General features: G+C 33.9%; 10 protein-coding genes and 2 long non-coding RNA genes across 20 annotated transcripts; 7 read left to right on the plus strand and 5 right to left on the minus strand.

Moving 5' to 3' along the window:
- Positions 1-27,770: 27,770 nt before the first annotated feature.
- LOC131647581 (uncharacterized) lies at positions 27,771-29,218 on the minus strand. The gene is made up of 4 exons (XR_009297871.1): positions 28,793-29,218; positions 28,617-28,649; positions 28,173-28,506; positions 27,771-27,956 (listed from the first exon to the last, which is right to left on the minus strand). It is a non-coding gene; the product is annotated as an uncharacterized LOC131647581 (long non-coding RNA).
- A 2,875-nt stretch (positions 29,219-32,093) lies between these two features.
- On the plus strand, positions 32,094-40,937 carry LOC131650782 (pentatricopeptide repeat-containing protein At4g31850, chloroplastic-like). Its single transcript, XM_058920493.1, has 4 exons — positions 32,094-33,583; positions 34,591-34,642; positions 36,544-36,726; positions 38,695-40,937. Exons 1-4 carry the CDS (start codon positions 32,094-32,096, stop codon positions 40,396-40,398), a joined length of 3,429 nt encoding a protein of 1,142 aa, XP_058776476.1. The 3' UTR covers positions 40,399-40,937.
- Positions 40,938-41,056: 119 nt separating this feature from the next.
- Positions 41,057-41,720, plus strand: LOC131647582 (uncharacterized). The gene is made up of 2 exons (XR_009297872.1): positions 41,057-41,192; positions 41,373-41,720. It is a non-coding gene; the product is annotated as an uncharacterized LOC131647582 (long non-coding RNA).
- Positions 41,721-44,257: 2,537 nt separating this feature from the next.
- Positions 44,258-44,995, plus strand: LOC131653161 (putative pentatricopeptide repeat-containing protein At1g12700, mitochondrial). Its single transcript, XM_058923246.1, has one exon. The coding sequence runs from the start codon at positions 44,258-44,260 to the stop codon at positions 44,993-44,995; it is 738 nt and encodes a 245-aa protein (XP_058779229.1).
- A 114-nt stretch (positions 44,996-45,109) lies between these two features.
- Positions 45,110-45,868, plus strand: LOC131653160 (pentatricopeptide repeat-containing protein At1g63080, mitochondrial-like). The gene has a single exon (XM_058923245.1). The coding sequence runs from the start codon at positions 45,110-45,112 to the stop codon at positions 45,866-45,868; it is 759 nt and encodes a 252-aa protein (XP_058779228.1).
- A 12,937-nt stretch (positions 45,869-58,805) lies between these two features.
- On the minus strand, positions 58,806-59,249 carry LOC131650783 (pentatricopeptide repeat-containing protein At1g63080, mitochondrial-like). The gene has a single exon (XM_058920494.1). The coding sequence runs from the start codon at positions 59,247-59,249 to the stop codon at positions 58,806-58,808; it is 444 nt and encodes a 147-aa protein (XP_058776477.1).
- Positions 59,250-69,323: 10,074 nt separating this feature from the next.
- LOC131653159 (pentatricopeptide repeat-containing protein At1g12300, mitochondrial-like) lies at positions 69,324-73,519 on the plus strand. 3 transcript variants are annotated; one of them, XM_058923242.1, is made up of 2 exons: positions 69,324-71,059; positions 73,237-73,519. In XM_058923242.1, the coding sequence occupies exon 1, from the start codon at positions 69,398-69,400 to the stop codon at positions 71,051-71,053; it is 1,656 nt and encodes a 551-aa protein (XP_058779225.1). In that variant the 5' UTR covers positions 69,324-69,397; the 3' UTR covers positions 71,054-71,059; positions 73,237-73,519. The 3 variants fall into 3 exon arrangements, with proteins under 3 accessions (XP_058779225.1, XP_058779224.1, XP_058779227.1); XM_058923241.1 differs by having other exon boundaries at positions 73,242-73,519; XM_058923244.1 differs by lacking the exon at positions 73,237-73,519 and adding an exon at positions 72,356-73,218.
- A 1,840-nt stretch (positions 73,520-75,359) lies between these two features.
- Positions 75,360-80,539, minus strand: LOC131653157 (putative pentatricopeptide repeat-containing protein At1g12700, mitochondrial). Of its 5 annotated transcripts, none has more exons than XR_009298970.1 (2): positions 76,352-80,539; positions 75,360-75,544 (listed from the first exon to the last, which is right to left on the minus strand). XR_009298970.1 is itself a non-coding variant. In XM_058923240.1 (2 exons), exon 1 carries the CDS (start codon positions 80,467-80,469, stop codon positions 78,811-78,813), a length of 1,659 nt encoding a protein of 552 aa, XP_058779223.1. In that variant the 5' UTR covers positions 80,470-80,539; the 3' UTR covers positions 75,360-75,748; positions 78,805-78,810. The 5 variants fall into 5 exon arrangements, 3 of the variants coding, with proteins under 3 accessions (XP_058779223.1, XP_058779222.1, XP_058779221.1); XR_009298969.1 differs by having other exon boundaries at positions 75,360-75,748; XM_058923240.1 differs by having other exon boundaries at positions 75,360-75,748; positions 78,805-80,539.
- A 4,623-nt stretch (positions 80,540-85,162) lies between these two features.
- LOC131653156 (pentatricopeptide repeat-containing protein At1g62930, chloroplastic-like) lies at positions 85,163-86,954 on the minus strand. The gene has a single exon (XM_058923237.1). The coding sequence runs from the start codon at positions 86,952-86,954 to the stop codon at positions 85,293-85,295; it is 1,662 nt and encodes a 553-aa protein (XP_058779220.1). The 3' UTR covers positions 85,163-85,292.
- Positions 86,955-92,578: 5,624 nt separating this feature from the next.
- LOC131653162 (probable transcriptional regulator SLK2) lies at positions 92,579-98,115 on the plus strand. 2 transcript variants are annotated; one of them, XM_058923247.1, is made up of 10 exons: positions 92,579-92,734; positions 93,341-94,478; positions 94,720-94,851; positions 95,120-95,171; positions 95,320-95,534; positions 95,622-95,690; positions 96,016-96,116; positions 96,354-96,447; positions 96,573-96,642; positions 96,819-98,115. In XM_058923247.1, the coding sequence occupies exons 2-10, from the start codon at positions 93,525-93,527 to the stop codon at positions 97,787-97,789; spliced, it is 2,658 nt and encodes an 885-aa protein (XP_058779230.1). In that variant the 5' UTR covers positions 92,579-92,734; positions 93,341-93,524; the 3' UTR covers positions 97,790-98,115. The 2 variants fall into 2 exon arrangements, with proteins under 2 accessions (XP_058779230.1, XP_058779231.1); XM_058923248.1 differs by having other exon boundaries at positions 92,627-92,799.
- An 18,075-nt stretch (positions 98,116-116,190) lies between these two features.
- LOC131647583 (amidase 1-like) lies at positions 116,191-118,731 on the plus strand. The gene is made up of 8 exons (XM_058917463.1): positions 116,191-116,397; positions 116,494-116,646; positions 116,869-117,119; positions 117,211-117,393; positions 117,480-117,606; positions 117,807-117,975; positions 118,080-118,214; positions 118,407-118,731. The coding sequence occupies exons 1-8, from the start codon at positions 116,282-116,284 to the stop codon at positions 118,542-118,544; spliced, it is 1,272 nt and encodes a 423-aa protein (XP_058773446.1). The 5' UTR covers positions 116,191-116,281; the 3' UTR covers positions 118,545-118,731.
- Positions 118,732-127,152: 8,421 nt separating this feature from the next.
- On the minus strand, positions 127,153-136,274 carry LOC131653163 (F-box protein At4g00755-like). 2 transcript variants are annotated; one of them, XM_058923249.1, is made up of 6 exons: positions 136,097-136,274; positions 133,908-134,061; positions 133,242-133,658; positions 132,956-133,125; positions 132,232-132,362; positions 127,153-127,404 (listed from the first exon to the last, which is right to left on the minus strand). In XM_058923249.1, exons 2-6 carry the CDS (start codon positions 134,041-134,043, stop codon positions 127,281-127,283), a joined length of 978 nt encoding a protein of 325 aa, XP_058779232.1. In that variant the 5' UTR covers positions 134,044-134,061; positions 136,097-136,274; the 3' UTR covers positions 127,153-127,280. The 2 variants fall into 2 exon arrangements, with proteins under 2 accessions (XP_058779232.1, XP_058779233.1); XM_058923250.1 differs by having other exon boundaries at positions 132,232-132,350; positions 136,097-136,273.
- Positions 136,275-139,507: the final 3,233 nt, after the last annotated feature.

Genomic DNA, 139,507 nt, shown 5'->3' on the forward strand with positions numbered 1-139,507 from the left:
CACACACTCAACACCACATTCAACTCCCCATTGCACATCTTTTCCCCATGTTGACTTTAATTCAACTCCCCATTGCACTTGGTCTTAGGCTCGGGATCCATTCTTATTCTTTAATTTTAAAAAAAATCAAATCAATCATTTAAGTCTTAAAAACGGAGCATGTTGGTCCTTTCATATTGACTCATCTCCCACATATGTGAAAGAGGTCATCATGACTATGTCACTCCTAATCTTAAGTGTACTTGACACCGGGTGTAGGATTCGTCCTTCAGTTATTTCCCAAAACAGCTCTGAAAAACAAAACAAGCAAAGCAAACAATAGAAAACATTTAAGTGAATCCTAAACTTTTAAGGTAACCCCTCTTTTATTCGAAAATCCCCAGCAGAGTCGTCAGTTCTGTAATACGGTGAATTGACTTTTTATCGAAATGTCGCGGTTAAGCTAGAGTCGCCACCGACTTTTATTTTATCCAAATATCAGAAAGGCTAAAAGAACAGAAAAACCCTTTTTAAAAGAAACAAGGTTTGGGGGTAATTTATGCAAAGGAAAGGTGTAAGGCACCCTTTGCATCCATGGTTATCCATGGACTCTTAATTGTTTTGCTCTTTTTATTTTTAAAAGTTTAGAAATGTAGAAGAAGATAATACGGACTTTAGCTCGTAAATAAGTGTAGCCTTATTGAAGTTTTATGAAAAAAGTGTAGAAAAAGAATTTTAAACCAGAGCAAAGCAATTAGGGGCAAATTACCTGGTTAGATAAAAAATGTTCTTTTAGCCTTTCAGGGCTATCGATACCATAGAAGGGTAAGGAAGTCCTTTGATTTGGATGTTTACGGGACGTCGAATTATCGTTCGCCTTAAGACTGTCCCATGCCATAGAGGGGCAGGTAGTCTAAGGGAAGGATCAGAATAGCCATTTTCATTAAGCAACCAGGGAATACCTCAGCACTTCGTAGGCAACTTCGAGGGACGAGGTCATATTTGACGAATCGAAGGCAGCATTATTAGTGACTTATGACCTTGAGAGTGAACTGAGGGCAACATTGCTGAGGTATCCTCGTATTCGAGGGACAAGGCTATTCTGCAAAAAACACAAGGCAAGAGGCAACAGGCAACAAGAAGGGTACCATAAAAGGTGCGTGGGTGCAACGCTCACGTGATCAGATTCGATTATATTATCTTGTAAGATTAATGATTCTAATTCAATTCAAAGCTATCACTCCCTAGAATTACTAACCACACAATAATATGGGGAAGGGGAAAATCTGACTCAAGTAATAATTAAAGGCAGAGAAATAAACGAGGTTAAGTTTTAGGGTTACCGACTATTAAGCTTTGGCGGTTGGCTAACCCTGAAAAATTGGGAAAAGAGAAAACAAAAATAAAGGGGTGAGTGTATTATCAATTCGTTGACAGATAACGTTAACCCTAATACAAAAAGGGAAGGCAAAAGAAAATTAAAGATAAATATGAACTAAGACTTAGTGTCATACTCCAAAATTTGCCCATTACATTTTCATACTCAAGCTCATTTGAATATCAAAGTCTCAATACTCGACTAAGTATACACTCTCCTAAACAACAACCTTCCAACTAGGGTTTTCTCTTTCTCAAAGAAAAGTCAGGTTCTGATGCCTCAAATGGACTCCATGGCCTCCCATATGATTCAAATGATCCTCATGCCAATTTTCAAGCCCTGATTCAAAAGATTGCTCACTTAATGGCCCGAACGACCAATAATCGACTAGTTGACCTAAAGGTCAAACTATGGTCAAACCACAGTCAAAACTTCCGATTTTTGGTCAACATCCTCATTATGAAGTATCATTCATCATTTGATCAAGGATTGATCCTGATTCATCAAGGAAAGTTCAGAAATCAACAAAAACTAAAGTTTCTAAATTAGGGTTTTTGACATAAAAGTCAACTGAACTTTGACCAGCCGTAACTTTCACATGGAACATCAGAAATTTCCCATTCAAAGCTCATTTTGAAGGAAATTGAATTATCTACAACTTTGTCTCTCACATGCCAAGTCTGAAAATGCACCATTTGAGAGATATGAGCCAATACATTACAGGTCCTTCTAAAAGATCGCAAAAAGTCATTTTTTTCTCAAAGCTCATAACTTGGACATGGTAGACTCAATTGAGATGAAACCAAAAGGAGGTTTTAGAAGACATCTTGAGCTTTTAAAAAGTCATAGAACATCTTCAAACGATCAAAATGGAGAGAGTTACGCATTGACAAAGTTGACCAATTTTTGAGAAGATGCATGAAGCCAATATTAAGCAATCTTGGATTTTTATCAAATGGGCCTATCTTCTCATATTTGAAACTTGTTTCTAACATTGTCCAAGACCTCTAAATCCGTATTCACATTTTATGTCATTTTTATTTATATTTATTTGAATTTTATTCATTTAAAAATCAAATAAATTAAATAAAATACTAAATAAATGAAATAATTTGCATGGCTTTGTTTATAATCACATAGAGGCCCAAAAAAATATCCCATCAAAGTCCAAATCACGTTGCTACAAGTTGTGAAGGGATATTTTGCAAAAGGAGAGAAAAAATAATATGTTTTTAATAAAAATTTCTTTCTCTCATAACCTAAAGGTCCAAGCCCAAACTATAACCCTAATGGCATTCAGTATATAGTAAAGAGAGTGAAGAACAAAGAGGGGATGAAATTAAGAGAAAAAAGGAGAGAAAATAGGGTTCACAAAGTTGGCAAAATTTCACAAAAAACAAGTGCAAGCGTGAATTGTTGTTTCAAAGAGTTTCAAGGCTTTCCATCCATTCCATTCAATCTCTAAGGTAACATGGAGTAAGTATGCATGTTTATTAAGCCTCCATAACAACAATAACATGTATTCTAATCTTCACATATTCATTCATATTTTGTGAATTTCGTATTGCACTTTCCCTTGCTTTTTAACGTAATTTGTGTATGTATACAAGTTCATGGAGACATTTAGGAGAGGTCGGGATCGATGGAGCCAAGCTTTGACGCAAGGAGGAAGAAACACCATGGCTAGGGTTTCAAAGATACAAGCTTTCGTTTTCCTCGTTCCAGCCCATATCTATCCAAAACGATACCATATTTGAACTCAGGGTATAATTTTATGTAGATCTGGGTTGTTGCTTGGTCTTGTATGATCTTCTTTTGCAGGTTACAAAGTGGTTCAAGGACTGGTTATGGGTTCGCGGAAAAATCCGCAGGAAACACCGTTGGAAAAACCGCAGATGTTTCCGCAGCAACAGAGGTTAGGGATGATGACGTGGAAGCTTGGAAGTTTGGACCAGTGCGTGGGTTGCTCTCAATGGGTGGTCAACAATCCAGCCACTCTCTCCAATTACGATTGGTCCTTGCGTGCGTGTGGGGTCCGGTCCTTGACTTTTCCCATTAACTTTTGTTTTATATTTATGATTTTATGTTCCATATGTTATCAGAATCATTGCAGCGTAGATGGAAAATTGAACTGTTTGGGAACCAAAGAAACCTGGGTTCGAGCCCCAGGTTGAAAGCATTTATTTTGTCAGTTTGTTTGAACGTTGATCCAGCGTCCTCTGCCCGTCAGCTCCCACGATACACCCTCAATACAGGCCATTGGATCTCCACTGTTATCTGATCGGAGGGCCAGAAGCATGACGCTTATGGTGGGACGTCTAGACCTCCTCCACACTCAATTCCATTCGCCCAGGTTCTTTTTTTTTTATAATTTATTTATATTAATTTTTATTTACTTCTTTTTCTTTTAAATCTCTTTCATAAATTCTTTTTTTTTTTAACTTTTCTTCACACTCATAAAAATCAAACTTTTTATTATAAGTTTATTTTAACTAATTTAATTGTTTTTTAAATTAGTTTAATTAATTAGATAATTTAATTAATTAATTTTAAATTAGGATAAAATTAATTTAGGGAATTAGGATTAACATTTTTTTTTCTTTTAATTAATTAACTTTAATTTAGTAATTAGGTTTCAACTAATTTAATTTCCATTTAGTAATTAATTTAGGATTTCATTCAATTTTTTTTTTTAAATTGAACTTTTTCACTCAAATGTCTCGCGATTTTCTTTCTCATCTCCAATCTTTGATTGTCGCATGCGTTTTAATTTTTTCCTCATTTAAATTATGCTATTTATTTAAATTATGCTATTTATTTAAATTATGCTTTTATTTAATTATGCTTTTACTAAATTATTTAATTTCCGTCTTTTAAATTCTAGAAGGTGTATAGGTTGCACATTTTTGGATGTAATAGTAATTAGGGCTTTAATTTCTCGCTTTTACTTTCCGCATCCCCCATTTTGGTTATGTACCCCTTAATCCCGAATCCTTGTAATAGCGTAGGAACTTTTTTTTCGTACTTTATTTTCCGTTAAATATATCAACTGCGTGGTTAGTAAATAGGGAGTGGCAAGATCAAAATTGAACGATAGCTCGCCTTAAATCAAGATAAATACTCAAATCTAACTCACGTGATTGTTGCACATACGTACCTCTAGGGTAACGCCTCTTATTGCCTGTTGCCTTCGATTTCGATCAAATAGTCAAGTCCCTTCGAATGTGGGGATACCTTAGCTTGTTGCCTTCGATTCAGAATCACCATGTCCCTCCAATAAAAGATCATAGTCCCTTCGAGTTGCCTACGATAAATATGATCTCGTCCCTCGATTAAATGGTGATAGTCCCTTCGATTGCTAAGGTAACCTTATTGTTGCCTAAATGACTATTCTATCCTTCCCTAAAGACTACTTACCTCTTCATGGTGAGGACAGTTTTGTGGCGAACGATAATTTCTCGACGACCCTTCAACATCCAATTAAAAGACTTCCTGCCCTCGCATGGTACGGATAGACTCTTTCGCCCGAAAGACTTAAAGAACACGAAAGACGAACTTAGGGTAGGTAGCTATTAATTGCTTGCTCACAATCAATTCAAAAATCAAATACTTTTCACACCTCCTATTTTCAAACAATTTCAAAACAAGGCTACGCTTATTTACAAGCTAAAGTCCTTAACGAAATCTTTTTACTATTCATACACGACACTTCAAACTTTTCAAACAAACAAGTGAGCTAAGCAATTAATAGCCCATGGATAACCATGGATGCAAAGGGTGCCTTACACCTTCCCTTTGTATAACCTACCCCCGAACTCAAAATCTTTCAAAGGTCTTTCCTGTTCTTTTTGCCTTTCCAATTGGATAAAATAAAAGTTGGTGGCGACTCTTGCTATCCGCGACATTTCGATTATAAAAGTCAGTTCACCGTATTACACTTAGCTTTTGATATGATTTGGTTCGTAGTCGAGGGTAGCCTCGAGGTTAACCCTGAAGAATTGGCAAAGCAAAGGCAGACAGAAAAAAGAAGTGAGTGTAGGCGGAGTTCATTATATTTGAAGGTAAACCCTAATTTTAAATAATAACAAATATTTAAATAAGGATTAAATCGGGACTTAGCTTCGTAATAGGCGTGACACACATTCGGGAGGTATCTGATGATTGCCCTGAAAATGTACAAAGAAATATTTTTTCAGTGTATGGCTAATTCTCGCAAACCCTGATTAGGGCACAAGTTAATCATACTTAATAGAATAAAACCTTAAATTAATTAATTATTGGTTTTCAACCTAGTTAATTAAATCGGCAAAAACTAGGTTTTGATTAAATTACCTAATCCTAATCTAATCAATTAAATTTAGGAAGAAAAGGATAATTGAATTAATGAATTGATTTAAATCAATAATTCACATAAACATAATTATCATTTTAAATTAACAAAATAATTTAAGTTAATACTTTAATTATTTAAATTAAATCAAAATATTTTATCATGTTTTTTTATAAGAGTTACATAAAACAATTGATTTTTTAACATAATTTTAATTAAAAGAAAAAAACAAGACAATGAAAAAGGAACAAAATAAAATTTAAAAAAAAAAAAGAACAAAAGTTAGAACACTTAGCGTAAGTGATCAGGTGGGGCGGGCCTGTGAGGGTTCACGGTGTGCCAGTGCTTATTTGCACGCTGGATCCGGAGAGAGAACAATATGAAGGCTGATTGTTGAGGGTGCATCCTGGTCTCATGCGAGAGAGGGGTACCGGATCAACCAGCAAACCATAACATAATTTTGTTAAGAAAAAAAGAAAAGCGGTTGGCTTCAGTGGGATTCGTTCCCCCGCCTCCAGCGTGACCAACAGATATCTCTTGCCATTCCTACTATTTGACCAAGTTGAAAACAAATCGCAGCACTATGAATATATAAAAAACAAAAGATTCAACCTGAACTAAAATGCAGAGCGCGCCTTCCCTGTTCTTCGTCCTTGTTGCTTTCAGCCATCCATGGACATCAACGGAACCTGCACAAATTCATAGAAAACACAGCAAAACGACCCAGATCGAATATGAACGGCCTCATGAATCCATTGGAACCTTTAATTCTGTCTGAAATTGTTTCTACCTAGGATTCCCAAATTCAAAGGCTCCAAACCCTAAACATGACACAGTCTCTAATTCGCAGCCAAACAGTAATTAAATAGCACAGAAAGACTCCATTCAATCTCACGATCAAGAATATGTACTCATATGTTATTTATGGTGATTGTATGAGTGCAATCAAATTCAAAGTTCTTGGGGCAAACCGTGGCCTTCGAGGGACGTGATTTTGGAAGCTTTAGATGATGATGATGATGATGACGACTCCAATAGCTCCAGGAGGCACCGAGAGATTGCTTTTGATCCACCAGAAGCTCTAATTTTGTCTTAATTTTGGTCTGCAAATCGCACATGAATCCTCGATTTTTGGCAACGTGCAGAGCTTTTGTGCCGCCGAAAAAAAAACCTCCCCCAAATCTGGAATCCTTGCCTCCTTATAATAGAACACTTAGGGTCCGTTTGGTTGGGAGTAGATGGAGGGGAGGGGAGGGGGGAGGGAATATTTATGAAAATATGTGTTTGGTTCATTTTTTATAAGGGGAGGGGAGGGGAGCAAAATCCCTCCTAGACTCACTTTTTGCTCCCCTCCAAATTGGAGGGATTCGGAGGGGAGGGGAGATTTAGTAATCATAATTATATTATTTTCCCTATTTTAACCTCAATTATTTTTTTAATTCCAAGATTGTCCTTATTGAATTATTAAAGACTAGATTTTTTCTCCGTATTATTTCACGTTTATTTTTTCTATTGTGTGGTTGCTAATGGTGCGCTGTTCCTCTCTGGTGAGTTTTTTTCTTTTTATTTTGTTGAAGTTACCTTTTTGATATTATATTATTATTTTTATAATAATAACATACTTATACTTATATCGGTTCTTATATATGATAGTAACAAGACTTTTTTTATTATACTATTAATAATAATAATAATAACATTATACAATATATGTAAATATAATATATTTATGTTATAAATAAAATTTTAACTCTAATATTATTTATTTAATTTTTTTAGTATTCTAACTTTATTTTATTTATTTTTAATTATAGGAATTGTTTTATTGGGTTAGATGAATCATAAGATCTGATAATAGTTTGATTTGCGTTGAAGATATATAGTTCAACTAATGTGTGTTGTTGTTTACGGTTATATTATGGTTTATGAATGAACAAGTTTTTATTAAGAATTATTTTTACTAAGCACAAATAATAATATTTATAAGGATAAAAAGGTAAATTGATTTTAAAATCCCTCCCCTCTTCTTGTGAACCAAACATACTTGTTGTTAAAAATCCCTCCCCTCCCCTCCCCTTCTTTTAACCAAACATATATTTAGTTAAATTCCCTCCCCTCCCTTCCCCTCCATTCCCCTCCCCTCGATTAAATTCCCTCCCCTCCCCTCCCCTCTATTGAACCAAACGGACCCTTAGGTTAGGAAAAACTTGGCTGAATCCTTGTGATAGAAATCAATTAGTGATTTGATTTGGAATAAACTTGCTGTTTTGAACTCAGTCCCTTCAATTAGATTTTTGGTTGATTATTTCTTAAGAAAATAGATTTACGTACATCATAATGATTATTTGGTTTGTTTTAATTTTTTTTCATTTAAATTAGATACTAACAAAAATAAATAAAACCAAAATCAAAATGATGCACAAATGGGCCTGGAGGTTTCTTATTAGGTCATATTCATGTTTACACCCCACTAATTGGGCCTATTTAACCAAACATTCAAAATTGCTCCATTTAACTTTCACATTTTTTTTTCATAATAGTCTAACTTGTGACGACCATATCGCCCTCGATTTTGACTCACAAATGGGTTTTTGGACTTTTTAGGAAACTTAGGATTTCTTCTAAAAGATCCTTTTAGCCTCATCTCCATGTATGCTTCATTTTTAAAAAGGTAACTTTTGGTTGTCTTTTGAAAAGGATTTGTAATGTTTTGATTTGTAACTCTCAAATGAAGCATTTTTTGACTTGACTTGTGAGAGACAAATTTGTAGAGAACCCAATTTCCTTAAAAATGATCTTTGGATGGAAAATTTCTGATGTTCCATGTGAGAGTTATGGCTGGTCAAAGTTGGATTGACTTTCTCCTCAAAAACCCTAATTTAGAAACTTTTGGAATTGTTGATTTTTGATCTTTCCTTGATGAACCATGATCGATTCTTGATCAAATGGTGAATGATACTTCAATATGAGGATGTTGACAAAAAATCAGGAGTTTTGACTGTACTTTGACCACAGTTGACTTTTAGGTCAAACTAGTCGACTGTTGACTTTCTGAGCAATTGAGTGATCAATCTTTTATATTGAGCCCTGAATTTTGTTTTGGAGATAATGTGGAGTATCATAGTCCATATGGTATGCCTTAGAGCCATTGATTCATTGATTTTCCTTTAGAACAACAAAACCCTAATTCTTTGGACCTTGTTTAGGAGGGGGTGTCTTTGAGCCATGTGCCTTGACTTGAGTGTGAATAAGAGGAATGAGATGGGCAAATTTTGGGGTATGAAAGGGATTTTCTTTAATTTCAGCTGTTCAATTAAGTGAGTTCAAATTTATCAGAACAATTGTTAAATTGGTGAAACTCTTAATTTCAGTTTAATTGTTGTAACATTGCAACACCTAATTTCAGTTCAATTGTTGTAACATTGCAAAACACATAAACTTGTAAGGAACAGAATTTCAAGATAACACATATTTGGCATTAACATAACTTTCATATCAAGTACACAAAATGACATAAAAATACATAAGCTTAACACAAAATACCAGCAGATGGTTCCGAATATCAGTTAAGATTATTACAGAAAATGATAACAAAATTAAAATGACATCCTACATAGTCCTAATTTTTTTTTTCTTGGGTGTTGTCCTCTTGGTTGGTGTTGTCCTCCTTGTAGTTGGGCTAATCACATTCTTGGCAGCACTTAGTTTTGTAGTTGGTCCAGGGGGAACAAAAGGTATTGATGGCCTCCTAACACCCAGCTTGGTTGGTCTGGAATTTGTCTTCTTGGAACCCTGAGTAGATTTCTTGGACCCTTGTGCAGATGGAGTTGGTTGAGACCCTTGTACAACATGTTGAGTAGCTGGTGTTTGTTGAGTAACTTAAGTACCTTGAGTACCTTGAGAAACTTGAGTATCTTACATGTTGATTTGTTGTGTCCCGATTGCTTGCACATAGAACACCTGATTGCAAAACCTAATCTCCTCTTTTTTTTGTCAGACCCATCTAGCTCTCCTTGCTCCATATTTCTTCTTTTCTTTGGTCTTCCATGCATCCTCCTATACTTAGGAGGCTGGACATCTAGATATTCAGTTCTGACCCAGATATTGGAACCATTCACAGGATATATTACAGATGAATAGACTTTAATATACACTGACTTCCTATAATAGACAGGGATTTAATCCTCAACCTTGAAGTTCCTACTTTTAATGCTTGCTAATGCATGAACACATGGCATTCCAGTTAATTTCCACCTTCTACAAGAGCAAACACATTCCTTTAAATTCACAGCAAAATTATCTACAACAAACATCCTACACAAATAAAAATAGCCTAAGAGACATAATTCAAAGCAGATGTTTAAGTTACATATTACAAAGCATAATGCATACCTCACAATCCATGAATTTGTGAATGTACTTGTTTTATCAACCTTGTTTCTGATGTTAGGCAAGACATCATCATCAGTCAGTTTTTGAAATCTCATTCTATTTGTTGCCCATTTTTCCATACAATATGTCTTGATCTCTTCCATCGTGGTCACTAAGGGTTTGGACCTTGACTAAAGAATAACACTGTTGAAAGACTCAAAATTTTCACCCTTATCTCTTTCCTCATGTTGTTCAACTAGATTATCCAATTCATCTTCATATATATCTTCATATCCATCTGAAGAATCATTAAAATCAACATCAAGAGCATTGCCATATTTGTACTCATTATCATCACTACTTATGCCATCATCCACCTCACCACTCTCCATACCATCTTTCTCATTATCCATACAATCTTTCTCAGCATCAATACCATCATTCTCAGCATCCATACCATCTTTCTCATTATCCATACAATCTTTCTCAGCATCAATACCATCATTCTCAGCATCTATACCATCTTTCTCTACCTCTACCACAACATGTTCAGCCTCCATTCCTAGTTTCTCGGCCTCTAACATAACCTTTTCATCCTCCAACTCAGCTTCATTAGACTTACCAATTCCATCGACTGCTTCTTCATGCAACTTAGAAAGCATTTCTAAAACTGCATCATCATCCTCATTCCTTATAACATTGCATTTAATGTTTCACGCTTTTGTCAACTACCTCGAGCCTTGTTCACGCTGTGTCTACTGACGTTGCCTTTAATAGCTTCCAACGTTCCTTTTGTCAGTCAGCGTAGCCTGCCACCTGTACTTTCTTCTGATCTGATGTTTGTGTATACAACATTTGAATATCATCAGAGTCAAATAGCTTGGTGCATAGCATCTTCTTGTCTTCTGACCTTGAAGTGCTTCTGAGCGTGATACCATGAGAACTTCAGTGCTTCTGCTTCTGAACTCAAGTTCTTCTGATGCTTCCATAAACCCATGTTCTGATTCTGCCTTGACCATCTTCTGATGTCTTGCCAGACCATGTTCTGATGTTGCATGATGAACCTTCTGAGTCAAAGCTTCTGAGCGCTGATTTGTGCATACTCTTTATATATTTCCTGAAAAGGAAATTGCAATGTATTAGAGTACCACATTATCTCACACAAAATTCATATCCTTGTTATCATCAAAACTAAGAATATTGATCAGAACAAATCTTGTTCTAACAATCTCCCCCTTTTTGATGATGACAAAAACATATATAAATGATATGAATTTGCGATCAGAAAGAGCTGACGGCTAAAGACAATTTACACAGCTATAGCATAAGCATGTGAATATGTCTCCCCCTGAGATTAATAATCTCCCCCTGAGATGAATAATCTCCCCCTGAAATTAATTCTAGAAGAACTTTAATAATAAAAGACTTCCCTGAGTATTTCAGTAGAGACGTTCACAGTGCTTGATCTACAGAACATTCATGACTTCTGATTTCTGCTTCCATAGGACAGCTTCAGAACATTGAATTTCTTTAGATCCACAGAACATTCACAGCTTCTGATTTCTGCTTCCATCGGACAACTTCAGAATATTGAATTTCATTAGATCCTCAGAACATTCACAGCTTCTGACTCTTGCTTCCATTGGGACAGCTTCAGAGCTTGAATTTCTTCTTACCTCACTTCATGCTAGATTGTATCAGAACATTGTTGAATGTACCAGAGCATCATTAGAGCATCTCTACATCCTGAAATGTTACAGAACAAAACTAAACGACAAAAGTCACCATGAATGAGTCAGAACATAGAATATGTTTCAGAACACATAATATGTATCAGAGCCATATAGAATGTGTCAGAACAAATAGACAAAATGTTTCAGAGCATATTCTATCATTAGAATATCTGAACATTCTTCCTTCTTGCTTCTGGTTCTGAAGCTTCATAGCACTCAGCTTGCTTCAAGAATCCAAGAACTTGATTCATCTTGTTGCTTCTTATGTTGATCTTGTAAAGAGAATCTTCAATTCCTGCAACAACACAACTTAAAGAATAGAACTTTGCAAGTTCTGTTAGTAATGTGAGGCCTTTTTACCCGGTAACTGATAATATTAATCAGATCATTTATCATATATTTTCTCCTCCTTTTTGTCATAACATCAAAAAGAATATAAAAGATTCAGATGTAGAAAACGACAGAATCAAACTTTTCATTGATTAAGCAAACAGAATTACAAAAGATGTATGCATAATAAGCAGATGCAATCAAACAAAGAAAACTACAAGGACTTAAGGACTACAACCCTAGCTTAGACATAATCTTAGCTAACATATCATGAATCCCTGTGGTGTTCTCTGTTTGTCTAGCCATGAAAGCTTGAAACTCTGCATGCCTGTCCAGACTAGAACCTCCACTGTAAGAGAATGCATGAATTCAAGGAGGAAGTGAGAGACAGTTCACAGGAAGAGAGTTAATGTCTCAAACGGAGCTTTCCCTTAACATAGAAGTCAAAAACATGATCCTTAACTTCATCCAATATCTCAAGAAAGTCTTCTTCCTTTGGATAAATGTTGATAACAGCATCACAGAAGATATCTGACTTGAGACTTCTTGGAATCTTGAGAGATCCGTCTTGAAATCAATGTCAGCGATCCCCGAGATTTGTTTCTCAACCTGGAACCAGACAACCCTTCCAACCGTTCTATTCAAATAGATTGACCACCCTTGAGCCTTCGTCTTCATTTTTGGTTTGAAACCATAAGCACCCAAGTCATCAGAGTCCACAGAAGATTTACACAAAACTTCCATTTCTGATGGAGGAATGTAGCGAGTTTTCAGTGGAGAAACCTCTTGTCTGTTGAATGCTTGTTGGGAGGAACTTGAAAAAGGATTCATGATGAATGCTAGGTTGAAGATGAATAAACTAGGGTTTATGCAACATGCAGAGAGAGAGAGAGAGCGAAAAAGAAACTGAATGCAAGAAAGAGAAATATAAGAAGGAAAAGAAACGTTTGAAGAGTATTAAAAGAAAAAAAATAAAAGGAAATGATGGATAGCATTTAATGTTACATGACGTGAGGAGAGATAATAATGACAAAAGAAGTGATTAGCACAGTTACCTAAGTAGGCGTCCCCTCAACTGCACGCACGCTTGTCTAGAAATAGTGAACACGTGTTTACCATCTGGATAGCCAGTTACAGCTGTTTTACTTTTAAAGAGATTCTGAGTCAACTTAGACAATGAAACGTTAGTAATAACAGAATCACTACTTCTAATTGATTACAATCAGAACTTCTTATAAAATACTAATCCAATCTCATTTCAGAAGATACTCATACATAAGATCTTCTCATCTTCTCATTCTGGGCATAAATCCATACTGATATTCTTCAGAATGAACTTAAACCTATCTTTAGCAAGGGGTTTTGTAAAGATATCAGCCCATTGATGGTCTGTATCCACAAAGTTTAAAGATATAACACCCTTCTGAACATAGTCCCTCATGAAATGATGTTTAATCTCAATATGTTTAACTTTTGAATGTAAAATAGGATTCTTAGATAAACATATAGCATAAGTATTATCACAGAAAATAGGAATGTTACTCTCATATATCTGATAATCTTCTAGCTGACTTCTCATCCAGAGCATTTGTGTGCTACAACCAGCAGCAGCAACATATTCTGCTTCTGTTGTTGAGAGGGCAATTGTAGCTTGCTTCTTGCTGTACCAAGAGATCAGATGACTTCCAAGGAATTGACAACTTCCAGAAGTGCTCTTCCTTTCTATTCTATCTCCAGCATAATAAGCATCACATAATCCTACTAAGTTGTAATCTTTGGATCTTCTGTAAACTAAACCAACATTAGTAGTACCTTTCAGATACCACAGAATTCTCTTAACCGCAGTTAAATGAGATTCTCTCGGATCTGATTGGAATCTAGCACACAAACAAACACTAAAGAGAATGTCAGGTATAGAAGCATTTAGGTATAGAATAGATCCAATCATACCTCTGTACAACTTCTGATCTACCTTCTTACTTACCTCATCCTTACCTAGGACACATGTTGGATGCATAGGAGTTTTGGCTTCTTTGCTTTCAGAAAGATTAAACTTCTTCAGAAGTTCTTTCACATACTTCGTTTGATGAACATAAGTTCCGTCATAAGTTTGGTTGATTTGAATTCCAAGGAAATACTTGAGTTCTCCCATCATGCTCATTTCAAATTCAGCCTGCATAGACTCAGCAAACTCCTTTCCAAGTGTAGCATTAGATGTTCAAAATATGATATCATCAACATATATTTGACATATTAAAATATCCTTTTTAAAGGTTTTACAAAAGAGAGTAGTGTCCACTTTTCCTCTAGTGAAACCATTTTCCAGAAGGAAGGAACTTAAACGTTCATACCAAGCTCTCGGAGCTTGCTTCAATCCGTATAATGATTTCTTTAATTTAAAAACATGATTTGGAGACTTGGAGTCTTCAAAACCAGGAGGTTGATGGACATAAACTTCTTCATCTATATAACCATTTAAGAAGGCACTCTTAACATCCATCTGATAAAGAGTGATGTTGTGTTGAGTGGCAAAAGAAATTAATAGACGAATAGATTCTAACCTGGCCACTGGTGCAAAGGTTTCTGTGTAGTCAATCCCTTCTTGCTGACTATAACCTTGAGCAACCAGTCTGGCTTTGTTTCTTACCACTTCACCCTTCTCGCTTAGCTTGTTTCTGAACACCCACTTAGTGCCGATGATGTTAAATCCTTTTGGTCTAGGAACCAAGTCCCATACGTCATTCCTTGTAAACTGATTTAGTTCTTCTTGCATGGCAATTATCCAGTCAGGATCTTCTAGAGCTTGGTCAACAGAAGTTGGTTCGATCAAAGAAACAAGACCTAATTGACATTCTGCATTGTTCTTAAGGAATGCCTTTGTTCTGATGGGATCATCTTTCTTCCCAAGGATCACATCTTCTGAATGAGCTGAAGCAAGTCTAGGTGATCTTCTGACTGTTGGCTCTTCAGAAATCCTGAGATTCTCTAAAGATGCAGCAACTTGATCTTCTGATCCATTGCTTCTGAGACTATCAGCTTCTGCAGCTTTGCTTCTTGGTTCTACTGCTTCTGATATATCAATATCAGAATCTGCAAAATTCTCAAACTGCTTTGGTTTTTCAAGACCAAGCTTATCATCAAACCTGATATTGATTGATTCTTCTACAATCAATGTTTCGGTATTGTATACTCTGTAGCCTTTAGAGCGTTCAGAATATCCAAGAAGGAAACACTTTTGTGCTTTAGAATCAAACTTACCAAGATGATCTTTAGTATTCAGAATAAAACATACACATCCAAAAGGATGGAAATATGAAATGTTGGGCTTTCTGTTCTTCCACAATTCATAAGGAGTCTTATTTAGAATAGGTCTGATAGAGATTCTATTCTGAATATACCACACAGTGTTTATTGCTTCTGCCCAGAAATGCTTAGCCATATTGGTTTCGTTGATCATGGTTCTGGCCATTTCTTGTAGAGTCCTATTCTTTCGTTCTACAACTCCATTTTTTTGTGGAGTTCTAGGACAAGAGAAATCATGGGCAATACCATTTTCTTTGAAGAACTTCTCAAAGAATTTGTTCTCAAATTCACCACCATGATCACTTCTGACCTTTATGATTTTACACTCTTTCTCAGTCTGGGTCTGAGTGCAGAATTCAAAGAACACTGAATGAGACTCATCCTTGTGTTTCAAGAACTTTACCCATGTCCAGCGGCTATAATCATCAATGATGACTAATCCATATTTCTTCCCTTTGACAGATGCTGTTTTGACTGGGCCAAACAGATCAATGTGCAAGAGTTCTAACAGCCTTGAGGAAGAAACAACATTCTTAGACTTGAATGCAGGTCTGGAGAACTTTCCCTTCTGACATGCTTCATAGAGAGCATCTGATTTGTAATTCAGATTAGGGAGTCCTCTGACCAGATTTAGTTTGTTAATCTGAGAAATCTTTCTCAAACTAGCATGTCCTAATCTTCTGTGCCAGACCCATTGCTCTTCAGAAACACACACAAGACAAGTCACCTTCTGATTCTTAAGATCCTGAAGATCTGTCTTATAAATGTTACTCTTTCTCTTGCCTGTAAATAGGATTGAGCCATCCTCCTGACTTACAGCCTTGCAAGACTTTTGATTGAAGATTATATCATAACCATTGTCACTTAATTGACTTATGGATAATAAGTTATGCGTTAATCCTTCTACAAGAAGTACATTAGTTATGGAAGGAGAGTTACCAAGACTTATGGTTCCAGAGCCAATGATTTTGCCCTTCTGATCTCCTCCAAACTTGACTTCTCCACCTGGTTTAAGCACCATGTCTTGGAATGTAGACCTTCTTCCCGTCATGTGTCGCGAGCACCCAGAGTCCAGGTACCATGACATTTTGACTTTTGTCCTCTTTGCCGCCAAGGATATCTGCAACAGAAATTATCTTCTCCTTAGGTACCCACAATTTCTTGGGTCCTTTCTTGTTAGTTCTCCTCAAGTTCTGATTGAACTTGGGTTTAGCAAAATATTTAACAGGAGGAACATCATGACATTCTTTAGGTTTGTCAGCATGATATTTCTTAGGATGTGTCACATGCTTCTTGGTGTGAACAGTGTTAAACTTCTGTTCATGTGAAGTGAGCCTAATATCATGAGCATGGCCATATTTGAACTGATCATACAATGGCTTGTATGTGATCTTCAGATCATCAACAGGTTCAAATTTATGTGAGGTATCACCATCATAGCCAAAACAAAACCTTCTGTTTCCAGAAACACCATATATCATAGAAGCAAGATGACTTCTGCCAATACTTCTAGATAAGAACTTTCTGAAGCTCGAGTCATATTCTTTCAGAATATGATTCATGCTAGGAATGGATTTTTCTGTTTCAGAAGGAGATCCACTATCTTTGGATAGATTTAAAACTTTTTCCTTCAGTTCAGAGTTTTCCACTTCCAGCTTCTTAGTTTCAAATTCAAACTGCTTCTTCAGCTTTTTGTATTTGATACTAAGATGAGCCTTGAGTTCCAGAAGTTCTGTTAAACTGGAAACTAACTCTTCTCTAGATAGTTCAGAAAATACCTCTTCAGAATCTGATTTTGATGTAGATTCTGATCCATCATCTTCTGTAGCCATCAGCGCGAAGTTGGCTTGTTCTCCTTCAGAGTCTGATTCTGATTCTGATTCAGAATCATCCCATGTTGCCATAAGACCTTTCTTCTTATGAAACTTCTTTTTGGGATTCTCCTTCTGAAGTTTTGGACACTCGTTCTTGTAATGTCCAGGCTCATTGCACTCATAGCAGACAACCTTCTTCTTGTCAAATCTTCTGTCACCAGAAGATTCTCCACGTTCAAATCTCTTTGAACTTCTGAAGCCTCTGAACTTCCTTTGCTTTCTCTTCCAGAGTTGGTTTACCCTTCTGGAGATCATGGACAATTCATCTTCTTCTTCAGATTCTGATTCTTCAGGATCTTCTTCTCTAGCCTGAAAAGCGTTAGTGCATTTTTTAACATTAGATTTTAATGCAATAGACTTACCTTTCTTCTGAGGCTCGTTTGCATCCAGCTCTATTTCATGGCTTCTCAAGGCACTGATAAGCTCTTCCAAAGAAACTTCATTCAGATTCTTGGCAATCTTGAATGCAGTCACCATTGGACCCCATCTTCTGGGTAAGCTTCTGATAATCTTCTTTACATGATCAGCCTTGGTGTAGCCTTTATCCAGAACTCTTAATCCAGCAGTTAGCGTTTGAAATCTTGAGAACATCTTCTCAATGTTTTCATCATCCTCCATCTTGAAGGCTTCATATTTCTGGATTAGAGCAAGAGCTTTAGTCTCCTTGACTTGAGCATTTCCCTCATGGGTCATTTTCAATGACTCATATATATCATAGGCAATTTCCCTGTTAGATATCTTCTCATACTCAGCATGAGAGATAACATTCAGCAAAACAGTCCTACATTTATGATGATTCTTGAAAAACTTCTTCTGATCATCATCCATTTCTTGCCTGGTAAGCCTTACGCCACTAGCTTTCACTGGATGTTTGTAACCATCCATAAGAAGATCCCATAGTTCACCATCTAGACCAAGAAAGTAACTTTCCAGTTTATCTTTCCAGTATTCAAAGTTTTCACCATCAAATACTGGTGGTCTAGTATAACCATTGTTACCGTTATATTGCTCAGCAGAGCCAGATGTAGATGCAGGTGGATTTGTTGGAATTTCACCAGCCATCTTATACTGAAGCGTTTTTCTCTTCCTGAATCTTTTCTAAACACGGTTAAGTGCTTGCACCTTAGAACCGACGCTCTGATGCCAATTGAAGGATAGAAAAACACTTATAAAGGGGGGGTTTGAATAAGTGTAGTCTAAAAACTTGAACGATAAAAACAAATTGCACAGTTATTTTTATCCTGGTTCGTTGTTAACTAAACTACTCCAGTCCACCCCCACGGAGTGATTTACCTCACCTGAGGATTTAATCCACTAATCTCAACAGATTACAATGGTTTTCCACTTAGCCCACGACTAAGTCTTCTAGAGTATCCTGATCACAACCTGATCACTCTAGGAACAAATGCTTAGACACAAGCTAAGACTTTCTTAGAGTATCCTGACCACCACGTGATCACTCTAATTACAACTGCTTAGACACAAGCTAAGACTTCCTAGAGTATCCTGATCAACACTTGATCACTCTAGTTACTTATAAATTAATGTAATCAATTCTAAGAGTATTACAAATGCTTCTGAAAAGCTATAATCACAACAGTGATATTTCTCTTAACGTTTAAGCTTAATCTCACTAATATATTACAACAGCAATGTAGTGAGCTTTAATGAAGATGAAGTTTCTGAGCTTTGAGTTAAACAGCGTTTCAGCAAGTTATTCAGAATAGGTTCGTTCAGAATTCGTCCAGTATTCGTAACCTTGCTTCTCATCAGAACTTCATATTTATAGGCACTTGAGAAGATGACCGTTGGGAGCATTTAATGCTTTGCGTGTTCCCTACAGCATTGCATTTAATGTTTCACGCTTTTGTCAACTACCTCGAGCCTTGTTCATGCTGTATCTACTGACGTTGCCTTTAATAGCTTCCAACGTTCCTTTTGTCAGTCAGTGTAGCCTGCCACCTGTACTTTCTTCTGATCTTATGTTTGTGTATACAACGTTTGAATATCATCAGAGTCAAACAGCTTGGTGCATAGCATCTTCTTGTCTTCTGACCTTGAAGTGCTTTTGAGCGTGATACCATGAGAACTTCAGTGCTTCTGCTTCTGAACTCAAGTTCTTCTGATGCTTCCATAGACCCATGTTCTGATTCTGCCTTGACCATCTTCTGATGTCTTGCCAGACCATGTTCTGATGTTGCATGCTGAACCTTCTGAGTCAAAGCTTCTGAGCGCTGATTTGTGCATACTCTTTATATATTTCCTGAAAAGGAAATTGCAATGTATTAGAGTACCACATTATCTCACACAAAATTCATATCCTTGTTATCATCAAAACTAAGAATATTGATCAGAACAAATCTTGTTCTAACAACTCCAAGTGTCAACATCTATTTTCATCTCAGAAACTTCCCCTCCTTCATACACCCTAAGATCACCATCAACAAAGTCACCACTATGGTGAATTGTGAGTACGATATACTCGTCCACTTCACCTAACATCAGAAATATGCAAAACCCTAATTACTCAGATTAAATACATGCAAATAAATGATTTACAAGAAAACCCTAATTTATCAGATGGAAAAACATGGATTGGACGAATTTAGTAAAAAAATCCTAATTTCTAAGACTGAAATCATGTAAAAACTCTTATTTCTACCACAATCAGAACTGATACATATCATGAAGTTTCTAACCTGTTTGCAAATGCTTCGAGGTTGGCCTTCAACGTTCCTTAGTGTACAATGATGTTCGCCTTTAACGTTCATCACTGCACCAGGTTTATCTTCGCAAAAGACATTTCTTCAAATGCTAAGAATGAGGGCTTTGTTCACAAATGTTAAGAATATAACATTTAAGTGCCACATAAGACATCAACGATGCCACATATGCACTTAATATGAACCCTCACTAACGGAGACAAACGAAAGGACAAACGTGCTTCATTTTCAAGACTTAAAGGATTGATTTCAACTTTTAAAAAATTAAGGGGCCAGAATGGACTCCGAGCCAAAGTTAAAGGACGAAAAAGGGTATTTTCTCTTTTTTTTATTACTCCCTCTGTTTCAAAACGAGTCTTGTTTAAGTTTTTTAAATACAAATTAAAAAATGTAATAATTTCGTCATAAAATATTTTATTTTTACTAAAATAACCTTATAAATATATTGAAAAAAAAGTATAAAGTAATAATTGAAGGATAAAATTGGAAAAATAGTAGTAATCATTACTACATTGAAAAGTGAAAATGACATCATTTTGAAACAAATTTTATTTGCAAAAACGACACTCATTGTGAAACAGATGAAGTATTAATTTTAAATCATAACTCATCCCTCCAATACTAATTTGTTGGAATTTAGATCTCGATTTATTACTTCAAAAATAATAAGATATGTTTTGTTACTTAGTGAAGCAAAGATTGATATTTTTAGGTCTCTCTTTATTTTTGTCTTGTTTTTTCTAGGCAAACCTTCAGTTTACATAAATGGAAGCATAAAAGTATGATGAATGGAACACGTGGCTTCGAGAACATGCGCATTAAATGCATGTATTGTCATTGAAACATTTCACTATGTTACTCCTACATGTGGCTTCAGGTCCCCAGGGTAAGGAGAGGCGTTGTCGTTTAGAGCACTCAAGTTTTGTTGTGATCTTGAGGTTGATCTCTATTGTTGATTTCATCTTCTGAGCTTTCTTTTATTTTAGACCGTATATTTGTTCTCTTCCTCTTCTTATATAAAAGTGGTCCTTTATCACGAATGATTTTTTCGACTTCTTTCTCAATTTCCCTGCCTCTCATAATTTTTGTCCGGTCCTTCCTTGAGTTCAATAGACACTTTGATCTATTCATTTGTCTTCCTTTTCGATTTTGCATTCCATCGTTGCAATCTCTCTAAGGTAATATGTCTCTATCTTTATTTCACCTCTATTTCTCTCTATTCCAATATTGTTGTCCCCATTATTTTCATTAGCTATAGAAACCTTAGGAAACACAAACATGAAGTTCATGGATTTATCTAGTGGGGATAATATAAGTGATGCTTCCTCACACACTAGAGATACTAACACGTAGGTGTTGGAGATGGTTCCTCTAGAGACGATACCTTATGTATTCGTAGGGGCGAAATGTTCGGTCCAGATAAAACCTTTAGAATTCTTGAGCCGACCTGGGTGGCCGGATTTTTATAATTTAATGGTCACCGTGGCCCTAACGTGTGCCTGTGAGTTTTCAAGAGCCATCAAGTCACGTCTTTTCGATTTTCCATGCAATGATGATTTTTACAGGGAACGTGTCACTCCTTCATAACTCTACTTTATAGCTATAGCCTAAGTATTTAACACTTTAAATGTTTCATTCCCCTTTCCCCCTCCTTCCATTTCCATCCACAAGTAATTTCTGCTTGAAGAATCTTCAAAGAGTTTTTATCTTCCTTCATTCGAACTCTTTTTCCAAGTAACATTCTTATCAGTTTCTGCTTTATACTTTTGTAATAACGGTCATAATTAGAGAGTGTGATGAGTAGGGGAATGTGTTTGTTCCCCACAATAATGAAGAGAGAAGAGCTCTCTAGATGTAATGCATGGAGTAGTAGGGCGAACTGACTTCTCCCAGATCATTCAAGAGGTGTACGGAGCCCTCTATGAGTCTTTTAGTAATTTTGACTCAGAATATGAATCATCATGTTCCATAGAAGTCGTAACAGAGATGGACGGATCCTTTGTAGATTTGGAGGTGTTGATTCTACAAGAACGACACAGACGACTATAGTGACATAGGAAAACTCCATACTAGTAGGTGTGTCTCCTCAGCTGGAAGTGAAGAAGATGTGATTTTAGAAACCAATGAGGAGGGTGAGATGGTTTTCCTTTTTCGTCCAAAAGGTGAAAATTTCTTCTATTTCTATCTCGGAGTCCTAGAGATTTTAAGATACAAATTCTTTTTACTGACTTTGAAGCCGGCCTTCTGACCACCTTGAACATAGCCCCAGTCCAGTTACGTCCAAACGGCTGGTGATTTATCAAAGATTTCGAAGCTATTTGTGGAGTCCTAAACATTGATCCTACTCAAGGTCTCTTCTTCTCTTTCTTTGAAATGAAAGGAGCCAACAAGGGCATCTAGGTGACCCTCAACGGATCCCAAGGTAGGAGCTTTCTCCAAGCCTACACATCTAATTATAAAGGCTTTAAAGACTGATTTATCCGAGTTAAGAGTGGAAGTAGATGCGGTGGTGTCTTGTATGCCTTGGGTGGTAGCCGACGTTTTCCTTTTTACTGGACGACGAACTCGATACCTGTGTATGGATTTTATTATGACAAATTGACAACCAATGAGATTTAAGCGCTCTCTATTTTAGACTCCTTTTAGCTACAGAAAATCAAGGACATAATAGAAATGTATGATGACCAAGAGAAGCTCTTGACACACTTAGGTGATGATCTCGGCGAACCTCATATCGTATATGTTTCTACATCTTATTCGGCTAATGCTTTCCTGTTTTACTTTTGTAGAAAAGATGACAACTGCAAATATTAAGGAGCAAAGGAAACTAATGACTGAGGCCAGCGCTCGTCGAGCTGCCAGCTAGTCAACCCTGAAATCAGACCCCTCTGGTATCCAAACCCAAAACACCAAAAAGAAGAAAATGGATGCCGACAATGAGACCCAGATGATCTCGGTGACACGGTCTGATATCCCCAACCCTACTCAACATCTTTCTACAAAGAAACAAAAAACCGTGATGGGTGGCCTGCTAGTAGCGTCGATCAGGACATTTCGACACTGACGCAAGAACCCAGCCAAGGCATCCAACAACATCATCCCACTATTCAATTCAAATTCTAGGAAAGTAGTTTGATGGCTTGAAATTCCTCTATGAACATCGTAACTTTGATGATGACATTGCTAAGGCGAGACCCATTGGGCCTCAACAGCTGGATGCCAATATAAGCGCCTATTGATGAAGTGTGCCTTGATGACTCGAGCTTTATTTGAAGACAGGGATGAATCTGATCAGGCTGAGCATCAATTGTCTAAAGAGGTGTCTAAGCTGAATGAGGATCTAAAGAGTCAGTTTGAGAAGGTGGGGGAAACTAATAAATAGCTGGTCAAGTTGACAAATAAGAAAGAAGATGCCGAAGCAACACTGGCCAGCGTTGTTCAAGAAATCCAGAAGCTTAGAGAGTCCAACAAAAAGTTAAAACTCTCCTTGAAAGAAGCTCAGGTTGACATTCTTTCTTCCGGAGATGAAGCCTTCAAGAGAGCCAAAGCTCAATCCTTATTCCTTCATCCAAATCTAAATGTTGACGCCATGAACTACTTCAAGGTTATCCGAGTGAGCCAGTTAGTGGACATAGACGACGAGTCTCCAACAGTCGGGACTGAAGGCGAGAATGATAAGGAGTTTTCTGAAGCCAAGACTGACGACCAACCCGACGCGTGATACAATAAATTCCTTGTTACACATCCATGGGGATGCATTTTTGAACATGTTTTTTAATACCCTTAAGCCCCTAGAGACATGCATTATCGTTATGGCTTTTTGTCCTTTTTGAATGTACTATGTTTTCAATTGCTTATGTACTTTGTGTGTATGTTTTTAGAAATACATATTTTCTTTTAGATGTGTACATCCAAGTTTGTACAATATGACTTCCCCAAGAAAGAAGCCTGCGTAGCGGGGTGAAGTGCTTTTAGACAAAGAGTACAACTGGTCAATCAACACCCTTCCTTAGTAGCGCCTCCTTGATGAATCAAGCTGACTAATTAATGTCGGGAAAGTGACTAAACAATTTAGAATAAGACGATAACCTGCAGGCTGAACCCTCTTGATTCTGTCCATATGCTCGAAGGCGTAACTAACTTCAGTGCAGACATAGGTCGTTGAGGCATAACTGGTTTTATGCAGACATAGGTCTTGGAGGCGTAACCGTCTTAGTACGGTCATAGGAAGTGGAGGTGTAACCAGCTTAGTGCGTACATAGGCCGTGGAGGCATAACCGGCTTAGTAAGGACATAGGTCATGGAGGTGTAACCAGCTTAGTACGGACAAAGGCATTGGAGGCGTAATCGGCTTTGTGCGGACATAAGACGTGGAGGCGTAACCATCTTAATGCGGACATGTGCCATGGAGGCGTAACCAGTTTTTTTCCCAAAGGGCGATATGTTAAAGATGCGTCTTTGCTCCAAATTTCCTACAAAATAGTACGACGTATAAAAAAGTTGGGGGTGCCTCGTTAAAAACCCTTGTCCTTGAAAGGAAAAAGAGTGATACCTGTCAACCTTACTTTATTTATGTGCTCATTACAATATTTAGTTGTAGTAAAATTTTAAAGTTGCTACATTCTAAGTTGTCATACCCCAATTTTTGACCCTAAGATCCTATTTCATTTGCATTGAATCTAAAAGAGTGTGACCATCATTATCATCATTCATCTTATATGATATCATTCATGCATCATTTGTTAACCTCAAAAAATACCAAAAAAAATATGTTTGCTTGTTTCAAAAAGACAGGTGACTGATCAAGAAGGCTCAAGCAATTAGGGTTTTGGGATTCTCAAAGGGACTCAAACTTCTCATATGCTAAAGTGATTCTCATCATCAATATTCAAACTCAAGAATACTTCAAATCAATATCAACAACTTCCAAATTCATTTGGTACACTAATTAGGGTTTTGACATAATTCTCAGCAGAAGTTAACTGTTGGTCAAAGTATGGTCTTATGGCTCAAAACATGATTCAAGGATTACAAATACTTCATAACAGCCCACTTATATAATTCATTTGTCTAGAAGATCTTGTTCAATTGGTATTGGAAAAATTGCATTTCAACTGGTAAAAGTTAACTTTTCAAGATTTGCCTTTGACTTTTTAGAGTTTTGGTCAACTATGAACTTCTAAGATCAAGGATCATAAAATTATTATTATTGAAGTCATTTGATTAAGTTTAATCATGAAAATCAATATTAAGATCAAGGCGAGGTCGAGGCGAGAAACGCATCTCAGCACGAGAAAACTCTTTGATCATGACATGCAAACATCAATAATTAAATTGAAATCACAAATTCACATGTTTGCAGTCATTATATCATCTTAGGTATGAGATCCACCTCAATCCCCCTCAATCACAACCGTGATAACAATTACAAATATTAGAAGACACACTTCTAAAACACATTCATCCAATGCTTAAAAGCTTATGGATGAACACAAAACTTACAACTCGATGAAAACAACAAACTTTTCTATCAATATGATATAGGAGTTACTCGCAATAGACAAGGCTCTACAAACCATAACACACTACACGGTACGTTCACACAAAATATTAGGTGTGATGCTTGCTATATATAGCAATCTTCTGGACTGGAGTTGAGCTTCAAATTGCTGCAGGACACTCCATAAAATCTTCCCCAATCTTCTCCATGAAGATAGGATATCAAATATGAGATTCCTAAATATTCTCCATATTTAGTAACTAATCAAATTACTTGAAATTAGAAACAATGTCTTATCCCTTAATTCAAGCGCCACATCGGATTGCATAATATTCCAAAATATTTTGCATCTGTACATCAACCAACTCCAACTGATCCAGCTGTAACAAAACAAACGCGATGTCGGATGAATTCTGCATAAAACATCTTTCTCGACATATCTTCATTAGCTGGGTGGAACATCTTATTCAACATGTTCTCATAAGTTAGTTTTACCAAACATAATGCCAATCAGAAAAATAGAGAATTAACACAAATGTTTGTCTTATATTTAAACAATTGTCGGACCTTACTATTACAAAGTCAAACTCCAAATTTTTGGCTTCTCTACGAACCCATTGTAACATGTGTTTACGAACAAAAGACACTTCTTTATTTATAAATTATGCATGAACATCTGTCTCTACAATGGCCGGCCGAGCATCCGATTTAACATCATCATTCGGTTTTTCTGGTTGAACATCATCATTAACTTTATTCGGTTTAATATCACGCTTCACTTTGATTGATTTAACATCCACACTCATAATAGCTTTAGGAAACATATCTGAGAGTACCATGTCTATTACCACCAATAACACAAAAACAATGTTAACATTCAAACTATAAGGACAATTTGGAGATGCACATACGAACCATCAATAACTTTGTCCGGAGATGCATCTCCGAACTCAACGTTCTTTTTTCCACTTTAAACATTGATTAATTCAAGGAATGAGAGATGAAAAGAATGATATCTGCAATTCTGGCCTGTTTTTCCCCCTTTAAAGTGATGAAATACAAGAATGATATTTTGGTGTTGGAAAGATGATTGAGAATGAGAGAGTTTTTTTAAAGTTTTTTTGAAACTGTTGATTATTTTAGTGTGAAGAAGAAGCTAATGCAAGGTGATGTTTTATCAACCTTCCCGCTTGACATTTTTGGAGATGCATCTCTAGAAATATCACAGAGTTGTTATTTAAATCAGTTGTGTGAATAACAAAATCCCAAAAATGAGTGCAGGGGGTTTTCGGAGATACATCTTCGGATACACCCAAACAACATACAAAGATGCATCCCCAGATCATATTTTTTAAAACTGAGGTAAAACTCAGAAAAGAGAAAATTTACATAATTTTAGGTGTGTTCGAAAATGAATTTCCAACTGAACCGCACGAAGGACAAGTTCGAATTTTCAAGGATCTGGTATGCTTATATAAGGGTGAAAAGAACATTTTCCAAAAGAACTAACTAAAGTCCATATAATTTACATTGAGTTGAACCAGACATTTTTATAAAAGAAAATGACTCAAAACTCTTGGATGTCTTTTATGATTGAAATTTGAATGATAAAATTAAAGAGAGTTTGTTAAATTTGCATTTTTAAGTATGGAAGTCAAGTAAGTAGTCAATTTTGAGGAATAATATGACAATTAAAACAAATTTATTTGTGTTTATTGTATTAATTATATGATATTTTTAACTTTTATATCATACGTGTATAATATTTATATCTAAATATTATCAGCAAAAAAGGAATGGATCAATTGTTTGGTCCCTTTTAGGGGTGGACATCGGTTCGGGCCGGTTCGGGTTCGGGCCCAAAACCTCAATCCGGCCCAACCCTCGGATGACATTAATAGGCCCAATTCCGACCAGATTCAATAATCGGATTTTCGGGTTCGGGTTAGAGCGGGTTCGGGTAACTGCTTCGGTTAATTCCGGGTATCTTTTCTTGTTGGGCCAATATAAACTAAAGTCCAAATAAAAGATACATTACATATTTTTTTCTTACATTCTTATTAATAATGTGTTGTTGGGCCCCCAAATTGTATTTAAATTTTAAAGATAAAAAATTAATTGGTTTTTTAATAAAATTAATTTTTTTGATTATAAATGTATTAATTATTGGTACAGAAGGCTATTTTGAGCCATTTTAAAACATAATAGACAAATTTTATAATTTTATTACAAATTATAGAAACATTCAAATAGCCATTTTAGAAAACATAATAGACAAATTTTATAATTTTATTCATATTGTAAGAAAAATGTGTTTTGTCCATATTTCCTTCCTAGTCATATTGTAAGATAAAATGTGTTTTGTCCATATTTACTTCCTCCAACTAATTCATGCAAGCAAATCCTGTCATCATACTAATTCATGCAAGCAAATCCTGTCATCAAAAATATAAATAAGGGATATTAGTTAACAAAAATATTGATAATAAAGGATATTAGTTAACAAAAATATTGATAATAAATTAATAATAAATAAATGATCAATATTTTATTTGACTATATATTATAAAAACTCATAAATTCTCATAAATCATTCACTAACACAGTAAATAATCTACAAAATTTTTGATAGAAACAAACTTGTCTTCTACCATTATCAAATGCTTGCTTTATACATGGATTCTGCACTGTGTTTCATCTTATGCTAAGATAAGCTGCAACATAATTTCTATGAAACATAAGTCATAAATCCTCAGTCTTATAATTAAAAGGCTATTAACAGTAATACTTCAAACATAGATAAAATAAATTGTTCTTGCTATTAGACGTTTTCAGACTCAACTCCCTGCATTCTCATAGGCCCTTCCATGTAAAGTGATTTACATATATTTTCAGAACACAAGAAATTTGCTTACATAACAGAAAATATAGATCTCACACTTTTTTAAGGCCATGTAATTTCTGAAAACTTTAGTAAGTTTCAACCTGCAAGATCAAAACACAACATATTAAATCAAAAACTTATGCTCAGATCCAAACATTTCATAAAAAAAAAACTTAACCCTAAATCACTCATAGAGATACACAAATCTTACCGTTCACCAAACAGAGTTCACCAAACACAAACCCTGTATCAAATTACAAAAACACATGATTTAATCTTACCGTTTACAGAATATAAATGTTAAAATAGTTTACAGAATATAAATGCTAAAATAATTTACATCAAGCTTGGATGACTTTCAGAACCACCCAAATCATAAATAATCACCTTAAAAAGAACATAAAGCTCTTCTTGCTCGTAATTTTGGAAGTTGAATGCTGAGGTTCGAGGTTGGACAAACAAAGACAGCTAGCTTGAGATTACAGTGATGATGTGAAGATGAGGGAAGAGCGGCGTGGTTAGTGGTGACGGCAAAGATGCATGAGTTGTTTAGGGTTAGGTTTCAAGGCATGGTGACGGCGGCGGCGGCGAAGAAGAAGTGAAAACGATTTGGGAAATTTACTGAGATCTGGTATTTGTATGTTGTGTTTATTAGGTTAGGGTTTGAGAAAATCAATTGGGCCAGAGAATTCTTTGCACTGGATTGGGCCATTACCAGTAGCTGTTACATATAGTAATTAGTATCGGTCGGGTTCGGGGTCCGACGGGCCCAATTAATCCAACCGAACCCGACCGTGCAGACCCAAAGTAGACCGCTTGGTTCACCCGCTGAACCGAATAAAACCGACCGCTAGCTTTTTTTCGGATTCGGTCCGGTCGGTTATCACCGGATGGTCTTTTAATGTCCACCCCTAGTCCCTTTAATAGGATCCTACCTAATCCATAGGTACTTTGAGGTGGATTTGGATCCTCTCATGCTATTTCTCTCATGTTTCCATCATGCTCCAATCTTAACAATTGATTTAAGTTTTTCTCTCTTTCATTTGTACTATTGTTTTTAGTTGGGATGATATTTAACCATTAGATTAAAAAAAGAAGAGAAAGCATGACCAAATGAACATGAGAGGATCCAATCTCAATTTTTTTATAGAAAAATATTTCTGAAAATTCTAAAATATCTTTTGTGCATCTTCGAAGTCATCCACATCACATTTTCACTGATTTCAGATACGCATATCCGAAATCACCTCTCTTTAAAATTTTTTATTTAAACGTTGGATATAAAATGTCAGGTTTTTTTCCGGAGATGTATACCTGAAAAAATCCTTTTCAAATTTTTTTGGCACATTGATTAATTCAGATATGCATATCCGAAGTATTCCAATATTCCAATTTTTTTATTTTGAAAAAATATTTATTCACAATATAATTAGAGTGAGTTTTGTTATAAATAAAAAATAAAAAGATTAAATAAAATTTTAATTTTGTAATAATTTTTTTGTCAATTTTTTTTTAAAATTATCAAAGTAATTATTTTTTAAATAGTATATATTTAATATGCAGTTAAATTATAAAAATAATTATCTTTTTTAAATTATAAAATTATTTTTTCACAACATTATGCGGTTAAATATTTAATATTTATATATTTTGATTAAAGTGGTGTATAATCTTGATTAAAATGATACATATTTAGTTATATATTTTGATTAATACAATTTATTCACCTTTATTTTTATTTTAATAAATATTGAGTTTTTTCGGATATGCATATATGAAAAATCTCAAGACCAAAAATTGAGTTATTTCGAATGTGCATCTCCGAAGACACTTTTTTTTTCTAGAAACAAAGGTGTCTTCGGATGTGCACATTCGAAATCACTTTTTTTAAAGAAAAATGTGCCTTCGGACTTGCACATCCGAAATATAGGGGTATTTTAGAAATTTCATCGCAGGTTTGTAAGAAGGTATATAAGTGTAAAAAGAAATTGTCTATTTTAGGTTAAACTTTCTTGTGATTGGGCTTTCCATCTTTTGGACCTTTGACTTGCCCAAAACAATTGCCACCCAAGACTTTGATATTGCTTAGCAACACAAGAGTTTGAGATTTGTTGGGCCGCCTTCAATATTTGTCTTGATCTTCCCAGAAATTCATGGTCTATAAAAGTGAAAAAGATTAATGAATTGGAGCAAGTTGTGAGTGCACGTGCCCACTAGATGTTTTGCATGATGTCAAAACTTAGGAAACTATTATCATTTATGCACATTGAATGGAGTATCCAAGTCATTATGTCTGTCTGTACATTAGGGATCTTAGATGCATCCAAAACATGTTTGAAAAATATAGCATGCATCAAAATGAATTACATTGCATAAAAAATCAGGCTTGAAAAATCATTTTTCACTCAAAAAGCAAGTGTATAGGTTGACACATACAGGGTACAGGTCGACACGTGTACTGTTGTATCGAAGCCTATAGCTTCTGGAACTATGCGTCAGCTCAAATAACATTTTAGGTCGACACATACTGAAGAAATTTTTGTGTGTTGACACATATGACTTTCAGGTCGACATATGTGTTGTAGTTTTAAATTCTGTAGCATTCTGTAACACTGTCAACACATAACCTGTTATAGATCGACACATGTATTAATACAAATCGACACATGATTTACTGTAGTTTTTCAGAAAATTTGCCTGAGTTTTAATTGAATAATTATGTAAAATTATTTTATTTTAAAATGTTTTCTCTTTAAAATTTTAGGTTTAAATATATTATTTACACTTTATTATTTTATTTAGGTCACTACAATTTTTTTAGCTTGGCATATCTTCTACCTACACTTAATTAAAAGAAGGGTTAATGAACTTTTTGGTCCCTCTAAATATTGCAGATTTCGTTTTTAGTCCCTCCAAAATTTTCCTTTAAGAAATGGTCCCTTCAAAAAATTTCGTTTAAACTATTGGTCCCTAACGTCAAATTTCGTAGCTAATCGGTGGCTAAAATCGTAGCTAATCTCTAGTAAATTTGACGTTAGGGACCAATAGTTTAGACAAAAAAATTTGAAGGGACGATTTCTTAAAGGAAAATTTTGAAGGGACTAAAAACGAAATATGCAATATTTAGAGGACCAAAAAGTTCATTAACCCTTAAAAAAATAATTAATCACTTTTTGATTTAACATGCGGCTTGCATCGATAGGGCTAAGTGGTAGATTTAACTTACGCAAACTAAGTCTAGATATTCCAAGCATATAAAAAAAGTGACCTAAGTGCAAACTAGGGGTCTGTTTGAAATAGTTTTTGTTTTTAGTTTTTAAAAACTGAAAAGTAAAAATCAAAACACAATTTAGCCATTTCAGTTTTTTGCTTTTAAAAACTGAAAAATTGTGAAGAGTTTTTAAAAACACATTTGTAAAATATTATATTCAAACAAGTTTTTAGTTTTTAAATTTTCAAAAATTAAAATAGAGTTTTTAAAAAGCCTTTCAAACAGGCCCTAAGTCTTTTAAACATCATTCATTCCCATTCCAAATCCAATTTAAGATTGTTGGGTGTGCCCAGCGACAACACAAGAATGTCGTTTTTAAGGTACCGTTATTCTGTTTCTTTTCCAAATTGTAGATCATACTCTCAGTGTGTGCACCATTTGAATGATGATGTTGATGTTGTTTCCTTGTTTAATCGAATGCTTCATCAGAATCCCCCTCCTCCTCCATTTGAATTTGGCAAGATTTTAGGTTCTCTCGTCAAAACCAAACATTACCATACTGTTGTTTCCCTTTCTCAACAAATGGAATTCAGTACAGTTACTCCTGATTTTGTTACTTACAACATTCTCATGAATTCTCTCTGTCAATTGGGCTATATTCCTTTTGCTTTTTCTGTTTTCGCAAAGATTCTCAAGAAGGGTTATCAACCAAATGTCGTAACCTTCAATACACTCATCAAGGGTCTCTGTTTCATTGGTCACCTCCATCAAGCATTGCAATTTCATGACAAATTGGTAGCACAAGGATATCAGCTGGACCATGTTAGTTATGGAACCTTGATCAATGGTTTATGCAAGGCAGGACAAACAACGGCTGCTCTACGGTTGCTTAGACGAGTTGATGGCAAATTGGTCCAGCCTAATGTGGTAATGTACTCTACGATCATTGACAGCATGTGCAAAGATAAACTTGTTAGTGATGCATGTGATTTATATTCTGAAATGGTTGCTAAGAAAATTTATCCTGATGTTATCACTTACAATGCTTTAATTAGTGGTTTTTGTATTGTTGGTAAATTGAAAGAAGCGGTTTGTTTGTGTAATAAAATGACATTGGAAAACATCTACCCGAATGTGTTTACCTTTAATATATTGGTGGATGCTTTTTGTAAGGAAGGAAAGGTGAAACAAGCACAAAATGTGTTAGCTAGGATAATTAAAAATGACATTAAACTTAATGTTGTTACGTACAATTCTTTAATGGATGGGTATTGTCTAGTAAATGAAGTGAACAAAGCCAATGATATATTCAAGACAATGGTCCAAAGGGGAGTGACTCCTGATGTTTACAGCTACAATATCATGATTAATGGATTCTGTAAGATTAAAGTGGCAGGCAAAGCTATAAGTCTCCTCAAAGAAATGCATTGCAGAAAAATTGTTCCAAATACAGTAACTTATAGTTCCCTTATTGATGGCTTGTGCAAATTGGGGAGAATCTCTTATGCTGTAGATCTTGTCGATGAGATGTGTGATAGAGGTCAACTACCTAATATAATTACGTACAGTTCTATATTGGATGCTTTATGCAAAAACCATCAAGTTGATAAGGCAATTGCATTATTTAAAGAATTTAAAGACAGAGGTATTCAACCTAATGTGTACACATACACTATTCTTATCGATGGATTGTGTAAAGATGGAAGACTAAATGATGCAGGAAAGGTTTTTGAAGAACTTTTGGTCAAAGGCTACAATCTTAATGTCTGTACATATACTGTTATGATCCAGGGGTTTTGTAAGAGTGGCTTGTTTGACGAAGCGTTGACATTGCTGTCAAAAATGAAAGACAATGGTTGCATTCCGAATGCTCAAACTTATGAAATCATTATTCTTTCCCTATTTGAAAATGATGAAAATGATAAAGCAGAGAAACTTCTTTGTGAAATGATTGCGAGAGGTCTAATGTAAGACTGAAACTAGGTAAGATATTTGCCTATTGTAGTACATTATTATTTTGAATTTATGTTTCAACACTGTTTCATTTCATCATTTTATTTATGAAGTTGCTTCACCCAATTGAAAAAAAAGGCTTTTTGTTATTTCATTTGGTTGAGTGTGTTTATGCTTCCCAACTAATAGAGTGGTGAGTTCCAACTTGATTGAAATTGGTAGGATATGAAAATTATTGTTGTCTTAGGAGTGTTGTTGGGTTGAATTTGTACTTACTTTAGAAAATACTTAGTTTCAACAATAGCTTATATCTTGATGCTATATATAGTAAAAAATTCATTTTTGATACAAAAGTCAAGTACCTGTGATGGGATGATGGATATGAGCAAAGGTCAAGAGACTGAAAGTGGTCCAAGAATGAAAACCGTATACATTTGCGTACGCAATGCCTATAATAGTTATGAGAAAGAGTTAGTAAGAGAATGAGCACACTGTGAATTCAAATTTTAGTTGTAGTTTTGGGTCTCATTGCCTTTCGCTTGGGACAAACTTCACAGTTGTACTCTGGTGCCCTGCCCCTTCGTATATACCATACTGATATGAATGGTTATTTTAGCCCTTAAACATTCATGCACATATAATTGTCATGATAGCAAGCACAAACTGCTACGGGTTTGCAATATAGTTTCAGAACAGAAGGACTAGGATGAAGACCAAGCATTTGGATAAAGACAATAACAATATGAAACTATCAAGGTTGGTAATGATGCACGTCAAATCCAGAAGCAAAAACTTCAGACACAGGTTTGTATTGTAATTTTTCTTCTTACTTATAATCCAATTGGATGCTGCTCTAAAATTTTGGTTTTCTTTTATGTATAGTTTTTAAAATTATGCTGTTATGGAAACATTTGAAGCAAAGATATGAGCTGTTAAAATCAGAATGCACTTGATCATGATATTGTCTTTTCCATTTAAATGAAGTGATTAGCTTTTTATAATATATATATTTTTTGTATAGGTACATCTGCTCTTCGGAATTTGACACAGAATATGTGATTGATGGTATCAAAGTGACTTTAATAGATGCTAATCGTTTTCGTGGAGCAACTTTGATTCATTTTGAGCTCTGAAAATGTCTTGCACGATGTACCCAGACTTGATCAAATAAAAGCAAACCACATGAGACTCTAGTTATGGGAATTGTACCTGTTAACACTTAAATCAAGGATGCTGAAATGGGTGTTGGAGGTGAGAATGATGGTTGCAAGTGTCAATCAAACTGCACTTACAACCCTTGCACCTGCAAATGAAATGAAGAGTGAAATCTTTAAGCTGAGATGGTCATTAATTACCCCATTAGTGGAAATTATGTGCAATTAAATTCCATTGTTTTATGATTACTATACGTATAGTGAAAATTATGTGTTTTATGTGCACTTTTGTGAAAATTTTGTGTTTTATGATTACTATAAAGCCTATTGTTGGTATTCAAACCCCAGATGATACTAGGTCTCTTGCGTCTGTAATAGGTATTTGCTCTATCTTTCTACTTATATTATTATATGTTAGATTTGTTATTAATCTGTAACTGTAACAGGTACTTGCTCTAGCTTTCTACTTAAATTAGTACATGTAAGAAGATTTGTTAACAAACACAATTTTAAAAGGGATTATACACTACACCTTATTTCTTATTCATATACTCGGACGAAAATTTCAAAACACCCTCAAAATCCAGACCAAAAAAAACACGCCAAAAAAACTAAATAATTACGAATATTGGAATTAAGACACACCAGACACATTATAACAAATTCAGCCTTAGAACCACGACCAAAATCCGGACTCTTTCGTATTAGTACTCGTGCCCTGTCTTTCCCTTCCAATTGAAACAAAACTAGCACAACCAGAGTTTGAGAAATTAACATGTCACCCCTAAATTAAACATGTCACTTCCCATATTTTTTTAATTCAGTTTTACCCTTGTTGAGATATGTTGAGATACAAAGAATTTTCAGAAGAAATTTCCGATATACTCTTTCAAATTTCTGGTACAAGTAGGGATAGGAATAAGTCAGACCGACTAACAGGGCCTACGGCCTAGCCTACACAGGTCCAGGCCAGGCCAAACTTTTTTTTCAAATAGAAAAGGCATAGGCTTTATTAAAAGCCTATTTAGCTAAAAAGGTTAGGCCACACAAGCCATACAAAAAGCCTTTTAAGCATAGTAGGTTGGCCTATTTAAATTTATATGAATAATTTAATTATTATTATTACAATATTGCATTCATACTTTAAATTAAAATACGAAAATCAAACTTAGTTATTTTGATGAATGAATGAAAATTAACTGCAAAAAAATTATGAACAATGTCATAAGTTGTTTTCTTAAGTTTTCTCAAATAAATAGTATCAAAAAATTTATATTAATCGGTAAACTTGAATAAGTCAACGTAAATAAACATTTAGTCTTGTTGATCTTTTAATTTGTTAGTCTATTTAAACATTAGTTAAATTTCTTATTAAAAATGTTAAAATAAAATAGGCTTTTATGTAGGCTCTTAGGCCAAAGAGGCCTTCGAAAAGACCAAACTTAAGTCTGAAAATAAGCCTTTGATAGGCCACAGGCCAGACTCAAGCTTGACAAAGTCTAACTCGGTCCAGCCTATTCCCACCCATAGGTACAACATACCGGACTTTTCAGTTATAAAAAATTTCCGGTACATCATACCGGTAATTTTAGTTATAATGAAATTTCCGCTCTACCGTAAATTTCAAAATTTTAGAGAGTACCAGAAATTTCATTATAACTAAAATTTTCGGTATGTTTCATTTTTTTGTTTTTTCAGCACTTTTGAATGATCCTGGTTGCACTGACATATTTGTGTGGTCTAGAATGCACCACCATTTGTATAAATAGGGGTGTTAGGGTTATTGGATAACATATCTCAACAAAATACCTCTTTTTCAGTATTTGATTAAAGTATTTGTGTATTTCAATGGCCACAAGCCTGCTGTTCAAACCAAGATTCCAGATGACGCCAAATCATTTGTCACCTTGAAAGAAATGTTGAACAGTTTGCTGCCTGATTCTGTTAACAAAAGGGTAACAAAGATTGAGTTTCGGGAGGACTGTATTGATACAAATGGAAGGGTGAAATACAACTTAATCGAGTTGAACAATGATGAAGATGTGAAGGCTATGTGAAAATCATTTCGCCATAGGATAATTAAAGGTTCGATCGAATTGGATGTGCAGATCCAAAGATCTGCGAAAGACATAATGAAGTGTCTGAAACATCCAGAGTCATCCGTTAGTGCATAGGTTTTCATGTTTCAGAGTACTATTTATGTTTGTTATTTGTCATCTGATGTTTTTTAACTATGTTTGTTATTGATGTTATTTTCTTTATCTCCTTGAAATATGTACTATCAAAAAAGATTATGCAATAAAAAAGATGTTCGTACAAAATATACAAATAATACAATCATAAAAAAGTAAATCTACATAGGTCCTCAACGGGCAACATCGGCCAACCTAGATAAAATATTAAGAACCTCACCATTAGGATTCACCAAACCCATGAGGCTATCAAAGTGGAGACGATGAACTGCAGGCAGCTGTCCTGGTCACCCGCTGGAGGTGGAGGTGGTGGTGGTGGATCGGAAGAAACTCTGGAACGTGAAGGCCCTAGAACATCAAATGCTACGGCAGATGGTATGACCCTAGGGTGACACACTAAGGAACCACTCCAAGCATCCATCTTAAACTGCCCAGGCTGCTGAACCGCAATGGCTGTATCCATGATCTCAAGGGGGAGCTGATGATGTGACTCTAAAACCACCGATTAATGCCATTAATTAGAGCCTCTGGGACCGGACGTGGGTTTCCCTGTATATAACCATACTGGCATAGACACCTCTCAGACAAATGTCTAGCCACATGGCTCTCCCATCTGACATACCCTGAATATAAGGAATATACTTCAAAAGAACGGTGATCGTGGTGACCTGTATAAGGTGTCCAAATGACATCATCTAGCGTCAGAGCATCCAGCCTCCGCCTGTACTCCATCAACCCTCCTAGAATGGCCTGTTTAGCCTTCCACCTCTTTACACATGGGTCAGCAGCCGCATGTCGCTGGATCTTCCGCTCACATATGTGAGGGAAGTGCTCGTAGATCCAACACTGCATAAATATAAATCATCAAGCTCATGTAAATTATAATAAAACACAAAAAAACATGTAAAAAGTTATACCTGTAACAAGCTCGGGTAACCAACAAGATGTCTGGTGTCAGGACGAGATGCAGCATCAAGCGCCGTGTACAACATCGTGAATGCTGCCACTCTCCAAGCCCAACATGAGGTGTCAACGTCGCTGAATAGAGAAAGAAGATAGCAGACATCAATATATACTCCAAACTTATCCGCAAAGAGAGCACATGCAACTAGATGTAGCATGTACGCCTTAGCGGCGGCCTGATACATCCATGCATCGGCAAGCTCCTGATAAATCCTCCTCAACCAAGACATCCTAAGGTGAAAGCCTCGAGTCTCACCAAACTCAATAAGGATAGCCACCTCATCAATCTCAAAAGCATCCATCACCATATGCACCACCGTCGCCTGGTCCCTATGAATTGGTGTGAAAAATGTACCGGCAATCGGAAGGTGAAACAGAAAATCAACATCATCCAAAGTCACCGTCGTCTCCCCAAATAGAAGATGGAAGAATGATGTCTCAGGATGCTACCTCTAAACAAAAGCTGATAACAGAGAAGCGTTCACCATCGTCAAAAAACATCCAGGAAAGTCCATCAAATAAAAGTCCCAAACTATTCTTGTCACCTGCTCATGCATCAATCTCTCAGGGAAGTTATTCAACTTCAACCCATGAGAAGCGAGATTTATATTGAAAATGTTTTCTCTATAAAATTTTAGGTTTAGATATATTATTTACACTTTATTTTTTTATTTAGGTCACTACAATTTTTTTAGCTTGGCATATCTTCTACCTACATTTAATTAAAAATAATAATTAATCACTTTTTGATTTAACACGTGGCTTGCACTGATAGGGCTATGTGGTACATTTAACTTCCGCAAACTAAAAGTCTAGATGTTCAAAGCATATAAAAAAAGTGACCTAAGTGCTTCATTCATTCCCATTCCAAAATCCAATTTAAGATTGTTGGGTGTGCTGAGCGACAAGACAAGAATGTCGTTTTTAAGGTACCTTGCTTCTGTTTCCTTTCCAAATTGTAGATCATACTCTCAGTGTCTGCGCCATTTGAATGATGATGTTGATGTTGTTTCCTTGTTTAATCGAATGCTTCATCAGAATCCCACTCCTCCTCTCATTGAATTTGGCAAGATTTTAGATTCTCTTGTCAAAGCCAAACATTACCATACTGTTGTTTCCCTTTCTCAACAAATGGAATTCAGTAAAGTTACTCCTGATTTTGTTACTTACCATATTCTCATGAATTCTCTCTGTCAATTGGGTTATATTACTTTTGCTTTTTCTGTTTTCGCAAAGATTCTCAAGAAGGGTTATCAACCAAATGTCGTAACCTTCAATACACTCATCAAGGGTCTCTGTCTCAAAGGTCACCTCCATCAAGCATTGCAATTTCATGACAAATTGGTAGCACACGGATATCAGTTGAACCAAGTTAGTTATGGAACCTTGATCAATGGTTTATGCAAGGCAGGACAAACAAGGGCTGCTCTACAGTTGCTTAGACAAGTTGATGGCAAATTGGTCCACCCTGATGTGGTAATGTACTCTACGATCATTAACAGCATGTGCAAAGATAAACTTGTTAGTGATGCATGTGATTTACATTCTGAAATGGTTGCAAAGAAAATTTCTCCTAATGTTTTCACTTACGGTGCTTTAATAAGTGGGTTTTGTATTGTTGGTAAATTGAAAGAAGCAATTCATTTGTGTAATAAAATGACATTGGAAAACATCTACCCGAATGTGTATACCTTTAGTATATTGGTGGATGCTTTTTGTAAGGAAGGAAAGGTGAAAGAAGCAAAAAATGTGTTAGCTAGGATGATTAAAAATGACATTAAACTTAATGTTGTTACCTACAATTCTTTAATGAATGGGTATTGTCTAATAAATGAAGTGAGCAAGGCCAATGATATATTCAAGACTATGTTCAAAAGGGGAGTGACTCCTGATGGTTGGAGCTACAATATCATGATAGATGGATTTTGTAAGATTAAAATGGTGGATGAAGCTATTAATCTCTTCAAAGAAATGCATTGCAAAAAAATCATTCCTAATACTATAACTTATAGTTCCCTTATTGATGGCTTGTGCAAATTGGGGAGAATCTCATATGCTTTGGAGCTTGTAGATGAGATGTGTAGTATAGGTCAACTACCTGATATAATTACGTACAGTTCTATATTAGATGCTTTGTGCAAAAACAATCAAGTTGATAAGGCAATTGCAGTATTTAAAGAATTTAAAGGCAAAGGTATTCAACCAACTGTGTGCACATACAATATTCTTATCGATGGATTGTGTAAAAGTGGTAGACTAAAGGACGCACAAAAGGTTTTTGAAGAACTTTTGGTCAAAGGATACAATCTTGATGTCTACACATATACTGTTATGATCCAGGGGTTTTGCGACAAGGGCTTGTTTGATGAAGCGATGACCTTGCTGTCAAAAATGAAAGACAATGGTTGCCTTCCAAACGCTATAACTTATGAAATAATTATCCGTTCCCTTTTTGATAAAGATGAAAATGATAAGGCAAATAAACTTCTTTGTGAAATGACTGCAAGAGGTCTATTGTAAGGCTGAAACTAGGTAAGCTATTTGCCTATTGTTGTACATTATTATTTTGAACTTATGTTTCAATGCTGTTTCATCATTTTATTTATGAAGTTGCTTTACCCAATTGAAAAAAAAGGCTTTTTGTTATTTCGTTTTGTTGAGTGTGCTTATGCTTCCCAACTAATAGAGTGGTGAGTTCCAACTTGAGTGAAATTGGTAGGATATGAAAATTAATGTTATCTTAGGAGTGTTGTTGGGTTGAATTTGTACTTACTTTAGAAAATACTTAGTTTCAACATTTACAAATTCATTTTTGATACAAAAGTCAAAGACCTGTGATGGGATGATGGATATGAGCAAAGGTCAAGAGACTGAAAGTGATCCAAGAATGAAAACCGTATACATTTGCGTACGCAATGCCTATAATAGTTATGAGAAAGAATTAGTTAGAGAATGAGCACATTGTGAATTCAAATTTTAATTGTAGTTTTAGTTCTCATTGCCAACTTGCTATTGTTTTTTAAATTCCTTGGCTTTAATGCACGTCAAATCCAGAAGCAAAAACTTCAGACACAGGTTTGTATTGTAAATTTTTCTTCTTTTGATCTAATTGGATGCTGCTCTAAAATTTTGGTTTTACCTTATGTAAAGTTTTTAAATTATGCAGTTATGGTTGAGGAGTGCTCAGTGTACTTTCTTAGTCATTTCCATGCCAATCATTATGATGGTCTTGGCAAGAAATGATAACATGTCCCTATATATTGCTCTCCTCTTACGGGATGGCTAGTTGAAATGTGCCTCTATGTAGATCCTTCGTAAGAACTCGAAAACTCTTCTATCTCTATGCCTGCTATTTAGTTTACTCACATATATGAACGGAAAAATCAGAGTGCACTTGATCATGATAATGTCTTTTTCATTTAAATGACGTGATTGGCTTTTTATAATATATATTTTCTTGTATGGATACATCTGCTCTTCCGAACTTGACACAGAATATGTGATTGATGGTATCAAAGTGACTTCAATGGATGCTAATCGTTTTCGTGGAGCAGCTTTGATTCACTCTGAGCTCTGAAATGGACAGTGTTACCGTATCAATACCAACGCATGTATTTTGGTGGAGTGAAAGCTGGTGCAAGGACCTCAAGTGATGGTCTACATGCATCTCAAACTACAAAAGCACAAAGCAATTTCTTAAACCTCTTTGATACCGGATATAACCGGCTATTTGAAGAGTACATGGATTTAGTATTATAAAATACAATAGCAAACATAGTCCTTGTTCATGGAGATGATTACATATCATGTTCTTCTATGCAAGATCCCAGGAGTTCTAATTATGTGATTTATGTGCACTTTTGTGTTAGGTCTAAATTCTTTCATCATTACCCTTACCCCACTAATTTTGTTTCGTCTAACCACGCTGCATTCTGGCAATTTGCGAAAACATTGGCAATAATCTTCCACACATGGATAATTTTAGGTGAGGCGACCATTCAAACAATTTTTCGTTTAGTTTCTTTAACATGCAACAAAAGTTCATCACATTCTCATTCAGGGATATTTCAACGTCACCACACGTATTGAAAGACATATTCACCTTTTTTTTCTTTTAATAAATAAAAAAATTATGTTTTTCAAAAAATAAAATTTATCCATTTATTAATTTATTTTCATGAATAATTAATTAAATTATAATTTCTAAACTTAAAATGATTATTCCACACTCCACTAAATATCAACGTTTAAAAAATATTAACTCCACTCATTGTTATAGATTTTGCTTTAATTTTCATTTGTTATTTTAAAAAAATCTAACCCTTATTATTACTCATTAGTGGAAGGTTATTATAACCCAGTCACTTTATTTTTCAAATCTACACATCTCTTTCATCCCTATCACTTTATAAATAGAACATGAAACAAATTCTATATTACTCTCAATCTTACTATACAACTATCATTTCCTTAATCTCAACCATTTCTCTCATCAGCTTCTACACAAAAATAACATGTCATAAAAATTTAAAAGAAACTTACATTAGTTACACACAAACACAGATTATATTTGCAATTAATTTTTTGTATTTAAAAGTTAGATTAATTATGTTTTTGATCTTCGTAAATATTACAGATTTCGTTTTTAGTCCCTCTCAATATTTCTTTTAAAGAATCGTCTCTCTAAAATTTTTGATTCACATTTTTGGTCTCTCTTGCTAACATCCGTTAACATAACTGACGTGACACTGCCATATGACAATGTCTGCGTGGCAAAAATGCTGACATGGAAGCCACGTGGCATTTTGTCCTCATTTTATATAAATTTTATTCATGCGACAGATATTCCGTCACAAAATCCGTCTCTAACATGAATATCATATAAAAACCTAGAATTCTTAGCTAATCTGCAGCTAATCCGTAACTAATCTGTAGTTATTTCCTAGCTAATTCAAACACATCATTCCTATGACCTAGAATTAGTTTTTTCCATGATTTTTTTGCAAGAAAGTTATCATATTATAAGATATCTCTCACAATTTTTTTTTTACTTAAGATGAATTAAATATGAATTATTTTATTAGTCAATTTTCTATAAAACGGAAACAAGAAAAATATTATCAAATGATTGAATTTTAAGCTATTATTTTGTAGGGAGTTATATCATAACATATATAAAGTATCTAAAAACTTTCATTGCATTTTGAATAAGTTTCGATTTATTTTTATGTTTTGATCAAAACACATATATGTGTTTCGATTAGAAAATCAAAATAAATTGAGACTTATTCTAAATGTCATGAAACTTTGCATATAATTTTTATGTGTTAGTATCTAATTTGTTGCATAATATTAGCTCAAAACTTAATCATATTTCAATGTTGCAATGTTTGCATTTCATGGAAATTCAGCGCTTAAAAAATTGTTATTTAATTCACCTCAAGCAAAAAAAAAAATTTGTGGGAGACATTCTTATAATTTGATACACTATTGTGAAAAAAATTAAAGCATATCAGCCGTTTTACAATTAATAGGGTTAAATTTTTCATTTCGCCACTTGACAATAAATTTCTGGAAAATCAAACAATACAGACATAATACATAAGTGCACTTTTGTATTTCTGCAAAATCAAATTTAGACAAAATATGGAAATGCACTTCTGTATTTTCGTGAAACATAAAAAACACAAAAATGATAATAAAAAAAAACACATGCCTCAATGAACTACCTAATTATGAGTGTAACTACCTATTAAGTAATGTATCTTAAACAACCTAATGTTCCTATTTAGTAATGCATACATCACAAAGGGAGAGAGAAATAAAAACTTATCAAATGTGATTGATTGTACGAATTTGAGAAGTGATTCATAAATCTCTTGAATTAGGCACAAAGAAAATTTAAGCAAGGTTGAAAAATGGTAGATTTGGGAGTTCTCATGCAAACCTTTTGCTTTGATTGAGAAATGACTTGGAAAATTTTGCTGGAAATGAGAAAGAGGGAAGTCTGGCGCATATTAAACTAAAAATCTATCCAAAAATATATATATATTTTTTATTTTTTTATGAAAATATATCTTTATACTAGTTTTTAACAAAAATGAGGAGGTGACTTACTTAGAAATGAATATAGTATAATAAAAAAATCATTGTATATTTGTTATTATTATATCCACTTCTTAAAAAGAATACAATTTTGAGAAACTATTAATTTTTATTTTATCCATGTTCACATTTTTTTTAATTACATTAAAATGGTAAAAATATTATTTATCATCTATACTCATTATTGATTAAAAAAATTAGTACATTTCACCTTTTATAGGATCCCAGCACCGAAGGTCATCATTCTGATTCCATTCCAAGCGACAAGACAACAATGTCGTTCCTATGGTACGTTGCTTCTATTCCCTTTCCCAAATCGAGATCATACTCTCACTGTCTCCAACATCTCAATGATGAAGTTGATGTTGATGTTATTTCATTGTTCAATCGAATGCTCCATAAGAACCCCACCCCACCCGCCTTTGAATTCAACAAGATTTTAGGTTCTCTTGTTAAGGCCAAACATTACTCCACTGTTGTTTCCCTTTCTCAACAGATGGAATTGAACAAAGTTACTCCTGGTTTTGTAACTCACAATATCCTCATCAATTCTCTCTGTCAATTGGGTTATATTACTTTTGCCTTTTCTGTATTGGCAAAGATTCTCAAGAGGGGTTATCTCCCAGATGCCATTACTTTAACTACAATCATCAAGGGTCTCTATCTCAAAGGTCACCTCCATCAAGCATTGCAATTTCATGACAAATTGGTAGCAGATGGATATCAGTTGAACCAAGTTAGTTATGGAACCTTGATCAATGGTTTATGCAAGGCAGGACAAACAAGGGCTGCTCTACGGTTGCTTAGACAAGTTGATGGCAAATTGGTCCAGCCCGATGTGGTAATGTACAATATGATTATTGATACAATGTGCAAAGATAAACTTGTTAGTGATGCGTGTGATTTATATTTTGAAATGGTTGCTAAGAAAATTTCTCCTGATGTTTTCACTTACAATGCATTAATCTATGGCTTTTGCATTGTTGGTAAATTGAAAGAAGCAATTCATTGATGTAATAAAATTAAATTGGAAAACATCTACCCGAATGTGTATACCTTTAGTATATTGGTGGATGCTTTTTGTAAGGAAGGAAAGGTGAAAAAAGCACAAAATGTGTTAGCTAGGATGATTATAAATGACATTAAACTTAATGTTGTTACCTACAATTCTTTAACGGATGGGCATTGTCTAGTAAATGAAGTGAACAAGGCCAATGATATATTCAAGACTATGGTTCAAAGGGGAGTGACTCCTGATGTTTACAGCTACAATATCATGATTAATGGATTCTGTAAGATTAAAATGGCAGGCAAAGCTATAAGTCTCCTCAAAGAAATGCATTGCAAAAAAATCGATCCAAATACAGTAACTTATAGTTCCCTTATTGATGGCTTGTGCAAATTGGGGAGAATCTCATATGCTTTGGAGCTTGTAGATGAGATGTGTAATAGAGGTCAACTACCTAATGCAATTACGTACAATTCTATATTGGATGCTTTATGCAAAAACCATCAAATTGATAAGGCAATTGCATTTTTTAAAGGATTTAAAGGCAAAGGTATTCAACCAACTTTGTGCACATACACTATTCTTATCGATGGATTGTGTAAAGGTGGAAGACTAAAAGATGCACGAAAGGTTTTTGAAGAACTTTTGGTCAAAGGATACAATCTCGATGTCTATACATTTATTGTTATGATCCATGGATTTTGTAACAATGGCTTGTTTGATGAAGCGTTGACATTGCTGTCAAAAATGAAAGACAATGGTTGCATTCCGAATGCTCGAACTTATGAAATTATTATTATTTCCCTATTTGAAAATGATGAAAATGTTAAAGCTGAGAAACTTCTTCGTGAAATGATTGCAAGAGGTCTACTATAAAATCAACGCTTATTTAGGACTTCATGCAAGATGTTTGGTTTTAAGTTGTTGCTCTTATCTTTTGAATGTCATTGCAATAATGTAATCACAATAGTTCCATTGATACAATTTTCTGTTGAATTTGTTTCCACCAACAAATTTACTAGTTCCTCTATTTTACAGCTTTGTTGATCTCTTAAATAGTTACATGTTCAAATGCACATCATTACCATTCACAGTATGAAAACACGATGAAAATGTAATTGGGATCATGATGCATGTTTTCTTATTTAGGCCTATAAGCATGGCCCATGATATTTAGGGTAAAAGTTTGGTTAGAGAAGTAGAACATTGTGAGTTTTGATTTCACTTTTAGGTATGGAAGTTTTTGGCTTTGAGCTGTTTCTATTGTCTTTTTAATGTCATTGCTGTTCTGAAATTACAATATTTCCATCAAAGTACATGTAGCAATTGGGTTGTTTATTTCTATTTGGAATCCTTACAAATATAAATGTGCAGCAAGGCACTGCTAAATACTGCTTGGATGCAGGAATTTACATCATAGATTCAGGGAGTTGTATATGTGATACTAGCACGTTCTGTTTCTAGCAATTGTGTAATACAAAAGTCAAAGTACTTCTTTCATATTTGTGAATGTGTTTAATGATTGGATCAAGCATGTCACAAATACAATCGTGTTTGTAATTTGTCAACTTGTATATCCAACATAGAATTGTCTCTTGACACTCTGCCTAAGAATCTGACACACATTCCTCTAGTAACTTGATAACATTTATGTCTAAACCAATTTTTTTTTAGTCAGCTCATCCATGTTGGTCAGGTTCGCGGGTAAGCTCAAGTCGATGATCACTTCGACAACTTTAATATATTAATCTCTTTGATTTAGAACTTCCTGTTCATAGTGCTGGCAGATTTAGAACTTCCTACAACAAGAATTATATGCAGGTTCTGTCTTTATGGTTGCTTTGCATTTTTCTTATTTAGTAAACATACTTGTATATGATTTATTTTCTGTTATATGTTATCCTTTTTTATATCTTTTTCTTTAGAGTCTTAGACCATTCTCAACAAGTAATCCCGAATTTTAATATATTAGCATAAACTTGTTTTAAAAAAGAAGTTAGAATAGATTAGAATTTGTGGTTTTGATATCATTTATTAAGGGGGCCTTATGATTCATACAGTAGGTATAATTCCAATTCCATTAACATGGGTTGTCAATATTCAATTATTGAAAGGAATGGTAAAAAAGCTGTTGTATTTTATTCCTCAGCTCTAGGCTGGTATATATAATGGTGGCTGATATATATAATGGTAATACAATAATGATATTAATTCTTTCCTTAATGGAGAATAAAGGGAAATAATACAAATAGGGAAATAATACAAATATAAATAATATATTCCAACACCCCCCCTCAAGTTGGTGCATAGATATCTATCATGCCCAACTTGTCAATCAAATGCTCAAAGGTTGGTCTTGCCAAACTTTTGGTAAGGATATCTGCAGTTTGCTGATTTGAAGTCACAAAAGGGAGACATATGATTCCAGCATCTAACTTCTCTTTTATGAAGTGTCGATCAATCTCAATATGTTTGGTTCTGTCATGTTGAACTGGGTTATGAGCTATGCTAATGGCAGCTTTACTGTCAGAGTATAATTTTAATGGAAGCTCAATTTTCATCTTAAGTTCTTCTAGGACTCTAAGGATCCATAACCCTTCACAAATACCTTGAGACATAGCTCTAAACTCAGCTTCTGCACTACTTCTTGCTACAACTCCTTGTTTCTTGCTCCTCCATGTCACAAGATTACCCCAAACATAAGTACAATATCCAGAGGTTGATCTTCTATCAGTGACTGAGCCTGCCCAATCAGCATCCGTGAAGATAGACACATTTCTTTCACTAGTTTTCTTAAAATGTAAGCCTTTACCAGGCTTTCCCTTCAAATATCTCAGTATCCGGTAGACTGCCTCAAGATGTTCCTCGTAAGGAGAATGCATAAATTGACTTACTACACTAACTGAGAAAGCAATATCAGGTCGGGTGTGTGACAAATAAATCAGTTTTCCAACCAACCTCTGATATCTTCCAGTGTCAACAGGAACACTACCTTCTCCCCAAAGTTTAGCATTAGGATCCATAGGGGTATATGCAGGACGACATCCACTCATTCCTGTTTCTTTCAATAAGTCTAGAATGTATTTCTGCTGTGAAACCACAATACCCTTCTTTGACCGAGCAACCTCCATACCAAGAAAATATCGCATGGATCCTAAGTCCTTGATTTCAAAGTCTACTGCTAATTTCTCTTTTACTCTTGCCATTTCAACTGTATCGTCTCCAGTAAGGACAATATCATCAACATATACAATCAGGGCAGCCAATTTCCCATCATGGGAGAACTTTGTGAATAAGGTGTGATCAGCCTGTCCTTGAATGTACCCTTGTTTCTTCATGGACTGAGTGAATTTTTCAAACCAAGCTCTAGGAGACTGTTTTAATCCATACAAAGACTTATTTAATTTGCATACATTTGATCCAAATTTGTCTTCAAAGCCAGGAGGAATGTCCATGTATACTTCTTCTTCTAGATCGCCATTAAGAAAGGCATTTTTAACATCTAACTGATGTAGGGGCCAATCCAGGTTAGCAGCAAGAGATAAAAGAATTCTTACAGTGTTCAGTTTTGCAACAGGAGCAAATGTCTCTGAGTAGTCTATACCATAGGTCTGAGTAAATCCTTTAGCCACCAAGCGAGCCTTGTACCTTTCAATGGACCCATCTGAATTATACTTCACAGTAAACACCCATTTGCATCCAACTGTCTTCTTGTCATTCGGTAGTGTCATAACACTCCAAGTTTTGTTCTTTTCTAGAGCTTTCATCTCCTCAAGTACAGCTTCCCTCCACTTTGGAATTTCTAGAGCAACCTGTACATTTTTTGGAATTTCTACACTAGACAATTTTGAGGTGAAGGCAGACAGAGATGAAGACAAATTTGAATATGATATAAAATTGGACATGGGGTGTTTAGTACACGATCTAACAGGTTTTCTAATGGCAACAGGATCATCTATATCAGGATACAAAATACGACTTTCAGAAACAGAGATGGACTTACCTTTCCTATTCTTAGGAGGTTGATCATTCCCCGGTTCAGATTCCTGACAGTGTGGAGATGTGGACTCATCCATTCCTTTGTGGTTCTTTTTTACAAAAACCTTCCCTTTCCAAATCCTGTTTCCTAATTCAAATCTTTTTTCCTGAAGTGACTCATTATTCTGTGGCATTTCAATTAGATCATCACTATCATCGTTTTCAGGAATTTCATTGTTTTCTACATGAGAAAATGTAGGCTCAGATTCGCAAGGATCGTTACTCATAACAGGAGTAGGATTAAATAAAGAATCATGGCCATTTTCTGTTGGTGCAGAAGTATAAGTCTCAGAACTTTGTGATACATGCAAAGATAAATTATTTAAAAAACTCATGTTCTCAATTTGAAACAAGTCTTCCTTTATATCTCCCCCTTGACGAGTGTCATCAAAAAAAGGTTTATTTTCAAAAAATGTAACATCCATAGTGACAAACATTTTTTTGGTTTTTGGATCAAAACATTTATATCCTTTTTGGGTTGGGGAGTATCCAACAAAAACACACTTTATAGCACGTGGTTCAAGTTTCCCAACATTCTTATGTTCATGAACAAAAGCTGTGCAACCAAAGATTTTTAATGTCAGATCAGTTAAAACACGAGAACTAGGAAAACATTCTTTGAAAGTATTAATCGGAGTTTGAAAATTAAGAACTTTGGAGGGCATTCTATTAATTAAATATGCAGCTGTTAAAACGGCTTCGCCCCACAAATATTTTGGTACTTTATTTGTGAAAAGTAAAGCTCTAGCAACCTCCAATAAATGTCTATTTTTTCTTTCGGCAACTCCATTTTGTTGAGGAGTATTAGGACATGAACTTTGATGTACAATCCCATTTTTTTGAAAAAAATCATCCAGGATAGTGTTAAAATATTCTTTGCCATTATCACTTCTAAAGACTTGGATATTTGTTTGAAATTGATTCTGCACCATTGTAAAAAAATTCTTTACAGCCTGACAAACATCTGATTTCCCCTTTAACAAGTACACCCAACATACTCTTGTATGGTCATCTATAAATGTGATAAACCATTTTTTGAGAGAGAGTGTACTTGTACGGTTAGGGCCCCAAACATCACTGTGAATAATAGAAAAAGGTTTTGATGGTTTATAAGGCTGTATTGAAAATTGGGAACGATGATGTTTTGCAAACTCACATGCTTCACATTTAAACGAAGAAAAGTTCTTATTATGAAATAACTTAGGAAACAAGTGTTTTAAGTAACGAAAACTAGGATGACCTAATCTTAAATGCCATGTCATAATGTTTTCATCTTTATTATTCAAAACAGAAAAAGACTCAAAACAGGAACTTATTGTTTTTGAAGGTAGTTGTGATGCAGATCCAATGTCAAGGTAGTAGAGTCCTCCACTCTCCTTAGCACTGCCAATCATCTTCCCCGAGTTCAAATCCTGAAAGACACAGTGAGATCGGAAAAAATTAGTTTGACAATTTATATCTTGGGCTAATTTACTGACGGACATTAAATTACATGATAAATTTGGAACATGAAGGACATTTTTCAGAGTTAACATTGGAGACAAGACAACTGACCCTTTACCTACAATGGCTGAAAAAGAGCCATCTGCAATTTTTATTTTTTGGTTACCTGCACATGGACTATATGAAGAGAAAAAAATAGATTCACCTGTCATGTGATCAGAGGCACCTGAATCTACTATCCAAGTATGACTGGGACTGACACTAATAAATGCAGAATTACCTTTTGTTGCTATAGAGCAAGAAGGAGTTGGAGACTCGAGAAGTTTGTACAGTATGTCTAGTTTTTCTGTAGTGAGTGGAAGCTGCGGTGAAGAAATTTGCTGCCCTTGATCAGAATTACTAGCCTGAAATGCACGACCACCTTTCTTCTTCCAGTTAGGAGGTTTCCCTTTGAGCTTCCAACAGGTTTCACGTGTATGCCATTCACGCTTACAGTGGTCACACCAAGGAACTTTGTCTACCCTTTTTTCCTCGTCAAGGTTCCTAGTAGCCAAAGCTGAGCCTTCAGATTCAGAGCTCCGTGGTGTTTTGCCCATCATAATACCTTGTCGTGCCTCCTCCCTTCTTATTTCTGCAAAAGTTTCACGAAGAGTTGGCAATGGTATTTTTCCTAAAACTCTACCTCTTACCTCATCAAGGTCTTTATTGAGCCCAGCGAGAAACATGAAGACACGATCATTTTCTTGTCTTTTGAGAAACAAAACACTATCTTTTGTACACCTCCAATTGTCATCATAACATAGATCCAACTCTTGCCAAAGGGTCAACAACTCATTGTAATAAGCAGTAACATTCATGTCCCCTTGTTTCGCATGCCATAACTTTGATTTTAAACCAAAAATTTGGGAAGAGTTTTGAATATCAGAGTATGTTTCCTTAACAGCTTCCCATACATCCTTTGCAGAAGGCAAAAACATATAAGGCTTACCTATTCCAGTTTCCATAGAGCTTACCAACCACGCAATAATCAAGGAGTTTTCAGATTTCCATTGTTGGTAAAGAGGGTCTTCTACTGCCGGTTCAACTACTGCTCCAGTTAAAAAACCCAACTTCCCTTTGCTATCCAATACCAAGCGAACTGTCTGGGCCCATTCATTATAGTTATTCCCATTCATCTTAGGAATATTGACCTTGAGGGAGTATGAGGAACCCTCTTGGTCATTGCCGCCTATATTGAAATAACTGCCATTGTTTATGACACCTGATGTTTCGTCGCCGTTTCCGCCACCATTGCCATTTCCGCGGCCACCACCGTTACCGCGGCCGCCGCCATCACCGCGGCCACCGCCACCGCCATTATTGGATCCGGTGTAGGCAAAACCTAGAGCGGGCCAATTCGTGCCGTGATTCGCCATAGGGATTAAACGGGTATGTCAATCGGACGCTGTTGTGGAAGTTTTACAGTAAACCCTAACCCAGAGCTCTTGATACCATATTGAAAGGAATGGTAAAAAAGCTGTTGTATTTTATTCCTCAGCTCTAGGCTGGTATATATAATGGTGGCTGATATATATAATGGTAATACAATAATGATATTAATTCTTTCCTTAATGGAGAATAAAGGGAAATAATACAAATAGGGAAATAATACAAATAGAAATAATATATTCCAACATCAATATTTAATGACTTAATGTCAAGGTTTGAACAACAATGATGATTGCCATGTGATAAGGTCGAGGGCTTGAGTTCCTGTAGCAGCTGGGCTGTTTAAATCGATTTGAAATCCTAACAAATGCAACAAAAATGCAGTAAGGTACTGCTAACTACGACTATTAGGACACAGGAATTTAAGTTATAGATTTAGGAAGTTGTATACAATACACATTATGACAAACTATACTATAAAATTCTTGACAATTGATATAATTTGATTTTGGATTGACATATTTAGTAGAAAGTGAGATTATCACTCCGTTTCTTGCAATTGTGTAATACGAAAGTAAACTTCTTTCATATTTGTGTATGTATTTTATGATTGGAGTATCAACCATGTCACGGATACAATCTTGTTTGTACTTTTTCAATTCATATATCTAACATATAATTGCCTCTTAGCTTTTGATTTGGCTTATATTCAGGTTGGTTGGATTCATGGCAGTGTGAATGAAGTATTTGTAGTAGTTTCACGATAAATGGAACATTGGTTAGTACATAAAGGAATTAGAATCGTTATCAAATTTTCTAGAAGGTTGTTGAATGATGTTTTCCTGCTTTTAAATAAATAATTAAGAATATAACTGTTAATATTCCCATTATCATGAGAAAAGAAGTAACTTGATATGGCTTGGCTGATGGGTATAATGAATTTACAGTCGAAAAAGTTCTCGGCAGTATCTGTTTTGCTGCATAATTCTAATTGTGAACTGAAATGGTCTTCAAATTGTTTAGTCACTTAGAACGAAGGTTAGAATTTAGAACATGAATACTTTGTAGAGAACATGGTTCTATTTTCTACAGAATTGCTTGTTTTGCAGTTTTGGATGAGAGTTTATCTTCAATTTTTAGTTTAAATTGTTTATAAAACTTGGATATAAAGTTCTGTTAGGCTTTAGGATGAATTAATAAGGTTCTAAAATCAGTCTACAACTATGAGAATGGTTATTAGGTGAGGAAAGATTGAACATCAAGTGAAGTGAAACTAAACTTAAGTTTAAATTAGAAGTGTAGTTTAAGTTTATTTTATCGTGGTATTTTATATCTCATTGCTTTGGGCTGGAAATTCCAACATATAAATGACTCCAATTGAGATATATTTTTTGTACTCGAATGGTGAGGTTTGACAATTTGATGTTAAATTTATTCTTGATGGATCATGTGTTATTTGCAATGATTGCATCTTGCTCAAATGAAGTCCATGTCCCAATAAATGTGGTGTTAACTCACGAACTTAGTGTTTTATGGCATATTTCCGTACAATCTGATATACTTTTGTTAGAAGCAGAGAAGATCAGAATTACCGGTTTTGATGATTCAACTTCAGCTTATGCTAGATGAGGAGGAATTGATTTGAAATTGTTGGATTAGAAGTGTTGTTGGTTTGAATCTGTAGTAATTGCGTTACACTTGCTGTAGTCAAAGCTTATTATCGACAAAGCTTATGTCTAGATGCTATATATAGCTAAAAATTCATTTCGATACAAAAGTCGAATACTTTTGATATGTGATGAGATGATAGACTGAAAATGATCCAAGAAAGAAAACTGTATACATTTGCCTAAACATTGCCTATACTTGGGAGTTATTGCTCTTATTTTTTTTGATTTCATTACTGTACTCTACTTATTATACTTCATTGGTATATTGTCACTTTAAATTTGTTTCTACCTCCGGCGAACCTTAATCTACTGTGTTTTTCAGGCATTTTCGGTGACTCTTGTCTTACAATTTCTTTACATTGGTATATAGTTGTCTCTTAAAATTTGTTTCTAGTTAACAATGAATACCTTGTCTCTTACAATTTATAAATTTTGCATTTTTAACATCCATCTGATAAAATTTGAATTTTAAGAGACAAATGGATGTTAAAAGTAGGGGTGAAATTTGGATCCATTAAGCTAAAATTTATCCACCACATAAAAAATAAGTTAACGGATGGATTAAATCCATCCAACACATATTGATAATCCAAGAAATTATTTTTATTTATATTTTAAATTATTTTTTTAAAAAAAATAAATTTGAAAAAATCGATTTTTTTAAAAAACGAAAAAATCGAGAATTTTTTGGAAAAAAACGAACAAAGATTTTCGAAAAAACGAAAAAATCGAGATTTTTCTGAAAAAAACAAAAAAAAACGAGTTTCTTCAAAAAAAAATAAAATATCAAGTTTTCCTCGAAAAAACGAAAAATAAAGCTTTTTTGGAAAAACAAATAATCGAGTTTTTCCAAAAAAATGAAAAATTGAGTTTTTTTGAAAAATTGAAAAAACCAAGTTTTTTCGGAAAAATAAAAAAATCAGGTTTTTTTTTTCAGGAAAACGAAAAAAACGAGGTTTTTCGAAAAAACAAAAGAACGAAGAATTTCGAAAAAACAAAAAATCGAGTTTTCTCGGAAAAGCGAAAAATCGAGTTATTTTCGGAAAACCGAAAAAATTAAGTTTTTTTTGTAAAAACGGAAAGTTGAATTTTTTTTGGAAAAACAAAAAAATCGAGTTTTTTTTGGAAAAACGAAAAAAATCGTGCTTTTTCGGAAAAATGAAAAAAATCGAGTTATTTCGGAAAAACCAAAATGTCGAGTTTTTTTTTCAGAAAAACAAAAAATCGAGTTTTTTTTCGGAAAAACGAAAAATTGAGTTTTTTCTAAAAAACTAAAGAGTCGAGTTTTTTTTTCAGAAAAACGAAAAATCGATTTTTTTCTAAAAATGAAAAAGTTGAGTTTTTTTCTGAAAAATCGAGTTTTATCAGAAAAATGAAAAATTCAAGTTTTTTTGGGAAGAACGAAAAAAATATTTTAGAATATTTTATTTTTTTGGTGAAATTTAAAAAATATTTTAAAATATTTAAATTATGTTTTATGATATTTTTTTAATTATATTTTGGATGGATATCCATCCATTAAAAATATGTTAATAGAAGGATTAGATGGATTTTATTTTTGGATTTGATTGGATTTTTATTAAGAGAGTTTAGTGGATTGGTAATTGATTAATGGATTGGTTTGATCTATCCATTAATCATCCAATCCATTCATTTTGTCACCCCTAATTAAAAGTGTTTTTATAAATAAATTTATCATTGATACATATAAAAATACAAAAATAAACACTATTATTAATATATTTAACATTGATACATATACAACTAAAAAATAAAAAGTAAACATTTTTATTAATATATAAAAAACACATGACAATTTATGTTTTTCGTTTCTAAATACATTGAAAATAAAATAAAAAAAAGAAAAAAGAGAGGTATTTTGAAATACCTCCTTCTTGATAATACTTTCTCTGTCTCTTGCTGGAATCGATCCGAGAAGTAAAGGTCGAAAACTCATTCAGTGGTAAACCAACCAATCTACTCGTGAAACCGGCAATTCGTTTTCCAACCATATTGTATTTAAATACTACAATGTTTCCTCTTGAGGCAAGACACAATTAAGACCAATTTAGCAATGTTATTTGTTTATCAAATAAAAGTGTCACCTTTAAATTATGGTAATAACTAATTACATCTCTTATACTCTTAGTTATTTGACAAATTTTCAATTATGACCATTGATTTAGTAAATACATATTTAAAAGCACTTTTTTTTAAAAAAAATTTTTTTCGTAGGTGCATCTACGAAAGTGTTAAAAACATATTGAAAGTTGGGAAAATTTAAGATATTTCAATTTAGTAAATCTTTAATAAATGTATCTACGGGATGTGTTAGAAACATAGTGTTCCGTAGATATAACTACGGAACTATCAAAATATAGTACATCAAAGTAAAGTAATATAAAAGCAATGGTGTATTTTTTTTTTAATAAGAAATTTTTGTATCAAGTGGGTTTCGAACTTGAGACCTTGAGAGGAGGACTCTCAAGACCCAAGCGTTTCACCGCTAGACCACACACACAATACTAGGTTTCTTCAACATATAACTTTTATTTTTTTGATAAAAGTGTCTTTTTTTAAGAAGCAAACAGTTCTTTAATTAAACATTTTAATATTTATGAATGCATTAACAACAAAAATTATTAAATGGAAAATAGAAAATATTAAAATGTTATATCTAAATATCTAATGATTTGGCATTAAGAACATTTTATGTGAACCAGATAATCGCAACAAAATAACCGAGAAAGATAAAGTTGAAAAACACATGTTCAATGATAACCAACCAATCTACTCGTGAAACCGGCACTACAGGTTCCAACCATGTAGTATTTAAAATACTACAATGTTTCCTTTTGAGGCAAGACACAATTAAGAACAATCCAGCAATATTTTAATTTCAAATTTTAATTTCTTAAGGTAATTTTCTATTTTGAAAAGTTGTTTAAAAATTTGTGGTTTATCAATTTTTGCAAATTTAACTTGTTTTCAATCGGTTGATCCGAAATGAATTTTAAAACTCCAATAAAACTAATATTACTCACCAAAACACATTTATTAACCGGAGTTAGTGAAATTCAATAAATAAAGATATATGTGAAAAAAAACTATAAATAATACAAAAATATTAGAAAAATGGGTGATATATGGAATGGTAGGTGAAATTGGAAAAGCAGTAGGTTCTATTCTATATCTTGATGAGTAAAAGGAAAACAAAAGGGAATGTTTCTTGAATGCATATCTAACACTATATAGCCCTTCATTTCTAGCTTGATCAATTCTTTAATATGATCAATTCATCCTTACCAACCTCATGTCCATGCAATATCAGAAATTTGTAATGATGCTTTCATCAAGAGTTCTTGCGCAACTTAATCCATAAATAATCAGTTATATGAAAAACTATTGAAACAGGAGACTTGCTATAAAAGAGACTAGAAAATACTTGGACGTACGTGCATATCAGAAACAAAAACTGCATAGAAAATACTCGTATCTGTACAATTTAGACTTTTTCACTTCACTTGCTATTCAATCGTTCATCACCTAACTACAATATTTTATCATGCATACTAGTAGGAGAACATGACTAATTCTTGAACTAAACAAGCATAAACAATATCACTCTAGCCTACCTTTCTAATACCATTTGAGAGCCTAGATTTTGGGGCTTCGACTCATCCTAAAATCTTACAAAACTTGATTTCCAAGTTTATACATGTTGTATAAAATTTAAAATCGTATGAACATGAGCAGCACTGTAACTGGGGTTTTAGCATGAAATAGTGGCAGGGTAATTCCATTAAGAAGTTAAGACTCTAGATATATGTTCATAGCAAAGGTCAGTGTTAGGGATTTATTCCGATGCTGGTATCCCATGTTAAACTAAGAATATCAACTTTAAACAAGCGAAAAAAGTTTTCAACAAATTCTTATACTACTTTTCCATGTTTCATATGACTGCAAAACTATGACAGTGGCGGACTACCAAATTGCTTAGCTACGCAGGTAGAACACAATTAGTAAAATCTGTGCTCTTTGCTGTCACTACTTACTGGATGCAGGTTTTCTGGGTGAAATGGGTTGATACATACTATGCCAAAGGGTGCGACATTCTGCAAAGGCGAGTTCCACTCAACTGCTCATGGCTCTTGAAACAAATCATGAAAAACAGGGATCTGGTAGGTGATATTCAAAGTTGGATGCAGTCTTTGAATCAAGCAAAATTCTGTACATCTGCCAAGTACAAGGAAATTCGAGGGGAGAAGGAACCGGTGGAATGGAAAAGAGTGTTCTTTAGTAACTCTGCTAGGCCTAGGGCAATTTTCACGCTATGGATGTTGGAATTATCACTGACGGGACCTGCTGTTTTTGTCATGCAGATGAATCTAGTGATCATATTTTTTTCAGCTGCCACGTTACAAAACAGATATGGGAAAGCCAGGAATGAGAAAGTGTTTAGCAACATTAGCGTGGAGCAGCCAGTTATTATACAGCATATCAAAACTAGCATTGTTGCTAGAAGCGTGAATGCAAAAGAAATCAAGAGGCATGTTAATGTAGATACCCTTGTAATTGTATAGTGCTTTGGTGTTTGAGTTGTTTTGTTGGATTAGATCCCTGGATCCGCATAGGATCGGTTTGTATTACACTGTTTTTGAGGAATAAATAAAGTTATATATTCTCCAAAAAAAAACTATGACAGTGGCACCGCCATTGTTCTAAAGTGCAATTTCCTTGTCTAATCACATTCAGATAAAGAAGATACTAGACAATATATATTCCCTTGAAGATAAACCACAAACTTCAGTTGATGCAAGAGACGTGTCCGAGGTGGAAACTAGAAACAAATTCAAAGTGACAGTATACCGATGAAGTATTATAAGTAAAATACAGCAATGAAATTTAAAAAATAAGAGCAAGAACTCCCATGCGAAAGGCGATGAGACCCAAAGCAACAACTAAAATCATAATGCAATAAATACAAATTCAACCCAACAACACTACTAAGATATTAATTTTCATATCTTACCAATTTCCCTCAAGTTGGAACTCACCACTCTGTTAGTTGGGAAGCATAAACACACTCAACCAAACGAAGTTACAAAAATCCTTTTTTTTTTTCATTAGGTGAAGCAACTACATAAATAAAATGATGAAATGAAACAGTGTTGAAACATAAATTCAAAATAATAATGTACTACAATAGGCAAATATCCTACCTAGTTTCAGTCTTACATTAGACCTCTCGCAATCATTTCACGAAGAAGTTTCTCTGCTTTATCATTTTCATCATTTTCAAATAGGGAAAGAATAATAATTTCATAAGTTTGAGCATTCAGAGTGCAACCATTGTCTTTCAACTTTGACAGCAATGTCAATGCTTCGTCAAACAAGCCACTCTTACAAAATCCATGGATCATAACATTATATGTACATGCATCAAGATTGTAGCCTTTGACCAAAAGTTCTTCAAAAACCTTTTGTGCATCCTTTAGTCTTCCATCTTTACACAATCCATCAATAATAATAGTGTATGTGTATACATCAGGTTGAATACCTTTCTCTTTAAATTCTTTAAATAATGCAAGTGCCTTATCAACTTGATGGTTTTTGCATAAAGCATCCAATATAGAACTGTACGTAATTATATTAGGTAGTTGACCTCTATCACACATCTCATCGACAATTTGAATAGGTTGTCTTGTTTAGCAAATAATGTTTTCTTTAACGAAATAGGTTAGGCCAGTTTTAATTAAATCACTATGAACTTTAGCTAGAGATGCAGTTAAGTATTTATGGTGGTACTAGTGCACTGGAATTTTTGTGTACATCTATAATGCTTTTAGTTTGTTTCATGATTCACTGTGGTGGTAATTTAGCAGTAAAAAATATGTTGATAATGCCATGAATTCAGTCATGCTCCATTGAAAATGAATAAAAACTTCAACAACTACTTGTGATTATTTAATTTTTTTTTTACTTTCTGTCTTCACATGGTTGAAAACTTATTAACTTGATATATATAATGAGAAAGGAAGATAAAGACATCTTAGAAAACCTAATTTTATGAACAAAAAAGAAATCAAACTCTTTCCTATTATACTTTCCCATTTGGCACATAATGAGAAAGGAAGACAAAGACTGATCATAGTAAACCTAATTTTATGAACAAAAAAGAAATCAAACTCTTACTTATCATACTTACTAAAACAACCTTGTACAGTCCTTACAAGGGGCCATGTGAAGGTTCACAAAATCAATACTCATTCATAAGAATGAATTGGGTCGAATCAAATGTTCTCACTGAAGTCTCATTGCAACACACATAATACGCCTCTAATGCACTCCTTCTCTCTCTCATTCTGCACATAAAATAGTACATGTGGACGTGGTTCTAATCCTATATCATATGTATTAGAAGAAACTGACATAACCACAATCAATATTCGGAGAACAGGGCCTCGGTCATTGTAAAATTATATACACATGAGCAAAGAAACAAGAACCATACATATCAGGAGACAAATGAAGAACCAAACTGCACGATAGAGGGAAGGACTTGAAAATTTCATACCAATAACATAAGATTCATTAACAAACAATAAGCTACAATCACTCATTTGCTTACAACAAAACTCTCATTTGATAAGCAACCAAGAGACTGAAAAAGTTATAATAGTTGTACCATTTGATCTAAATTTTATATGTGTTATCAAAGATGAAGTTCTTATAGGTTGCTGCATAATTGTGCTGAAAATAGCATTATGTTCACTACAAGTATGCAAGCTCTTAGTTCTAAACTGCATTTCTAGCTAGCAAACAATTTCAAGAACTTTTTAGTACTCAATAATCAATACTTCACTCCAAGGTGCATTAAAGTAGATTATGAAGTTGTAATGGAACCTTAGATACTCATGCACCAAATTTATTTATCCATAACATTTTCCTATGACCACAAATTTATTTATCTAGCCCATTTTCCTATGACCAATACTGTGAATAAGAATTAGTTTGTTCCTAGAATAAGGGTTTGTTCCTAGAATAAGGGAAACAAATTAGAAATTGATTTATTCTCATTAAATGTAATTAGTTAGTGTAATTATCGGTATAGCCCTGTAACCTATATATATATATATATATATATATATATATATATATATATATATATATATATATATATATATATATATATATATATATATATATATATATATATATATATATAGAGAGAGAGAGAGAGAGAGAGAGAGAGAGAGAGAGAGAGAGAGGGCATATCATATGAGAATGACATATTTATATGAGAATATGAGAATGAATCCGAACCATTGAATTTTAAAATAAATGGTGGAGATTATGAGTGAATCTTTTTTTCTCTCTCCTACTTCATTTATTTCAAGATACAGGAGAGAGAAAAAAAAGATTCAATCATAATCTCCACCATTTATTTTAAAATCCAATAGTTCAGATCCATTCTCACATTCTCATATAAATATGTCATTCTCATATGATATGTCCTATATATATATATATATATATATATATATATATATATATATATATCAAATAATAATGAGAAAAGTATTAAGCCAAGAATTCTTGACATGGTATCAGCCTCGTCGATCAAACCTATGCCATCGTAATTCTGAGGTTAGGGTTTTGGTTTGTTTTGCGATTCCTTCCGGAAACGTTATTCTTGGTCGTGTTTGGTTTCTTTCTCAGTTGCAATTTTGATTTTTTTTGGTCTTGGATGTTCTTGGTTTGAGATTCTGGATCGTGATTATCTTCTCCTTCCAAATCGCGGTTGGTTGTGGATTGTCTTCTTCGTGGATTATCTTAAATTTTCTTGGTTATCTTGGTTTGTTTGCTTGCTGTTGCACTGTTTGTGGGTTGTAGAGTGTTCTGTTAGTGGACTTCTCTTAGGTATCTTGCCGACGGTGAATTGTTGACAGTGAATTGCTATTATCTTGGTTTGTTCTGTTGTTGACGGAGAATTGTAGAAGTGTTCTACTGTTTCACTGTGAATTGTTTGCTCTTGCTGACGGTGAATTGTTATTATTATAATAATCATAATTATAATAATAATAATTATAATAATCTAGTAATTAGTGGGGTTGAACCTTTGTTGCATAATAATTCAGATGGCTTCCGAAAAAGAAAGAGATAATTTTTGTGTTCGTTTTACCGGCAAAAATTATTCGGCATGGGAATTTCAGTTCAAGATGTATGTTAAAGGAAAGGGGTTATGGAGTCACTTAGACGATGTTTCTAAGGCTCCGACAGATAAAACTGCTTTAGATGCATGGGAAACTCAAGATGCTCAAATCATCACTTGGATTCTTAACAGCATTGATCCTCAGATGATAAATAATTTGCGCTCATTCTCAACTGCTCAAGAAATATGGAATTATCTGAAGCTCATTTACAACCAGGACAATTCGGCAAAACGTTTTCTGTTGGAGCTTGACATAGCCAACTATAAACAAGGTGATTTGTCTATTCAACAATATTATTCTGGTTTTTTGAATCTCTGGACAGAACACTCTGCTATTATACGTGCTAATGTTCCCAAAACCTTTCTCGCGGCTGTTCAAGAGGTCTACAACACTAGTAGGCGAGATCAATTTCTCATGAAACTCCGTACAGAATTTGAGGTTGTCAGAGGTGCTTTGCTCAATAGGAATCCTGTTCCTTCTTTAGATACTTGTGTCGGTGAACTTCTAAGGGAGGAACAACGTTTACTTACTCAAGGAAGCATGTCTCATGATGTTGTCAGTTCCGAACCTGTGGCAATTGCATATGCTGCTCAAAGTAGAGGAAAGGGTCGTGATATGCGACAAGTCCAATGTTTTTCTTGCAAACAATTTGGACATGTTTCTCGCAGCTGCAGTAAGAAGTTTTGCAACTATTGCAAACAACAGGGTCATATCATCTCAGATTGTCCCACACGTCCTCCTCGACCCGCACAACGTCCAGCTCAAGCATTTCAGGCCACTACCAACTCTGCAGTTGGTTCTCTCAGTAATGGTGCATCTCCTAGTGGTGTTTTACAACCTGAAATGATTCAACAAATGGTACTTTCTGCTCTTTCGGCCTTGGGAATTCAGGGTAAGTCTTTTAATGCTCCTCAACCATGGTTTCTTGATTTTGGTGCATCCAATCACATGACGGGTTCCTCTGAATACTTGCAAAATTTACATTCGTATAATGGTAATCAACAAATTCAAATCGCTGATGGTAATAAACTTTCTATCACTGATGTTGGTGACATAAACTCTAACTTTCGTGACGTGCTTGTATCACCCGGACTTGCTTCCAACTTATTGTCGGTTGGTCAATTGGTGGATAACAATTGTAATGTTATTTTTTCTCGTGTTGGTTGTCTTGTGCAGGAGCAGGTGTCGGGGAAGGTGATCGCGAAGGGGCCTAAAGTGGGAAGAATGTTTCCGCTCCAGTTTAGTTCTAGTCATTTATCTTTTGCGTGTGATACTGTTTTGAACTCTTATGAGGATTGGCATAGAAAATTGGGCCATCCAAATTCTATTGTTTTGTCTCATTTATTTAAAACTGGTTTGTTGGGAAATAAACATGATCGTCCTGCTTCTATTTTATGTTCTGTTTGCAAACTGGCTAAAAGTAAAACACTTCCTTTTCCGTCTGGTGCCCATCGTGCTTCTACTTGTTTTGAGATGATTCATAGTGATGTGTGGGGAATGTCTCCTGCAGCATATCATGCTAACTATAAATATTTTGTCGCATTTATTGATGATTACAGTCGCTTTACTTGGATATATTTTCTCAGATCTAAGTCTGAAGTGTTTTTTATGTTTCAAAAGTTTTTGACATATGTTGAAAATCAATTTCAAGCAAGCGTTAAAATTTTTCGATCTGACTCGGGAGGTGAGTATATATCTCATGAATTTCAGGGATACCTACAACAAAAAGGGATCTTGTCTCAACGGTCTTGTCCCAATACCCCCCAACAAAACGGGATGGCGGAGCGAAAGAATCGTCATTTGCTTGATGTAACACGCACCTTACTTCTTCAAGCTTCTGTGCCATCCCGATTTTGGGTAGAGGCTCTTTCCACAACTGTATTCTTGATCAATCGTCTTCTTTCTACGGTTATTGATTTTAATTCTCCTTTTTTTCGCCTTTTTAAAATTCAGCCTAATTATAGTGATTTACATACTTTTGGATGTGTGTGTTTTGTTCACTTACCTCCGTTTGAACGAAATAAGCTTGGAGCACAATCTATTCAATGTGCATTTATGGGGTATAGCAACTCTAAAGGTTTTGTGTGTTATGATGTTTCTAATCACCGTTTTCGAGTTTCTCGGAATGTTACATTTTTTGATATCCAATATATGTTTCATTCTATTTCTCCTGCCACAAATGATATTGCTATTCTTCCTAATTTTTCGGTTATGCCTCGATCTATAGAACGTTACAAACCAGGAATCACATATGCCAGACAACGCAGAAAACAAGTTCCCACTGCCCCTCCCCACACAGATCCGCCACCTGATCCTGAACCGGTCGAACCACGGCGTTATGGTCGAATATCTAAAGCACCGGATAGATATTCACCAGACAGGTATGACTCCTCACATACTTCTCTGACTGCCTCACTGTCTAGCATATCTATTCCTACTTGTTATCCACAGGCTGTTAAAGACTTGTGCTGGATAAAAGCAATGAATGAGGAACTTCAGGCCCTTCAAGAGAATTTTACATGGGATATTGTCTCTTGTCCCCCTGATATCAAACCCATAGGATGCAAATGGGTGTATTCTGTGAAACTGAATTCTGATGGGTCTCTCAATCGTTTCAAGGCTCGATTGGTTACCTTAGGAAATAAGCAGGAATATGGAACAGTAATCTCAAAGGGGTAGGGGTCGACAACGTGTTCGGGTAGCGCCTAGGTGCGGAACTGACGGTCGTTACGGTGACGATAGACATTAGAATTTTGCAATCTTTTAAAAAAATTGTAATCCATGTTTTATCATTAATATATATTTCCGTATTTTTAATTAATTATTAAATATTTAATTTTATATAAATATAAAATAAAAAATAAAATGGACATAGGCGCTACCCCACATGGCAGCCCTAAATGGACATGCACATACGCGCCATGGGGTTGGCGCATTAGTACAAAAATTTACATGTAGGCGCCAAGGGGGTGGCTCTTATGTGTAGGGCACCCCCCCTAAACCTGGTTACCCAGGTAATTTTTTTGAAAACCGGTTTTTTAAATTTTTTTTTTGAAATATCTGGTTATTTGTTTTTTTTTTCATTTATAATTAATTTTCATTATAATTATTATTTAAATTAGAGTTAAATATGTTTTTGTCTCTTTAAAATACTAAATTTTATTTTGGTCTCTATAAAAGCTAATTTGATCCCTACAAAATTATTATGCACGTCATTTTAGTTTCTACTGTTAAATCAATGTATATTTTTGAATGATTATTTTGCATGCATGTTTAGAACGTTTTGAAAAGTTTCTTAAAAAAAATCCAGCCGAAATAGATGGACGACTGTACCTATCTAACTTTTTATATAAAGTGTTAATGACATCAGCATTCTCCCGCAGTTCAGCCAATTCTTTCTCCGCATCGAATTTTTTTAGCTTAAGAGCTTCACACCTCTACCTCAGCTCATCTCGTTTTCTTGAAAGACCGTCAGAGTCCAGAACATCGTCCTGGCCGGCACATTACACATAGGCACATGAACTGTGTCATTTTATTAAAAGGTCTAAAGGAACATAATTTTTATGTGTCAAGGTTGGAATCACAATTTTTTTGGAAATTTCTTTACCCACCTCCCTACTTTCTTGGTCACCTCTGGTGAAAAACCATATATACCCCTTACTTCGGAAATGCATTTTCGAAATGCAAGAAAATGCTGTTTTCGGAAATGCATCTCCGAAAGCGCTTTTTTTTTAAAATTTGTCTTATTTCGGAAATGCATTTCGAAAACAGCATTTCGGAAATGCATTTTTGAAATACTGTGCGTTTTGCAGATTTAGCAAAACAGACCCCTCCCCCCAATTCATTTACCCTAAATCAACTTCAAACTCAACCCCAAAGAGATTTTTTGCAAACCACTTCCAAGGCTACATCAAAGGCTCCATCTACTTGCTCTACTACATTCAAAAGCTTCTCAATCACTTCAATTTGTAAGTTTTATAATCCTTAGATCCATAATTCAAATGCATGCTAGGGTTGTTAGAAATTGAAAAAATGATATAGGGGTAGGTTGGTAGTGATATTTAGGTTGTTTAGAATCATTATAAGTTGTTTTAATGTTGGATTTTGGGGTCTGCCATGGAATTTGCAGAAGTGAGCTTCGCAGGGGTGTTTCGGAAGTTCATTTCCGAAAACACCTTCATTCCCAATTTCGGAAATGAACTTTCGAAGTGGTCCAGAATTTCATTTTTTTTTTGTTTTTTCAATTGTTTCGCATTCTTATTGATTTCAATTGTTTTCAGGAATATGACAGGCAACCCAGCACGCATCCGACAGGGTAGAGAGACCCAGACTGCGTCGGCTAGACGCGAGCGGGCGGCGCAGCTGGCGTCGACGCAGGGATGGGGGCAGGGACGGGGACATGTGCGAGTTCCCGTGCAGATGGACGAGGGTACTTCTGCATCTGGATCGAGGAGTCGTCTGGCTCGGGTATCTTCTTCCCGCCAGCGAGAGGAGGAGGAGGAGGCAGTTACATACCACAAGGCGGAGGAGGTACCGGATGTTGACCCTCCACACGGGGAGGAGGAGGAGCAGGAGGAGGGCTACCCGGGAGGGCCCAGTGACACTACCTTACTGATTACCTACCACGAGCACGTCGCTCGACGTATCTGGGGGAGAGGTATTTTTTATAATTTGCCCGACTTTATTATTTAACTGTTTTTAATTTAGCCGTTTATTCAACATTTTCTTAACGGTCTAATTAACATACTTTTTATTTGTTTTTGTTGTAACAGGAGAGAGAGACATTGAAACAGGTGAACCACTCCTGGAAGGTTTTCAGTCTCTTTAAACCGGATGCTGAGTGGTTTGACGACGCGGTGAGAGCTTCAGGGCTTAGTGGGCTGTGCATGACGGGGTATACCACCATCAGCCACGGCATGCAGGGTGCCTTTGTGGAGAGGTGGCACAGGGAGACGTCTTTTTTCCACTTACCGGTTGGGGAGATGACGATCACCTTGCACGATGTGCAGTGTCTTCTCCACTTGCCGATTAGGGGGTTGTTGTTGGACCACTCCCGGATCCAGAGGATCGAAGCCAGTGAGTGGATGGCGCTCTATTTGGGCATGGAGCCAGAAGTTACCGACTTTGAGTGCCAGACGACAAATGGGCCTCATATCCGGTTCACCACACTGAAAGCTTATTTTGAGCACCACCTTGTGGCGGCGGCCAAATCCGAGGAGGCGGATGACGCCCTATTTGTGCAGTATCACCGTGGCTGCGCTCTCCAGTGCTGGTACATGTTTGTGGTAGGCGCTGCACTCTTTGGGGACAAGAGTGCAAGGTATGTCGACGTGACCTACCTCCGCTATTTCATGGACTTGACTACCGTTCACCAGTGGGACTGGGGGTCAGCTGTTCTGGCATACCTATACCAGAAGCTGAATGAGGCCTCCAACTGGAGGACCAGGAAGTTGACCGGATCCTGCACACTACTTACGGTACGTTTCATTTTAATTGTTTCACATTTATTTATGTTTCGTATTTATTTTTAATACATTATCGTGTTTGTGTTTCAGAGCTGGATCATCTCCTACTTCCCCCGCATCCACGGCTTCCGCGTTGATTCTGCGTACGAGGACGCCATGCCCAGGGCCGCCCGATATGTTCTCTAGAGGGGGAACAATGCAGTGGGACCATACCGTGGGTACCTCGACCGCACGATGCACGATGACATCTGTTGGAGGCCATTCAGCGACTACACTGATGTTGTCCCCTTTGACAACATCTCGTTATATTCTGGCTGGTTGGCATGCGGGACCAACACCATGGTGCGATATCTCCTTGAGCGGTGCATGCGGCAGTTTGGATTTGTGCTGATGATACCCAGGTCACCTTTTGAGGCTGCTCCTGACACAGTGACCCGAGTGCAGCTCACTGGCATATTTGAGGATTGGGAGCGTCATGTGGTCCCGGAGGAGTATCGTCGCATTCGGGTCACCCAGGACTGACATAGTGTGGAGGGGTATGTCACATGGTTCTATCGGGTGTCACATCCTCTGATGAGACCCGACGCTCTCGGCGCTCCTAGGCCGGCACACAAGGAGATCCTAGAGAACCAGCAGGCCGAGGATGACCACGCCATTGATCTTCTGCCGATCTACCTGCGGATAGAGATGCTTGGGCGGGACGCGTTGGATCGAGGTATCGTTGATCAGGGCGGTCCAGAGGCAGTCGCCGTGATGGAGAGGATCGTCACTGATGCGGGCCGTGCGGCGGCATACAGGCGGCAGAGGAGGTCCCAGGGAGAGAGGGTTAGGCATACCCAGTAGGGGTCCGGGTTTATTTTTTTGTATTCGGATTATATATTTCGCACACTATGACTCGGTCTGTATATATTATTTGAATTTTATTTATTATAATAGACTTCTGTATAATTCAGAAATGCACTTCCGAATTACACTAAAATTTAAAAAAAAAAGGTGTTTTCGGAAGTGCATCTCCGAAAACACCCCCCATTTGGTGTTTTCGGAGATGCATTTCCGAAGTCTGAGAAGATTTTTTTAAAAAAATACTTCGAAAATGCATTTCCGAAGCATGGGTAAACTGGGGTTTTCGCTGGGGGTGACCCCATAGGAAGGTGGGTAAAGAAATTTCATTTTTTTTACAGTTATAAATCGTCTATATAATAGGGATAAAATAATATTAACTTTTAATTAATTAATATTTCAAAATAAAAAATTATTTTGTTTACTTAAAAATTTGCTAGTATTGATTTCAATTTTTTTTTAATTTTCAAATATAATAATTTAGATAATAATTATAATATAAAATAATTTATAAATAATGTAAAATTTCATTTATATTACTAAAGTAGTATTACATTATCAATTGAACCATCACGTCTAGGGGTGGAAATAGGCTAGGCTAGGCTAGGTTTTAGAAGGCCTGAACCTGGCCTACGATAAATTTAAAAGGCCTAAACCTGGCATAAGGCCTATCATAGGCTCAGTTTTTTGGCCTGGCCTGGCCTTTTTAAAAGTCTGGCCTAGCCTGAAAGTCTATTTAAAAAGCTTGTTTCTCATTAAAGTTTTCAATTAATCTATATAACTTAAGAAGTCTTGTAAGTCGGCCTATATATACATATATAACTGAACCTATTTAGCATTTGTTATATATATATATATGAACCAACTTATCTAACATATCTCTAATATATATGAAAATATAGGTCGGTCTATAAGGCTTTATAGGCTTTTTTAATAGCCTAAGTCTGGCCTATTAAATAAAATAGGCTTTTAAAAAAGCCTAAGCCTGACCTCTTTATTAAATAGGTCTGGTCTGGCGTAGATCTATGTAGGCTGGGCCATAGGCTCCTGTAGACCGGCCTGGCCTATTCCAACCCCTAATCACGACAAAGTAAAAAAAAAACATTCGAAGAACTAAAACTAAAAAAAATGAAATAAAAGAACTAGAGAGATTAAAATTTAAAAATAATAATAAAGAAATCAGAATTTTATTTAATTTTATGATATTAGATCTATGAAAAGCAACCCCAGACATTAAAACCCTAAATTCATATTCATTTCAGATCCATCAAGCATTGTTTTCGTTTTGATATCCATTTCATTGCAATGTCGCTTTCCAATTCGAGATTTCTTGTTTTCTGTCTTTTCCTTCCCAATTTTCGACATCCAAACCCTAAATTCATTCCGAGGAAGATGTATTCTCGATTTCGTGATCATGAAGAAGAAGACAAAGACAATCTCGTTTTCTCATTCAACCGCTTGCTTCATCAGAATCCTACCCCACCCATCGTCCATTTCGGTAAGATTTTAGGTTCCCTTGTCAAGGCCTACCATTATTCAACTGCCGTCTCACTTCATCGACAAATGGAACTTACCGGAGTCGCATCAAACTTAGTCTCCTTGACCATCTTGATCAATTGCTTTTCTCACTTGGGTCTCAATTCTCTTTCCTTTTCTGTTTTTGCCAACATTCTCAAGAAGGGTTATCATCCGGATGCCATAATTTTAACGACAATCATCAAGGGTCTCTGTCTCAATGGTGAAATCCATAAAGCATTGCAATTTCATGACAAGGTCGTAGCCCTAGGATTTCATCTTAACCAAGTTAGTTATGGGACATTAATCAACGGATTATGTAAAGTCGGAGAAACACGAGCTGCCTTGCAATTGCTCAGACAAGTTGATGGGAAATTGGTTCAACCTGATGTGGTAATGTACAGCACAATTATTGATAGTATGTGCAAAGATAAACTTGTTAATGAAGCTTTTCATTTATATTTTGAAATGCTTGCTAAGAGAATTTCTCCTGATGTTGTCACTTACAATGCTTTAATTAGTGGCTTTTGCATTGTTGGTAAATTGGAAGAGGCAATTGCTTTGTTTAATAACATGATATTGGAAAACATCAACCCCAGTGTCTATACCTTTAGTATATTGGTTGATGCATTTTGTAAGGAAGGAAAAGTGAAAGAAGCCAAAAATGTGTTTGCTATGATGATGAAAAAAGACATAAAACCTAACATTGTTACTTATAACTCTTTAATGGATGGATATTGCCTATTGAAAAAAGTGAATAAGGCCATGGATATATTCAACACACTGACCCAGAGAGGAGCAAGTGCAGATGTTTGGAGCTACACTATCATGATAAATGGGCTTTGTAAGATTCATATGGTTGATGAAGCCATTAACTTATTTGAACAAATGCATTGTAGAAACATTATTCCTAATGTGGTAGCTTACAACTCCCTTATTGATGGTTTGAGCAAATTAGGGAGAATCTCAGATGCTTTAAAGCTTATCGATGAGATGCATGATAGAGGTCAACCTCCTGATGTAATCACTTACAATTCATTATTGGATGCTTTATGCAAAAAGCATCATGTTGAAGAGGCAATTGCATTGTTAAGAAAATTTAAAGACCAGGGTATTCAACCGGATTTGTATACATGTAATGTTCTTATTAAGGGACTGTGTCAAAGTGGAAAGCTTAAGAATGCACAAGAGGTTTTTCAAAATCTTTTAATTAAGGGCTACAGTCTGGATGTCCATCATACATATACAGTTATGATCCAAGGGTTGTGTGGCAAGGGTTTGTTTGATGAAGCGTTGACATTGCTGTCAAAAATGAAAGACAATGGCTGTGTTCCAAATGCTGTAACTTATGAAATCATTGTCCGTTCACTGTTTGATAAAGGTGAAAATGATAAGGCAGAGAAACTTCTTCGTGAAATGATTGCGAGAGGTCTTCTAGAAGATTGAAATTAGGTAAACAACTCTCTTGTTACACATTTTTATTTCGAAATTATATTTCATTTTTATGAAATTTTTTAGTTTTGGTAGTTGCATCGCCTAATGAAAAACAAACTTCTATTATTCATGTTTCTTTTGTTGAGTTTACGGCGAAAACCGAGAGATCAATGAGTTTAAATTTAAGAGGAAGTTGTAGAATTATATTATAATAATTGGTGTTGTCTTGAAAATATTGCTGTGTTGGGATTTTACAAATTATAAACTTTCTACAGTTCCAGAAGATTGACTTAACATTTAATTTGCTGGATTTACCATTCTTCTTTTTCATAAGTATTGTTGATTCCTTAAATGGAGTACATGTTGAGATTTACAGTTTTAAAACATATTGAAAACGAGCTTTCTTTTGAATTTTTCATGTTTCTAAATCTAGAGAAATATAACTTGTATTTCCTACATTATCCTTATTAATATAGGAACTTGTTATGGCTTGTATCATGTTATGGATATACTAGAAGTGATTTAAAACGGCTAGTAATTCTGAATGCCCTGGAGATTGATTGCATTTCAGATGCTTGTTTTTTTAGAAGTACTTACATTTATAATCAAGGACACAAGTGTGGTGGGCATTGGAGCGGCTAGAGTTGATTATTTGTATGACATTGTTGTGGATAAAAGTAAGAGCTAAGAACCAAAAGTACTAATGTTGTGAATAGATAAAGGATGATATGATAAGTATTCAAGTATGATTTATGTATAGATAAAGGATGATATAATTGTGGCTCAAATTTTCAAAAAAGAAACATGTGAGCTAAGGTCAAAATGTGTGGTGCTGCTGACCAATGATATGATTTATGATATGCTAAGTATTCAGGTTTTTCTGCATTCTTTGAGTGTGTTACACAGCTGAAATTGATGAATTAAAAGAGCTTTACATAGTGAATAGAGATTAGTGCAGTTAGTCATTACTTAAGTATTCAAAGTAGGACTCTTAATACATAATTTGGAAAGAAACCACAAAGATATCCCCAAAGTAGGGAAACTTGACCAAGTTTAAAATCATTAGATAAGAATACATAAATAAGGCTATATGCCAAATTTGAGGGGATTCGAACTTGAATTACTCGGTTTGGACAAATTAGTTACAATTCTGAATTTAGTGACAACAGTAGCAAAATTGGCTGCACAACTTCTGATACTAGTTAGGTTCTGAACTCTAATAAAGTCCAACAAGTTTTGATCACATATAGGAATCTTGCTACCAAATTTAAGAGGATTCCTACCAGTTTCATATACTCAATTATGAAACTACAGGTACACTCTTCATCGACGACGACGAACGTCCGGAAATAAAGCTTGGAAGTGGATATACAAGTTTTATCGATCTATACGCGAGTGTGAACACAAGGAGGTGTGAAAGTGTGGTCAGAAGTTCAAGAGGGTAAGTTTGCGTTGATTCAATATCTGTGTTGGGATTGGATGGAAATGTTGGAGCAGCGGCTTCCCTTGAGTTAGATGGAAAACCTTTAATTGGTAAGTCATGTTTGGATGTTACAACTTCTGAACATGTGGATTTGAATGGGGAAGGAAATGAAGAAAGTAAGACTGTGTGATGGTTGCATTGAGAGGGTTGAGCATTCATGTTGCCACATTCCTAGTAAGGTGTGGAACCTATATTGAGCAAAGGAAACCAAACTTGAAGTAAAACTACAATTTTGTGCAACCATCATAAGTTGAAAAACCTGGATCCATGGATGGAAGATAGTAGTGCTAGTAGTGATATTGATTCTACTACAGATATAGTATTGTTTTGAAATGCCCAAGAGTCTCTATATCTAGTTTTGTTTATTGTTTCGGAGGATACCCTGTACTATATTTTTTGTGTATACACTAACGATCTAGTTGTACGATGATGCATGGGTTCGGTATTGAGTTACAAGTATGGGTACAAGATACCGAAGTTTAAAAAAATCAAGGTACTTTTTATATAATATAACACGAGAGCTAATTAGTTCAAATCACAATAAAAGAAACAAAAAACACTAAATATTATATTATTATGTTAATATGAGAAAAATGGAGTATCAGACAATTACCGGTACATGTACTAAACTGTTTAACAATTACCCATGCTTCATTATTGTACATATGCTTGAGGTGCTACACTAACAGTTTATCTGCACTTTTTGTTGAAGGACAGAAGGGACTATACAGATCTGCGCTGCACAACTGAACAAGAGAAATGGCATGCAGCATGAAGCCTTCTTTTGTTGCAACATATAATCACAATACAGGGAAATGTATAAGAGCACCTCTCACTTGCAGATGAATCCTGTGAAGAGAGGAGTTTGCAGAAGTGTGATAAGCGATAAGCCAATTAGTTCAGTATTTGAATAGGATGGTTCAAATTTACTCAACTGTAGACTTCCTTCTATTCTTCACAACTAAATACTTATTAGAATACAATGAGTTCTTCAATTATAGGCACAATGGGCCCTCATCTCTCAATATATAGTTATCTCTCAAAATTGAAGGATTCAATCAAACATCTCAGTCTCATAACAAAATCATATAGTCATTAAATCGAGATAAAGCAGATAATATGGTCTTTAAAAAGTTTTAAAAAAAATCATCATACTTAAAAATTGTCAAAAATATCGTTGCTAAATAGATTTTTTTGTGTCTAAGTGTTTTTTCTCTCTTCAATTTTCGATTGTAAACATAGATAAAAGTTTGACAGATGAGATTTTTATTTTCAATACTCTCACTCAGGCTAGGGAGTTACCTTTTTTATTCTCAATTCAATGTTTCTAAAGACTCAACCGAGATAGGTTTTAAAACACCGGTAAGATTAATTCTATTCACCAAAACAAATTAATATCATTCATCAAAACACATTTTTTAATCAAAGATAGTGAAATAATAAATATAAAAAAATCAATAAATAGGATTATAATACTATGATATTATAAAAATACAATTAAAATACAAATGAAATTTTTTCATAAGATGAAGAGAGAGTACAATGTAATTACATGATTTTTCTATAAAATTCAATTAATTTTTTCAAAAATTTTCTTGGATGATTATAAAATGATTAGTGCTCAATTTTTTTTTTTTAAAAATGTCTTTTTATGAAATATTTTATGAACTAATGTAACAAAATGACTTGGTTGTGTGATTTTATCAAGCAATTAAGGTTGTTTGTTCCATAAGCTTTTATGTTTTTTTTTATTGTATGAACTTATATTTTAGCTGTTAATTTTTTTGATAAATCGAATATCTTTTACAAAGTGCTTTTCATCTTTTACAAAGAAGGATCAGGGAATTGAATGCCCTTTGGTTTGGTTCCTAAACTATTAATCTCTTTCGCACTTGGCCTTTGAACTAAACAAATATAGTAAATAGTCTTTAAACTATTGTCAACCATCAAATTTATTCCTAGTTACTATCTAATTCAGAGAATGATAGTTCAGGAAATAAGCGCTTTATCAGGTGACAAGAAGAAGAAATGTAAAATCTGATTCATTAGCATGCTTCTACTCATGGCAGGCAAAGATTTACATTTTAATGCAGATAAGCGCTTTAACTTTGATGGAATGCCTTGAATTTCTCGAAGATACTTGCAACCATTTCGGAAGAGTTGTGAAATTATTCCTTGTTAGATCCAAATATTCCACATTAGCAAACCATGTTAGAATTCATGGAAGAAATTCATCTGACAGGTTACATTTTGGAAGTCCAAACATTTGTACATTTGAAGACACTTTCAAGCACATATTATCATCTGATTTTGGAGACAGATAACCTGAAGCATCTGTTGATACTTTTGGCTTCATGAGAATGTTGTTTTGTAGTATGTGTTTTCCACGTTTCCATAATCTTACAAAGTCGAGTAAGATTTTGAAATGAAAGTGGCAATTCTTGGATGGAAGTGTCCATGAAAAAATGTCTGTTGAATTGTCCATCTATCCAAATATTTCTGGAAAATTTCCAAGAGGTTTACAATAGAAAAGTTTCCAACTCTTTTAGAGATGTCAATTTCAAAGGGGGAAAACTTTTTAGCTCGCTGCCCCCAAAATTATTTAAGATTTTGAGCTTACTGAAAAATCCAATAGAATCGTGAACTGTGACTAAATTCTCACATATACGTCAAGTATTTGTGTTAGAAATTCAAATTTGTCTAAACTTAACTTTAACAAAACGAGACTTCAATTATGAGTATGTTGTAAGCTGTAACAAAAGGATGCTTCAGTTAAGAACTACAGAAAATATAACTTATGGTAAGCAACACGTGCTACGTGCAAACTCCAAACCAGAAAGAGAGAAATGAACTAATTGCAGATATTTATGAGATTGATGACAATGTCCACTGATGCAGCAGGTTTAGAATCGTATAAGGATCTTACTTATTCAAAATCAGTGCTACCAACCACCAACAACCAAGCCTTATCCCACTAAGTAGGGTCGACTATATGGATCAACTGCCGCCATAATGTTCTACTGTAAAAAAAAATCATTTATTCATTAAAACTTGCAGAAAAGCGAGGCTATTGTAATAAATTTATAAAGAAAAAATTCAGAGAAGGAGCTTAAATAAAGTAACAGGAGGAATTCATATTGTCATTTCCACTTGTATGTAATTAGCACAAATGTCATGTTTTCATCGGAGCCTCTTCCATTCTTTGCAGGATGAATTTGAACCTCCTGAGAAAGTTTGAAGATTGAATCATTATGTAATAAGTTAAATGAAGTTATCTTAGAATAAATAGAAAAAAGTCTACTGCTGAGTAAATTTGAACCATCCTATTTGAATATTGAGCTATTTGGTTTATCCCTTATCATACATTCATACTTCACAGGATTCATCTGCAAGTGATAGATGCTCTTATTCATTTCTACAAGATATATAAAGTTGACGGCTTGACATACATTTCCCTATATTATGATTATATGTTGCAACAAAAGAAGGCTTCAGTTAAGCAACATATGTTCCAAGCAAACTCCAAAAAACAGGAGAAAATGAACTGATTGTGATATTGATGAGATTGATCAACAGGTGTAGGTTTACAATTGGATATGGATCCAATTCCGTTTACTATTTCAATTAGTGCAGACTATATTCAAATTTTTATTCACTAAAACTTACACACATAAGTTTATTAAGAAAATTGAATCTATAATAAATTTCTTAGGAAAACATACAGTGAAGTAATAAATGAAACTCCAAACTATTGCCAAAAACTAATATGGTTTAATAATGACAATGATCAAGGCAGAATATTTAATACTAATCAGTATTATGCTTACAAAAAAGAAATACTTTCATGCTGAATGCTAGTTCTCTTGTTCAGTTGTGTGGTGTAGATCTGTATAGTCCCCTTCTGTCCTTCAACAAAAAATGCTCTGATTCTCCAATTTTGTATAAAAGACAAAGATAAGTAATGATGCAACTCTACACAAAGTAGAAAATCACAACTCACCTCAAGCACATGTACAATAATGAAGCTTGGGTAATTGCTAAACAGTGAAGTACTTGTACCGAGAAAATATCTGGTACCGGTACTTGTCTGATACTCCGGTTTTTTCTCATTATTTCGTTGTGACGGAAATTTGTGGCTTTCTCATATATTACCATAATAATATAATATTTAGTGTATTTGAGTTTCTTTTATTGTGAAGTGAATATTTTAGCTCTCTTGTTATATTATACAAAAAGCACCTTAATTTTTTTAAACTGACGGCTCTTGCACCCGTACTTGTAACTCAGTACCGTAACCAGGCATTGTACCACTAGATCGTTAGTGTATACACAAAAAATATAGTGCAGGGTATCCTCCAAAATAATAAACAAAACTAGATATAGAGACTCTTGGGCATTTCAAAACAATACTATAATCTGGAGTAGAATCAATATCACTACTAGCACTACTATCTTCCATCCAAGGATCCAGGTTTTTTCAACTTATGATGGTTGCACAAAATTGTAGTTTTACTTCAATTTTGGTTTCCTTTACTCAATGTAGGTTACACGCCTTACTCGCAATGTGGCAATACAGACTATAAACTTACATTTAAAGAATCATTAGTTAATTTACATTTAGGCTTCATTTACTCTCTTTTATGTTACTAATTTGTGTAAGCCATTTTTAGGATTTAATTTAGACACAAGCCTCATACATAGTGCATGGAACTTAATTGAGTATATGAAACTTGTTGTAATTTATAGAAGCTCAGAACGCACACCAAGTAGAATAGTGGAAATCAACCTCAATTTTATAGGTGGCAAGATTCCTCTTAAATTTGGAAGCAAGTAGAATAGTGGAAATTAAGCATATTGTGCAATTTACTTAACAAAATCCTGAGGGAATGCAGTAAATGATAACACATAACTTACATGCATCTAGTCGTCAAGGAACTGATTTTAACAAGTTTCTCTGAGAGGGCTTTGGCAGACCTCGTTTCAAACTATATATCACTTGCATCTAGGAACTGATTTCAACATTCAGAATCGTCATTGAGGTAGGATATCATTTAAACTTAATTCTCATGGAGTTCTTAGAATAGTTGATAACTGTAATTTGGAAGTCTTAATAAAAATGTTGTCGAGTATATTGCATGGATCCACTACCACTATTATCACCCATCCAAGGACCTAGGTTCTTCAACTTATGATAGTTGCACAAATTTTTGGTTTCACTTAAATTTTAGATCCCTTTACTCAATAAATGTTCTATACCTTACTAGGAATGTGGCAATACATATCCTAAAGGAGTGCAGCAAATGACATCACATAAATTTCATGCCAATTTGAAGAATCCTATTAGTTGGATTAATTCAAATTGAATACTCAAGTAATGACTAACTGCACTAATCTCTATTCACTATGTAAAGCTCTTTTAATACATCAATTTCAGTTGTGTAACACACTCAAAGAATGCAAAAAAACCCATTATACAGCAGAAACATAATTCATATCATTGGTCAGCAGCACCACACATTTTGACTTTAGCTCACATGTTTCTTTTTTGAAAATTTGAGCCACAATTATATCATCCTTTATCTATACATAAATCATACTTGAATACCTACCATATCATCCCTTATCTATTCACAACAATAGTACTTTTGGTTCTTACTTTTATCCACAACAAAGTCATCCAAATAATCAACTCTAGCCGCTCCAATGCCCACCATACTTGTGTCCTTGATTATAAATGTAAGTACTTCTAAAAAAAACAAGCCTCTGAAATGCAATCAATCTCCATAACATGATACAAGCCATAACAAGTTCCTATATTAATAAGGATAATGTAGGAAATACAACAAGTTATATTTCTCTAGATTTAGAAACATGAAAAATTCAAAAGAAAGCCCATTTTCAACATGTTTTTAAACTGTAAATCTGAATATGTACTCCATTTAAGGAATCAACAATACTTCTGAAAAAGAAGAATGGTAAATCCAGCAAATTGAATGTTAAGTCAATCTTTGGAGCTGTAAAAAGTGTAGCATAATTTGTAAAATCCCAACACAGCAATATTTTCAAGACGACACCAACTATTATAGTATAATTGTACAACTTCCTCTTAAGTTTAAACTCAGTGATCTCTCGGTTTTTGCCGTCTAAACACACTCAACAAAAGAAACATGAATAATAGAAGTTTGTTTCTCATTAGGCGATGCAACTACCAAAGCTAAATAATGTCATAAAAATGAAATATAATTTCAAAATAAAAATGTGTAACAAGAGAGCTGTTTACCTAATTTCAATCTTCCAGAAGACCTCTCGCAATCATTTCACGAAGAAGTTTCTCTGCCTTATCATTTTCACCTTTATCAAACAGAGAACGGACGATTATTTCATAAGTTACAGCATTTGGAACACAGCCATTGTCTTTCATTTTTGACAGCAACACGAACGCTTCATCAAACAAACCCTTGCCACACAACCCTTGGATCATAACGGTATAAGTATAGACATTTGGATTGTAGCCTTTGATTAAAAGATTTTGAAAAACCTCTTGTGCATTCTTAAGCCTTCCACTTTGGCACAGTCCATTAATAAGAATATTATATGTATACAAATCCGGTTGAATACCCTGGTCTTTAAATTTTCTTAACAATGCAATTGCCTCTTCAACATGATGCTTTTTGCATAAAGCATCCAATAATGAATTGTAAGTAATTATATCAGGAGGTTGACCTATATCATGCATCTCATCGATAAGCTTTAAAGCATATGAGATTCTCCCTTGTTTGCTCAAACCATCAATAAGGGAACTATAAGTTACCTTATCAGGAATAATGTTTCTACAATGCATTTGTTCAAATAGATTCATAGCTTCATCAACCATTTGAATCTTACACAGTCCATTGATCATGACATTGTAGCTCCAGACATCCGCACTCACTCCTAGTTGGGACATAGTGTTGAATATATCCTTTGCCCTATTCACTTTTTTCACTAGGCAATATCCATCCATTAAAGAGTTATAAGTAACAATGTCAGGTTTGATGTCTTTTTTCATCATCACAGCAAACACATTTTTGGCTTCTTTCACTTTTCCTTCCTTACAAAATGCATCAACCAGTATATTAAAGGTATAGACATCGGGGTTGATGTTTTCCAAAATCATGTTATTAAACAATGCAATTGCCTCTTTCAATTTACCAACAATGCAAAAGCCACTAATTAAAGTAGTGTAAGTGACAACATCGGGAGAAATTCTCTTAGCAAGCATTTCAAAATATAAATGAAAAGCTTCATTAACAAGTTTGTCTTTACACATACTATCAATAATTGTGCTGTACATTACCACATCAGGTTGAACCAATTTTCCATCAACTCGTCTGAGCAACTGTAGGGCTGCTCTTGTTTCTCCAACTTTACATAATCCGTTGACAAGTGTCCCATAACTAACTTGGTTAAGATGAAATCCAAGGGCAACGAGCTTGTCATGAAAGTGCAATGCTTGATGGATTTGACCTTTGAGACAGAGACCCTTGATGATTGTATTGAAAGTTATGGCATCCGGATGAAAACCCTTCTTAAGAATGTTGGCAAATACAGAAAAAGAAAGAGAGTTAAGACCCAATTGACAAAAGCAATTTACCAAGATGTTCAGGGTGACTAAGCTTGAAGCCATTCCTGTTAATTCCAATTGTCGATGAAGTAAAATAGCAGTGGAGTAATGGTTGGCCTTAACAAGGGAGCCTAAGATCTTATTGAATTGGATGATAGGCGGAGTGGGATTGTGATGGAGCAAGCGAGTGAATGAGGAAACGAGATTGTGTTCGTATTCTTCATGGAACTGAGTTGGATTTGACGACAGGAAGCATCGTCGAATGAGTTGATTAGGGTTTTGAAGTTGAAAATTGGGAATGAAAACAGCAGCATACCTCAAAGTTGAAAACGACATTGTCATTTACGTTGCAATCAAATGAATCTTGCTATAACGAAATCAATGTTTCAAAAAATCGAAAATGATTGTTTGTTTAGTGTTTGGTTTTTACGAAAATGATTTTAAATTGATAATAACAAAATTGCCTTTTTAGAAAGAAACAAATAAACTATTTAATAGGTCCATATATAATTTGTCGATTTTAAAAATATTTTAAATTACATGATTAATGATAATGCGTAGGCCGTATAAATATTTTAAATTATCAGTGTATATTCTTTTTTTCTCTTAAATTATTATATTTTTGTAATTATATTCTTAATTAATAATTATCTATTGAACCAATAAGAAAATGTTAACCTTTAATCATTTACAGTATAATAATGATCTAATTACAAAATTTAATTGTTTAAAGATTTTAATAATTTCTCTTACGAACAGAAACCATAAGCGAAGATAAAAAACTATTTGAGTTTCATACTACCAAAAAAATATTTGAGTTTCGATGCGGTGGAGTGAATTCTTTACAATGTTAACACTCTAATGTTTAACTAAGTGAATGAGTGAGAAAATAATTTGAGTGTATGAACGGATGAATACTTGTAATGACGCGTGTTATGTTTTATATTAGGAGGACAGTTAAAACCGTCTCCATGAGATCTGACGCCTCATGCGAGTGATTGTCTGATGCAACAATGAGAAGTGTGTTAGATGTCATAATGACATGTCCTCCATTTGGGTGCAACAATGAGAAGTGTGTTGGATGTCATAATGACATGTCCTCCATTTGGGTGAGGTCTCACTTCTTCTCCGCATCTTTTCGTGTAATGTTTGCTATTAGGCATTTCGTGGGTCTTGCGAGCGGTTTAGAACAATTGTCCATTCGCCTTTGTTACTTGTATAACAAGATTTCGTCATCCATTAAAAGTGAAGTGTGAATCTTTTCGGGCAATGTTTGCTATTAGGCATTTTGTGGATCTTGCGAGCAGTTTAGAACAATTGTCCATTCGCCTTTATTACTTGTATAACAAGATTTTGTCATCCATTAAAAGTGAAGTGTTTCACACGCATATACTACTAGTTGTTTTAATCATTTAATTTGATTCAATTTTAATTTTGATAAAAAATCATACATGTTTTTAATTTGAGAATCAAGAATAGTCTTGTAAGTAAATCGTTTGACCCACTATGAGAGAAAATTTTACAATAGTATAATTGCTGTGACTTTCATAACTTTGAAAATTTTGATATGCTTTGATGCATAGTAACTAGGGGAAGTGTATAAATTGAACAACTCATTGTATAGTCTAATAAGTATTTAGGCCCGTTTGTTTTGGTTTTTTTTTAAAATGATTTTTATAGTGTTACAAAATTTTGTGAAAATTTTTTTTATAAAGAAACTTTTTATAGAAGCTTCAAATGAAAATTTTATTTGAATAGTTATTCTTAAAATGTGATTTTAGGTATTTCATCTATTTATGGGGAAAAAATTTGGATATCAAAATTTCAAAAAATCACTTAATTTTGAAGCTATTTCAAATAGATTTTCATAAAAATCATTTTTGAAATACAACTTTTTGAAAAAATTGCGATTTTGACTAAGTTTTGGTCTTTAATAATCTATGTTTATGTTCTAGGATGTCAAAATTAGTGTTTCATTTTAGAAATAACGAATATAAAAAACTTGTAATATTTTGAAAAACGGTTTTAGAAAATCTATTTTCAAAAATACAAAGAAAAAATCCATTTTTTTAAAGCTGAAACAAACAAGCCCTTGCCCTTAGTTGTGCCTATAATTCCCAGTGACATAACTATATATTGAGAGATAAGGGCTACTATAATTTAAAAATTGCTTAGAAATTTAAAAAATGATTTTTTTTTCATTAAAAGTTTTAGAGATTTACTCTCTGAATACATCAAGCTTAGTCCCTTTTGATGAATGTTTGCAAGTGCTTTCAAACTTGAGCAATTCCCAAATGTTATTGAACCAGAATGTTGATTGGTGGTATGGTTATGGTACCAAATGAATGGTGCAACACTCAAAGGAACTAAATCACCTTTTCCAACTAGCATCCAAGGAAGAGAATCAAATTAAGATGAAGGCATGAATCATGTTTCCATGTAGTATGAGTATATGTTGTAAGATGTAACAAAAGGAGGCTTCAGTTAAGTACTACATAAAATATGACTAATGGTAAGCAACATGTGCTCCATGCAAACTCCAAAACAGAAAGAGAGAAAAATTAACTAATTGTGGTATTTATGAGATTCATGACAATGTCCACAGATGTAGGTTTAGAATCGTATAAAGATCCTACTCATTCAAAATTAGTGCTAGTATAAAAATAATCATTTATTCACTAAAACTTGCAGAAATCTATGGCTGCAAAGTTTAGACAATTGAGGTTATTCTTATAGTCATTTCCACTTGTGTTTAATTATTCAATCTTCAGACTAATCATCTATATATCATTTGTAAACATCCTTTCATAACTTAATGTTTAGACACCAATTAAGAACCCTTCAGTAACACATATCGGTCTCTGCGCAGGTGTGATGTTTTCTTCAAAGCATCTTCCATTCTTTACAGGATGAATTTGAACCTCCTGATGAAGTTTGAAGATTGAATCATTATGTAACAAGTTAAACGGAATTATGTTAGAATGAATAGAAGGAAGTCTACTGTTGAGTAAATTTGAACCATCCTATTCAAATACTGAACTAACTGATTTCACACTTCTGCTACTCCTCTCTCTTCACAGGATTCATTTGCAAGTGAGAGATGCTCTTATTCATTTCTTCAAGATATATAGAGTTGAAGGTTGCAACAAAAGAAGGCTTCAGTTAAGCAACATATGTTCCAAGTAAACTCAAAAAACAGGAGAAAATGAACTGATTGTGATATTGATGAGATTTATCAACAGATGTAGGTTTACAATTGGATATGGATCCAATTCCGTTCAATCTTAAATTAGTGCAGACTATATTCAGGTTTGTATTCACTAAAACTTATACACGCGCGGGCGCGCACACACAAGTTTATCAAGAAAATTGAATCAATTCTAAATTTCTTAGGAAAACATACAATGAAATAATAAATGAAACTCCAAACTATTGCCAAAAACTAATATGGTTTAATAATGATAATGATCAAGGAAGAAAATTTAATACTAATCAGTATTGGAAAAAAATGCTTACAAAAAAGAAATACTTTCATGCTTAATGCTAGTTCTCTTGTTCAGTTGTGTGGTATAGATCTCTATAGTCCCCTTCTGTCCTTCAACAAAAAATGCTCTGATTCTCCAATACTGTATAAAAGACAAAGATAAGTAACATTAAATATACATCACTAAAAAGATATGTTTCTTTCTTTTCTTAATGAAACAACAATAATGCAACACTACACAAAGTAGAAAATCACAATTCACCTCAAGCATATGTACAATAATGAAGCATAGGTAATTGCTAAACAGTGAAGTACTTGTACCGGGAAAATATCTGGTACTGGTACTTGTCTGATACTCCGGTTTTTTCTCATTATTTCGTGGTGACGGAAATTTGTGGCTTTCTCATATATTAACATAATAATATAATATTTAGTTTACTTGAGTTTCTTTTATTGTGAAGTGAACATTTTAGCTCTCATGTTATATTATATAAAAAGCACCTTGATTTTTATTAAATTGACGGCTCTTGCACCCGTACTTGTAACCTACTACCATACCCAGGGATCGTACAACTAGATCGTTAGTGTATACACACAAAAAATAGTGCAGGGTATCCACCAAAATAATAAACAAAACTAGATATAGAGACTCTTGGGCATTTCAAACAATACTATAATCTGGAGTAGAATCAATATCACTACTAGCACTACTATCTTCCATCCAAGGATCCAGGTTTTTCAACTTATGATGGTTACACAAAATTGTAGTTTTACTTCAATTTTGGTTTCCTTTACTCAATATAGGTTACACGCCTTACTCGCAATGTGGCAATACAGACTATGAACTTACATTTAAAGAATCATTAGTTAATTTACGTTTAGGCTTCATTTACTCTCTTTTATGTTACTAATTTGTGTAAGCCATTTTTAGGCTTTAATTTGGGTACAAGCCTCATAGATAGTGCATGGAACTTAATTGAGTATATGAAACTTGTTGTAGTCTATAGAAGCTCAGAACGCACACCAAGTAGAGTAGTGGAAATCAACCTCAATTTTATAGGTGGCAAGATTCCTCTTAAATTTGGAACCAAGATTCCTACATGTGGATCAAAACTTGTTGGACTTTATTACAGCAGTATCAGAAGTTGTGCAGTCACTTTTTCTATTGCTGCCACTAAATTCAAACTTGTAACTAACTTCTCCAAACCAAGTTATTCAAGTTCAAATCCCTTCAAATTTTGCACGTAGGCTTATTTATGTGTTCTAACCTTTAGTTTTCTTAATTATTGATTTTAAACTTGGTAGAGTTTGCCTACCTTGGGAAATCTATGTGGTTTCTTTCCAAATTATGTATTAATAGTTCTATAAGAATTTTAAATTTGTTAGACTAGTGAACTTGCCTTCTTAGCACTAGTATCCAGATAACTAAATTTGTAAAACCCCAACCCAGAATATTTTCAAGACAACACCAACTATTATAGTATAATTGTACAACTTCCTCTTAAGTTTAAACTCACTGGTTTCTCAGTTTTTGCCGTATAAACACACTCAACAAAAGAAACATGAGTAATAGAAGTTTGTTTCTCATTAGGCGATGCAACTACCAAAACTAAATAATGTCATAAAAATGAAATATAATTTCCAAATAAAAATGTGTAACAAGAGAGTTGTTTACCTAATTTCAATCTTCCAGAAGACCTCTCGCAATCATCTCACGAAGAAGTTTCTCTGCCTTATCATTTTCACCTTTATAAAACAGAGAACGGACAATTATTTCATAAGTTACAGCATTTGGAACACAGCCATTGCCTTTCATTTTTGTCAGCAATGCCAACGCTTCATCAAACAAACCCTTGCCACACAACCCTTGGATCATAACCGTATATGTATGGACATCTAGACTGTAGCCCTTAATTAAAAGATTTTGAAAAACCTCTTGTGCATTCTTAAGCCTTCCACTTTGGCACAGTCCCTTAATAAGAATATTATATGTATACAAATTTGGTTGAATACCCTGGTCTTTAAATTTTCTTAACAATGCAATTGCCTCTTCAACATAATGCTTTTTGCATAAAGCATCCAATAATGAATTGTAAGTGATTATATCAGGAGATTGACCTCTATCATGCATCTCATCAATAAGCTTTATAGCATCTGAGATTCTCCCTAATTTGCTCAAACCATCAATAAGGGAGTTGTAAGCTACCACATCAGGAATAATGTTTCTACAATGCATTTGTTCAAATAAGTTAATGGCTTCATCAACCATTTGAATCTTACACAGTCCATTGATCATGATAGTGTAGCTCCGAACATTTGCACTCACTCCTCTCTGGGTCAAAGTGTTGAATATATCCATGGCCTCATTCACTTTTTTCACTAGGCAATATCCATCCATTAAAGAGTTATAAGTAACAATGTCAGGTTTTGTGTCTTTTTTCATCATCATAGCAAACACATTTTTAGCTTCTTTCACTTTTCCTTCCTTACAAAATGCATCAACCAATATACTAAAGGTATAGACATCTGAGTTGATGTTTTCCAACATCATCTTATTAAACAAAGCAATTGCCTCTTTCAATTTACCAACAATGCAAAAGCCACTAATTAAAGCAGTGTAAGTGACAACATCGGGAGAAATTCTCTTAGCAAGCATTTCACAATATAAATCAAAAGCTTCATTAACAAGTTTATCTTTGCACATACTATCAATAATTATGTTGTACATTACCACATCAGGTTGAACCAATTTCCCATCAACTTGTCTGAGCAATTGCAAGGCAGCTCGTGTTTCTCCGACTTTACATAATCCGTTGATAAGTGTCCCATAACTAACTTGGTTGAGATGAAATCCTAGGGCAACGAGCTTGTCATGAAAGTGCAATTCTTGATGGATTTGAGCTTTGAGACAGAGACCTTTGATGATTGTATTAAAAGTTATGACATTTGGGTGATAACCCTTCTTGAGAATGTTGGCAAAAACAGAAAAGGAAAGAGAAATGAGACCCAATTGACAAAAGCAATTGATCAAGATGTTGAAGGTGAATAAGTCTGAAGCAATTCCCGTTAATACCAATCGTCGATGAAGCGAAGCGGCAGTAGAGTAATGGTTGGCCTTGACAAGGGAACCTAAAATCTTGTTAAATTGCAAGATGGGTGGGGTAGGATTCTGATGGAGCAAACGATTGAATGAGAAAACGAGATTGTCTTTGTCTTCTTCTTCTTCTTCTTCATGATCACGTAATCGAGAGAACATCTTCCTCGGAATGAATTTAGGGTTTGGATGTCGAAAATTGGGAATGAAAAGAGAGAAAACAACACATCTCAAATTGGAAAACGACATTGATATGAAATGGATATCAGAACGAAAACAATGCTGGATCGATATGAATATGTCTGGTGCTGTGTTGTGTTTTATCAACTTGTTTTATGTTGTGTTTCATTTCATAGATCCAATATCACAATTAAATAAATCTTTATTATTATTTTTAAATTTTAATCTCTATATTTTATAATATGGATTTTTAGTTCTTTTATTTATTTTTTCTAACTAGTTTGTGTTTGTTTAGTTGTAATACCAATATGTTTTACGAATAAATAAAGTCTAGTTGATTTCACAAAAGATAGTACAAATACAAGACAATTATTTCTATTGTGTCCGACCTGGCAACATATGTTACACTTTCCTTCCATTTTTTTCATGATCGTCCATATTAGTTCTAATACGTGTGTTGTTAGATTGACCTTTTTTCTTTCTTCGCATCATTCATTATGCCAAACTACTCCCCCCTCATACGCAGGCCAGTAATCCTCCTTTGCGATTACTGGAAATTCATTATTGTATAATTCGAGCTAGGTGTCGGTCTTGTAAATGGGAGATAAGAGTGTTAAGACATCTCAGTGCGCATATGAACATGTTGTTATGACAGGGGGGCAAGGCATGCGAAAGGCTTAAAACTTTCCGCAGTCGAACCACCCTTCTTCTAGTAGAACCCTAAATTCTTGTCTCAGCAGGTCCTCATTGTGGTCAATTGTTTCTTTGACATTGAAGATGTGGTTGAATCGGTCGAAGGCTGTTGGCTTTGGAAGATTATTCTTTCATAAATTTCATGCAACTTTCGCTGAACGGTTGTCCCGATTATGAAACTGCACTCCACGGCTCTCCTCTTCTTGCGAACAGTGATGTCATCCTAAAGTAGGTTGATCTTACCAAGGCAGTAATCAGAAGGTGTCTAATGCCCTTAAAAACACCACTCGTCGACTCCACACGATTTGTAGTCATGTGGACTCATCACTCCCCATTGTCGTAAGCCCTAGTCCATTTCTCTCGGGCTAAATTATCAATCCATTTACCTGCATCCGAATTTGACAATACGGTTTCACGACGATAATGTTGGAATGTTAAAGGTGTTTGATATCACAAATGAGCTTTTCAAATGTGTTGCAAAGAAAATATCTTAATATTGTGATTGCCATGGAATTAGTTGATATTGTCAAAGCTTGGTTAACCACAATAAGAAAAAGTGGTTGGGATAATTTATTCGCCGATGTCTAAGAATTTTATGTTGCTAAAGGTATTCTGGTGCCAAATATGGATGACGAAATACTTGTTCGAGGTCGTTCAAGGGTAGAAGTGATGACTATCACTAATCTTCATTATTAACGTGCATAGATTTTTTATGCTGTTATTGACAAATTATGTATGGAGACGAATCATCGCTTTAGTGAAGGAAGTAGCATTATCCTTGATTGTGTCTTATGTCTTGACCCCAAGTACTCTTTCTCCAAGTTTGATGTTGATAAGCTTGCTCGTCTTGCTGATATTCACCATGCAGACTTTTCTGATGATGACCGTGGAACAATAAGGATCAACTTTAGACTTATGTTTTTCAAGTGAAAAGAAATGCTTCATTTTTCATTTGTGAAACTGTTAAAATTTTGGATATGAAGATGGTTCAAACTGAAAAATATTTGGTATTTCCATTGGTTTACATACTTATTGAGTTAACTTTGATATTGTCGGTATTGACAACATTCGTTGAAAGAGCTTTTTCAGCAATGAAGATTATCAAGTCTAAATTGCGCAATAAGATTGTTACACCGAGCGGGAGATATTCAAGTCACTTGATGATATTGATATTATTCAAACATTCACCGCAAAAAAGTCTCGGAAAGGACATTTACCTCGTGATTTTATTTAACACACTATTATAAGCTTATATTTCATCTCTTTTATTTTAAATTATATTTTTGCTGACAAAATTACAAGTCTAAGTTTTTTTAATTGATGACTATTTATTTAATATATACAATGGATTTCGGTCCAAAATATTTTAATCTGAGTAGAAAATATTTTAATATTTTCATACAAGTATTTCTTAAAGGGTCATGAAAGTGTTTGTGATGAAAAATTACTATTAAGTACATTTTACAAGACTTGGCAATAAATCCTCTGCAATGGATTTAGCATTAACTTAAAAGCTCGGTTTAGATGTCTAGCTTATAGCATGAGGCATATATATATATATATATATATATATATATATATATATATATATATATATATATATATATATATATATATATATATATATATATATATATATATATATATATATATATATATATATATATATATATATATATATATATATTAGGGGTGTTTGCGGTGTGGTTTGGACGATTTTGATGAAAAAAATATAATCTAAATGACAAGAAAAAATCGTGCAGTTTGGTTTGGTTCGGTTCAGTTTGCTTTTAAAAAAACAAATCAAACCAATGCGATTTGGTTTGGTTCGGTTGATTCGGTTTTTTTATAAATATTTTATTGAGTCATACATACACATATAGATGACAACATAACTTTGTATTTAGACATTCATACACTATCAAATAACAACAACACTCATCATATTTTGACAACAATTTTCCATTTAATATGTAAAAATTAAATTAGACAAAAGTGGAATAATAAATATAAAATAATAGCATAAAACAATATAAAAATTATTATAATGAAACAAAAAACTAGAAGAGATGAGAGATTAGTGAAGATGAAAAAGAAAAAACAAAAGAGTTGAGAGATTAGAAAAGAAGATGTGCAATAAAAACGAAACTGAAATAGGGAACATTTGCATAGAAATGAGAAGGTGAAAAAGAAAGAATATAAAAGAGTAGAGATTAGATAAGAAGAGGGAAGATGTATGTGGAAAAGAATGCGTGATAATGCTATTAGAGTATGTGTAAGGATGAGAAAATTGTTCGTAATCATAAGCTAATGTATAATAGGTTTAAGTTTGGGTTGGATGTGAGTTAAATAAAGGTTAGGTCACTCATCATATTTTGACAACAATTTTCCATTTAATATGTAAAAATTAAATTAGACAAAAGTGGAATAATAAATATAAAATAATAGCATAAAACAATATAAAAATTATTATAATGAAACAAAAAACTAGAAGAGATGAGAGATTAGTGAAGATGAAAAAGAAAAAACAAAAGAGTTGAGAGATTAGAAAAGAAGATGTGCAATAAAAACGAAACTGAAATAGGGAACATTTGCATAGAAATGAGAAGGTGAAAAAGAAAGAATATAAAAGAGTAGAGATTAGATAAGAAGAGGGAAGATGTATGTGGAAAAGAATGCGTGATAATGCTATTAGAGTATGTGTAAGGATGAGAAAATTGTTCGTAATCATAAGCTAATGTATGATAGGTTTAAGTTTGGGTTGGATGTGAGTTAAATAAAGGTTAGGTTGTAACATAATGCGGTTTGATTCGGTTTACAAAATACAAACTACAAATCGAACCGCATCGTGCGGTTTTGTTAAAAGATGACCCAAACAAATCCGAACCAAATGCGATTTTTTGCGGTTTCGATTTGGTTTGGTTTGGTTTGCGGTTTTCTATTAGGTTGGTTTGGTTTTGAACAATGATTGATTGATTGGGATAAATATATCACTATTTATTGTTTTTTTAATAGAGACGTTTCAAATTTTTTGAGACCTTGTGTAGGTTAGCTATAATTTATCTATGATGAAATAAATTGTGGCTATTTTTAATCACAATTTAAGTTGAAAAATAATTTATGAGGTTCTATTTACCTACTGTTTAACTTTAACAATTTTGAGGCGCTATGTGGTAGTTCTCCTTGTACGTCCTCAAAGACGACTTTGCTTGAGAGGAAACCCCGTCATTTTAAAGATGAGTTTGATAGAAAGTATAACAAAGTAGTTGCAAGAGTGTTGAAGAAAATTTTTAAGGCAACACAATGCAAAAGAATTCGTCAAATACATATTTTTCAATTACATTACATTGACTAAAATCAAATAAGAATTAACTTAGAATACAGGCAAGTGCTCCATAAAATTATAATAATCATATTGAATATAAATCAATTGAATATTAACTTAATATGACCAATAAATAATTTTGAGTCTGTTTGATAAAAACAGCGGTTGACTGAAAAGTTAGCTGATAGTAGGGGTGGAAAAACGAGTTCGGCCCGTTGGGCATGCCCGTTTTGCTTGCACTTTTGTGTGGGGCGGACCAAGGTTTTAAGCCCTCATCCTATAGTGTGACAGTCCCGCCCCATCCCGTTTTTTATGCGGGCTTTTACGGGCACCGAAATTAACATAAATTTTGCATTTTTAGGCTTAAAAAGTATGGTGCCCGCAAGCTTAGCCGCCCGACCTTCACTATTTTGCTTGGCGGGGCAAAGTTTTAGGCCCGCACCCTCTTCTATGACCGTTCCGCCCCACCCCATTTCTCGGGGGCTTTTGCCGGGCGGGCCTAAACGGGGCGGACATGCCCGTTTACCACCCCTAGCTGATAGCTTATAGCTTATAATTGATGGTTGATGATTGATAGCTTATAGCTTATGGCTGATGGTTGAGACTAATAACTGATAAGCTAATTGAAGTGTTTGATAAAATTAGCGGTTCAATGACATGAAAGATATTTAATACATAATCATTTAATTTGAAATTAAAATAAATTATAAAGGATAAAAATGTGTTTATGCTAAAATAATAAGGATAAAAAAGAAAAAATAATAAGCTATAAGCTATTAGCTAAAACGCTATTTGAAATAGCGTCTGGAAAATAAGCTATAAACTAGTAAAATAAGCTATAAGTTAGTGATGAAAAGACCGTTATCAAACAGGTCTAAATTGTCATATAAGTTTATAAACTATAAGCTATAAGACATAAGCTCAAAATTATGCCTTACCAAACAGAAGTTTTGTATTATTGATCATTATTTTGTATTTTTTCTTATACTTGCTATATAATTATTTTTTTCCTTTTTATAGATTCTATATTTGTGGTGTAAAAAATTACTTATTTCAAAATTTTAAAATGAATATTATTTAGTATAACAATTATTAATAAATATGTATAGATATTAGTATTAAATATATATTCGAAATAATATAATATTTTGAATCCGTCTTTTATTAAGGAAATTAAGAACTCGTAATGTAAATAAAGACGAAGATAAAAAACGATGAACGAAAGATTTTCCGTAAATACTATAAAAATATTTTTTCCATATCAAAAATCATAATTCTTATTATTAAATTTTAAATTAATTTATTTTTGTTCAAAAAGTATATTTTATTTATTATTATTATCATTATTAATTTATATTTTCAGAGCAAAATACAAAAAGACAATTTTCCTACTAATACACGAAGAAGCAAATACGCGTGCAAAGATTTTCTCTCCAAGTCAAAAAAACAAAACTTCATCTCTATACAAAAAAAACAAAAAAGACGATTTTCTCCTCATATCAAAAAACCTAAACCAATGAAAAACCGCCACGTACTCAATCCCCATTGCGTAAAACTACGAATCTATCACCGACTAAGCTACATAGTAACACAGTCGACACGTACCCTATATTCCACCGGCTATATCCGGTAACACGAAGTCATAAACCGGTAAAAACCAGTCATAGCCTTTTCTTTCATTTCCACTAGCTACTATATATCTCTCTCTTCAACATTTCATCTCTCTTCTCTCTCACACTGTTTCTTTTTATTAATTAATTCTTTATTTTAGATTTTTCTAATTTCATTTCCAGAAAGTGACGTTTCGCTTTTCCCAGCTCGCGGTTTGGATGTGAGTAGCTCCAAAACAATTCTCTTATGTTGTTTCATGTTTTCAATCATTGTTTACTGATCATGGTAAATGTTTGTCGAGTATTTCGTTTTGGTTTTTGTTTTGGTTTTTGGTGTGTTTTTGGTGATGAGTTCAAAGCTTGCATTTTTAAGATGATTGGGTATTTGAATTATCAGTTTCTGTTATTAGATTTTAGGATTAGGAGTTTGGGTGTGTATTGGGAATGATAATTGAGTTACTGTTTTTTGATTTTGGGTTTTAGGGTTTTGAATGTGTGAATTGAGAGAGTTTATTTTGATATCTGATTTTCTTTGTTGACCGGTAAGAAGAATAATTAGGGTTTATTGAATAAAATTGTCTGATTGTGATTTTACTTTATTTGAAAGGGTGGGTGTTTAGTGTTGAATTTTGTTTGTATGCTTTTGAGAAATGTATGTTTGATTCTAAATCAGGTATGTATAACATTTTATTTGGGTCAATTAATTGAATGTGTACTTTTTCTGTTTTGTTTGATCTGTATTATTGTACATAGTTGAAATGGATTTGAAGATAGATTTGAGAAGAAAATTGTTATTTTTGAGCATTTGGTTGTATGTGTGATTGTAGGTTTGTTGGAAAGGTTGTATTACTGCAGTGAAGATCTTAGAGAAAGGAGTGTTACGATCGGTGTTTAATACTAAATCTGCCTGTTACATTGAATTTGTATATTGTTTGAGTATATTTTGATTATTAGTTAAGCCTGGCTTTCGAGAACTACCTTGATTCGAGTCACCAAGGGGGCATACCTCCCATGGCACCTTCTCGGGTGGCAGGAGGTTTAGCCCAATCATCATCAAGTTCTGGAATTTTCTTTCAAGGAGAGGGACAGTCGCATAATTTAGTTAACTCTCACTTGAGTTCATCTTTAGTTAACTCGTCTAATACTGTACCTGGAACTGGTCACTCCAACCTTGGTCCAGTTCCTGGGGATATGAATAATGCAATTTTGAACAGTGTTGCAAACTCAGCACCAAGTGTTGGAGCCAGTTCTCTAGTCACGGATGCGAATTCTGCACTCTCGGGTGACCGCCATATGCAAAGAAGTGCAAGCATTAATGGAGACTCGTACTTAAGATTACCTGCCTCGCCTTTGTCATTCACATCGAATAATATTAGTATTTCTGGGTCACCTGCAATGGATGGTTCATCTGTTGTACAGCAGAATTCTCATCAAGATCAGAATGCTCAACAATTGCAGCAGAATCAGCAGAAGCTTCAGGGTGGTTCAAGTTCTATGCATATGCCTGCTTCTCAAACTGGATCGTCTTCGCACCAAATGGGTGCACAAGTGGCAGGATCTTTCATTCAAGATCCAAATAGTATATCTCACTTGCTGAAAAAACGTAGGCTGGATATCAAACCAGATGATATAATGCAACAACAGGTAATACAGCAGCTTCTTCAGAGACAAGACCCCACACAATTCCAAGGACGGAATCCACAGTTACAGGCTATGTTTCAGCAACAGCATAGACTTAAGCAACAACAAATCTTTCAGTCATTGCCACAGGCCCAGCGGATGCAATTGATACAACAACAGCAGCAACAGCAACAACAGCAGCAGCAACAAATGCAGAGGCAGCAAATACAACAACAAATGATGCAGCCCTCGGCTGGTGTGAAGCGGCCATATGATGGTGGTGTTGGAGGCGTATGTTCCCGTCGATTGATGCAGTACCTCTATCATCAAAGACAGCGACCAAGTGTGAGTTTTGTTTATTTGCTTGCTGCATCTGAACACCTGTCTACATGATTTATTTTGTGTATGCAGCAGCAATGTTTTATGATTTGTGGATGTTCAAATCTCTTTGAGAGGCAATATATCATGTTTCAAGCATCAGCCCTTCTATTTTAGGCATTTGAATTAGTTAGTGTGTTTTTAATGCTTTGGTATTTAACATCTTAATTAGTTACATAACCAAACTTCAATTGATCTGTTTTTTCAGGATAATAGTATTGCGTATTGGAGAAAATTCGTGGCTGAATATTATTCTCCTCGTGCAAAGCAACGGTGGTGCTTGGCATTATATAGTAACCCTGGACACCATACAGCTGGTGTTTTACCGCAAGCAACTACAGTTAGTTTTTTTCACTTATTTACCCTGTATATCCTGTTCCATGAATAAAATGATGCTGTAATGTTTTCTCATAATAAATCTTGCATTAAAAGTTTTAATAGATTGGATTAGATATCATCATGTAAATTGTAGGCAACTTCTAAGAATGAGTTTTGCCAAAAATTTTGGATGTTGCTTAGTCAGTTTTTTCTTGTTTTTTCCTATCTAGCATGTTGGTTCCATAGTCCTTGGCGTGATGATGATCTGACCTTGATATTTCTTTCTCCAGCATGCTTGGCACTGTGACATATGTGGAGCTAAATCTGGAAGAAGGGGATTTGGTAGAGAACTGAACATATTATGTTATTCTATCAAACTGTGATTATGGATATCTTTTTTGTTCATACCCGTAACTCGATTTCTTAGAATGTTTCTTTGTTTCTGATGATGCTAATCTAATAATATGTGCATGCCGGATTTCTTTAACAGAGGCAACTTTTGATATACTACCCAGACTTAACGTAGTCAAATTTGATGGTGGAGTGATCGATGAACTTTTGTTTTTGGACTTGCCACGCGAAATAAGATTTGCGTCTGGTTTGATGATGTTAGAATATACAAAAGCAGTTCAAGAGTGTGTGTATGAGCAGCTTCGTGTTGTTCGTGAGGGTCAACTTCGTATTGTATTTACTCAAGACCTAAAGGTTATAGATCTTTATTGTATCTGAATATATTCACTGTTTGAATCTTTTGCTTGTACAGATCACTGAAATTCTTGCTAATTTGCACAGATATTTTCTTGGGATTTCTGTGTAAGACGCCACGAAGAACTTCTCCCTCGAAAGTTAGTTGCCCCACAGGTATTTGATTCTGCATGCTGTGTTGTAAGATGGTGCAAAAGTTAACAGGATATTTCTGGGATATTTCTGTTACGTAGCTCTCCATTTGGCACCACTTTCTGTGTCTTGTGCTATTAGATTCATATTCTTGTTGAAACTTTATGCTACAAGATTCAAAATGAACTAATCACCATTCTCGATTGTTCATTTTTAACTATTTTGAAAATTTCCTTGAGGCTTAAAAGTGTGATAGCATTAACAACTTAATTAGATCTATATAATTGGAATGGTAGTGTAGAGGTATTATTTTGGAGTATAGCCCTTACTATTTTTTAACTTCTTACAGGTCAACCAATTAGTTCAGGTGGCTCAAAAATGCCAAAGTACAATTTCTGAAAGTGGGTCAGACGGGGTATCTCAGCATGACTTGCAATCAAACAGCAACATGTAAGTTAACATTTTTTATAGCTTATGCAAATGTGTTTGAGTCATTCAAGGTCAACTAATAGGTGTAGTGAATTTTATTGTTACCCATATTAGTGCATACTTTGTTTTCTAAAGATGAAATTAATCATTATAATCAACCTAACTACTCATTTTCTTATTAAGCGCTCGTTACCCAAATATGACTTGTTATGAGAGTCTATGAACTAAGGTTTTAAGGTAATGTTTCTTTTATATCAGGGTCCTAACTGCTGGGCGCCAGCTTGCGAAGAGTTTGGAGCTACAATCACTAAATGACTTGGGCTTTTCAAAAAGATTTGTGAGAACTTTACAGGTAAATTGTTAAATTAGATTTTACAGTTTCTCTGTAGTGTTGAAAACCAGTGAAACCTTAATTCTTTATTTACAATATTTAATCAAAACCTCTTTTTTCTTTGCCCTTATGTAATGTTTTTACAGATTTCTGAGGTTTGCAATAACATGAAAGATCTAATTGATATCAGTTCTGATCAAGATATCGGAGCAATTGGTAATTCTTGTTGTTTTTATTATATTTATTATCACACACTTGGGTTGAATTCATTATTCATGTCATCTTTATCAAATATTGGTCTGTCTATTTTAATTTTAGGTGTCTGGATTCTTTTTCAAATTTGGAATAGCCTTCAATGTTTCCCTGTTTACTAACCCTGCATTTTCCTGCAGAGAGTTTGAAAAATTATTCGCAATTTTCAACCGCGTCAAAGCACCAAATGCAAAAGATGCAGGAGATGGAACAGGCAGCAAATGCTCAAGGTCTCCCATCTGATCGAAATACACTTAATAAACTGATGGCATTGAATCCTGGATCAAACAATCATATAACCAATAATCACAACAATATGGGCAATCGCGGTGCTTTGACTGGGCCATCACAAGCTGCTTTGGCAATGTCCAGTTATCAGAATATTCTCATGAGGCAAAACTCGATGAATTCAAGTCCTAGCTCACTTCATCGAGAAGGGTCCCCTTTCAATAACCCGAACCAAAGTCCCTCGTCAGCTTCTTTGCAAGGTGCTGGTGCTGCTGCTATAATCCCCGGCTCTATGCAGAATTCACCTCACAACAGTAGTGGTGGTTTCTCAAATCAGCATATATCCGCACAACAACAACAGCAGCGGCAACAGCAACAGCAACAACACCTTCAACAGCGCTCGTTAAGTGCGAATAATTTACCTCAACAAAATCACTCACAAGGACCTCAAGGAAATCAATCACTGCAACAGCAGATGATCCAGCAACTACTACAAGATATGTCAAATAACAACGGCGGGGGAGTGCAACAACAGTCTCATAGTGGACCCAATGTAAGTGGGAATATGGCAAAGAATAATAATTTGGGTTTTGCGGGACAAACTCCACCCACAACCGGAGGAGGCGGCGGCGGCTCTACCAGCGGTCCAGCAAATAACGGACCTGTTTCAAGGAGTAATAGCTTCAAAGCAGCTTCAAACAGTGATTCTTCTGCAGCAGCTGGTGGAGGAAGCAACACAGGATTCAACCAGAGATCATCTGACATGCCCCCGCAGAATCTTGCATTGCAAGACATAGCTTCCGATTTCGCCAATGATTTTGCTGATAACCCCTTCTTTAACAGTGATCTAGACGATAACCTGGGTTTTAACTGGAAGACATGACTGAGTCAAGATGTGAGTGTAATTGGAATTTGTTGTTCAATTGTTTTATCTTATTATAATATTATCTTTGTACAGATGATGATACTTTAAACAGTTTCTGTCTTATTTTTCTTGTTTTCTTTCTTGATGGAATTTGTGATGGATGACTCTTACTCCAGTAGGTGGGTGTTGTAGAGAGATTTTATTTGAGGGTTGTTTTTTTTTCATGGCCTGCAAGTGTAATCTGCTAGTACTTTAACCCGTGCAACACACGGAGAGATGATTGTTGCTTGGTTGTATACGTATTGCATTTTCATATTGAAAAGGTTAGTGATGTAGACATCAAATTGTGTAATATATACATAATTGTAGCTATAGTAGTTTGTTGGTAGTGGTTTTTTGTTACAAAAATGACAAAGGGACTGCAGATTATGGGAATTGAATTTAACTAGTTACAACATTTTGGATAAACAATTTATTTGTCGGTTATAGTACTTATACAAATTTTATTTTAACAAATTATAACTAACAAATTTAAAAATTTCATGTTGTGCCAACTACTTTTTTAAAATTGTATCCAAAAATTAAAATTTCAAATTTACATTTTCAAATAAATTATTCCGAGTGAAATCTTCCAAATTTTAGTCCATAAAAATTAAAATAAATGGAGACTTTTATAAAGATCCTCTCACGCCTTTTCTCTTGTGTTTTTTTTTTTTTTAAATTTTTTTAAGGCTTAAATGCACTTTTGGTTTTTTGTAAGTTAGCAAGTTTTTTATTTTTGTTTCTGTAAGTTATTTTTTTTGGTTTGTGTTCCTATATCTTATTTTTTATTTGAAGTTTAGTCTCTAAAGTCAAAATCCGTAGGAAATAACCTCCAAATTTTCTTTGAAATTTCATGTTGATTTTGATTTTAGGGACCAAAAAGAATTGGAAAGTGAAATATATGGATTCAGATCGGAATTATCTTTTACAAGAACGAAAATAAAAAATTCAATAATTTACAGGGACCAAATACATTTAAATGTTTTTTTTTTTTATTTCAGATATGATCCTCTTTTTCTCTCTCTTCTGTATTATTGTTTTTCTTTTGTCACTATTAATCACATAAGGAAAAAGAGAGAGGACCGGAACAAAAGAGCATGAGGATTCAAAATTTAAAAAAATAAAAAAAATTATGCTGAGGAAAAGTTAAAAAAAGTTATAGGCATATTTATTAAAATTATTCAAAAATCTAAAGGATAGATATACCGTTGACTTAATTTCAGAAACACCGATGAAATACGACAGAAACCAGCACAATATTTAACAGTAAAATAATCATTTTAATATTTAAAACACTCGAGTAAAAGTGTTTTAGATATGGATGTCCTAGTGTCCCATTCTTGCCTTAAATAAAAACCATTTTTTTTCCTCTTTAATGTTCTCCCAAGTCTATGATGAAAAGTAAAAAATACTCTTCTAATTTCGAATATGTATTTTGAGGCGTATCAAATTCACACAAAATAAACGTTGATTTTTGAGCACTTTTTACTTTGTCAAACTTTAGTTCGAGATGCATCTCCGAATAAGTTTAAGGTTGGATCGTAAATACATCTCTAAATTAATTCTTGTTTTTAAACTCAGATAAATTTTCGGAGATGCATCTCCGAAAGTTTTTAATCTATATATAACGCGCACAGACCTTCCCTCTTCTCATTCTTTATTTTTTGATTAAATTTTCTTTCTTCATTGGAGCTCGTGAACAACATTATTAAAGTCTATTTTTAAAGCTATAAGAGAACCCCTTCTTCGATTTTAGCAATCCCAACTCACTTCACAATCTATATTGAACATTCTTCATTCTTATCAACACTTATTTAAGTATGTTTTTCATTTAACTTATTTTGATTTTTGATTAATGTATTAGGTTAACTAGTTTACCTTCAATGCATTAGATAGTAGTAGAATTCGAAATATGTAATGTTATAAACATGTATTACAATTTTGATGCATTTTGGGTTGTTAGGGCAAGAACATGAACTGGTTCTGCAATTGAAGCACAAGACGAAGCTTTTTCGGAGATGCTATCCAAAATTGGTCCTTTCTGGTTTTCGGGTATGCATCTCTGAATATGGCCCTTTACAGAATTTGCTGAATGTTTTCCTTTTTGGTTTTCAAACGATGGTGAGAGACCCTGTTTGGTGGTACTTTTTTGGCTATGGAGAGAGCAAGCTCACGTGATGTGAAAGAAGCTCTGTATTATGTGTGTATTTTGAGGGGTTTCCTCTTGGTGCATGTGAGTCTGGGATGATGCCATATGGCGGCTCCGAGAAGAGGACGTTTCCCTATTGTGAGGCCTAGGTGGGACGGTTTCCCGCATAGCTCTAACATGCTCATGTTAAAGAGCCGTCTTGCGGCGAGTGATCAGTGGTTTTTACACATTTATTTATCGTTTATTTTAATTATCTTTGATTTACATTATTAAGCATTTTATTGCATTCTTCTTTATTTTATGCGTTGGTTGTGTGTTTTACTGGTTTTAGGTTCAGAGGAATAAATCGAGACAAATCAGTGAAAAAAAAGTACAAAATACAAAGTTTCAAAGGAATTGAAAAACATGACATGCGTGTAGTATTTTAATCATAACTAGAGCTTCGTAACTCAAAAAGTTTTGTTGATATTTTCGCATATGTATATCTGAAAACATCATTAAGTTGTTAAATAAATCAGCTCAGTAAATAAAAATATCAAAAATAAGTACATGGGGGTATATGGAGATGTATCTTTTGATGCACCCTAAATAATATACATAAATGTATTTCTGGACTAAATTTTGACAAAAATGGAATGTGTTTCTGAATTATTAGAATTAGTGTGATTTTAGATGCGTTTGCAGATGCATCTCTAGATACAGTAAACATATTTTTGGATTTTCAAATGTATGAGACGCACCCCATAGAGTGAGATGAATATTGCGCTTTAATATTTATGTTAAATCTCGAGTTGTGTTGGATCGATCCTTTTTTTTTTTGATAAGCAAAATATATTTATATATAGAGAGTACAAGGGGTACTCAAACCCAATACACCACCAGCCAATTACAAATTAATAAAGTCCAAGGGAGCTTGTAACCAATTATAAAAAGAGGTACACCTTCGCCCTCTTGAACCGATCGCTTGCCAAATCCACGAAACCACTTTAATATTCGCAACCATATCCGCTAACACGCAAGGCTCATTCTCAAAGCAAAATTTGTTTCTTGCATTCCATATTATCCATAGAGTTGTCAACCATAATAAGCATATTTTCTTCTTCTTAACCTTCCCCTTGAGAGCTGCAATGAACAGATCTAAGTGATGTATACCAGTCCCTCCATCCAAGAGTTGAATTCCTAACCACAAGGCTATGTTGTTCCACAGATGTTGGTCCCAAATAAATCTTGGTCCCAAATAAATACTCCCTTGAAGAGAGAAAATAAGAGGTGTAGGGAGTTTCATTAAACATTCGTTTGATCATGTGTTAAATTTGATGCATGTTGAATTTTCATGTCTTCGCAAATCCTTAGTTTTAAAACTTCGACATTTTCATGTTAAAGTTGTTTTGTAATGTGATACTTAATATTCAGACATGGATACAAACACACACTAAATCCTCAGTCTCTTTGCATGTTATACATATTTTTAATATTAAAATAGTTTAGTGTTATTGGCAATGAATACTATAAAAGAAGAAAATTTCTTTAGCGACCTTCCTATGGGGTCACTCCCAGCGAAAATCCGAAAATACCCTTGCTTCGGAAATGAACTTCTGAAGCGCTTTTTTTTTATAAAAAATTTCCATAATTCGGAAGTGCATCTCCGAAAACACCTCATGGGGGGTGTCTTCGGAGATGAACTTCCGAAAACACCTCATGGGGGTGAATTCGGATGTTCATTTCCGAATTATGCAGAAACTGTGTTTTTTTTAATGTTTTTTCTTAAACAGTCTCGCATTTTAATTAAACGCAAACGGCAAATAAAATAAGCGACATATAAACAGAAAATACTAATATGATAAATAAAATCCAAAAACACTGTGAGAAAGATACAATCCGAAATCAAAACAAAACAAAACAAAACACGTCAAACAAAACAAAAACACGTTATTCTGCCCGACGAGCGTTACAAAATACACATCAAACAAAACAAAAACACATTATTCTGCCCGACGAGCGAACTCCTCCGAATGAAGATACTGATACCAATCCTCATCCCACTCAGTCTCAGAACCATCAGCATCAACCACGACTCTCACGCCAGATAGTTGAGCTTGAGCATCCGGGCCCCCTGGGAACGAGAAGTAGAGCCGGTCGAAACCTTCTTCTTCTCCTTCACCTCCTTCACTCCGCGAGAGCACGAAGTAGAGCCGGTCGAAACCTTCTTCTTCTCCTTCACCTCCTTTTTTCCCTTAGCGCCACCCATTCCTGCGTAAAAATGAAGAAAGAAAGATCCATGAGACCTCCTTTTATAAAAGAAGAAAGGGGACAAAAACGCTTGGGAAACGGACAAGTCATTAAAGAACAAAGGAGGTGAAGCAGAACGCATGCACACAAACTTCAAAGAAACAGACACAATAAACAAAGGCGTTAAAAATAAAGTACTTGCAAATTAAAACGGACACTCCCTACCCTGTGTAGCTGACGCAGTCTGGGTCTCCCTACCCTGTCTGATGCGTGTTGGTTGGTTGCCTGACATGTTCCTGTAAACAATTGAAATCGATTAATATGCGAGACAAAATAAAAAACCAAAAAATTTGAACTTCTGATACAATTCGGAAGTTCATTTCCGAAAACTGGGATGGAGGTGTTTTCGGAAATGAACTTCCGAAACATCCCTGCAATGGGGTTTTCTGAAACTTCCATGGCAGACCCCAAAATCAAACATAAAACCAATTCAAAAAGCTTCTAAACAACCTAAATACTACTAACAACCAGTCCATATATCATTTATGCAATTGAAACCCTAAATAACATGCATTTGAATAATGAATCTAACAAATTTAAAACTTACAAATTGAGTGATTTGTGGGCTTTTGAATGTTGTATAGCAATGTGATTGGAGCCTTGATGCAGCCTTGGAAGTGTGTTTGCACAAATTTTCGCCTTTGCTTGTTTTTGATTTGAGTTAGGGTAAATGAATGGGGGAGGGGGAGTGTTTTAATAAATCTGCAGAACGCGCAGTATTTCGGAAGTTCACTTCCGAAATGCTATTTTCGGAAATGAACTTCCGAAATAAGACAATTTTTTCAAAAAAAAAAAGGCGTTTTCGGAGATGCATCTCCGAAAACACCTTTTTCTTGCATTTCGGAAATGCATTTCCGAAGTCAGGGGTAGTATGGGGTTTTCACCAGAGGTGGACTAGAAGGTAGGGAGGTTGGCAAAGAAATTCTCTAAAAGAAATAGGTACTAAAAGTGTAGATAAGAAAACATGTGAAAATTGAGGGAAAGGTAGAGAGAATCCAAAACGAGATTTTGTATTCTTGAATGTATGTTGTTGGCAATTTTTTTAATAAGCAAGGATTGATATAAAGAGAGTAATAGTGGTACATACTCTAATCCATTTACAAAAGACCGAGAATAAAGTTCAAAATAAAAAGAAAAGACTATCAACCGGAACTTATCCTAAAAATATAAAGGATGTTTACAAAATTCGTAAAAGTTACATTTAAAATGTATAATATTACTGACACAAGACTACTTCTAAACCTTCAATTTAATATTCAAACAAAGATCCGAAACGCACAGTCTAGCTCCATTAAAAATCATCTCATTTCAATAACACCAAATACTCTATATCACCGCTAATTAAGCGGAGTAGAGATCCTTTCCATTTCTTAAAAGAAATAAAGAACTCAATTATTATAATTTTGAGTGTGTAAAATCAAATTAATATTAAATATATGTCACATATTTTAAAAATGTGTGCTAATTACACACAAAACTATAACTAGTAATTGAGAATATGAAAAAAAAGTGAAATGAAAAGGATTTTGACCCTGCCGTTTGGTTGAGTCAAGATCTTTTTTTCACATAGAGTTTACTATACCAAAACCCCAAACTAGAAACTCTGGAACAAAATCATTCTGAATGGTTCGTCGTGACGATTATGACAGATGGTGAAAAGAGAATCACATAAACAAGATAGTGATTTTGGTGAGTGAGAGTGACTATAGTTTCAAAATTGAATATCACACGTGAAACTTGAAACGGATTTGGAAAATAACTTGCATGAAGGGGAACGATGTTGTTGTGCCTTGGTTTATACTATGTCTTTTTCACATGATTCTTTATACGAACTCTCTTTAATTCTTGTTAGAAAAACATAATCATTTTGATTTCCATAATCCTGCTCGCTAAACTCATTTGATTGCATAAGTACTAGTTGAAATTTGAAATATTTCATTTAATCACCTTTTAAAAAGCGAAATTTTTGCATTAGTTTATTAGACAAATGATATATATTTTGGTAATATTATTTTGGGTTAATTTTTTTTTTTTGGCATGTAGATCAGTTGAAAAATATCAATATTATAAAATTTAAATTTGGAATCTCAGATTTTTGATAGATTTCTAATATGCATTAATCTTTCGTTTATTTATTTAACAATTTTTTTTATTTCTTTAAAATATAAGTATTCATTAACATGTTTAGCTAGTACACCTTATTATTGAAATAAACATAAAATTAATCATTATTATCTTAATAAATATGGAAAATTCAAACCAAACACTTAAAAACAGATTAAATATTAGAAATTTATGTTAATTTATTATAGTAAAATCAATATTTTTTTGTTAAATAAACTAATGGTCCAAAGACGAGTTAATTCTGATATATTTTATTAACATATTAGATAAATTTTAATTGATGTTAAATTTTAGAAACATATTCATTTGATAGTTGTTCTGGCTAGGTCTGTGGCTGGCCCACCGTCGGGTAGGGCTCAGTCCAACGCTACTGCATGGCCCAACGTAGTAGCCTAGATTGCCACAATCGTTGAGAAGTCCTTCACCCACATCTGGTCAACCGCCTCCGAAAGAATCGGTCTCCCCACATCTGCCGGCCACGGGGTAGTTAGACCAGGACGAAGATTACGTGGCGATCTTGCCTTACCCATGTAGTATCCTGGCAGTCTTCTGTTTGGGGCCTCAGAATCCAACTCAAAATGGAAGACCTTGGCCCAACGCCGGGGCACTATAAATACCCTATTTCATAAGAGGGTCAGGTATTCTAATTACACTCTAACTTCGTACTTGCTCTCTATCTTCCCCATGTACCTTACTTCAGTATCAGAGTGTCTTGCAAGTACACCCCTTGTCTTCGCACCAACCGCAAAGGCTTAAGTGTTGCAGGCCACATAAGATCGTTCTGATCCCAGAGAGATCAATAATAATTTTTCAATTCAACCGTAAATTTTTTAGAGAGATACATTAAACCTGATGGCCACATTAGGCACCATATTTTCTCATCCATATAAAGTTATTTAAAAAACTCATATCCTAAATTCCAATAAAAAAACTACTTAGCTCATTGGCAAAGGTGATATTTTTTATTTCTAGCTTGACAAATCATGTGGCCAACCTTTGTCTTATCTCTTGCAAATCTCTCATAAATTAAAGTGTCTTCATAACCTGATTTTACCTAAATTTTTGGCCAACACCTTCCTTCATATCACTAGCTCTATTAAGGATATAATCACTAGCTTCCTTCATTTGCTGCAATGCTACAGTTCTGGTTGTCTATCAGTTGTTGACACGCCGCAACTTGCTTACCATTCCTGCATTGTAAAGTTAGTCGACCACCAGGGTATTGCAGGTGTTCCTCAATGAAGTTAAGGCATGGGAACTTGGAACGATTTCCTTTTAGGAAGGAGATGGGTGCCCCACTGCACCAATGTACTTGATGTGTTCTTCGTACTTTTCTGGCAATGGTCCTCGTGAGTCAAGAATCACATTAACTATCACTTTTGGTTGTTGTGTTTTGTCCAGTGTATTTAGAGTGTTTCTTGTGCTTCCCATGGTAGGCTCATAGCAATGTTGATAATGTGAGGGTATTTGAGTACATTACCCTTTAGTTTTGAAAGTGTTTGAGATATTTATTAAGTGGTTTTGGATTTCATTAAGAAAAAGGTTTTAGTTTTAGATGAAGATGCATATGAAAGAAACAAAATCTAATGGGAAACTTGATCTTAATTGTTGTCATACAAAGTGGACTTAAAGTTGAGATTTGAAAGGGGGAGTTTTTAACCTAATGTTGGCATGCCATGATGGACTTAAAGTTTGGATTGAAATGGGGAAACCATAATCATGTTTGCATGCTTTAATAAAATCCTAAGGTCTAATTAATTCAATTTAATAAAGAGATTAAAATTGGATTGAAGATCCTAAGGGAGCATGTGAGGCACAAGCAAGTAAAGATTAACATCAAGTGAATACACAAGAGATAAAGCCTAAAGTGGACTAAACAAACTCAAAGGAAAGCATAAAAACCCTAAACAAAGGAGGTGGCTCATTTAAACCTAATCATCTAATCACACCCCAGATGAACACTTAAACATACAATAAGAATCAAGTCCAACACAAAGTAAAGTAAGTGATCATGCATCAAAACAAAGTGTCAAGTGCAAAACAAAAGAATGATCAAATAACCAATCAAACAAAAGGGCAAACATCATCAAGCTCAAGACAAGATCAAACCAAGTAAGCAATCAAGAAGCCCATAACCAAATGCATCAAGTAAACAAATATGAACAAATAACATGTCAACGAGAAATGAATCAAAGCATACATCATGTCATGTATCAAAGGAAGAATGCAAGATTAATTCAGAAAATAATCTTTCCAAACATGTATAGAAAGATCAATCATAAGTAAATAAGACAAACCAAAGCAAGAACAATCATGTGAGTCGAGAGAAATGAGTCAAGGTATCAAAGATATGGCATGGCAAGCATCAAGACATATCAAGTGTAAAACATCAAAGCTAAATGATGGAATTATCAAAGTGTGAATCAAGTAACATATCATAAACCATACATGATAAAGTCAAGACTAAACATCAACTGCACAAGGTAAAGCATGTATCATCTAAAACATGATAAAGCTAAGTCTAAAACCTAAGGAAAATCAATCATGTATCCAATCAAGAATGGAAAAGTAAGCATGTGGGCATATTATAAACAAACATTAATCAAGGAATGGTAAAAGAAAATGATACAAGTCCATAAAGGAGGCAAGAGTTATCAACTCAAGGTATCATGGTATGAATCAAGAAGAAAGTATCAAGCATCTAAGACAACATCCCAAAAATAACAAAGCATGAACATACATCAGAAACAATGATAAGAGATCATGAATGAACGAAACAATAAACACAAGTGTGGTAAACCTAAGTTAAGTATCATAAGCAATATCTCAAAGACATCATAACATGACAAAGCAACAAAGGAAACATAGAATGAAATTGGGGTTTACACAATTAGGGTTTCAAATGAATTCATCAAGTGTTTATGGTTCATGGTAAGGTGTTAAGACAAAACATCCAAGCATCATTAATCATACATCCCAAGTATCATCATCACATCAATAAGATTGATCAATCACTAGAAAAACATGGCATCAAGATTAACATCAAAGAAGGACATGGAATTAGGGTTTTTTCAAGTACATGTACAAATCAAAAGTGAACAAGTATTTCATGAATCAAGCTTTCAAATTATTATCAAGAAAAAAAATCAAGGCATGAGACTAAGGCAAACAATAAATCATGGTGTTGTTCAATAAAAAAAGACTTAAAATAATTAAATATTTTTGTATTTTTAATATATTGAGATAAAATAACATGCTTAAAAGAAATTAAATAAAACTAATAAAATAAAAAATAATCATACATATTTTTGATACTTTTTATGTGTAAAAAATAAAGTCAATAAAAAAACAAAATAACTTAAACAAAAAATTAAACATAAAAATAAGGGTTAAATATACGATGCCCCCCTGCCACTAGGGCGAGTTTTGATTTTGCCCCCCTGAAGTTTTTTTTTGTAAACCGCCCCCTATAAAACAAAGATTCTGTTTTCAGAAGCCCCTATCCCTTGTTTGGCTGACTGGACGTGGGAGATTTTGCTGACTGGGCAGTTGAATTCCTTGTTTGGCTGACTGGACTTGCTTACTATGTTTTGATTTTGCCCCCCTGAAGTTTTTTTTTTGTAAACCGCCCCCTATAAAACAAAGATTCTGTTTTCAGAAGCCCCTATCCCTTGTTTGGCTGACTGGACGTGGGAGATTTTGCTGACTGGGCAGTTGAATTCCTTGTTTGGCTGACTGGACTTGCTTACTATGTTTAATAAGCAAAAATCATCCAAAATTTTTGCCACAGCCAAGGATTGAACCCAGTACAAGTATATTATTGAGAAATTCCTCAACCAACTAAGCTACACCATTTCGTTGCAACAAAATATTTTTTATTTGCTTTTCTTATTAATGTTTTAGCTGAATAAAAACTGAACATAATAATGTATTTTGTATTAGCATAAAAGTTAGTATATTAATATAAAACGTTTTATATAATATTTTAAATTTATAAATTCTTAAATTTATAAACTAATTAAATTTTTTATAAACTATTAAATTTTTATAACACTTTCAAGTTTTTAATTAACGTTTTTATATAATTTTTTAATTAACTTTTTTAAATGTAATAAACAAAAATATTAATATATATATATATATATATATATATATATATATATATATATATATATATATATATATATATATATATATATATATATATATATATATATATATATATATATATATATATATATATATATATATATATATATATATATATATATATATATATATATATATACTGAATGTTAACATTTATTTAACATATAAAATAAAAAAATTTAGTATATATGTTACATATATATAAATATACTGAACATTAACATAAAAAAATTTAACATATATATAAAACAAAATAAATGTTGTTAACGTTAATATAAAAAAATAAAACATATATATAAAACAAAAAAAATGTTAACATTATACTAGGAGTCCTTAAAATATTATAAACTAACTATTAATATATAAAGTATATTTTAGTATAACTAATATAAAAAGTTAGTATAACTAATATAAATTAATATTGTTTAATTTTTTATAGGAATTGCTCAGTTTTTTTAGAAATTTATAAATTTGAGATGTTAATATATTATATAAAAAAATAAAACGTTAATATTTGTTAGGGATTTATTAATTATTGCTCAGTTTTATAATTGAAAAATATAATTAGTTTTATAATTATTGAATCATCTATATTTATTTTATTTAGTTAATATATATAATAAATAAAAAACGTAAACATTCAGTATATATAATTAGTTTTTTATGTAACATATATACTAAATTTTTTTATTTTATATGTTAATTAAATTTAAACATTCAGTATATATATAAAAACGTTAATTAAAAACAATATTAAAGTTATAAAAATTTAATTTATAAAAGAATTATCAATTTATAAAAACCAAAAACTTTAAAAGTTCAATTAGAAAGTACATTAATATATAAAGTACATTAATATATTAATGTTTTATAATATATTAATATTTTTTATAATATATAAAGTACATTTTAAATATACATTAACGTTTTTTTATAATATATTAATGTTTTTAATATGTATAATTATTGTTTAGTTTTTTTAATTATTAATATTAACGTTAATCTATATATTTTTTATAAAAATAGTTAAAACGTAAATAATATATATTAAATTGAGTTTGAAACGAAAAAAAAATCAATAAGATGTACCAGTTCAGTTGGTGGGAGATGCGTAATGGCCATATGCAAGAACCAGGTTCGATTCTTGGGTTTGACAAATTTTTTGAATGATTTTTGCTTATTAAACATAGTAAGCAAGTCCAATCAGCCAAACAAGGAATTCAACTGCCCAGTCAGCAAAATCTCCCACGTCCAGTCAGCCAAACAAGGGATAGGGGCTTCTGAAAACAGAATCTTTGTTTTATAGGGGGCGGTTTACAAAAAAAAAACTTCAGGGGGGCAAAATCAAAACTCGCCCTAGTGGCAGGGGGGGCATCGTATATTTAACCCTAAAAATAAATATAAAAATAAAATAAAGGGTTAATATCTATTTTCACCCCTGCCATATGGGGTGTATTTGAAAAACCCCCTGCGAAAAAAAAAGTTGCAATTATTACCTTAACAAATTTTAAAAGTTTCAATTTGGACCTTTAGCCAGCCACATCATCCAAAAATCTGACGTGGCAACTTTTTTTTAATTTATTATTATTATTTTAATTATGTGGCTGACTTATGTGGCATTCTTCTTATTTTTTTATTAAATTTAATTCCATGTGGCATTTTTATTATTATTATATTATTTAGTTCTTAACATGTTAAATATCAAAGTTTAAAAAATTGGTCCCATGGGGTGCTGAACCCATGCACCATACAATACATGTGAAACACCTTACCATTACACTGTGGTTCGTTTTATGTATCAAAGTTCCCATAGAAAGTATATAATAACTGCTGCTACGTTATTAAGATTAATGTTAATGTTTACATTACTACTTTTGACTAATATTAGTCTATATTAATTTAATTTAGTTTAATTTGATTTATATTTTATAATTAATACTATTTTAATTTATATTTTACTGTTAACATTATTAATTAATATTTGTTTATATTAATTTAATTCAGTTTATATATTCTAATTAATATTAGTTTAATTAAATTTAATGTTTATATCAAGGTTTTTATGTAATTTAATTTAATTAATATTATTTTACTTTTAATGTTATATTTAACTTAATAAATTTAATTTAATTTAATTTAATTTAATTTAATATTAGTTTAATTTAATTTAACGTTTATGTTTAATTTAATTTAATATTAGTTTAATTTAATTTAACGTTTATGTTTAATTTAATTTAATATTAGTTTAATTTAATTTAACTTAATAAATTTAATTTAATTTAATTTAATTTAATATTAGTTTAATTTAATTTAACGTTTAGTTTAATTTAATTTAATATTAGTTTAATTTAATTTAACGTCTATGTTTAATTTAATTTAATTTAATATTAGTTTAATTTAATTTAATGTTTAGTTTAATTTAATTTAATATTAGTTTAATTTAATTTAATATTTATGTTTAATTTAATTTAATTTAATATTAGTTTAATTTAATTTAACGTTTATGTTTAATTTAATTTAATTTATTTTAATTTAATTAATATTATTTTACTATTAACATTATATTTAAGTTAATTAATTTAATTTAAACAATTTATATTAATATTTATATTTAATTTACTATTAATTTTATTAATTAATATTATTTTATATTAAATTAATTTAGTTTATAATTTAATTAACTTTAATAATATAAGTCAAAACTAACCCAATGTGAAGCGTGGTAAGCAATCCTTCCTATTAATAATGTAACATTAACACTATCTATTATAACACAGGTAAGTCATATCTTTAACACAAAGTGAAACGTAGCCCAGTGGTAAGGTGTTTCACATGTATTGTATGGTGCATGTGTTCAACATTCCATGGGACCAATTTTTTAAACTTTGATATTTAACATGTTAAGAACTAAATAATATAATAATAATAAAAATGCCACATGGAATTAAATTTAATAAAAAAATAAGAAGAATGCCACATAAGCCAGCCACATAATTAAAATAATAATAATAAATTAAAAAAAAGTTGCCACGTCAGATTTTTGGATGATGTGGCTGGCTAAAGGTCCAAATAGAAACTTTTAAAATTTGTTAAGGTAATAATTGCAACTTTTTTTTTCGCAGGGGGGTTTTTCAAATACACCCCATATGACAGGGGTGAAAATAGGTATTAACCCTAAAATAAATAAAACAAAGGGGGGTGATAGGCTGAGGTATAGGTGTGTGGACAGAAAATGCTTCAGACCCAGAGTCATGGAGGCGTAACAGAAAATAGGATCAAACAAAAAAAAAAAGGAAAAGAAAATAACACAAAACAGGTTTGGGACGAGGGGTATTCGAACCCTAACTCATTTCCTTGCAAACATACACCCTAACCAATATGCCATGATGGCCAATTCGTTAATCACTTAGCTATCAATAAAAATAAAATAAACAAACGAATTAAAAAAATTAAGCAGGACAGTACTGTTCATCTTCTTCATCGTTATAACAACAACAAAACTCAATAATGACACAATTCTAACTTTCTCATTTGTGCATCAAAAATAAAAAGTAAATGTCATTTTGCTTGAAATTTCATGAGGATTTCAAATATGTAATTAACTTAAATTAAATCTCAATCATTAATTAAAATTTTTCAGATTAAAGTTTACACCCTAAAAATTCAAATTTAAATTAAATTGTAACCACCAATCATTAGTTGGTCCAGTGGTGATTGACGCTGGACTTGGTAGGGAGAACCACGGTTCGATTCTCCGCAACTGCGATCAGGAGGGTGCTGGAACCACTTGATGCCAAAACTGATCCCCGAACCGAACTAAATCGATGGTGATAAAGCAAAAAATAAATAAATTGTAACCAAGCACAATCACAATCCAAATGCACAGGGCTTTTACTCCTTACATTAAAGTTAACATAACCATGTCAAGAAATGATTAAAATGATGCACGTATGAGGGAGTTCTAAGTTGATGCACGTATGAGGGAGTTCTAAGTTGCAATAATCTTGTCTAACAAAGAGAGTTTGTTTCTCCTTTTCAAGCACTTTCAAAGATGGAAAACAATGTGGTTAGCTTCCTTGAACCTCCAAGAGTATATTGGTATGCTTGGTTTGCTCTGAAACTTGCTAAATCACGCTGACCAAGTGAAAAATGTGAGAATTGGATGGCTCGGTTTGGTGATTACCGATGCAATCTAATGCTTACAATAATCTCTATGGTGTGTATGGATGGTGATTGAGTGAAAAAATTGTAAGGAGAGAAGGCTTGGAAATTCAAAGATAAGGATTTTTGAAGTGAAAGTGAGCTTCAGTTGTGTTTTTTTTTTAGAAATCAAGTGTCTTTGTGATCTGAGTTGAATTTACCTTTTATAGAGGTTGCATTTAGGCATGGGAGAAGTCTTGGAAGCAAGCATTGATAGTTTTTCATTGGTGCAATTCAAACAAAAGTGGCACAAACATGCTTCATGGCTTACGTTTGGATGAACACAAATGGGCATGGATTCTTGGTTTGGTTTAGGGTGGAGTGTTTCTGATGTAGAGATGGAGTATGATCAAATGAATTTTCAGGTTTATAAGGCTCAAGAATGTAAAGCAAGATTTTGAAGATTCTGGAAAAAAATGCTTTGTTCACTTTAATCCATTTATGGCAAAAGGTTTGGACAAGGCATGGATGCTTTGTGTAATGAGATGTTTTAAGCATTCTAAATATAAGAACTTATGAGTATTAGAGGTTCACTTCAGAGGTTCTATGGATCATGAGGCCAATCTCACGTTTGGACATGAAAAGTGATGTACAATTTTAACTTAAAAATCTTTCTTACCGTGGTCACTTTGTCCCACCATAAATTCATGCTCAAGCATCATAATTTTTTTCCCTTGGTATCAATGAAAAGGTGGCATGATGCCCTACAACTTTGATGTTGAACACCTGAAGAGAATCAACTTGCATCATGGAGAAATTTGGCCATCAAAATTGAATGTTGAGACTGAAAAACACTTAAAAAAATTTCTAAGTGTTTTGGCCATTTTCACAACTTTGAGATCTCGTCTTACCCTGTTACTATTAGAAAATGAGAAATGTTTTTGAATCCAAACTCTTCACCATGATGTAGTATCATATGAAATCTTGAATTGTAGCCATTGAGCATCAAAATGGATGCTTGAGAAGGAAGTTATAACCTTGAAAAGTTGACTGCTTGGACATGATTTTTGAGACTTTGAAAAATTCTAAGTGTTTTGACAATTCCACCGTTTGACATCTCATCTTACCCTGTTACTATAAGACAATGAGAAATGCTTTTGAATTCAAACTCTTTTATAGGGACCAAAAACAAAAGTTGATAATTTTATAGGGACCAAAAACATATTTAAACTAAAGTTGATAATTTTATAGGGACCAAAAACATATTTAACCCTTTATTCTTCTTCTAAAAATTTTCTTACTCTATTTGACCTACTAATTTTGTGCTTGATGCTATTTATTTTAGTTTCAATTGTTCTTTGTTTTTATATTATTTCTAGTAGAGTATTAGTTGTCTTTTTTCTATATTTGTGTCAAAAAAATGTCCTCTAAAGATAAATTAGAAATATTAATTAATAATATATTTAAAAAAATAAAAATAATAACATGTCATTTTATATTTGTATAATTAATCTTAAATGTATTTTTCAACATAAATTTTTTATTTGAATTTTTTTTAGCGTGTCTTAGATATTACCCTGTAAAACTTTTAATTAGAGGCAAATGTTTTAGTCTGTCTAATAAAAAATATGTCACTTTATACTTGCATAAAATTCAAAAAGATAGTTAATTTTGTATTATTATAAAAAAATTACAAATTAGGTATTTAAAAATATCATCCATCAAAATGTTATTGAAAAAACTAAAAATAATTAAAAAGAGAAAATAATAAATTACTAATGACATAGTAGAAAAATCATGTAATATTATTTTGTATTGATATTATAAAATTAGATAATATTAAACATATATTGTAGTACAGATAAAGGTGACTACAAAGTGATCTTCACACTATTTCTTCACTCATTTGTAACATCATATACACTATTGTTAAGAAATGTGGTTGAGCGTAATTCAACCCTATAAAACCAGTTTATAAGGTGAGGATTGTCCCCAGTTATAAACACATGCTCAAGTCATATATTGTCCGATGTGAAACTCTTAGCACACTCGCTCACGCCCAGGACTAGACAACTTGAGCATGAAAATAAATGGTGGGTGACCCGATAGCGAGAATCATAATACCTACCGGATCTTAAACCATGCTCTGGTACCATGTTAAGAAATGTGGTGGGGCCTTATTCAACCCTAGAAATCCATATTATACGGTGAATAATATTTTTTTAAATGAAATAATAATATATTTTTAAAAAAAAATTTAAAAAAAATTTATTTTATAACACCAATATATGGTTGTGTCATTAACCAACTTCATAATTAACCACAAAAATGTACGTTATCAACCAACTATCTTACTTATAATTTATTAATCAATTTCACTACTTTATTAACCAATAAAATACATGCTATTAACCATACTTGACACTAATTTATAAATATATTAACGAACTTTTATACTTCATTAATCAATTTTATTTTAATATTTAATATATTTTATGTTTGAAAATTAATTAACTAGTTTATGAATAATATTAATCAATTTTATACATAGTATTAACCAAACTTAATTTATCACGTAAGATTATCTTTTTAAGTGAGAATATATATTAACCAAACTTTTAATTATATTAACCAAGTTATAACACTCAATTAAAAAACTTGTATTTCTAAGTTAAGACACTAATAACCAAACTATAAACTATATTAACCAACTTATAACACTTAATTAACCCACTTTTATTTTCAAGTTAAGACTACTTTTTATTGCCAGGATATCTATTAACCAAACTACAAACTGTATTAACCAAATTTTTACACCCTATTAACCAAAGTTGTTTTGGAGAGAGAAAAAAATATAAAGAAAATGTCAAAATTGTGTATGTCACTTTTCACCATATTTGTGAAAAGTGACATACGGTGTAGTGTAGGAATTGAATGTCAAAATATCATTTCTAAAAAAAATACTATAAAAGCATGCATTGCATCTTGTAGTATCAGTTGTATTACATTATCAAGTTGGCATATTCAACACTTTTTTTATACTCCACGTCATCTTCTCTCTTCCACCTAATTATTTAACACTCATTCAACTTTTATTCACAAAAATAATTTTGTTTAATAAAATTCAAGACTTTATCCTACTACTTTTATTTCATATTCTTATTTTCTTTTATGTTTTAGAGAGAAAAAATCGATTTTTTTCTGTATTCAAATCAAATAAACCAAGTCTCTATTATAGAAAAAAATGATAAATTTTTTTCTATAATAAATTTTAGTAAAAAAAAAATCAATTTACCATGGAATAATTGAAAAAAAAAAGAATTTTAGAGAAAATAAAAATAAATAAATTAATTAATTTACTATGAAATAATTGACCCCAAATAATAAAAATAAAAATCTAAAAAATCACAGCAGCCAATAAGATTTTACCAAGTGTTTTAGGTGGCCCTTACACTCTCTTTTTCAATACCAATTAATCCACTTCACTTCAACCCTCCATTCAACAACCTCATTACAACCATTCAACTATTTAATAATTTTTTGAACAACCTCATTATAAATGGTCTTAACAGCTTGTGTTACATAGCACCATCAATCTCTAGTTGAAACTTAAGACCATGGAATCAATCTCAAAAATTGGAGGTGGAGGATCATTCATGGAACATTTCATTTTACAACCCAACCATGCACCTAATCTTCCTTTGAACTCACTTACATTTTCAATCAAAGACATGTAACACTTTCTTTTTAAGCAAATTCATCTTTCCAAAAACTGCTTAATTATACAAGAATTGAAAGTAATTTTAATTAGAGTTTGAATTTGAAACAGGTATGATGTGAAAGGACGTGTGTCTAGTTTTGGAAATCCTGATTGGGCAAAGACTCATCTAGCTGCTACTTGCACTGCTCCAACTATTTTGAACTTATTAGAAGCTGGTGCCACTTGTGTTGGTAAAAATATCATGGACGAAATGGCTTACAGGTTTAAATCAAAATTTACATATTTTTCACTCCAAATTTATATATATAATCATTACTTCGAGCGTAAGTTATAGTCCAAACATAGATGATACACTGAGTTGCCAGTTTAAATCTGCGATATTTCTGTTAACACGACGGCATATATAACTTCTATTGAAAGAGAAAAAGTTATGTTATCATTGATATTAATTCTTAAAACTATATATGTACTTTATCTTGGCAGTATAATGGGAGAGAATATACATTATGGCACGCCGAAAAATGTGACTGCTCCAGATAGGGTTCCTGGAGGATCTTCAAGTGGATCTGCTGTTGCAGTTGCTTCAGAGCTTGTGGATTTCTCTATGGGAACAGATTGCATAGGAAGTAGCAGAGTTCCAGCATCCTATTGCGGTGTTTTCGGTATCCGTCCTTCACACAGTCTTGTCTCATCATCAGGAGTTATTCCTATGGCACAGAGTTTGGATACCGTAGGTAAAACTCTAAATAATTCACCATTTTCATATCTATTGTACAATTGATTTCTTGTTATAAACTATAATTTTCACATAATTTCTATATGTAGGATGGTTTGCAAGGGATCCAAAGATTTTGAACAAAGTTGGAAGTGTACTTCTGAAATTTCCGGAAATACATCATGTGAAACCTGCTCAAATAATTATTGCTGATGATTGTTTTGAGCTTTCAAGCATTCCATACAAAGCTCTTACATCACTCATCATCAAAGCAGTTGAGAAGTTATATGGAGGTGAAAAAATTACTATTTTTATCAATTGTAATAAGTGCGTTTTTTTATTCATTTCATGTTTTTTTTGTTGTATCCAAAATTTGTAGGTGGTGTTCTAAAGCATCAAAACATTGGCAGTTATGTGAATGATGCAGTTCCAAGTTTGGAAAGTTTTAGCATGTACAACATTCCACCAATAGTCGCACTTTCAAGTGCCATGCAATATCTTGAAAGGTGTAACTTAACATTCAAACCCGATATTCTACCGTTGACTTTACAGTACAATCGGTTGCAGACAGTTAACAATTTGCGACCAAGTGCACTGTAAAGTTAGCGGTAGAATATATGTGTTCATTAATTTTCTAGTTGTTCTTGTATATACTTTATATCAAAACTTAATTTCTTAATTTGTTAACTATAACTGAATATTGTAGGTATGAGTTCAAGAAAAACCATGGTGAATGGGTTACTGCTGTCAACCCTAAACTAGGACCTGGAATTTCTGACAGTGTATATGAAGCTCTAAGGATAAGTGGAAAACAAATTGATACTTGTTATTCTGTGTTTAAAGAATCTCGTGATGCTATTACTAATCTTCTTGGAGTATGTATTTCTTTTTTAGCCGATAACAGATAAGTTAGTTAGTTGCGAATAAATTAACAGATTGAATTTATAATGTCTAATAAAATTGTGTGTAAAAATTTCAGGATTCAAGTGTTATTATGATGCCAACGGTTTCAGGTCCGCCGCCAAAACTCAAAACAAATATATCAGAATTGAAGAATTTTCTCTCAAGGGCTTTTAGCTTGCAGTCCATTGCTGGAACATCTGGATGCTGCCAGGTAGGTTGCTTTTATGTATATATACCCTCCATTCTATATTATAAACAAAAATTACCTTTTCAAATTTATTGAATAATTGAATATATATTTAGACTATATATAATCTAGATACATTAATTATTTAATAAATCTGAAAAGGGGAGAGTATGTTTTTTTAAAAATATTCGGCTTTTGAAACTTTTTTTCTTGTAGGTGAGTATACCAATTGGGAAGTATAATGATGTTCCTATATCAATCTCATTGTTGGCTAGTCATGGAGCAGATGGATTCTTGCTTAGTCTTGTTGACAAACTTTATGAAGTTATGCAAGGGGAAGAAGTAGTAAACTAAGCATAAGTCATTTTATATGATTAAATAAAGTATAAACTTTCATTCTTCAATCAGAAAATGAAAGAGGAGCTGAATAAATATGCTTTGTATTTGAGTTTTAATTATGTTGTGATTTAGTTTTTAGTTGAGTAAGTGTGATTTGTGATGGTATCATCAATGTGTTTTATGTGTGAGAATAATTTGTTAATGGAAACATTAATTAATTAATTAATTAATTGTTAAGTTAAGTATTTTATTTATGTGTTTAATAATGAGTGTGTTACTTTAATAAACTAAAAAGAGGGAAGCACAAAGGTATAATAACCATTCTATCATGTCTTGAGTAGTTCCATCTTTGTACTGCATTTGGCCTTATTCAAAAACATGAAAAAGAGGTGGTCCCAATCTGACCTTGTCAAAAATTATTTTTGTTCCAACATGAAAAAGAGATGATCCCAATCTGGCCTTATTCAAAAATTATTTTGATTTCTTAAATTTCAAAGACTCTAGAAGATATCATAACATAATGCCAACCAAAGAACCTGTTGATTGAAAAATATTATAGAATATAACTTTAGGTTATATTTGGGAGTTTGAAGGGGAGCAGAAGGAAAGACTTCCGAAAATAAATTTTTTAAAAAATATAGAAAAATATTTTATGTTTTTTGAAAAAAATGCTTTTGTATACTATGATAAAAGAATGTATATCATTACTATATTTTTAATTTTCCGATATAACAACATAAAAGATATTTTTAAAAAGGGAAATGCTAATCAGTGCCCTCAGGACAATGGTTAAGACTTTAAAAATAGTAAATTTATGTCGGTAATCTGCGTATTTAATGTCTCGAAAATTAAAATATTATCTTTTTCTTTTTTTGGAATGCTTAACCATTGCCCTGAGGGCACTGGTTAGCAAGACCCTTTAAAAAATTTATGTAAGCCTTCTAAAACTCTCCAAAACCCTCATTCAATATAAATTTTGAGTTCCCCAAATTTTTTGGTGTTATGAATAGTGGTGGAAATAGGCTAGGCTAGGCTAGGCTTTAGAAGGCCTGAGCCTGGCCTACGATAAACTTAAAAGGCCTAAGCCTGGCCTAAGGCCTATCATAGGCTCAATTTTTAGGTCTGGCCTGGCCTTTTTAAAAGCCTGGCCTGGCCTGAAAGCCTATTTTAAAAGTCTGTATCTCATTAAAGTTTTCAATTTATTCATATTACTTAAGAAGCCTTATAGGTCGGCCTATATTTGCATATATAAACGGACCTATTTAGCCTTTGTTTTTATATATATATATATATATATATATATATATATATATATATATATATATATATATATATATATATATATATATATATATATATATATATATATATATATATATATATATATATATATATATAGGGTAGCCTATTTAGCCTTTTTTTTCTAATATATATGTATACATGGACCAACTTATTTAGCATATTTCTAATATATATGAAAATATAGGCCGGCCTATAAGGCTTCATAGGCTTTATTAATAGCCTAAGTCTGGCCTATTTAATAAAATAGGCTTTTAAAAAAGCCTAAGCCTTGCCTTTTTATTAAATAGGCCTGGCCTGGCCTAGGCCTATGTAGGCTGGGCCATAGGCCCCTGTAGGCCGGCCTGGCCTATTCCCACCCCTAGTTATGAATAAAACCAAATCCTCTAAAACCCTCCCAACCAGGGTCGGTCCTATGCTGTGCATGTGCAGAAAACTACAAAACAGGGCTCCAATAATTATAATTAAATATATTATTGATTAATTCATAAATATAATTTTTATGTGTGTTTTTTAATTATTATAATTGTGTTTATATTTTATATTTTATATTTGGGTCCATTTTTAAAATTAGAACGGGGCCTCTGCGTTGCTTGGGTCTGCCCTGCTCCCAACTAAAATCATTCAATTCTTTTCATCCCATATCCTTCTATTTTTTCAAAACCCTCCCCTCCCTTCTCCTCCAAACTCCCAAACATAAATCACATTGAAGGTGTAAAAAAATAAGAAAATTGATATGGTAAATGCAGTTTCATATAAATGTGTTTAGTACTCTTATGATAGTACACTTGATTCTTAGTCAAGTATATGTGACTTTGATTATCACAAAACATTTGGTTACATGTTGTCGTGGCTTCAAACTCTTTGTCATTCCTCTCTCCAGGTTGCTTCAAATCTGTCATTGTTATGTTTATCATAATTCAGTCCTTCATGCATCAGAAGTTCCTTTAAAAAATTTAAGGATCCATTTAATTGCCTCCCAATGTAGTCTTATTGGCTTTGTAATACACATGCTTACAAGGATCACAACATAGGCCAATCATACTTAATACATATAACCGTGGACATGAAATTATCAACATTTGAGTAGGGAACTTTCTCCATGTAAGCTTGTTTCTTAGTTATCTTGGGTGAGTGTTTGTGAGGGCTTGAAATATTGAGAAATAGGAGTTCTTAGTTATTTTGCTAAATGGATATTGAATCTTTTCAACACCTTCTATGAATAGTACTTTGAGAAATGAAAAGTGAATATCCTAACCCATCTCTAAGGATTTGCATTTCCAACATCCTAATAGTTGTGCTTTTATTTGTTGTGCAGGTTAAAGCATTACGAAATTTTAATGGTGACAATTAGGGGTTGAATAATTCAGGTCAATTGGTCAATTAATAGGGGCCTACGGTTTAACCTACACAGATCAGATTTTTTTTAAGTAGAAAAAGACCTGAGTTTTTTTATAAGCCTATTTAGATAAATAGACTAGGCCACAGGCCATACAAAAAGTCTTATAAGTCTATCAAATCGGCCTATCTTAATAAATACGAATGAATTTATTGTTTTTTATATTGTATTTTATACTTTATATTAAAATACAAAAATGAAACTTAGTTATCTTGAAGTACTTATGAAAATAAGTTGAAAGGAATTCTAAGAATAATATTATAAGGTGTTTTCATAAGTTCTCTCAAACAAATTATCTCACAAAAGTTATGTTACTAAGTAAACTCAGATAAGTAAATAAAAATAAACATTAAGTCTCATTGTACTTTTGATTCTTTAGTATATTTAAACATTAGTTGAATTGCTTATTTACGTATGTTCATGTAATATGGGCTTTTTAAGTAGGCTAATAGACCAATCAGGCCTTTGAAAAAGTCAGACTCAGACAAAAAAAAAAGCTTTTGATAGGCACAGGACAAACTTAGACTTTGAATTTTTTAGAAAGTTAGGCTCAGGCTTGGCAAAGCCTAACTCGGCTCAACTTATTCTTACCCCTAGTGACAACGAAAAGACAAAGTTAATCATAAGCATCATTATATAATAAGCTATCAAAATATAAAGTTGATCAAATTTTAATGATGACGGGAAACAAGTCAAATCAAATTTAAAAAGACTAATATCAAATAAATTGAAGATGTGAAATCTCATCTCGTTTAATCTTTTTAATCAATAATATGTGGTGGACATGTGACTTTACACACAATAGGGTGGTTAATTGTGTGGGTGAGAAAAACGTGGTTTTGAGAATCTTTGCGGAATAAAATCATAGTCTAAAAACATTTTAAATAATTAATAGCGCAAATAAAATGTAGAAAATAAATTGTGGAAATTGAAATAATAAGGGAAAGAAGAACAAAGAGAATTATAGAGGTTCTGTCAAAACAAAAGGACATTCTCCTTTCTCGAAGAATTGATCTTGAGATTATCCAGTATATATTGAGAGCTTTTAGTTGAAAATACTGAAAAATCTCTTATACAAGGAAATATGGTTTACTTCCAACCAAAAACGGTGAGACGGTAGGTTTAGTTTGTGCGTTTTCTCTTGGTGAATTGAAGCAGTTAGTCCTTTCTTTGCAAATAGTATATTGAAGTGGTTTGTTCCCTCTCCACAAATGGTAGATTGAAGCGGCTAGTCTTCTCTCCAGAAACTTTACAAACTTTTATACAAGCTGAGCTCACGAACCTTTAACCTTGATTTTATACTGGGCTAATCAATAACCTATAAAATTTTAATACTCGGCTAATCGCGAACCTTATCCAAGCTTTTAATATCGGGATGAGCATTAACTTGATCTTGGTTTTATACCGGACTGACCAAGAACATATGAGATTTTAACATCGGATTGATCTCAAACCTAAAGAGAGGTTGAATCACACAATCCCATAAACCAAAACTTTTATGAGTTTACCTAGATGGATATTATCTTCAACCAAGTTATAGAAAAAGGTTCTATGGTGAACTTACAATTCTATCCTTTCAAACTTACACATTAGTTCTCACTCATAAAAGGACTTTTTTCACAAAGACACTAAGGCTAAAATATTAGTGAGGGAAAGTAAAAAATTAGTTTAGATAGAGTGAGTTGTGTCAAAACTCACAACACGATTCTGGATATTTTGAAATGAGAGATGGTACCTCTATTTATAGGCTAAAGGTTGGCTTAAAAGAAATTTCAATGTAATACTTTTATGACTTTCCAATCAATTAACACATGATTCCAATCGATTAGACGTTCAAAATATAATAGTTTTGTAAGTTTAAAATAGGAAGAAAAGTATATCTAGCCGTTACATATCATTAAGGCACTGTCATAATCGCTTGGGACTCAATTTTGAAGTGAGCTAACCGATTAGATGAAAGTACTAATCAATTAACAAGGTCAAAATTTTGCTCAGAGTTATTTTGACAACTGCCCATTCATCTCATGCAACTTCAAGATATTTTTGAAAATATTTTCTTAAAAGAAAACAAATTGAAAATATTTTTTAGTATGTGTGCTTTACCCATGCGCTTTTACAAGAAATCTCTTATATTTTACAATTTGCTCACTCATTACTAATTTAGCAGGGCATCTTAGTACTTCAAGACTTTGTTGGATGCTTTCTTTTTTGTAGACATTTGCTTGAAGGTACCTCCTCATGAAGAGGTACCTCATCAGCAGCAGGGTACGTCTACGGTAGCATGTACCTTCATAGTAACTCTAGTTGTTGGGCGTCGGGGTGCCGCGGAACTGACCATGTGGCTGCTCAGCCATCTATTTCCGATGCAAACCGGTTGAAGCAACTCATTCAGCCCGTAGCTAAGAAGACTCTACCTCAGGAGCCCTAATGATAATTGTCGCTCTATCAGTGATCTTGCTGGTAATGGTGTTGTCTTTCTCCTAGTCCTCACTGAAAAATGAAAAAGGAGAACTTATTAGAGTGAGAAGACTGTACCAGAAATTTTTAAGGAAATCTTCCACTAATTCCCACTTTTTCGATATATTACTTACTTTTTAAAAAAAAATTCCAATATTGCCTGAGAGATTTGAAATCTCCACTTCGCATGAATGAATTTTGAAAATGATGAAAACCGAATGAATTTTGAAAATGATGAAAACTTTGAGTAAAGTTATTATGGTATTTTTTTTCAATTATGTGTTTTCAATTTGATTTGGTTCATTGAAACAATAAATTAGGATGGTAATATTATGGTTCCATAAGGAGAATTATACACGCCACCTCGAAGGGTATGCTTTTACCATTATACTTTTGCTCAAAATCACTAATTTTCAATAAATATGCGTTTTTATCAGAAATTTTAAAAAAATATCGGATTTTTAAAAATTTCCACGAGTTTTTACAAGAAATTTCAAAAAAATACCAGAAAATTTGAAAAAAATATATTGGATTTTTCGAAATTTCCTAAGATGGAATCACAAGAATGGTAATAAATTTGCTAAGATGTTGGAATATGAATGAGGTAACTATTTGGTTCCTTCTCTTTTCTAATTGTTGTTATATATGTGTTTGGTTTGTTATTACAATAATCCGGATTAGTGAGTTGTTGTGTTTTTCATTAATTGATTTGGTTTTGTTTTTAGAGCATCTTCAGTGTGGAATGTTTTTGAATTATTTTGGAAAGTTTTTATTTTTCTTTTATTTTTTGAATTTTTTGAATTTGGATGAAGATGGAGATGAAAACATATTACTTCATCAGGTCTCAAATATAAATAACAAATTTTTTTCTATGATCTTAAATATAAAAAAAAATTGGGCTTAAATGCAACTTTGGTCTCCCTATTTAGCTATTTTTTATTTTGATCCCCCACTTTCAAAATCACCATTTTAGTCCCTATTTTAAGTTTGTTGCTTGGATTTAGTCCCCTAGTCAATTCGGTGCAGAATTTTAATGACGTAGCGTGATTTTATATGAACTGGCGTTTTGAAACAATATCCACGTCATTTTCATCCATAAAGAAACATAATCTAATATTAAAATAAAATATTAATTATGGAAATTGTATTTCACAACTTAAGTTAATTAGAAAATAGGTTATTTTAATTCATTCTCTTCATTTCTCTGTTAGACAATGAAGAACCCACGAACCCTAAACAAAATGAAGAGAGTAAAAGAAAAAACCCACAAACCCTAAATAGTGAAATTGTGCGTTTACATTTGCGTTTCCCGTTCAGTTTTCCGTTTGCGTTTGTGTTTTCGGTTCCGTTTTCAGTTGAAGAAATGGCGAATTCAAGCTCCGTTTCGAGGTAAGTCGTTTCCTGTTTAGTTTTACGTTTCGTCTTGAAATTGTTGTTTGAGTTGTTTATGTTGTGGTCCCAGATTGTTTATGTTGTTGTCCCAGATTTTGATTTGTTTATGTTGTGGTCCCTAATTTTTGTGGTCCCTAATTTGGTGTCCCTAATTTTGATTTGTGAATGTTGTGTGGTCCATAAAGTGTTGAACATGTTTGTGAATTTGTTTTGTTCTGTTGCAGGCCATCCGAAACTCAACTGGTGAGACTCCGAATACATCATTGCGGACGTTTTATCGACAATCCAGTGAATTGGGACTGGGATGTGGACTATCTATCCTATATGCAAATTGGAAAGTTGATCAAAGCTCCGGGGTACATTAACATAAAGTGTCTATGGTATTGGAATCCAAACTTTTCATTTTACCATGGACTTAGGTCGTTGAATAATGATAGCGACGTGTTAAAGTTTGTGGAAGACGTTAGAGGAGTTAAACTCGTTGACATTTATGTTGTGCACAAGGTTGAAGAAGTTAGTATTGATGATGTTATTTTTGAGGAGGATGTAAATGTGGAGTTTAAGGTTACTAGTGAGGAGGTGGAGGTTAATAATAATGTGGAGGTTGATAATGAGGAGGCTGCTAATCCTAATAATAACGTGGAGGTGGAGGTTGATAATGAGGATGCTGCAAATCCAGAGGAAAATATGGAGGTGTAAATGAAGAGGAAAATGTGGAGGTGGAGGTTGATAATGAGGAGGCTGCAAATGAAGATGAAGATAGTGAATCTGATCCCGATTATAACATGAGCAGTGAGGAAGATGAGGAAGATGATGAAGCTGTTTTTGATGAGTTGGATTTAGGTACTGATGCTATAATTGATTGGACGACAATTCTCTCTACGGTTCCAACACAAAACCCTTCAAGGATGGATGTTACTTCTGATAATGATAGTCGTGATTCAGATGTGTTTCGTACTCCATCGGATATTCAATGTCACTATTCCAAATATACCCCTATAATTTTTTTACATTTTAATGTTTGCAACGATTTTCAAACCAAAAAATAGAGATAAAATTAGAAAGAATGTAAGAATTAAATGTATTGGTACATTCTTCTTAAAGAGTGAGTTTTTTTTGTAAATTTGATTATATATGAGACCGGAGGAAATATGTGTTGATGGTGTGCTCTTATAATTAATAGACTTTCAAATTTCAAAATTTAAAGGTATACAATTTGTTAAAAAAATCAAATGGTTAAAATAAAAAAATTAATAAAATTATGATAGACACTCAATAATATTGTCTCTTCTAAAATATTAAAAGTCAAAATTTAATCGAATGGATTAAGTTGACTAACGAAAGAATTTTTGAGAGACTAAAAATTAACGTTTATTAAATAAGAGAACAAAGTAAAATATTAAATTAAGTGAAAGCCTAATTCTAGTATTTTTTTAGTATTATTTTTAACTATAAATGTCTATTAAACCAAATAGTTTATAAAAGAAGAGAAGGATAGAGTGTCAATTTGTTATTTTGGAATAAATTAAAAATTAATGATATCAAATATAGATCATTATTTCTCTTATATATCCAACATTTCCTCTATTTCTAATCTTTGTGGGACTTACTCCCTCACTTGAATTTCAATAATCTCTTCTATAATTCCTCTATTTCTAATCTTTGTGGGACTTACTCCCTCACTTGAATTTCAATAATCTCTTCTATAAGTGTGAGTCACCCATATCACCAACCTAAATCTGCATTACGATTCGCCTTCCCCTTTCCCACCGAGCCTAACCACAAATGTGAATTCTCAAATCACTCCACCACCGACACAAACCAAACTCTAATATTACTGACAAAGTTCCGAGAAGGTGAAAGAAACAAAAGGACAAATGAGAGAAGAAAAAGTCATATTTCCACCCCCCAAAATTTAAACATCACGTATATGGCTTGTTCAATATTATTTTGTTCCCTTAAATTCCAAAAACACCAACACAAACATTTTGATGAGTGACATTCATATTTTCATCTTGAAGCAAAACTAATAAGTGCATAAAACATTACAAGGGCAAAATAAAATAACTTGGTATCTATCATCAAGTCTGAAATTTTATTTATTTAAATAAATTCAAAATGTAACCGAGACTATAACAAATCCAAATCAATAATGCCATTTAACAGAATGTGCTAAAAATAGTAATCTTTCTTACACTCTCTAATCAATTAATTAACCGATTAGCCACGCCACCTTGGGTGCTCGATAGGGAAAATCGTCGAATTACCCTCGTCTTCACAGGGATTTCTGGAGAAAGTATTCGTCCAACAACTTTAACATGGGAGATGCTGCACCACAGTAATCCAATTTATCATACCAGAATAAGACATAAGCAATTACTAACAATTCAGGGTAAAGTAAGAAAAGTCACTTAAATGAAAGAAGCTTCAATTCTTCATAAAGAGAGAAACAAGATAAATTACTAACATTCAGGGTAAAATATGAAATTTTGATAAAATATTGCTCCCTCTGTTTCTTATTATAAAAAACAAAAACTTAAATCATCAAGACCAAGATAACATCTTGAGAATTGTTTACACATCAATCAATCCTTATCCACTAAGTAGGGTAGACTACATGGATCAACTTGAGCCATAATGTTCTATCTAGGATCATGCTTCTATTCAAATCATTTACTCGTAATTCCACAAACTCGAAGTGTAGACAAATACATTGCTAAATTTGAATGTATTTCGTCTCAGGTTGGTCATTTACCCGAAGATCTTTGTGGGCGGATTCCGTCCAGAACTCCAACGACGTGTTTGATGTTTTAATGTGTTATGTTCATGTAATGAGGTTGGCAGGAGATGTTGGAAAGGACTTGCGAGGTATATGCTGGGATATGGAAACGGGCATGCATATACAAGAATGTGCGGAGAGGAGGAAGAGATTTATACATTGGGCCCCATGGTAAATGAGGATATGGGTCAGGTTAGCAACTGGGAGCAAGTAGAGGAAGTTTCGATTCTGGACCAAGTATGGGTAACCAGCCCAAATGCGATGGACCCAGTTTTCATTCCAATCTGTTTGTGAATGCCCAAGGATCCAGCTTTAATCCACTTCAAATAAACAAGGAAGAAGGACGGAGAGGAGGTAACAATAACTGGAATAGAGGGATAAAAAACTTACATATCCTGAATTGATGGATCGAAGAGCACGGAGAAAATGTTTTAGATATGAGCCCAGCAACTTCTCTTGTAGTACAGGGATGGCCCAATAAAAGAAAATGAGTATGCCTAGTAAGTCTATCAATGACTACTAATATGTTATCTTTTCCTCCCACCCTAGGTAATCCTCCAATAGAGCATATGGAGATATCAGCCTATACCTTAGCGGGAATAGGTAGGGGATGCAGTAGTTCAGATGGGGCTTGAGTTTCATACTTGTTTTGCCAATGTACTCCCTTAGATGTTTGCAGTTCTCTTATAAGTTCTAAAAGGCCTGAATGACCTTCCAAAGAAGAATGACATTCAGCCAAAGTAGTGGGTATTTTTCAGAATTGTCTTGGTAAAACAAGATTGCTGCCTCTCATTAGTCTGCCCTTCTGGACCCAGAATTTGGACTCCCCTTTAGGCGCCAACAATACCTTCTGTGTCACTGCTGCTATGTGCTCATCAGCCATAATTTCCTTTTCCCAATCCTCCCATTCAAACAAATTCACCTTCGAGATGATGCATTGCCTGGATAAGGCATCTACTACCTTGTTAGCACTACCTGGTTTATATTGTACTTCAAAATCAAACCCAAGTAATTTAGAGGTCCACCTAAATTGATCTTCCCCTAATATGGTTTGTTCTTGCAAAAATTGAAGACTTCTTTGATCAGTTCTGATGATAAAATGTTGCCCCAATAGGTAGTGTCTCCATTTCTATACAGCCAACACAATTACCATCAGCTCTCTTTCATATTTTGATTCCTGCTGAGCTCTAGTGGACAGTTTCTGGATGAAATATGAAATTGGCCTCCCTTCCTGCATTAAAATAGCTCCTACCCCTTTGTTGGACGCATCTATCTCAATTACAAACTGCTTCTTTAAGTCTGGAACAGCCAGCAGAGGCAGAGTTGTCATGGCTGTTTTCAATATTTGGAAAGCTGACTCTGCTTCTATAGAGCACTTAAATTTTTTACTTTTTTCACAACTTAGTTATAGGTCGAGTCAACAAGCCACAGCTTTGGACTAACCTTACATAATAACCAGTGAGACCCAGAAATCCACATAAGCAGCCTTTGACATCTTTGGGGTTGGTCACTGCAGCATGGCCTCTAACTGCTTTGGGTCAGCTGACACCCCTTCGAAAGATACAATACGCCCCCAAAAAATATCACCTTTTTTTTGTTGACATTTAGCTGATGCTGCAGCAAAATTCTAAACACCTTCCTCAAATGAATGACATGATCCTCAATATTTCTACTATATATTAGTATATCGTCAAAAAATACAAATACAAACTTCCTTAAGAATGGCTTGAGTACCTCATTCATGAGAGCTTGAAATGTTGAAGGAGTGTTAGTTAACCCAAAGGGCATGAGCACGAATTCATAATGTCCCTCGTGCGTATGAAAAGCTGATGTTAGAATGGCATCCTCTGTCATCCTGATTTGAACAGATTTCAAATCTAGTTTAGAAAATATTTGAGCACCTGCTAGTTCATCCAACAAGTAGTCAATCAAAGGAATTGGAGATATGTTGGGAACCATCACCTTATTCAAAGCCCAGTAGTTCACACAAAAAATATCCAACTACCGTACTTCCTCTTAACCAAGATGATTGGGATTGCATACGGGCTACTACTAGGTAAAATAATGCCAGCTTTCAACATATCTGCCACCAAACTCTATTTCATTTTTTTGAATTGAGGGTACCTATAAGGTCTTAGATTAGGTATGTTTGCTCCCTCTTTCAAGATAATTGTATGGTCATGCCTCCTCTTAAGAGGCACCCCTTCCAATTTCATGAAAACAACTTCAACTCCTGCAAAACTGCTGCAAAGGGCTTGAAATGCTGTTCTTTCCATGGCTGACCTCTTGTAAGATTTTGCAATCTACCTTAAAGGCTTCTGTAGTGTTTTCCAACTCAAACACCAATTGATTAGTTGTCGTTTCCCCTTTGATAGGGCAGGATCCCCCAACAAATTATAGTTGACCCCATCTCTCTTGATCCTCAATTTCAAGTCCCTGAAGTTGGCTTCAATGTCCCCAAGATCCAACCATTCCATTCCCAGTACAACATTGTCTCCATCTAAACAGGATACATAAAATCAGCCACAACACCAAATCCTTGTAATTTGATCTCCACGCCTCTACCCACCCCATTACATTGGATCTTTTCTCCATTTCCCACCTGAACCCAATAAGGCGTTGTAGTCTCTGGCATTAGGTCCAATCTCTCCATCATCTTAGAAGAAATAAAACTGTGGGAAGTGCCACTATTTATTAACACGAGAATCTTTTGTTCCTACAACTCTTGCCACATCATAAAAGATTTTTTAGTAGTAATTCCTGCTAAACTATACAAATCCAGATTTTCTATTTGTGTTTCCCATACAATGTCTTCCTTCTCGGACACATCTGAATCTTCCCTGTCACTGCTCTCCTCTATCACTAGAATTTAAAATGTTTATTCACTAGTGAAACATAATCCTTTCCTTCTTTTTCCATAAATCTTCACTAGATAAAAACTTTTGGGTGGAATTCTTACATCCTTTATGTTCTCCTGCTGCACTTTTTGATTTATCTCCATTGACAGAATTAGTTTGTTTGCTGCCTGGTTCAGCTCTCCGATTTCTGAACACACGAGATTTGTTAAAAGTCTAATTTTTGTTTCCTACATACCCTCCAAATTTGCCCGGACCCAATTTCTCCTCGGCCAGCAGAGCCACGTCCATCATTTCTGCCAAATCTTAGGGTCTTTGCAGCCTCACTTCAGCCCTAATTCGTCCCTCAATTCATTAGAAAACATTCCTAAGATGAGTTATGGATCTGGAATCTTCAAATGATCGGAAAGAGCTTTACTCCTTCGAAATTCTCTCACTGCCTTCGTTTTTCAGTCCCAACATCAGCTCCACCACATTCAAAACCACCGTGGGTGCAACCTTCTAAGCATGGCATTTTTGAAATCGTGCCAATTGGGCGCCAAAGTGTTTGCCTCCCACCACTGCACCCATGCAAGGGCTTCTCCCTCCATCTCCATAAGCGCAGTGTCCAGCTTATCTTCCTTAGGCAGTTGCCTAAATTGAAAATAACGCTCAATTTTTCTAATCCAACCAGCTGCGTCTTCGCCACTAAAAAGCGGCAATTCCACCTTGTGATGCCTTATTTCTCATTCTTTCAGAATGGATCTACTCACAGTTCCAAGTCCGTCATTGGCATCCCCAAAATTGAATCCCCCTTCACCGTTACCAGTTTTGGAGTTCGAAGTCGTCGTTGGGTCCCCTTGTTGGTTCCCCAAAATGAGTGTCTCCGTCGATTCAAGAACCTCTGTCTTCAATGTATCCATTCTCATTACACTTCCTATGGTCGCAATTCCATTATGGTTGAGTTTCTGATATTGCGCACGATGAATTACTCCAAGATCGTGTTGCTCTGATGCCAATTGAATTTTCAATTGGAACAAAGGAAGAAGATAAAGAATTCTAAAAGAATTCAGAGTTTGCAATAAACTGACTGATTTGAGAAATCCACTCTTCCGATTACAATTGAGTTCAAAAATTGACTTCCCTTCACTCCAATTACTATTTATAGTTCTGTTCTACTAACAGAATTTGCTACAGTTCCAATTACTATAACTAATTCTGTTTTACTAACAGAATTAGTTACTCATCAGCTACAAGTGTATTAGTTCTAGTTACAAACTTAATTCTCACTTTTATTCCCTAATAACAAGGAGTCTTTGACTTCGGACATGTGATCCCTTCATTGTAGAGCTTCTATGCTCATCATTTCTATTGAATAATATACATATTTCATCAATCTGGAATTGTAAAATCCATCAATAACCAACTTATCAATTCCATTTAAATTGGCAAAAATGCTCTTCTTCAGTCAATATTTGACCCAAACAACATTAATTCGTGTGTGTGCATGTGAGCGGAAGAGATGAGATTTGAGAAACATACCATATGTAGAATAAATTATTCCCTACAAATTCTTGAGCACTTCCCAACAGCTCCACTAGCAGAAAACCTCCAATGCACAAAACAGGTTCAGGTAGCTTGAAATGCTGTAACTTGTTTTCCTGTACAATATGCTGTTAATGCATTTCAAATTTCATAAACATGGATAGAATATACTACGCTAAAAAATGTAGTTCAAAAGGGTAAAATTTCAAAACTATACTTGTTATTTTAAGAAGGTACAGAGAGATGAGAAACTACACCACCTCAAAAATAACTTCATATCTTGAGTAATTACCAAAATATCATTAAATATCCACAAGAGAACAATTTAGAAAATCTAAAGAGAAAGGGAGAGAATGTGCTTATCATATCTAAACCAAAAAAGGTAGAGAATTCAAAACAAATCATATTGCCTTTTGGCTCTTTATCCAAAAACAAAAAAATTGAATGATATCTCTACCCTTCTGCTACTAATTGAGCTAAGTAGTACCTATTAATAACAGTTTTAACCCCTTCACCATGGAAAAACTTTGAAGTATCCATTGGCATCCTTACTCATCTACCTTCTACTATTTACTGTTTTAACTTATACTCTATCAGAGCCAATTACCATTATCCAAAATAATGCATATTAAATTTCATACAAAAATTGACAAAAACTAGATAATGGTATTTAGAATGGATAGTCAACCACCACCCCATATATGTTCATAGTACAACAAACCTGAGACATTGGAAATACAGGCGAAGCATATGTCCATATGGTAAGTCTGCTTAAAGCCACTTCATCACGTAAATCAAACTTTGAATCTATTTTCATGGGGTCTCTTGCCCCGCCCAATCTAAATCGGATAGCTTTAGCTGAATATATAGGGACGCCATCATGAACATAATCTGACAAGAAATACAAATTCTATGTCAGCAGAAGCAAAAGTTTGGAATCCTCAGTATAACTTATTTTTCAATTCAAATTGATATACAAAATACATCAACATATCTACAGGATTAACCTTGGAATGGTTGGACATAAATCTCGGTGACAAGACATATCTTGGAATATAGCCGATAAAGCAAAGTCTCGGTAACACAAGGATTGCTTTGCCCTATACTTGACCAATATGATAGGCCACGTTCAGTAATATCCCTAGGCTCCAATGTATTTGTAAGGCTTTCTTTTATGGGATCATTAGTGCTGGATGCACATATGGCTTGTGAGATGCAGTTGTTACCCATTGGCATGAGACCAAACGCTAGAATTGCATAGACTCTATGATCTCTTTTAAGACACTCCCGTTTTCTTGTATAATAATACCCCACATTGTTACCATCAAATTCAATCAGGTTGTCCCCCTCAATGGTTCGAACTACACTAGATAATTCAGGAATCATTTTCAAGCAAAGTTCCTTGCAGAGACCATTTTCAATAACTGCAAAATATTTAGATTTCATATTATTACCATTTGAACAGCAAAATAAAGCCAGAGAACATTGAGCTACACGCAGAATTTAGAGAACAATTTAGCATTAGAGAAATTCACTTTCAGAAGCATGCCATTAAAACTCACAAATTTGATATAGCATAGATAAAAACCTTCTGGATGAATAAGCATTTAAACAAATAAAGATACAAATGATAAAATCCTAGCACTGGAAGAAATAAAAAATAGATAGCTTACCAAAATCATTCCAAGAACTAGAAACGGCAGATGCACAAACAAGATCACGAGGATTATCCAAATAGGAGAAAACTTTAATTGACATGTCATGTCCGAGCCATTGGATTAAATCCAAATTGGTTTTCACTTTCGACATATTCTCAAGTATAAGATCCTGATTGAAAGCAAAAGTGGTCATTCAATCACTGCAGAACAGCTAAAGCTCAATGCCAGCAATAGTGATATCAAAACACAAACTGGAAATCTTCATAAATATGAGTTGAAATCAATTTCTTTAAAAAATCAGACCCTCTTAAGATTAAAGCACTGACAAATATATGATAAAATAAAGTTGAAAATTTGCCTACCACCAAAAGTCCAAAACATGATTAACAGATAGCGCCTCGGATGAACATTATACAATTTAAGAAAAGTATGCCATTTGAGAATTCACCAAGCCAAAGCAAGAAAAATGAAATTGATAATAGTTTACACGCGCGTGCATCAATGATATAAATCCTATCCATTATTGGTGATAATAACAGAAGATGACACTCAAATATGGCCGATCCAGCCGCAAACCTTGATATCACGGGGACAATCACAGTCGAGCAATAAAAATTAAGTGGAAATTTTGCACCGTGACCAAATCATGCTAAATAAAAATAAGAATATAAGGAAAAGAGACATTCAAGGAAGGAAATCCATGCTTGTATTAAGAAAATATAAAGTCACAATGTTGTATGCGAAAACTATGAACACGCATACTCATAGGCATGGAAAAGGAATTACCTTTCAGCAAAAGAGTATGAGTCTGAGATGACAAAAGACCTAGAAAGTGAGAGAAAACAAAAGCATAGGAATGGATGGCACGGGATTTATAACCGTGGTGTCTTAACTCTTAAGGGTAGAACTCTTCTAGAAGGACAAGTCATCCCTCAAATGAAATATTCTGGAAATTTGTTCTCTTTTTATATGTACTTTTTCGGGAAAAAAAATATACTGTGGATTGAGATATTTTTATGTCAATCTTTTTATTTATCTATTTCTTTGACGTCTAGCATACAATGTACGTGGTGTATCAATGAACAATCTTGTAATTATCGTTGAATCTTAATTTTTGGTATTTTTATTGGCCAACAGGGCAATATTGTCAACTCTTAATCTCAGAATTTGGGTTGGGCCTAACTCATTCCTACAAAAACGGCTTGTAAGGTGAGGATTACCCCCACTTATAAACACAACACAGGCCATATCTCTAAGCAATGTGGGACTAAATCCACCCCTTCAAAGCCAACACAATGAAGGTGTTAGGACTGCAATGAAAGCAAGCCAAAGTGCCGCAATTAAGGCGACTAGAGGCGGACTGCAATTAAGGCGGTAAGTCCAACAATTAATCATCGTCAGATCAAAGTTTTGTTAACTTCGCTCCGCCCCTTTCATAAATGGCTGGCCGCCTTGGTCTCCACTGATTTGTGCTTAGCTATGTGTTGAAAATTCTCAGCCAAGCCATGGACCACTCAAGTCATCTTTATCCTCACCGCCTTAACCATCACCAATCTGTAGCCACTCTCTTCCTCCTCTTTATCTGCCTCACATCTTCTCTGCCCTACCCTCCGCCAAATCGTCAATCTAAAAAATGCTTCTTTGAACTGTCTTTTCTCCCAGACAAAATCCAAACCCAAATTTTAACAAAAAAATAAATTCAATGCGATGATCCGTATAACAATCTCTCCTCTTAGAAAATATATTTAGAATTGGTTCATTCTTTAAGGATTTTATATATTTTTCAATAAGCAATTTATAAATTGGTTAAGTTAACTTACCTAAATAATGCAAACATGATTTACTTCCTCATCAAATCCTCCTAAAAATCTACAACCCCAACCTCAGTGAATATTAATCAGTAACCAAACACTCTCAAAGAAAATGTGTATGATAGAAAGCACAAGGCAGTAATAACTCACAACAACCCTAGATTTTAAAACCAACAAATAAGTAACAATCTTCAATTATAAAAACTTGCAACCATAAACATTTCAATTAACTAATACAAACAACAAATTATTATAACACAAATAGCCAAAAAAGTTAAGAAGAAATAGAAGTAGAATTTTCATAAATTTTATGGTCATTCATGCTAACATATACAAAATATGAGAAGAAAAAGTCACACAACTCAAGTAAAAATAGAAAATTAAGAATGATACCTGAAATCAAAGAAACCGCAATCCATTCTGCTGTGCAGTAGGTACATGCAGTGCTCAATTTTGATTCTCTCGCATCGCTCATTCTTTCTTCTGCGCAATTCCTCTTTCTCCATTGTCTCACTATAAAAAATCCTTCTTCCGCTCTCTGTTCGTTTAGAGAGGTGGGGGTATTTGTGACATTAGAAGATATTTTTATTTTCCAAGCACAATCATTTGTTTTACAAAAGTAAAAAATAAAAAATTATGTTTTAGGTAGACCATAAAAGTCTATATTTAAAAAAAATATAGGGTTAAACGCTATTTTGTCCCCTGCCATTTGGGGGAAATCCGGAAAACAACCCTGTAAAAAAAAAATTTAGATTCCATCCCTGTAATTTCCAGATTCCCTCTTTTTAAACCTTAAGTGGATTTTAGTGGATGACATGTGATTTTTAGCTGATGTGGCAAAGAATATAATACATATGTGTCATATTTATTTCTTTAACATATTTTATGTGGCAATTTCACTTTCCTCTTTCCTCTTTCACCCCCTGAAACCTAACGTTTTGAAACCCACCATCTTCAATCCACCATCTTCAATCTACCGTAATCTCGTTTCAAACACCGTAATCTCGTTTCAAACACCGTAATCTCGTTTCAAACACCGTAATCTCGTCTAAAAAAACCCTAATTTCTGTTTTCGCCATGCCATTGTTCGACTTATGCATACACCATGGAGGTCAATTTGTACGTGAAAGTGGAAGCTTCGTATTTTACCAAGGAGGTGATGAAACTTTTGTTCGTGGGCAAGAATCAGATACTTGGTCATACTATGAAGCCTTGAGTTTGGTTATGGAGTGTGGTTTTGATTGTGCTGGAGTCCGCTTGTGGAGGAAAATCGAAGGTACAGTACAGATGAGAAATTTTTTCATGTTACTGATGATGTACATGTTACAGAAATAGCAAATCATGCTATTATGAACAATGTTGAGGGACATATTTGGCTTGAAAAATTTGTTGGAGGAAACACAGATAGGGTTGAGAATCCAAATATCATTGAAGTTGCTATTGAGGAATCGAGTGAGGATGAAGAAGCTGATGGAGTTACTTTTGGTGACAGTGAGGAAGAAAGAGTAAATGATGCTAAAGAAGGATTCGTGGTCGTGGAGGTTGATAAACCTGATGAAGGTAATAGGGTTGAAATTGGTGGTAAGAAATTAAGGTTCAAGTTGAGAGCTAGGAAGAATACATCAACACCGAGTTCTCCCAAAAAACTGAAGTTACATGTTCATTCAAAAATTGCTGGTGGCCAACCAAGTTCTGAAAGGGTTGTAGAGGAAGATGGGGATTATGAAAGTGAAGAGCTTGAAAGTTCTGATCCAGATGCTAGTGATGATGAAAAGATGCCCAAATATGAGAAGTTTAGGGGAGATTTACTCAACAAAGACTATGAGTTCAAACTAGGTATGGAGTTTAACTCTCTTGTTGAATTCAAAGATGCCATAAGAGAATGGTCTGTTTTAAATGGTAGAGAGATTAGGTTTGTGAAAAATGAAAGTAATAGGGTAAGGGTAGAATGTAGGGGGTAAATGTGGTTTTTTAGCCCTTTGTAGTAAAGTTGGTGACAAACAAACTTTTCAATTAAAGACTTGGGTGGGGACACATACATGTGCTAGGGTTTTGAATAACAAGTCAGCAAATTCTAAGTGGGTGTCTAAGGTTGTGGTAGAAAAGAGGCAGTATAGTGGCAAAGTCAAAGTTTCAGATCTAATGGCAGAATTAAGGAGCAAGTACTCAGTTGGAATTACTAAAGGAAGGGCATGGAGAGGAAAAAACATAGCTGAGGAAATTATTGAAGGTGACTCATGTAAGCAATATTCAATGTTATATAGATATGCTGCAGAACTTAAGAAACAAAATGATGGAAACACTGCAAAGATCAATGTGGAGAGGCCAATCCCAACTCTTCCACCAAGATTTGGGAGCTTCTACTTTTGTTTTGATGGCTGCAAGAAAGGCTTTCTGCAAGGTTGCAGACCATTTGTTGGTGTAGATGGTTGTCATTTGAAGACAAAATATGGTGGCCAACTACTTATTGCTGTAGCTAGAGATCCCAATGATCAATACTTTCCTCTAGCATTTGGTGTTGTGGAGACAGAGTCAAAAGAAAGTTGGAGATGGTTTTTGCAACTACTAATGGAAGACATTGGACAACAAGGGAGATATGTTTTTATATCTGACTAACAAAAGGTAACTGTGTTATTGTTTAGTATTTTTCATATCCTCTAGCATAAATTGGTTATCATTTAGTAACTGTGTTATGTTTAATGTCAATATTATAGGGACTAGTTTTATGTTTAGTAACTGTGTTATGTATAGTAACTGTGTTATGTTTAATGTCAATATTATAGGGACTAGTGGCTGTGTTTGAAGAGATGTTTGAGTCAATCGAGCATAGAATATGTCTAAGGCATTTGTATGCCAACTTCAAAAAGAAATTTGGTGGAGGTAGTGCAATAAGGGATCTAATGATGGGAGCAGCAAAGGCAACTTATGTACAGGCTTGGGAGAAAAAGATGTCTGAGTTAAGGCACCTTGATCCAAAGGCTTGGGAGTGGCTAGTTGGTGTTCCTACCAAACTATGGTGTAAGCATGCCTTCAGCTATTATCCAAAGTGTGATGTCCTTATGAATAACATCAGTGAGTCTTTTAATAGTACCATATTGCAGGCTAGAGATAAACCAATTATCACTATGTGTGAATGGATTAGAAATTATCTCATGAATAGGATAGCTGGTAGCTTAACAAAGTTAGACAAATGGAAACATAAAACCATGCTTATGCCAAGGAAAAGAATGGACAAGGAAGTTGCACTTAGTGGTAATTGGATTCCTACTTGGTGTGAAAATATGATATGGCAGGTTAACCATACTTTTGATGGTCATCAATTCATTGTTGACCTTAGTAAAAAAACCTGTACATGTTGCTTTTGGGATCTTGTAGGTATTCCATGCAGGCATGCTATAGCAGCTATGAGTTATCAGAACTTGGATCCAGAAACATTTGTGGATAGCTGCTATAGCAGGGAAACATACACTAAATGCTATTCCTTCAGTGTAAGTCCAACAAATGGAATGGATATGTGGCCTAATGTTGAAGTTGAGGATGTGCTTCCACCAACATTTAAGAAAGGTCCAGGCAGACCAAGGAAACTTAGGATTAGAGAGCTTGATGAAAATGGATCTAGGATGAGAAGGCCTGGAGTTACTTACAGATGTACTAAGTGTGATAAAATTGGGCATAACTCAAGAAAATGTCAGAGTACTCAACAAAATCCTGATGCATTAAAGAGGAAGGTACTAATTATCTCATGTTATTATTGTATGTTCTGTCAATTATGTTCATAGAGGTTGGTGCTAATTATGTTTTGTC

This window comes from Vicia villosa, linkage group LG2 (assembly GCF_029867415.1).
Source record: "Vicia villosa cultivar HV-30 ecotype Madison, WI linkage group LG2, Vvil1.0, whole genome shotgun sequence".
NCBI lineage: Eukaryota > Viridiplantae > Streptophyta > Magnoliopsida > Fabales > Fabaceae > Vicia > Vicia villosa.

Bases quoted from the DNA above. Each gene is read 5' to 3' on its own strand.
- LOC131650782 (XM_058920493.1), top strand. From the start codon at position 32,094: ATGCTTCATCAGAATCCCCCTCCTCCTCCATTTGAATTTGGCAAGATT. The intron at 34,643-36,543 runs GTGACTTTAATA...CCTCTTTTTCAG, and splicing joins ATGTGATTGATGGTATCAAA to TATTTGATTAAAGTATTTGT. The intron at 36,727-38,694 runs GTGAAATACAAC...CTAAAAGTCTAG, and splicing joins GTATTGATACAAATGGAAGG to ATGTTCAAAGCATATAAAAA.
- LOC131653161 (XM_058923246.1), top strand. From the start codon at position 44,258: ATGTCGTTCCTATGGTACGTTGCTTCTATTCCCTTTCCCAAATCGAGA.
- LOC131653160 (XM_058923245.1), top strand. From the start codon at position 45,110: ATGATTATAAATGACATTAAACTTAATGTTGTTACCTACAATTCTTTA.
- LOC131650783 (XM_058920494.1), bottom strand. From the start codon at position 59,249: ATGTGTGATAGAGGTCAACTACCTAATATAATTACGTACAGTTCTATA.
- LOC131653159 (XM_058923242.1), top strand. From the start codon at position 69,398: ATGTCGCTTTCCAATTCGAGATTTCTTGTTTTCTGTCTTTTCCTTCCC.
- LOC131653157 (XM_058923240.1), bottom strand. From the start codon at position 80,469: ATGACAATGTCGTTTTCAACTTTGAGGTATGCTGCTGTTTTCATTCCC.
- LOC131653156 (XM_058923237.1), bottom strand. From the start codon at position 86,954: ATGTCGTTTTCCAATTTGAGATGTGTTGTTTTCTCTCTTTTCATTCCC.
- LOC131653162 (XM_058923247.1), top strand. From the start codon at position 93,525: ATGGCACCTTCTCGGGTGGCAGGAGGTTTAGCCCAATCATCATCAAGT. The intron at 94,479-94,719 runs GTGAGTTTTGTT...CTGTTTTTTCAG, and splicing joins ATCAAAGACAGCGACCAAGT to GATAATAGTATTGCGTATTG. The intron at 95,691-96,015 runs GTATTTGATTCT...AACTTCTTACAG, and splicing joins GAAAGTTAGTTGCCCCACAG to GTCAACCAATTAGTTCAGGT.
- LOC131647583 (XM_058917463.1), top strand. From the start codon at position 116,282: ATGGAATCAATCTCAAAAATTGGAGGTGGAGGATCATTCATGGAACAT. The intron at 117,394-117,479 runs GTGAAAAAATTA...CAAAATTTGTAG, and splicing joins AGTTGAGAAGTTATATGGAG to GTGGTGTTCTAAAGCATCAA. The intron at 117,976-118,079 runs GTATGTATTTCT...TAAAAATTTCAG, and splicing joins CTATTACTAATCTTCTTGGA to GATTCAAGTGTTATTATGAT.
- LOC131653163 (XM_058923249.1), bottom strand. From the start codon at position 134,043: ATGTCGAAAGTGAAAACCAATTTGGATTTAATCCAATGGCTCGGACAT. The intron at 133,659-133,907 runs GTAAGCTATCTA...AATATTTTGCAG, and splicing joins TAGTTCTTGGAATGATTTTG to TTATTGAAAATGGTCTCTGC. The intron at 133,126-133,241 runs GTTAATCCTGTA...ATTTCTTGTCAG, and splicing joins TTATGTCCAACCATTCCAAG to ATTATGTTCATGATGGCGTC.